This window comes from Prionailurus viverrinus, chromosome B2 (genome assembly GCF_022837055.1).
Source record: "Prionailurus viverrinus isolate Anna chromosome B2, UM_Priviv_1.0, whole genome shotgun sequence".
In the NCBI taxonomy this organism is placed as follows: Eukaryota; Metazoa; Chordata; class Mammalia; order Carnivora; family Felidae; genus Prionailurus; species Prionailurus viverrinus.
This window is the reverse complement of record NC_062565.1, coordinates 127777365-127921543: the sequence shown is the minus strand read 5'-3', so window position 1 is coordinate 127921543 and position 144179 is coordinate 127777365.

The following is a 144179-nucleotide window of genomic DNA, read 5'->3' as shown; positions in this document are numbered from 1 at the left end:
AGATCCACCTTGGTCTAATGGTCTTGTTGACTTACTTTAACACGTTCAGTAAATATTGTTGTGTGAAGAAATGTGACAGAGAGGAAATGGCACAACATTCACTAATACAAGTCTACTTGTAGTGAAAATTGGGGCCATCATTCTTTAAAAAAAACAAAACAAAACACCTGAGAAAGTTAAGCAGGTACATACTGTAATGAGAGTACAGTTTCAATGCGTGTATATCTTGAAATTGTATACACATGTATTTATGTGCACATATGTGACCTTGAATTTTATATTTATGTATGTACTTTGAATATATAATATACATGGTATGTAGTCATATCTTAAATATATGAAAATTATCAAGCATATACTATCAATCTTATAGGCAGCAGGATCTATTAATAATTTTGGTACATTCAAATTACATATTATATCACACTGAATAAATATATTTCTGTATGCCCTAGTACTCCAACATTACTTTTGTGAAAAACAAGTCAAGGGAATGTCCAACATGAAAACACTTTTATAATATTTTAAAAACAGACAAAATGAACAATGCACTATATAGGGATACATTTGAAGTTGATAAACATTTAAAAACATGGGAATAATTATTTCAGGATATTGGTCATTTAGAGGTAGAAGATTTGTGCCTGCTACAGAGGAACAAAATGAGGTAAAATGTTTGGTAGTGTCCTATATCTTAAGCTGTGTGGTGGGCACAGAGCACATGGGCACATGAGTATCTATTTTTATATAATATGTGTAAGTGTATGTATTTATATACAGGTTGCCATATTTATCAATGATTAATTTTTTAGTGTAAGTATGTCCCATGCAGTATTTGGGATATACTTGCGTGAAAAATGTATCTATTGGTGATCTGAAATTCACATTTAACTGAGCATTTAGTATTTTGCATGATAGCCCTATTCACAGTAACTACTATGTAAAAATCAACTAAGTGTTCTATTGATCTTGTATCTGGCAACCTGATAAACTCTTGCACTATTTCTGTTAGTTCTTATGTCAATTCATTTGATTCATTTTTTTCCATGTAGATTTTTTTTAATGTTTATTTTTGAGAGTGAGAGAGAGAGAGAGAGAGACAGAGACAGAGAGAGCCTGAGCATGGGGAGGGGAAGAGAGAGAGGGAAACAGAATCCAAAGCAGGCTTCAGGCTCTGAGCTGTTAGTACAGGGCCCAAAGTGGGTCTGAACCTCACAAATCACAAGATCATGACCTGAGCCAAAGTCGGACACTAAACCAACTGAGCCACCCAGGCGCACTTTCCATGTAGATTTATATCATGACTGTTCATCTGTTCTTTCCCAGAATCTATGCTTCTTATTTATTCTTTTTAATGAATTGATTATTTCAAAAATTACAAAATTAATAGTAATGCTGGTTTGGATCAATTGTCCTTTCTCCACCTGAATGGAATTAATGCTTCAACAATAGGATAATGTTTGCTTAGTGTGTGATGATTAAAGGAAAGGAAGCTGGAATTAAATGGCCTGAGTCAAAATCCCAGGTGACTGACTCTGTATATAATGACATGGGCATGGAAGGGGACAGCATTTTGGAAAAACCCCGCATATGCTCGTTAACCTGTCAGAGGTGCTCGCCTGAAACTTAGTAGACTTCAAAAGGAAAATCAAATAATATGGGAGTTGTGGACTTGAATAATTATAAATTCAGATGAGCAAGTTTAAAAAAACACGTCTGTGGTTTGGTTGACCTTTTGTTTTTTCTCTCTGTGACCTTGTTACAACTGTAAATAACTCACTCTTACTGGATCCCCATTTATTTTGTTCTCTATTAATGTATATTGTTGCAAAGACTGGTACATACTTTGAAAGATGAGAGGAATCTATTTTCCTAGGGCTTATTTCTTCTCTTGAGATGGTTGTGGTTCCAACAGCCCAGGGTTTCAACAACTGAACTGCTCTGGGGGCACTTGCATGGTTCAGTCAGCTAAGCTTCAGACTTTGGCTCAGGTCATTGTCTCACAGTTTCTGGGTTTGAGCAAGACATTGGTTCGAGCCTCTGCTTTGGATCCTCTGTCTTCCTCTCTCTCTGCCCCTCTCCTGTTCTCTCTCTCTCTGAAAAAATAAACATTAAAAAAATTTTGAACTGTTCTGTCTGTTACTTTTGGCCACAAAGGAGTAATGTGCAATAGTCCTGGACATGGTTAGGAATGTGCTGTATTTGTATATAAAGCATTATTCTTATAATAGACAGATGGCTTTAATTTGCTTTATTTAGAATTTTATTTGCATTGAGGCTTATAAATGAGATTAATTTAGAGTTTCCTTTTCCTTTTCTGTTCGTATTTGGTTTAGTATTAGGGTTTTGGAAAAATATAAAACTTATTTTTATTGTTTTCCCAGAAGGTATTATGCTATGCAATAGTGCAAAAGTTGGAAATTTACTCTTCTTTTAGGGGAAAGGTAAAAGGAAGTTCATGTTAGTGGGTTTATCCTGTGTGAAGAGCTTTAAATTGTTCAATATTGTTGGTTATTTCTGACTCAAAGTTGAATAAACACACAAAATAGACATATACACACCATACTCTTTTCAATTATTATGTGCAATTGTCATTTTAAATTTGGCATTTTGCTACACTAGGGATACATTAGTAATTCAGAAGCTCCATGAAAATAAATTCTGTAACTACCCTGAGACAAACTTATTTGAACTTAGTTGTTATTTCTTAGTGTTATCCTCTCTCTGTGTTATCCAAATCTCAGTGGACCACTAAGCATTTGAGAAGTTGGGTTTTTCTATTTGTTCTTTTATTGAAACTGAAAGAAAAAAAGTGACTTTGTGGATACATTGGGATAGAATTTTTAGAAAAAAATCTTCAAAAGATTTTATGTAAACTGAATGGATTTTCCTTTTTCTACTTCCCCTATCTCTCTCTTCCCAAACCCATTCCCCAAAATTCTAAAGACCATATTTAGAAAGTTGAAGTAGAATATGCCTGGGGTAGTGAAAGCCTTTGAAAGTGTATAAATAAAGAAACAAACCTTTTGGACTGAAAAACAAGAGAATGTTTAAATTCTTTCTCTCACATACATGACCCCATGAAAAGTTCTCTTTGGAGAAAATAGCAGGTTTTGCAAGCTACAAAAAACGACATTGTGCCCTAAGGGTCAGTAACTTTATTCCACGGATAGTATGTTTCAATTTAATGGGGATTCATTGGCTAAGAGCCTTGTCAATTGACAGTCAGCAGGTCAGCTTGGTGTGTCGGTGGCAGATCCTTGGAGGGAAAAAAAACAAAAACAAAAATAAAACAAAACCAACCACACACTCTAAAGAATCATAAACATGTGAAATAATTGGATCAGGGCACATTTAAATGTATCTATTTTTCAACTTGGCAAACAGCCTCCCATTTACCATTGGTACAAATATCAACATTACATTCTTTTGTGCAATTTTAATTTTTATCATTTTATATTTCTTATTTATATTCTTCCACTTACTTTTATTTTCCATCTGAATCATGGATTGTTTCCACTTTTTAGGCCAATTTTTTTTTTTACTTTGCCACTTTACTTTGGCCAAAATGTTATTTCCTTAAAACTTGCTGTAATTTCCCTCCTTCCTCTTCTTATGTCTTGCCATGTGTGTTTTATATGCTCATTTTCTGCAACTTAGGTACATGTTTGGAAGCCTTTAATTGGCTGATTTAAATTTCATGGCAAATCTAGATCTTGTAAACTATCAAGTTTTACTTTCTAGTTTAAATTATGTAAGGTAATGATATAGGACATAATTTTAGTAAGGACCAATCTGTCTTATGATTGGCCTAAAACCAGATTTGTTTTTAATTAAAACATTTCAGAAGTTGTTAGAGAAAAAAAAAATTAATGATTCTTAAACTACGCATTATTTACAGGGAACTAAAAATTATGTTATCCCATTTCTGTATCATTCAGGACTCCAGTTGCAAAAATAATAAAAGAATTTATTGGCCTATTTTCCCCCGAATTCCTTCACAGAAAAAATAAGAAGGAAGAAGAGAACTACCATTCCTTTTGCCATTTCATTTTCTTTCATATGGATTACCAATACGGCGATTTGTAAAGACTTATATAAAGTATTATCAAGTTGTGTAACCAGCATGTTTTAGGCAGCCTAGCAATTTTTGTATTTTTAGACGTTTTAAAAATGATGTTTCTGTGAGTTCCTGTGTCACTTCATTCAATTCACTTTTGTTTTCCAAATGGATACAGGGAGGTGATTTACAAGCATATGCAATTATTTAAAGTTTTAGAATTAGAGGATGCCATGAAAATAAGACTGAATGCAATCACTTTCAGGCACAATTCATTTATGAATATCTGCAATTTGATATAATAAATAGTTGTCAAATATTTTTAAGATGTTAGTTTTAAAAATCAATGTTAGAAATGACCATTTAAAAAATGAATCTAGAAGGTGGCAGAATAAGAAGCCCCAGATTGTCCTTTCCCCAAAGGAGACACTAACTCAACAAAAACACATAAACCGGTTCTCCTTTTGAGAAATTCAGAAACCAGTGAAGAGGCTCCTGCAGTCCAGACAAGCATGAAACCACGGCATCTGAGCCATGAGGAAGATCTGTGGCACCCCCTTGCTGTAGCCTCTCCCTCCAGCATAGCACAGCACAATTGAGAGGAAGCTCCCAGGTCCTGGCTTCTTCCTGGGGATGGAGAGACAAAATTGAAACATATGCACAATAATCAGACTTCTCAGGGGGCTATCTGAGAGAATGATTTCTGTCTTGCCTGAATCTAAACATTGTTAGGAGATGGTGGTAGGTTGGGGGACCACTAAGAACCAAGGCAATGCTTTGGACTAAGCACATACTAACTCTAGTCCCCTCCCCAAGCTCAGCACGGAATAAATGGGAGAAATCTCCCAACTCCAAGTTTATCCCTGGGGAGGGAAAGTTGGAGCATGTGTCTAAAGTATAGGTATACCTTGAAGATACTGCGGGTTTGGGGCCAGACCATTTCAATAAAGCAAATATCACAATAAACCAAGTCAATTTTTTGGTTTGCCAGTGCAAATAAAAGTTAAGCTTATACTAAATTGTAGTCTGTTAAGTGTGCAATAGTACTGTCTAATAAAAATTGAAATTAAAAAGAAATAATTTAATTAAAAATGTTTATTGCCAAAAAATGCTAACCATCATCTGAACTTTCAGCCAGTCATAAACATTTTGTAGGTGAAGAGTCTTGCTGATTGATCAGGGTGGTGGTTACTGAAGGTTAGGGTGGCTGTGGCAATTTTTTAAAATAAGACAACAATGAAGTTTGCCACATTGACTGACCCTTTCTTTCATGAACAATTTTTTTTGTAGCATGTGATTCTGTTTGATAGCATTTTACCCACAGCAGAACTTCTTTCAAATGGGAGCCCATGCTCTCAAACCTTGCTGTTGCTTTATCGACTAAGTTTAAGTAGTATTCTAAATCCTCTGTTTTTCAGCAGTCTTCGTGGCATCTTCACCAGGTGTAGATTCCATCTCAAGAAACCACTTTCTTTGCTCATGCATAAGAAACAACTCCGCACCTGTTCAAGTTTGATCATGAGACTGTAGCAATCCAATCATGTCTTCAGGCTCCACTTCCAGTTCTAGTTCTCTTGCTAGTTTCACCACATCTGTAGTTTCTTCCTTCACTGAAGTCTTGAGGGCCTCAGAGTTAACCATGAAGGTTATAACCAACTTCTCCCAAACTCCTGTGAATGTTGATATTTTTACCCCTTCCCATGAATTACAAATGTTTTTAGTGGTATGTGGAATGGTGAATTCTTTCCAGAAGGTTTTCAGTTGATCTTGCCCAAATCCATCAGATGAATCACTGTCTATGGCAGTTATAGCTTTACAAAATGTGTTTTTTCCCCAATATTAAGACTTGAAAGTCAACATTTCTTCTTGATTCATAGGCTGCAGAATGGATATGCTGTGTTAGCAGACATGAAAACATTAATCTCATTGTACACTTCCATCAGAGCTCTTGGGTAACCAGGTACATTGCCAATGAGCAGTAATATTTTGAAAGAAATCTATTTTTCTGAGCAGTAGGTTTCAACACTGGGCTTAAAATTATAATATTTTTACTACTCAAAGTGATCTACAGATTCACTGCAATCCCCATCATAATCGCAATGTCATTTTTTTTTTGCAGGAATATATACAAGTAATTCTAAAATTCATATGGAACCACAAAGGCTCCAAATACCTAAAACCACACTGAGAAAGAAAAACAAAGGTGGAAGCCTCACACTTTTTTACTCCATACTATATCACAAAGCTACAGTAATCAAAATAGTATAATATTGGCATAGCAACAAACATACAGTCCAGGGAAACACAATACAGTCCAGAAATAAATCCATGCATGTAATGTCAAATGATCTTTGACAAGGGTGCCAAGACCATACAATGAGGAAAAGATAGGTTATTCAACAAATTGTGTTGGGAAAACTTGACAGCCACACTCAAAAAAAAAAAAAAGGACCTTTATCTTATATCATATTCAAAATCAACAGTAAATAAATAAACACTTAAACACAAGCCCTGAAACTGTAAAACTCCTAGAAGATAACATAGAAGATATACTTCATGACATTAGTATTAGCATAGTTTCCTGGAAAATGACACCCAAAGCACAGTCAAACAAAGCAAAATCTGGCAATTGGAACTACATCAAACAAAACAAAACAAAACAAAAAACAAACAAAACACACACACACACACACACACACACACACACACACACACAAACAAACTAGGAGCCATCAATGCAGTGAAGAGGAAACCTATGGAATGGTAGAAAGTGTTTGCAAATTGTTTAATAAGGGATTAATATATAAGGAATCCCTAGGACTCAAAGTAGCAAAACGCAAATAACCCAATTTAAAAATGAGCAAAGAACTTGAATATACAGTTCTCAGAACAAGAGTAATTTAGTGCCTCACAATTCTAGAGGCTAGAAGTACAAAACCAAGTTGTCAGCTGGGCTAAACTTCTGAAACCAGCAGGGAAATGAGTCTTCCTTGTTGCTTCTTGGCTTCAAGTGGTTCACAATTTTTGCAGCTTCTTGGCTTTTTCATGTGGCACTCCAGTCATATGGCCATCTTTTCCCTGTGCACATTTACTTCTTCCCTGTGTGCCTCCCTGTCTTTGTGTCCAAAATTCCTCTTTCACAAGGACACCAGTCATACTGGATTAGGGCCCTTACTAATGATCTTGTTTTTACATTACACTGTTTTTCAACACGAGTCTGTCCCCTCTGCTACAAGACTTACTGATACTGACAAAGAATTCTCTGGTTCCCTTACAAATCAGCCAAAACTCAATAAATCATTAATATCTGAATTTCTCACAAATATCTGTATTTTATCTTCTAGTATGTCTAGGAAGATAGTCCTAAATATTGCTTAAAACATTAATAAGTAAAAATTATATTTTACTAATTTTGTTTTTCCTAACATTACCTTCTTTTCCAGTGACTGTGCCCTGGTATTATGATTCTGAACTTCATTAAACAGTCCCATCCATATTAAATTATCTATTACATTCTTGAATTTGTCTGTCATATCCTTCCTCAGCCTTCATCTTCTATACTAAGGTCTAATATATCCTATACTTTTTTCAATGTTGATTGAAAAAAAACAGTTTAAGATTTAAATATGAAGTCAAAGAATAATCTATCTCCATATTGAAAATAATTATAAAAGACTATTGTATTGTTTTCTACTTTTTAAATAAACATGGTGTTGAATTTTCAGAGTCTTCATCAAAGACTAGATTTTGCCTTAGGAATATCTTATCAGAATATAAAACATAGAAAAACAGGCACATATTAGTTTCATCTAAATATTAATTTTTTCCTACTGTTTAAATGATAGACTTTCCTATCCACTCTATCATTATACAGTATAATAATATACTCCATCATTTTCCAGTAAAATGTTTTAATAACCTTAATAAATATTGAATCACTAAAATATACATTTTGAAACATTTCAGTCCTATTGTATGTTTAACTTTGTTTCAGGTCAAATCATCTATCGTTTAGAGACAGAAAGATGATTAATTATTTTTCCATTTGTTTAGGAACAGGCCACCATTTATAAAGCAAACAGACAAGTCACTTCAAACAGAGAGGGCACTCAAAGCGAACTGGTATACTTCTTCAATTGATACCCCATGACCTTTCAAGATGAAAGGATAATAATAGTCATCCACCCAGAGAAAAAGGAGAAGAGTTTTATGGGCTGTTTACAGGGTTTAGAGGTCACTTGGTTATGCAGAAAACAAAATACAATGGAAACTGCAGAAAACACTAGAAAGAGGAATCATGGCTACATATTTTTCTAAGCTTCCCATTCACCACCAGTTTTCATCTTTTAATAAGCCCCTCTGTTCCCCAAACTAAGGCCACATTCTGTTTATTGTGTGGCTGGGGCCCCCCTTACGTTCAGCTGTCTATCTGTGCCCTCTTTAGAGTGCAAGTAATTGGCCTAAATCAAGAGCCAAATGGCATGTCTAGCTCATTCAGCCTTCTGGTGATCATATGACAGAGCTTCGAGAATTTGAGGGAGGTCTCAAACAACAAAGCAGGATATTATTTTCAGTGAAGTCCAGTGGCTACGTGCAACAGAGGTTGCAGGGACAATTAGAGTCTTTGTTTCTCCTATGATCCTAAGAGTCAGCTTGACTGTCTCATTGAAAAAACTCATAGGCGTTCCCATAGCTTTTTCAAAGCATCATAGACTATATAGAGACCACTCTGTATTCAACTCTCCAAAACATATGTTTAGGAAAAACGAGAGATTTCTCTACTCCACTAGTCAAAATTTATTATATTTCCAAATGAGTTATAACTATGATGACACAATCTTGATTTAAAAGGCATAAAACAACTAAACATCAGCAAGTTTACGTTTTGTTTTAAACATATTCAAAATGCAGGTTTTGGAATTGTGAGTTCAGATTCTAGCTCAGAATTTTATTTGCTTCTTGCTATGCCCATTATAATTTTTATATACTCCCTTACCTGCCCATATTTTGAAAATAAACCTGATTTGAATTCAGAGACATTTTGAAACTACTTGAAATATACTATTTGTTTTTCAGAATTGTTTGAAATCATGTTGTAAGATATAATTGTAAAAAAGTTAATGCTATAGTGGGTTGTGACATACATAAAGATATTGATTCATTTTAAATATATAATATATTTTATTTAGTAAATATCAAGGTTACCAGGAACCTATGATTATCACCAAGTATGAGGGTAAGTTATTTTCTAGATGCATTTTGACAACTTGTTCAAAGTCACAGCTGAGGGGACTGGCATCCAAAACTTTGGATTCTTAGCTTAATATTCTCCCTGATGCTACTCTCCTCTTGAGCTGCAGAAGCACATAGTGCTAATTCAGAATAGAAATTCCTATATTTTCATAAATTTCATGAAGAGGTTATACATTTATGTCTCCAGATTAGGTAATATACCAACATATTCTCAAACCATCAGAGAAAAATACTTATACTTGCACAAAAACATGAATCAGCAGGGATAGCAAATGTCAATGCTTCAGTCCCCATGGCATTGCTTACATGACCACTTCAAATTGAAACTGCTCAGCACAGATTTGGCAATGGCATTGTAAATTCATGAGATTATTTATTACATGATGTCTTTCATTTTGAAGCTATAGCACTTCAATTCCCCGGAGAAATCTATTAAAAAATTGACTACCTTCATAAAATATTCTACGATTAGATTTTGAATATTCATTAGTGCGTATATTCAATAAACTTGGAGGCAAACACTGTGTTTTACTCTAATGTTCAGGACAGAGAGTAGAAAAGGGAGAGCAGGCTTTTATACTATTGTAGATCTATACTAACCAGAGTTGTTTTGGGTAAATGACAGCCTAGTGCAATATATTCCTACACGTAAAAACTAGAAAATTATAGAATAGTATTTTCAAAAGTCTCGATTACATATCTTAATGATACCTCTCAGTTCACTTTCTTTTCCTTTTTGTAAAATGAAAGACTGGACTAAATCGACTAAATCGTATCTAAGGATTAACCCTTTCATGTGATCAAACATTATTATTTTCTTAAAAAATTAAAAATCTACAAAATTACCACCCATTGTGACAACTGTTTTGGCTTGTTCTCAAAATATTTCTTATAAATATAGAAAGTATTACCAGTCTTTTAGCATGGTCTGTTAAAATCATATGTTTGCAATCTATATACTTAATCAGTATGAGACTTTAAAGAGATAACACTTTTTAAAGATATATAAACTATCTAATATTTAAGGTTAGAGATATAAACATTTATTCCCTGTATCAGGAATTGCAAAACCATGACCTGCAGGCCGAATCTAGGCTCTCACATGTGGTTTTATTTTCTGTTTTTTTGTTTTTTGTTTTGTTTGTTTTGTTTTAATAAAATGTTGCTGGCACAAAATAAGACTCATTTGTTTACACACTGTCTATGTTTGCTTTGAAGCCACAATATCAGAGTTAAATATTTACAGCAGACACTCTATGGCCTTCAAAGTTTGAAACATTTACTATCTGGCCAACTTTACAGAGAAGGATTTCTGACTTTTACCATATATTATAGACATAGGGAAAAAAGGCCATGCCATTCAAGCTAATATTGGAAAATTATCTGATAATGTGAAAAATTATCCGAGTTTTAACATCCATTGGAAAGTCCAGAACTTGTATATAAAGCAGTGAGTAGTAGTAACTTAGTTGGAAATGAGTTTTAAGGGACTTGTTTTGAAGTTGTACTTGCATAGCAAGAACATCTCCTTGGAATTGATGTTACTTAAGATTACTAAGATATATCACGATATATTTTACTTAAATATATTAAATAGTTTATATTGTCTTGTAATGGTGTTTTTTTTTTTCAGTAAGTATATTATACCAGTTGTAGGTTCAGAGAATTATTGTGAAGATAGTACAGAGAGTCCCTATATTCCCCACACCCAGTGCCATCTTACATTCGTATGGTACATTTGTCATTTAATGTAATACATTTAATGAAGCAGTACTGATACATTATTATTAACTAAAATCCTTACTTTGTTTAGATTTCCTTAGTTTTTATTCAGTGTCCCTTTTCTGTTCCAGGATCCCATTTAGGAACATTATGTTTAAGAGTCAGATCTCCCCTTGGTTGTGAGTATTTCTTCCCCTAAATGTAGACTTCTTTTAGCTGTGACTATTTCGCAGTGCCTTGTATTTGATGACCTTGACAGTTTTGAGAATTATTGGCCAGGTATTTTGGAGAATGTTGCTACATTGGAATTGGCCTGATGTTTTTCTTATGATCACACTAGGCAAATGTGTTTTTAGGAGGAAGACCAAAGAGGCAAAAGTGTCATTCTGATCACATCATATCAAGGATGCCTACACTCAACATGACATAACTATTATTGTTAACATTGATCACCTGGCTTGAAATAACGTTTGTCGTATTTCTCTACTAAAAAGTTATTATTTTTTGGGTGCCTGGGTGGCTCAGTTGGGTAAGGCTCAGGTCATGATCTAACGGTTCGTGAGTTTGAGCCCCGCTTTGGGCTCCATGCTGATGGTGTGGAGCCTGCTTGGGATTGTCTCTCTCCCTCTCTCTCTGCCCCTCCTCTGCTCTATCGTTCTCTCAAAATAAATAAATAAACTTTAAAAAATTTTTAAAAAGTTACTATTTTCTCTCTTTTCTCTTCCAGTAGAAGAAGTAATTGTGCAATGCCCATACATAAAGAGCATATGATTAGGTTCCAACTCCTTGACAATGGGGTATCTATATAAATTATTTGGTATTCTTCTGTATGGGATATTTGACTATTTTTTCCCATTTGTTTATTTATTCAATAATTTACTTATATGAGTATAGACTCATTGATATTTATTTTGTACTTTGGTTTAAAACTCACTACTACTTTTTTTTGACGTACTTGACATACTTCCTTCATTGTATGTATGTATGTTTGTGTATGTGTGTATGTATGTATTGATGCTGAGAATTTTCTAACTTTTGCTACTAGAAGAAGCTCCAGGCTCTTTTTGTAGATTTCCTTCCCCAGTCCTAGAATCAGCCATTTCTCCATTAGTCCTAGTTCCTTTTACTGGGGAATGGTAGTAGAAACCAATATCTGGGTGTTAAATATTCTCCTCACAACTGAAATGGCATTGCTTTTAGGTCCTATAAGCTGACAGGGTATGGTTGATATGTATATACATTTATAAGCTTTTCTGTATGTAACCATCAGTATCTTTAGTAAGCTAAACATGAATTTATACTGACATCTCTAACTCTAATCTGTTATTATAAGGATCATAATTGCCTATACTCTCTACTTCTCTGTGAATTCCCTTTCCAAAAGTGAGAAATGTGGATCCTTCTATTTTCCATTACTTATTTAGTTGTTCAGTTACAGTACATAGGTGTACTGGTTTCAGAAATGTAAACCTCCACCCACATAAAGCAACTTGACCAGTAAGAGCATAGCACTTGAGAACACTTTCTTCCGAAATCTTTACTCTTACAGATGCCACTCATCTCCAAAATTACTTAGGACAGTACCTGATTTCTCAACCCCATTTGGGGAAGCTCTTTAAGATGTTTGAAATGTATATAGACTCTTTTGGCACATTTTGCATTCTATCCTTGGATTCTCTGACTTCCTAAATCATTTTCTTTAATTGCATACAGTAAGCTTTATTCTCTGTGCCATAAAGATCAATGATTTTTTTAACAATGCTTTTGACTTGTATTCACCATTATCTTATATTACAGAATAGTTTCACTGCCCTAAAAATTTCCCTTCTACTTGTCCTATTCAACCTTCTCCCCAAAACTATGCTGATGTTTTAAAGAATAATGCAATAAGATAAAGTAGGTTCATTTTTTGTTCTCTTTCCAATGCAAGATCTTTCATCAGTAGGGAAATGTATCATTGTAATAAAGTTTGATACACTAAGAGAAGAATAGAAAAACATTATCATATCAGAATTGATGGCCTAAAAACACTTGACACACTATGCCCGCCTTTCCTGTTACAGCACTAAGAAGGATAGACGTAGAAGGAATACTCATATATATTATAGAGATTAATCATCAATAACTAAATCTTCATGGGAAAATATATAGGGATATCAAAAATTATGAGGATCCTGAAGAGACAAAAGGGATTATTTAGCATTCTTTTAGCATAGTGTAGGAATTGATATGTCATTGTCTTGGTGAATTCCCTAATCTGTAGGAACAGAGGTTAATTTGTAGAATTTGTCAGGTGGAAAAGCAAATAATTTCTGTCTAGTAGAAGAGTTAGCCTCAGTGGTTGCTGTGTATGACCCTGCCGGCTATTGACCAGTTTTGCATCTTACCCAGCATTATAATCCTCACATTTATTTGTCAATTGCATATATACATATGCAATCTGTTCAAATATATTATATATATTTGATATAGAATATATATGTTAAGTGTATACAATATATTTGAATGAATTGTAACATCTTATTGGTTCCTCATAATTAATTAGCGTAAGAAATTTTTTTTTTATGTTTATGTATTTTTGAGAGAGAGACAGAACACTAGCAGGGGAGGGGCAGAGAGAGTGGGAGACACAGAATCTGAAACAGGCTCCAGGCTCTGAGTGGTCAGCACAGAGCTCAAGGCAGGGCTCAAACTCACAAATCGTGAGATCATGACCTGAGCTGAAGTAAGATGCTTCAGCTGAGCCACCCAGGCACCCCATGAAAATCTTTTTTAATGTGTTAGTTTTATATGCGTATGAAAGTCTTGATTTTACCTTTTTGAAAATTATCCTTTAACATTGATTAAACTTACTATAAATAAGTAAAAAATGTAATATTTTAAAATAAAGAATTAGCCATATGAGAGAAAATGTTTATAAACCAATAAATAGAAAAATAGATAAGATGAAGTATATTTATAAAACAAAACCAAAAAAGAAATTAAAGATGGTTTGTTTAATAGTATACAGTTTCCGTTAATTAAATATAGTAAAATTATGTACTTCTTAATATGTGATATGGGTCATAGCAGAGCAATAAGACATAGCTACAAAGTATGCACAAAATCTACAAATTCCCCTAAATTATTTTTTAACAAAATCTAGATTAAATGTTGAAAATTCTCTAAAGGCAAAAAATAAATACATAGATATAGCATTTTGAGTTATCAGTGTGACAAATAAAACTAAATCTACTTTTAGAATGATTACAATGAAGCTATATAGCAGCAACAATAAAAAGACTTATCTTATTACTAAAAAAAAAAAACACACCTTAGCTTTTAAGATGAAAATTACCTGTATCATTAGTAATATTATAAATAAATATTTCCGAAGTACTGAAGAAAAATAACTCTGTTGGCAATCATCAGCTAAATATAAAAATTTCATTCAGGAGTAAAGGAAATGTAAAGACATTTTCAGACAAAAGCTAAGAAAACGTATCAGCCAAAGACCATTAAAATCTTTAAGATCATAAAAAAAATTGGTGTGCACCATTAAGAATACAAAGATAGAAGGTATGTACTGTAAGGTATATTATAAGGTATGCATTATGAGCCAAAATACTGGCACATAATATTTGATAAAATGTTTTCGGAAATTGTTGAGTGTAAAAAAGTTCAATAATAACGTGTATATTTTATGAAAACTAAACAACAGTATGATGGGGAAATTTGTTAGGCATGCAAAACACCCACTAGAAGCTGAGTGGGTTTTTTGGGTTTTTTTGTTTTTTTTTATTTTGAGAGACAGAGAGAAAGCGCCAAAGCTTGCACGCCAGAGCGCGTCGAGGAGAAAGGTGCAAATGGAGAGAGAGAATTTGAAGCAGGCCCCACACCCAGTGCAGAGCCCAACATGGGGCTTAATCCCAAGATCTCAGACCTTGAGATCATGACCTGAGCTGAAATCAAGAGTCAGACACTTAACCTACTGAGCCATGCAGGTGCCCCGCTAAGTGTTTTTTTGTTTGTTTGTTTTGTTTTTGTTTTTTTGTAATTACAGTTAAGTTTCAAACATAAAGTTATAAGATACTTAATCCTATGGACATTGGAAATGGAAAAACAGAAAAACAAACAGGATGATAAATACTATAGGGGCACCCAGGTGGCTCAGCTCAGCTCATGATCTTGTGGTTTGTGGGTTTGAGCCCTGCCTGGGGCTCTGCGCAGACTGTTCACAGCCTGGAACCTGCTTCGGATTCTGTGTCTCCATCTCTCTTTGTCCTTCCCCTGCTCACGCTCTTTCTTTCTCTCAAAAATAAATAAAAATTAAATTTTTTAAAAATTAATATTACATACACAATAATGTAGAAATATGTCAAAAAATATCAGTAATAAGATATATTAGATACATTCATTAAAACTTCAGATGATCATGTTGGCTTTAAAAACTCAGCTTTATGCTACCTCTAAGAGTCATACATAAAATAAAAGTGAAAATGAAGATAAAAAACAATGGATGCCAAAAAATAATGGGTACCAAATGCTGGATACCACATGAAGTAAGTTATCTGTTTCTCCTGAAGGCAGATAAGTCAAGGAGATAAACATTTCCTCCCAATACATAGACAATATACGTTCCTTTGAGTGTATGAGAAACTAAGTATTGAATTAAAAAAATTCAACAAGTTTTGAAAAATCAGTGTCATACAAAATATATTTTATGACAATACATCAAATAAATACAAATATAGCCAAAAAACCTGTGTATTTGGACATTTTAAAATGCATGCCTACAGAACTCAATAAAGATAAAATCAAAATGAAAATTTTGAAGGTTATTTTTAAGCTATTACCTTAAGATAATTGAATCTGTCCTCAAAAATTTCAAAATTTCTTGCTACAAATATTTATACTTGCCACAAATATGAATAGTCAGGCTCATCTTTCTTAAAAATTCCAGCAATAGGTATTCTGTTTCTTTCAATTTCTTTCTGGGAAATAAACAAAGCTATTTGATCCATTTTACAAGGTTAGTATAACCTTATACTGTAACTAAAACCAGATAAAGCTTCCACAGGAAAATAAAATCAAAAGCCAACCTAACATCAAATAGAAGAAAAATCTGAGATAAAGTAAACATGCATAGAATAATATATCAGCATCAATTACAGTTTATCCAGAAATGTGTGGATGTTCGGTATTTAAAAATCTATTAAAATAATACACTATATTCATAAATTAAAGGGAAATATTCTTATGATCACCTAAAAAGAGGCAATTTCATTCTTGGTTAAAATGTATACTTACCAATTTACGAAAAGGAATAAAAAGAATTTCCTTAATAAAGGACATCTGTCAAATTCTACAGCAAATGAAATACTAATTATGAGGGTAGAAACATTCTCATTAAAATCTGTGATGAATATTTTGCATACTATGCATGCAACTATTCATCATTATGTAATAATTCCTCCACAAGTGAAGAATATATAAAGAGGCACTAGAAATGAAAGGAAGAATAAAGCCATTTTTTTCATATGACAGGATGGTCATCTTAGAAAACCCAAAAGAATATAAATACATACTAATGAAAGAGTTCAGTGATGTGCAAGGTTTTTAAAACTAATTAAATAGTTCAATGATGTGCAAGGATTTTATGAAGAAAATTACAAAAGATGTACTAAAGGACACAAAAAATCTAAATAGAAATTTGTACTGAATTCACAGATTGGTAAAATTATGAGTAAGGCACATTTTCGCTAAGGTAAACAGAAATCCAATGCAATGTCAAAACCCATTGAAACAAAGAGCCAAGAGCAATCAAGACAGTTTTGAAGAACAAGAAAGTGATGGGGCAACTTGTTCTTATAGAAAACTGTACTAATTATAGTATCAACAGGGATGGACAAATTGACTAACAGTACTAAGTACAGCACTTAGCATGTGACTGATGTAGCTTTATTAGCCAGCGGAGACAGGATGTGACTATTCAGTGTGTGGTGCTTGGACAATTGGCAAATTATATGAAAAACAAGTAAGTTTAGACTCTTACCATGCTTATGTCTTACATATTTGCCACAGGGAGATTAAAGACCTAACTATGAAAACTTGGGAAAAAAATAGGAGAATTCATATATGAGCCTAGGGCATGAAAATATTTAGCATTTATAATTTTCACTGCTATATGTAAATGTTGATAAAACATACTAATTAGTAGATTTTACTGAAAGAACTCAGGAGGATAAAAAATATTTGACATGTGAAGGAGAGATAAGACAGTGCGATGTACTGTCATTTACACACTATTTGATGTGATTTTAAACTGGAAATGTTTGGAAGATATTTTATTTCATATCAAGAATAGTCTTTATATCACATTTATTCCATGTATTCTATGTAGTAACATTTCTTTTTCATCTATAATTATCCTAAAAATTACTTTGCTAATTTGACCATAAAAAGGACTACTTTCAACATATTAATAAAATGTTAAAATTATCCCCTTTCCAACATTAATCTTGATACTATATATACTGACTGGACATGGAGAACTACGTAATTCATCTCTATCATTTTATTTTTATTTATTAATTTATTTCTAAATGTGTATTTATTTTGAGAGAGGGGAGAGAGAACATGTACGAATGGAGGGTGGGGCACAGAGAGAGGAAGAGAGAGAACCCCAAGCAGGCTTTGAGCTGTCGGCATGGAGCCTGATGCAGGGTTTCATCTCAGGAACAGGGAGATCGTGACCTCAGCTGAATCAAGAGTCAGACAGTTAACCTACTGAGACACATGAGCCCCTCGTCTCCATCATTTTATTTATTTTTATTTTTTTTAATGTTTATTTATTTTTGAGACAGAGAGAGACAGAGCATGAATGAGGGAGGGTCAGAGTGAGGGAGACACAGAATCTGAAACAGGCTCCAGGCTCTGAGCTGTCAGCACAGAGCCCAATGCGGGGCTCGAACTCACGGACCGCGAGATCATGACCTGAGCCGAAGCCGGCCGCTTAACCGACTGAGCCACCCAGGCACCCCATTAAATTACATACGAAGTCTTTGTTAGACAGAAAGCCTCTTTCTTCTACTTTTGATGGATTTTAATGTTAATTTAGATATTGATATTATTTGTATTGTTAATTTTAACTTTTTAACTTATTATTGAAGTATAGTTGACATATAATGCATACAATGTTATATTAGTTTCAGGCTTACAGCATGGTTATTTGACACTTCTATATAATATTCAGTGCTCACCACAGTAAGTGTAGTTACCATCTGTTACCACACAAAGTTATTACAGTAATCATTGACTGTGTTATACTTATCATCTCCATGACTTATTTGTTATACAACTAAAAGTTTGTACCCCTTAATCCCCTCACCTGTTTTGCCCATCTCCCCAGTTTCTGGCCCTCTCTGATAACCAACAGTTTGTTTCCTGTGTCTATGAGTCTGGTTCGGTTTTGTTATGTTGGTTTGCTTTGTTTTTAAGATTTGACATATAAGTGAAATCATAGAGTATTTTTCTTTGTCTGACTTATTTCACCTAGCACAATACCCACTAGGTTCACAGGTCTACCCATGTAGTTTCAAATGGCAAGATTTCATTCTTCTATGGCTGAGTAATATTCCATTGTGTGGAGATATATACATCTATATATTCATATCTTCTTTATCCATTCATCTCTCGATGGATACTTAGGACACTGAGGTTGCTTCCATATTTTGGCTCTTGGAACTAATGCTACAATGAACATGCGTACATATTCTCTCTTTGAATTGATGTTTTCATTTTCTTTCAGTAAATACCCAGAAGTGGAATTGCTAGATCACATGGTAATCTATTTCTATGCTGTATTCTTACTTTTGTTGTAAGCCCCCTTTTCTTAGATTCTGGGGAGAGAAAACAACACATTTCCCATCCTTTTAGTATTTTCTTCCTCTATAATAGCTTTGAAGTTTGTTAATTTTAGCATAATTTTAGTCTCACTAGCATATATTATCGGCTAAAGATTTTTGATGAGCTTTTATAGTCAATACATAAGTTAGACTTGCATGTAGTTTTCTAGAAGCACTCTTTAGAATGTTTGGGATTTTTATCAGTCTTATTAGCTTTGAGTCTTGTTTCTACTCTCTGCAAAATCAAGATTCTATTTTTTGTTTAAAAACCTATGCAGCATCTTGGATTAGAAGACGGAAAGAGAAGGATTCCATATTCTTAATTAAAATGCAAAAAGTAAATGAAAAAATATTGGCTTAAAATATTTTTTAAATTTATTTTTTTGATAATGAAAATTTGTAATTAATCAATCAGAAGATATACAAGATGTGTACTTTAAAACTATTCTATCTTAAATAATTATTTATTCTCCCTGGTGTTACAGGGGAATTCACACACAAAAAGTTTTTTAAATTTGGCTTTGTTCTCTGAATGATATCTATAGCCCATCAGAATGCTTTTGTGGGGTATACAGATAAGGAACTAGCAATACATTTCAAGAAGCTTAATTTTAAATAGAGGGCTCCAAGGAAACTACATACTTAGACTAGTTAATTGTTTATTTCTAAGAAAACTCAAATTATAACCTTTTTTGAAAACTAATTTCAAAATAAAAACTTATAAAGAAGTAACTAAACTTTAAACAAGTCCTTAAATACTCAAAGCAGACCTTCTAAAAATAGCTTTTGTTTAAGGAAATATAGATATTATAATTGCTAATTTATTCCTATGCCAAAAAGATAATTATATCTGATACTGGTGTTGACGGAGTTAGGAATGAACAACCTGTACTTATAACTAATGGGATTTCTACAGCTTAGTTGATTCTATTTCCGAATATAACCATGAATCTACTCATGGGTCTAATATTATCAAAAATTATTCTCTCTAACGTTTGAGAATCATAGATATTCTTACAGAAAGCATTCCTTGTACATTTTATATAACCTACAATATCCAATTAGCAAATAAAACTTCATACTTGCACTTGAACAATTGCAGATTGGAGACGATTTGAGTTGCTATCACAGGCTTCAGTTTTGGGAGCTCACCTAGACTCTCTTAATGTTTTGTTCTTTCCTTTTTTCTTTTTTTCCATTTGTGCTACTGAAAAACTGTGGATAGATAGTTAATATGAAATGATCTCTTTACTGCTATGCCTCACTATAGTTTCAGAAAATATTGGGTTCTCTTATAAACTCAAAAGTAATTTTGTGATTCTTAAAAGTTAGAACATATATACATATGGGCATATGAATTTAGCTACACATACATAATAAATACATCGTTAGAGAAGTTCCTTTCTTTCAAGAAGTTACTTAAAACTTATTCTATTGATAAATAAATCTATATAAATATTTATATGATTCTCATTATCTTTTATTTTTAATATTCATTTTTGAGACAGAGAGAGACAGAGATAGAACGTGAGCAGGGGAGGGGCAGAGAGAGAGGGAGACACAGAATCTGAGGCAGGTTCCAGGCTCCAAGCTATCAGCACAGAGCCTAACATGGGTCTTGAACTCGTGAATGGCGAGGTCATGACCTAAGCCAAAATCGAATACTAAATCAACTAAGCCACCCAGGTGCCCTGATTCTCATTATCTTCATCCCAGTGACACACTTAAGGGCTATTTCAGTGCTAATTTTAATGTATGGTGATAATTCTGATTTCAGTAGTTTATTTAAATATGGGCACTTTCTGTGACTAGCTTGTAATCTTGTGATGTTGTAATGAATACAGTGATGTGTGAAATAAGTACATGTAAAATTTCACAACTTATATGTGTTTTATTTGATGCAGATGTATATACTTAATTGGTGTATGTTGACATCTGATCCTTTAAGAAAGAGAAAAGAAAAAAAATAGAGACAAAGAGACAGGAGGGAAGAAAAGGAAATGAAAAGAAAGCTTCAGGTTCCTTAAGCCATATAATTATGTGATTATTAGAGATGTATCAAAGTTTATTTACTGAAATATGTATCTATTCATTAGCAGAGATACAATTTTCATCTGAAATCATTGACATGGGAGATTTCATATAAACCTTTCAACATTTTCTTCTCATGTCTCATTATTATGGAAAAATAAATACTGATTTGCCTTATATCTCTATATATGAGTGTATGTGTACATATAGTCACTGTGCAATATAGTAATCATTTCAAAATATTATATCTAAAACTAGGAATCATGAAAGTAGCATTTATTAAGGACACATGAAGAGTTGTTTTGGTCACCCTGACTTGTTTGCTTTAGTGCTGGTAATCGGATAAATGCTGTCACATGGCAGGAAACATTAAACAAATGGTCTGGGGTAAGGTTACATAGATTTGTGCAGTAACCTCCTGTCTAAGTGAATAGTTAATTGGACACCTATGTGAAACCCTATTGAAAAGTGGCAGTTCCATTAAGCCCTAAGTCAATAAAAACAACATGAGCCTAATTTGTTTTTATTACTACACAAAAGGAAATTATAGAAACGTTTAAAATCTGCAGGAATTCCTCATAGGATATAAATATGCTTCCTTGTCTCTCCTTTTTGTTTCTTGAGCTGTAGTCTATGTTCTTCACAGAGGCTTGTTAATATTCAGGATTGGTATTTTTGCAAGGTGAGATTTAAAGCAAAATATTTGGAAAGCTGAATTCCCGATCTGGTGACTGCTGGGACCAAAGAGACTGTTCTTGTCAGAATTTCAGTCATAAATCTTCCACTCACGGAATATTGCTAAGGGCATAGGACAGAGAGAGCTCAACAGTTTCTAGTTCTCTGATGCCCTTTCCCTCCTAAATCTCTGCCCACTCTATATCCATATTAGGACTCTTTGAAACTGGAGATAAATTGAAGATGACTTAAAATCCTCAAATATAAATAGGATGCTGCTATTTATTTCAATTTGGATATTCTATAGCAATAAGCAAAATAATTATTTTAAGAGAAGGCATATTATATAATAGTTAACAGCATGGGCTCTTAAGATAGTCTCCTGGGTTCAAATTTTCCATCAGAGATACAGCTTTTTAATCTGTAAATTGGGGGAATAATTATATTTGCCTCTCAGGATTGTCCTAAGAATTAAATGAATTCATATATGTGCCTAAGACAGTACCTGGCCATTATAACCGCTATTTAATAGTATGATATTTATTATTACCTGAATTAGTTAAATAAACTCTCTGATTTTAACTTATAATCTCAGTAGTTTGTTAGCAGACGCAAATGTTTGGCCTAATATGAATATTTTAGGCTAAGATATAGAACAGGGAAATTAACCATTTAGATCAACAATGTTCCTTTTAATAGAAAGGGTTTTTAATTATTTTAACTTACCAAGCAATTTCAAAAAGCAAACAATTTTGTGGTTGCAGATACTGCTTATGTATAAGCACTCAATGGTTCATGTATAAAAATAGAAAAATATCTAAAGTTGCTAAAAATACGATCATGTCTTCTTGTCTTATCGCAACTAAAACAAATACTGAATATGTACATGGAAATTGAGTAGACATTGTGGGTGCTTTGGGGTACCTGGGTGGCTTAGCTGGATGAGCGTCCAACTCTTGCTTTCAGCTCAGGTTATGATGTCACGGTTAGTGAACTGGATCCCCTCATTGGCCTTTGCCTGCAGAGCCTGCCTGGGATTCTGTCTCCCTCAACTCTCTGCCCTCCCCCCCCCCCCCCGGCTCGCTCTCTCTCTTTCCAAAAATAAATAAATAAAAATTAAAAATGAGAAATTGTGGGGGCTTAAAATATCAGACATGGTCCTTCAGAGGGTTTACAAAATGATGAGGGGAAAGGCTAGTAAACAAGAGAATGCAAATCAAGTTCACAAACTCTAAAGTGGTTTACTTTGAGTTAAAGGTATCAAGTGTGAATAGAGAGAGGAGAAATGAATTCTGGCTTAATATTTAGATCAGAGATTTTACATTCCCTGACCTGGTATTAAGCCCTCTGCCTGTTTGGACCATGATCCATGATCATTGGCTGTTATGTTTCACAATTGCTTTAAAAAAAATCAAGAAGAGCCTAACAGTGTATATTTGTTAAGTTCTAATAGGTTAATGCATCTAGTAAGCATTTATGGATGAATAATACCCTGTAGACCATCTACATAGCACAAAGCAAGCTGGAAGTGAGCACAATACAAATGTGACAGTTTAGATGTATAATACGTATTATTTAGTATAATTCATACAAATAGCACATACACAAACATACACATGCTAAGACATTATTTCCCTTTTTGTTTAAAATCTTTTAGCCAAGTTTCTGTTGTAAATAAAAACAAATTCGAGCAGTGATAGCAAGGTAAGTTAAATGAAAAAATACTAGGATTATCGCTAATAAACTACTACACAAATCTGCACAAATAAGAGTGTTTATTGCTGTGGTTTTAATTCAATCATCAATGGCTTCTACGTTCAATATCTGATAGAAGATACATAGTTTCTTCTCCCTGAAAACAAGACGAGATTTATTTTTGACAAGGGAAAGAATTATCAGTTGTTTTACATACATCGGCAGCATTATGATGATTTAAATGTCCTTGTCTTTCTGCTTTTCACCAAGATAGGAGATACATTAGCAAGTAGGATTGAATGGCAAAAAATTCTTATACAAAAATAGCTGCTTGAAGTGCTAAGAAAGCAATTAAACACCTGCCTGATTGAGTGGCAAGTAAATGGGTCTTTCCCACTAGGGTTACAGAGGAGTGAGTAGAAGCAAACAAGAACTGGAATGCAGTGATTATACAGAAGGTTGGAAGACAAAAAAAGGGAAATTTGGAAGGTCCAAGGGAACTCATGCAAGAGAAGAATCCTGTAAGTACCATAAGGGTAGAGGAGGCAGGATTCAAACATAAGAAAACCAGCTGAATATGAATGCCAAGGTATAAGCGGGTGAATCCAGAATTTTGAAGGTCATAGTTAATATGAGTGACACTAATGAAGAGAAGGCACCAATCTCAGTTTTTCTCTCAGGGCACAATCTATTTTTTTCCCTAAATTTTATACTTTGTGATATTTGCCAATAGGTAAAAGCTTGAAAGTATGTGTTAGCATGCCAGGGAAAATGAATACCCAGAATACACAGCATAAGCTTCTAAATTTAATGGCATGGAGCCACATTTTTCATCTGTTTTAGGTTAGAAAGAAGATAAACAAACAAAAAGATAAATGTTGTAAAAAGAAAAGTCTTAGGTATAATTTAGCGAGTGGCTCTAGAGCAGATCAATGGAGATCCTGAAATAACAAGTGTGAGTTAGAAATATCTATTTCACTGAAGCCTGAGCAGAAAAATGATGTGCTTTATTACTTTGAGCACCGAATAATAATGGTAATAATTCAAACAAGTTGGATAAAGTTATTAGACCATTGTCTTTTAGCTCAAATCTATCCTCTGGACTCTGAGGCTGAGGCTGGTACTCTGCACCTTAGATTACTCCTTTCCATCTTGTCTACCCGCAAATCAGAGATTGGAAGGCAAGATGAGGGACAGGCTGGACTCCGTCCTGCTTGTCTTCCACACTTGGCAGCATTGCCCTAAACAAGCACTTCCTCCCCAGAAGCATTCAGCTCTAGCAATAGGGATAGAAAACATGCAGAACCTTTCTTACTAGGTTTCCTGTGAGGTGAAGCCATCCTCTGTTCTCAGAGACCTGGACCTCACCCCTGCAAGAACCCATTTTCATGTTCTAACGTTCTTGAAACAGCCACATTTTCCTGTATTTTCATCCACTTTAGAGGGTCACTACCTCCTGTAGCCTAAATGTGAGTGTGATCTCAGGACTCTCGTCCAGATTTTTTGGTCTTCTTACACTTTATATTAAATTCCCTCCGTTAAATTAACTAGTGGAAGTATTTATGTGTGGGAAAAATAAATAACACTTAAAAAATTAAGAAAAAAACACCTCAGAGTCAAGAATCCAAAATAAGAAAAAGCAGAAACTACAAAGGACAAAGTCAGTAATGTGCCATATTTTCAAATGATGAATTTAGATTTAGAGTATTAGCGAAAAATACTTATTTTTTCATATTCCTTATTTGTGCCTAATCAGTAGAATGGCATTTCTACACTGAGGAAAGCCAAATTTCCAAAAGCCTGTCAAAGGCTTTCAAGATTCATTTATTTTGGTTATTATACGTCCAAGCTGCAAGCTCATTTATCAAATAAGAAGACTCAATAGATGTCAGTGTTGAGGGGATTTAAAATTCATCCCAAAATTTATGACTCTCACTTCAAGGATGAAAGATGAATTCTGAAGCCATAATAACAGAAAAAAAAACTTATTTAGGGAAGAATCAAATCTGAGACAAAGCTTACATTCTTCATAATACTGGCCCCCACAGAATAAATCTAGTTATATATCACTAGGATTTTTCTAATTTGCATTAATTGTTCTATTTGAACAATGTGTATAATTTTTATAGTCCTAATTGTACTTGGATTTTCATAGTTTCCTTCATTAAGTTTAATAAACTGTTGTTACTGGCTTTTTAAAGTAAATTTTCCCCATAACTAAAATGTTCTACTGTGTGCCAATTTTATCTGAAGAATAGAAAGTTGTTACCATATGCCCATATTTTTGTTTTGTTTTGTTTTTAATACAATTTCTCTGAGTCATTTAAAGAGTACAAATACTAGGGAACATAATCAAGGTCATTCGTTCTCAAGAAATCAGAATACTGGAGTTCAAATTACTGCTTTTGTTTGAGGAGGACAATAATCAACATGATCTATAGCATAGTTAATAGTCATATAGTTACTGAAAATGAATCTAGATCCCCATTTAACTATGAGGATCCCACTTGTCCACGCTTTTGCATTCTTCACATTCAGTTACCTATGCACTGGAAGAGGATGATTCTACTTCTGATGTATCCAGTCAGGTCAATAGTAGCCTAACGCTACATCACAATGCCCACACCATTCACCTCATGTTATCTCATCACATAGGTGTTTTATCATCTCACATCACCACAGGAAGGGTGAATACAGTACAATAAAATGTTTTGAGAGGGAGACCACATTCACATAAATTTTATTATAGTATATTGCTATGATTGTTCTAATTTATACTTAGTTGTTAATCTATTATGCCTAATTTATAAATTATACTTTATCATAGGTGTGTATGTATCGGAAAAAACATAGTGAGGTATAGGGTTCAGGACTATCCACTGTTTTAGGTAACTGCTGGAGAGTTTGGAACGTATGTCCTGTAGGTAAGGGAGGACTACTATATTTCTTAAGCTTACCTTTAAGGAAATACTTGGGGGGAGGGCTGTCACTGACAGTACAACATTTTGAAATGTCATTATTTTAAAAACTTCTAAATGAAATTTGAAAAATGAACAGTGTCATGAAAGCTCTCACTTCAGGCACACTATGTGTTTTTCCCAATTATTCTTACATGCTTTTCACTGTAGCCTACTCCTAAAACATATTTTCAATAAAATATATTTTTTCTACTATGAACTTAAGCAAAATTAAAATTCTGCATTAAAAAAAAAACTAAGCACACCAAAATGTTAATGACAACTTTTCTTTCTTGTTGATATTTTTGGCCTTTTTCCTGTTTTCCATGTTCTGTATAATAAATATGCATTACTGTTATTATCATGAAAATTCAATTAGTTAAAATGAATCTATCTCATCACTATAATGCTCAATTTGAATAATTCAATAAACTTGAATAAGTTTTCAGTTTCCTACTATTTTAAGCATATTTTTTCTATAAAAAAGGTTATATTCTACTAATCTCTCACTTGGTGCCTTCTGTGATACAGACACCAAGTGGATTAAACATGTCAGGATTTTATGAGGGGAAAGTCCTGTCCAAAAGAAAATAGGGTAGATAGTGTCAGTGAAGGCTGGGAGAGCTCTCAGACCCTGGAACAAGTCCAACCTCAAGTGAAGGAGCAAAGAGAGAGGGTTGGGTGTCAGCATCCTAGACTGCTGAGAATTCTACAGAAGATTTGGAAAAGACAAGGCAGACAAAGGGCTCATGTTTCTCCCAAGTACTGGTATGATTTAATCTCCCTTCCACACAAAGTCATTGGCAAACATAATCTATGGGAGGTTTGTATTCTACAAAAACACAGGGATGGATGTAAAACTATAGCAGTTTGGTTAATTTTACATTGTGCACTAAGACGTCTGCAGTTGGCATTATCATGGTCACCATGTAGTCAACATAGTTTCTTTCCCTAAATCCAGGTCATTTTCATTAACTCAAATTTGTTTGACCCTTTCTGTGGGTCTTTGTTATAAATTTTTTTCCTGCTGATATAAATGACTTACATTCTTCGTTTTATTAACCTATCCTTATAGGCCAAATTCTGGGTTGTTGGACTTGCGTTTACATCTGATGTAACGCCTTATATTTTTCATCATATAAAATGCAGCATAATATTAAATGGTATTTTGTGCTATTATTAATAACAAATTTGTAATAAAACAATAGTTTTACACTGTTTTGTGGTTTATAACTATTTCATGTATGTTATTTCTTTGAGTCTGTCTCAAAAAAAAAAACTAAAAAATGCAAACAAAAAAGGAAACTGAGCTTGAATTGACCTTATTTATGCACGAAGAAAGTTTAAGTGAGTTCAGATAGGTTAAGTGATTTTACAAGGTCAACAGTTACATAAAATCATAATTATGTATGGTTTATTATTATAGCTCCAGCGAGAGTGCAATTATATTGACACTTCCTAACTGAGGGAAGCTTTGCCTTCCTTATGGAATGAAAAGACAACAAATATTTATAATGCTGTGACAGTATCTGAAAATCTTTCCCATCATCACTTCTGTGAACTTTTAGAAAGAAAAGCCAACACAGCAAAAACTTGTCATTGTTGATAGTGACCTTTCACTACATAAACACTGCTTTTCTGAGTTCTAAACTTGACGTTAGGCCCAGAATTATAATTTCTATTTTATGTGTTTCCACTATATCAGGTAGTATAGTATTATTATGTTCCATAATGCAGTACCAGAAAATCTAGAAGCATGCACATAACAAGAGTATGTACTCAGAAGTGTTTTGTAAACCAGTAAACTTACAGAACGAATCTGTGGACTGAGGTAATTTCTATAGTTTTTCACAGTGTTTGACAAGTCGTTATACAGATAGCCCTTTACTCCATATTCAATTTTTTCTGGTTGAGTAAATTTATAAAAATGCATTTAGATATAAAAATATGTGGAATGATTAGGTTTAATACTCTGTTATTAAATTCTACTTGTAATTAGTTGTGGTCAGAAACTGTAGCCACCACAAAGGGTATTTCTTTTTGAAAATTATATCTTCTTTGATATTTAACAATATTTTCCTTTAGTTTATGCACAAAAATATACATTCCATATAGATTATTATTTTAATGCTTTCTCATGTATAGAATTTCCATTTTGGAAATTATTTGGTGTATGTATTTAATTTCTTAGACATTATTTAACATTTAACTGAATCCTGAAAGTAAATAGCATCAGTGTTAACCATGAGCAACTTTATAATAATCTGAAATATGGAAATTTACACTTCTTAAAATGTATATTCAAGCATATTTTCTTTTCCGTTGTTATTGTTTGTTGCCATAGGGAACTGACAACTTGATTAAATATACAATTCTAGAATCACAATTTCCCTCTCAGTATTCTTTAAGTAATTCTTTATTTTCAGCTTTATAATAACAGTATAAAGAAAGTCTGCTTTTTATCAACTTTTGGTTACTTTGTTCCTATCTTCCAGGATTGTAATCTGTTTCTCAATATTGGCATTAAAAACACTTTGCCGTAGCTCAAAAATGGATCTCCTTCACCAGTTGTGCCTAAAACGTGGTACTTCTAAAGGGTATTGACTCTTCCTAACTGAAGGTAGGTTTGTTTTCCTTGTGGAACGAAAAGACAACAAATATCTATAATGTTGTGACAGTATTTAAAAATCACCACCTAAAAATCTGAAAAAATAATTAGGGATGTCCTTTGTAAAGCGTAGAATATTATGCTTCAGTTCTGTATTTTCTTTCGGTCTATACAGTTTTCTTTTCCTACTCCATAATAAAAAACTACTTTAAGTACAGTTCTCCCTTGATACCTGTTATTTTTGTTTTCATTGTTTTCACCTTAATATCTTTGTCCTCTGCACTTTGAATGACATTAGGTTTGATTTCCTAATAATTTAAAATACCACTCTGCCAGTTCTAACTTGTCTATGAGGCTGACTTTAATTACATCTCACATTTCAGTGTTCTGCCATGCTTATTTTTCTCACCAATATTGCTTTTCAGGGCACACTGTTCTTTCTTTCCAGTATTTTTTAAATTCATAATGGGACAGTATTAATTATCTCCAAGATTCATTAAATGTATTGTGTTTGCTTTTTCCCCTATTTACTCATTCTTGAAAAAGAAAAATTTTGTTTGAACTTTAAATCTTCCAAATAACTATTAACTTACCTTGATTCTACTTATTTGTCTTATTGTTGTTGATACTTCTCCTTCCTTTATCAGCAAAAAATCCACAAAATTAATGTGAGTGAGCCACAACCTATGTTAGATCTAATGGCAGCATTAAATCTTTTCATCTTTATTCTGTTCTGGTTTTCCATTAGCTTCCTCTCTAGTTACTTAACTTTCTAAATTAAGGATGTGCAGAAATCTGAATCACTATCAGACATGTCAGCATCACCCAATTTGTTTCTTTATGTCCCTTTATTTCTGAAAGTTTCCTTCTTTGAATGGAGGGAGAAAGAGTGAATGGATGCTTACCTTTCACCACATGTGTGTATGTAGGTGAAAAGCTCAGATGAATGCCCAGGGTTTGGTTCTTAAAGACTGAAAGTCTTTGAGCCAAAGGAACAAGCAAGGTAGAATGGATTGAATGCTTTTTGTTTTCTTTGTGGACGACAGGTCTCTTTTGTTTCACATGAAATCCATGAGTAGGCCAGTTTGTATCACAAAATTTAACCTCATGGAATTTAAATCTACCGGGATGATCTTATTCCATTCTGTTGATAGGCTCCGGTAGTCTTTGGAGTAGAGATGTGGTAGCCCAACTCTCGTTTTGTTTTTATGGGCATTTTGGTTAGGATTTAAGAGAAGTTGCATCAGGCTGTCTGCCAGATATCAACTTAAACTGAGCTCTGAATATTGCTTTCTAAATCTGAAACATAATTCAAGTAGAAATTTCATTTTCAATATTAAGCGTAATGATTTTAAATGTTAATACAAAAACATTTAGTAGAATTTTCCTCACAAATCACAGGAGTGTAATATAGTGAATCCATTGTATTATTTGATCTAGATATGTGTTTTACTTAGATCAGCTTTTCAGAGGTAATGAATAAGCTTATCATTGTTGTCTCATCTTCCCCATAATCTTTTATGGGACTGAGTAAGAGGCTTGACAGAAATATGCTATGGTTGAAGGAGTAAATTGGCTTTTTGTTGCAATAGTGTTATTAATTAATTCTACAAGTAAACCTCTTTTGCTATACTTTTCAGAATATTTAAATAATAGTACATAGTACATACAATTATTATGTTTTTCTTTTGTTCAACAAAATATATAAATAATATTATATTTATTTGGTTCAGATCCATTTTAAAACGTTGTGCTTAGAATTGCCAACAGCAAATGAAATTCACTTCTTGCCTACCAGAAACCCACCACCCCCAACCTTTTTTTTAAAGCAATGCTAATTACAAGTCATGGCTTTAGGCTTTACAAATCCTTTCAGAATACACAAATGATTAAATGATTTAACAATAGTTTTTCAGGCTTTTGGAAAATAAAAACCAAACCAAACATAGAAACATAAAGCAAAAAAAAAAAATACAGTTTTTAGGTAATAGTCATAAGAATGATTGATTTATATCTATCCAACGAATTTTTTATTGCACTCCTACTATTTAAAAATGATTAATATTTTAAATACAGCATAGTGTTAACTTAACCACATAAAAAGAAGATAAATGAATTAAAGAACACCTGACACCTTATTAAATAGAATATTTAATAAAGTTCTGAATCTAGAGAATATGACGTTATTAAAATATTTAATCAGTCCTCAGATGAAATGATTATGGGAGAACATTATGCATGCACAAAATGCAAAATAGTTACTTTCATTCAAACACCTGTTTAATAGAAATGGCACTTTTACAAAATGAATAGGATTGAAACAGGGATAGTCTTCATTTATTGTTCTTCTCTGTTCCTTTAAAACTCTTTGACCACCAGGCTGGGAAGGGGGTGCTTATCAAGGAAATCAGTGAAGAATGAAGGAGGTGACTTATGTTTCATGTTGCTATTTTATTTGCTTTTTCCAATTAACCCCTTTTCCCCTCAGATCTTGCTATAAGGATGATTATGTCCTTAACCAGCATTTTTGTATATGATTTTTTAGGATCTCTTTCTTACTCAAAATTTGTCTTTATAGAAAAATCCATGCATACTTTTTATGCATTCCATATAATAACCTTCTTATATAATGTAACTGATTTAATTTTTGGGTCCACCTAATTAAAATTTATATATTTTAGGTAATTATGGAATATAAGAATGTAGCAAATAAAAGCTTATATTCATAATTGGTAATAGTATTAAAAATACCTTAAGACATCATACATTTTTCTATCATATTCTCATTTTCTGAATATATTAAGAAGCAATTCAAATATTTAAAATTATTATGAGATTTTCATGCATATCAATAGAGCTAAAAGAACAGATTATTAGGTATTCTGTTATAATTTAAATATGTCTTGTGCAGAATTAATGTGCCAGTTTCCATTCTTCACCTATGTTTGATGCAAATACTACTACTGTTTTTTTTTTTAATATTTTTAACGTTTATTTATTTTTGAGACAGAGAGAGAGCATGAACGGGGGAGGGTCAGAGAGAGAGAGGGAGACACAGAATCTGAAACAGGCTCCAGGCTCTGAGCTGTCAGCACAGAGCCCCATGCGGGGCTCAAACTCACGGACTGCGAGATCATGACCTGAGCCGAAGTCGGACGCCCAACCGACTGAGCCACCCAGGCGCCCCTGTTTTTGCTTTTTTAATGATAGAAATTTCAAGTCTATGTATAGTAGGCTGACTAATGGCTTCCCAAAAGATACCCATGTGCTGATATCTGGAACCTGTGAATATTACCTTATACAACAACAAAAAATTCTGCAGATATATACAGTTAACTTAAAAATCTTGAGTTAGAACACTCTGCTTGACTAATATACCTCTTCCTCTTCTGTCTCTTTCCCTCTGACTCTCTGAGGATACATATGATTACATTTAGGACTTACCTATATATCCAGGATAATCCAGGATATTTGGGATAAAAAGTATACGTAGGCCAAGTCCAGAATCTGCAGAGTACAGTTGCAGGCTATAGATCCAGGGGAAGTGTTGATGTTGTAGCCAATATCTGAAAGCAGTCTGCTGACAGAATTCTCTTTCTTGGGAGAAGTCAGTCTTTTTCTTAAGGCTTTCATCTGATTGACTGATTGAATGAAGTCCATCCATATGATGGTAGGTCATCTGCTTTACTCATTTTCAGATTTAAATGCCAAAAATACGGGGCACCTGGGTGGCTCGGTCGGTTAAGCATCCGACTTCAGCTCAGGTCATGATCTCACAGTCTGTGAGTTGGATCTCCGCGTCAGGCTCTGTGCTGACAGCTCAGAGCCTGGAGCCTGCTTCAGATTCTGTGTCTCCCTCTCTCTCTGCCCCTCCCCTGCTCACGCTCTGTCTCAAAAATAAATAAAAAACATTTTAAACATGTCAAAAATAGCTTCAAAGCAACTTAACCTTACCCTAAAAATACCTTCAATGTGTCTTCCAGATGGGTTTAACCAGATATCTGGTATCATGGTATACCAGATATCATGCTATAGCCAAGTTGAGACATAAAATTTACAAGCACAGAAGGCAATTTAACCAACAAAGGAGAAAATTAATTAATCACAAACAAAAGAATGATGGCAATTACCAGAAGACATAAGAAATGATTCTCCCTAGAGCCTCTGGTGGAAGAGCATCTTTGTCTTTCCCTTGATTTCAGCCCAGTGATACTGCTTTGACTAATACCAGTCATGTCTCCGAAAGCAATGGTCTCCAGATAGGTTGAATTAGGGCTTAGTGTAAAGTCAAATGTGTGACCAATGAGTGGTCAGTCTAGTTGTCATCCATACTATTCAAAGGAATCATTTTAAGAATTCCACTTTCCTTAAAGAAAATCTATGATGATATTAGCTACAAGAGCAATATCTTTTGAAATTATATTTTAAAGGATTTCTCAGTGAAGTAAATTCAATTTTCTTTTTTTTATCTAAAAATTTTTAAAATATTTTTATTTATTTTGGAGAGAGAGAGACAGAGCATGAGCAGGGGAGGGGCAGAGAGAGAAGACAGAATTTTAAGCAGGCTTTAGGCTCTGACCTGTCAGCATAAAGCCCAACATGGGGCTTGAATGTGTGAACCGCAAGATCATGACCTGAGCCAAAGTCGGAAGCTTAAGGACTGAGCCTCCCACACGTCCTAAAGTAAATTCAGTTTTGAAAATTATTATTTAAAACATACTTCTAAAATTCATTTTGATTTTGTACCTTACTGCAATGTGAACACAATGAGAACAGGCACTCACTCTGTTTAGTTCACTAATGTGTATCCACAAAGACCCGACAAAGTTTGCCACATAAAAAGAAATTTGTAAATACTTGTTACAGATATAAGTAAATCATATTCACAAATTTTAGTTTTTATATATTTATAACCCTTTAAATTCTTTAAAAATAAAATTTTCCTTCTTATTCCTACTGAGAAAAATCTCTCTTAGCTTTCCTTTTATTTTTTTTTTTTTTTTAAATTTTTTTTTTTTCAACGTTTATTTATTTTTGGGACAGAGAGAGACAGAGCATGAACGGGGGAGGGGCAGAGAAAGAGGGATACACAGAATCGGAAACAGGCTCCAGGCTCTGAGCCATCAGCCCAGAGCCCGACGCGGGGCTCGAACTCACGGACAGTGAGATCGTGACCTGGCTGAAGTCGGACGCTTAACCGACTGCGCCACCCAGGCGCCCCTTAGCTTTCCTTTTAGATTTTACAACAAAATAAAATAATTTATATGTGTGTACACCTATAAAACGTATTGTAATTTTATATATATATATGATAATTTTTGAAATATAAACTTATGCAGTATCTCTATGCAGTACATTTTAGTCCATGGGTGCTCATGTAGGTTGCTTTTGAAATAAACTAAGCTATTTAATTTTGAATGATATCCATGATTTTGATTAACATTTTTGTTTGCTAATTTACCAGTTTTAACATATTTACACTTCATAGCTAAATGTAAATGAAGGAGGCTGGTGGCATTTTTGCTTCTTAGCCTTAAAATTTGTTAATACAAAATTAATTAAATTATGTCAAAAAACATATTCAATTATTGGGTTCCAAATTAAAACAATTTATTTAAAATTAAAATTGGATGAATGAAAGGTATTGTTGCATTTAAATATTGTTGCCAAATCATTACATAGAAAATTAATGGAAACCACTTAAATTGAAAATATATTTTTACTTTATAAACTTGTTTCTCTATCACTAATATTTTCTTCAGTACTGTGAATTTTAATTTGCATGATTTATCACACTTTAACATTTATTTGCAAGATTAATGAATGTTCTGCTGTGATACCCATCTTGATTTCTGAAAAATGTGTTAAATTCATCATGATGAGAAAGGCAGTGTATTAGTTTCCTGTGGCTGCAGTAGCAAATTTTGATAGATTAAATGAATAAATTATTAGCAATTTATAACTTTACAGAATTGAAATTATTATTTTAGTGTATAAAGAAATCTGAGTCAATATGTTTTAAAGACAGGCCGTTTGTTAAGAAGTTAACTATATTTCTGTATAGTAACAAAGAATAATTCAAAATTGAAATAGGAAAAGAACTACTTACAACATCATCAAGCACAAAGAACTTAGGAATAAACTTAAATATATACAAGTTCTGTACAGTGAAACTATTAAACATTCCTGAGAGAAAATAAAGGATCTAAATAATGGAGAAATACACTGTGTTCATGGATTAGAATATTCAACAGTGTTGTTAATTTTCCACAAATCCATTTATAGGTTCAATCAGAATCACAGTAGTCATTTTTGTGTACATTGTCAAATTGTTTATAAATTTATATGGAAATTCAATGGACTTATAATAGACAAAAATTTTGAAAAATAACCAAAAAGTTGGAGAAGTTAGACTCTTTTATTTCACGATTTAATAGAGGGCTCTATCAATTAAAATAGCATGGTATTGGCATAGAATAGAAACATAGATCAATTGAAGAAAACTGAGAGTCTAGAAATAGGCCCAAACAAATGTGGTCAATTGACTTTCAGCAAACATGCCAAATTAGTTTAATAGGAAAAAAATAGTCATTTCAACAAACGGTGCTTGGGCAATGGGCTTATCATGTACAAAAATATGAGCTGCAAATCTGACCTCATAGTATACTCAAAAGTCAACTCAAAATATATCATAGATCTAAATGTAACAAAAAGATATAAATGAAAACATGTTTATGTTTACACAAAGACTTGGATTTTAAGATTCCTAGATATTTATTCAAAATGGTAAAAACTGGAAACAACCCAAATTTTAACAGCAAGTGAATGAATGAAAAATTTGTAGTATACACATAAAGGTGAATACTATCCAGCAATAAAAAATACTGATGCATGCAATAATATGGGTGAATCCCATAAATATTATGTTGCATGAATGAAGTCATACACTAAAGACTATATAATTTAAGATTGTGTTTGTGTCAAATTCTAGAACTAGCAAACTCATAGTGATGGAAAGCAGAGCAGTGGTCTCCAGAGTGCATGTAGAGAGAGAGGGAATTCACTGTAAAGGAGAACAAAGTAACTTTATAAGGTGATGGCAGTTTACAATAACAATTATGGTGGTGCTTATGCTTTTGTATATACCAAAATTGTGCAGTTAAAATAGGTGAATTGTATTGTATGTAAATTAAAACTGTTTAAAAATAAAATAAAAATGTTTTAAAAGAATCTTGCCATAAAGACTCAGATTCTTTAAAATATGAGTTCTTTCATAAGAGGTATTTCCCATGTAAGAGCAGCACAAGTAGCAGAAAAATAGAAGATGTGAGAATCCTCCCCCGCTCCCCACCAGGTAATTTTATGATGCTAGTCATATGCTGATAACAAACCAAACGAGGATAGTATGGGAATATAAGCAGAAATTCACAATCTTACATTATTCGTAAAGATAAATATTCTGAACAAATACATTGGTATAAAAATGTTTTCAAAGAAGGGATTTGGCTGTTCAAAACTTTTATGATGTTAAAGAATGAACAGGACTATTATATTAACAGATTAATGAAGAAAATATCATTTCAGTAGATTAGAAGCTACCTGGTATATTTTAATATTCTTTTATGATAAAACTCATTTGCAATATTAATTGAACTTTCTTAAACTGATATTGGCAACAAGAAAATTCTTGCTAATATTAAATGGTGAAACTTTGAATTATTTTTAGTTAGGAATAAAACATGCATTCCTGCAATCCACCTTCATGTTACTAATCCTATTCAATTTTGTAATGAAAATTCTAGGAGAAAAATACATTAATAAGTAAGCCTTATAAAAATTATAAGGAAAGAAACACAACATTCTCAAAATTTGGTGGTTTTTCAAATATAGCCCTAATATGACCTACAAAGATCATATTACAAACAATAAAATAGACAAAATAAGACCAGACAGGTAAGTCTGGTATCTTGAAAGTTAATGCTTAAGAATACTCAAAATGTCATATATCAACTGGAGATTCAGGAAATGGTGTCAATCTAAAGAAATATAAAGATGACTAAGTGGTATCTAACAGATAATGGATCTACATCTTCCCATTGACTAAATAAAATAGCTATCAATCTGCAGTTGTATAACCAATGAAAATAGCCTTAAAACTGAGTTGAAATGAATACACTTCAACTGAGAAAATTTGTAAGCAGCAAACACACACTAAAGGAAATAATAATGAAAAGGTATTTTTCTAAGACAAAATAGTAAAACATGAAAACATAGATACAAACAAAGAAATAAAAACCAATGGAATAGAGCATATATGAGAATAAACATAAATGAATATTAACATAGTACATAAATAATAATATCCTAAGTAGATTAAAATACACTTACAATTTCAATAACAATAATACAAAAACAGAAAAAGAAGTAAATGCATTTAAAGTACTTTTAGTATTTATATCAGACAAAAATAAGTCAAAGCTGTATCTCAAATACTACTAAAAACAGTAAATGAATACATAAATAATAGTTCATTGAAAGTAAACAGAACACATTTATCTTTTTATATGCTCAGACATAAATCATTATGAACTTGAAATGACTTAAATAATAAAGGGTAAACACTCTCATAAAAATAGAGAACAATATGACATGATATTTTAAACATCCCAAATACTGAAATTTGGGAAATTGAAGATTATAATACATTTAATTAATTAACACCCAGAATGACTGAAGAATAAAGAGAACAAGACAAATTTCCAAAAAAAAAAAAAGACTAAAAAAGGGATATCTCTGTGGGTTCTAGAGACTGAAAAAAATGGAGATATTACAAATTACATTTTTTTAAAGTTTTTGTTTCTGTTTTTGTTGTTTTTTTTGAATAAGAGAATGACTGCGAGTCGGAGAGGGACAGAGAGGGAGGGAAAGAGAGAATACCAAGCAGACTCTATTCTGTCAGCTCAAAGCCCAACGTGGGGCTTGATCTCACAAACTGTGAGATCGTGACCTGAGCTGAGATCAAGAGTCTGATGCTTGACTGATTGAATTGCCCAGGTACCCCATAAATTACATTTTGTCCATAAATTTGACAAGTTACATGAAATGGAAAAAAGCTTTAGACAAAAAAAAGCCCATAACTTACCAAAAATGATATGAAAATTTTCAACCATGTAGAAAATTAAAAGAACTACACCATGAATATCCATCAACCTAGAACTCTACCACAATTGCTAATATCTTCTCTGTGTGCTCTAGTATATCTACCTAGACGTCACCAATGCATAAAAACATATTTTTTGTTAAATGAGCATATGAATGTGTGTGTGCATATATGTGTGTGTGTGTGTGTGTGTGTGTTGTGTGTGTGTGTGTAAAACTATGTATCAGAATCATAACAGAACTACCTCTGACTGGTGGAAATACAGGTGATTATAACTTTTTTATGATTTTTTGGAATCATATTTTTTACATGACCCTGCTTACATGATCATAAAAACGTTTGTTTCTATTTTGGAGAAAAAAAATTCGAAGGAGATGATTCTCCAAAAGTACTCAGCTCATTGTCTAACACTACCATCATAAGCTTTGCCAGATCAGCATTTATGTCCGTTGAGAATAAATAATGTCTTTTCCTATCTTGTTTACCACTGGAATGCCAATGCATGAAGTAGTGGCTGATAATTCTTAAGTGCTCAATAACTATTTGTTGAATGAATGAGGTATAATTATAGTTCTTATTAAGATAAAAAATAATGTGTCTTTTGATAAAGATTATAGGCTTCTTGAGCAGTGGGAGGAAGGAAGCTTAAGTCTATTTTAATGAAAGGTTTGACTGCCCTTGACACCCTGTATTGCAGTGACCCCTTTTGGAAGGTTTCCTGCCATGTGGGTGGCTAGGCCATCACTCTCCCATGGCCCAAGACAAGCTTGCCAATTGTTTCTTGGTAATTTTCCTCCATGTTCCTCATCTTTCTTGTGTTCTTCCAGCTCTCTGTCCCCTTGAGGTTGTTTTTTGAGTTAAAATTTCAATATAATAAATTTCTCTTTTTAGATATGCAGTTCTATGATTTTTGTCAGACATATAAAATCTAACAGCCATCACCAAAATAAAGATATAGTATATATTCATCACCACAGATAAAAGTTTCCTCCTATTCTTTTATCTATCCACTTCCCACATTCTCATTTCCTGGCAACCACTCGTTGACTTCTGCCTCTAGAGATTTGCTTTTGCCAGATGTTTTATGAATAGACTAATCCACTGTTAATAGTTTTAATGTTTAGCTTCTCCCCACCCCCATTTAACACAATGCTTTTGAGATTCACCCATATCGTTGCACATATCGGTAGTTCATACTTTTCATTGTTGAGTAGTATTCTGTGGATGTACTGCCATTTGCTTATCTATTCACCTGCTGATGGTCATTAATGGTGTTTCCCATTCGAGGATATTATGAATAGAGCTGCTATAAACCTGTATATACAGGTCTCTTTTTTTTTTCCAGGTCCTTTTATGGTCATATATTTTTCTTACCCTTGGGCAAATACATGGGGGTAGAATTGCTTTCTTAAATACTGTGCATGTGTTCAACTGTATATTACTGCCATATATTTTCCCAAATTAAGATAATGTTACTTCTGGGAAACACTGAGCTGATGATTTCTAAAGTATACCTAAGATGCCACAGGACTGATTGAAATATTCTATTTATTGACCAGTGAGGCTATTGCATAGATATGTTCTTTATATTTAAATTAAACAGTACATTTTTCTTTATTTTTATACATGTATGTTTTTAATTAAAAACGTTATGGTTTTTTAATTTTTTTTAACTTTTTTTTTTTGAGACAGAGACAGAGAAAGTGAGAATGGGAGGGGCAGCGAGGGAGGGAGACAGAATGTCAAGCAGGCTCCACACTGTCAGCACAGAGCCTGATGTGGGGCTCGAATTCACAAACTGTGAGTTCATGACATGAGCAGAAACCAAGAGTCAGACGCTTAACCGACTGAGCTACTCAGGCACCCGAAAAATGTTATATTTTTTAATTAATAAAATAAAAGGTGGGGAGAGAACCTAAATCAAGACTTGATGTCCTCAAAGAAGTTACACATTATAGATATTGAAAGACAAATTTTAGGTTTTTCTGTGTTTCTTATCTTGAGGGATTGACTTTTTGCAACTACGGTTTAGTGTATTAGTTAAATCTAATACCCTATTCATATGGCAAACAAAATTTATTGGCTGTTTAAAACTATTCCACTCAACTTTGAGTAATAAAAGGATGATAAATAGCACATTAAATAATGTTACTTGTTTTGGTGTCTATATTGAATGATTACAAAGTATACCAAATATCCTGAATATTATCTTGTGATAAATTTTTGACCATTGCAAAAAGAATTGAATGACTGACTGTTGACTAATCAGATTTTTTCTTTGCATCATTAACTTGTCCCCTATGTGACTTTTGCATCTTTTCAGTACACCATAAGTATCCATTATCCAACAGATGTTTGGACATTTTAAAAAGTCCCAAGGCTACGATAATCTTTTCTGGTTACAAATCTTCAAAACTTATGCCAAGAATTTTTAATCCTTCTCCTCACTTTATCAAGTGATGACTTTAGCAGAATCACCCTTAAGCTATGTACACTTTTTAGATCTCTTGTCTACATGTTTACATCAATGTTTTAACATTTTAACTACTTTGCTATAAACTTTCATTAAATCCTATAACATATTTACTAAGCACCAGCTCTGTGCATAGTCCTGTGTTAGTCACTGTAGGAAAATAGAAATGAGTTTACAAAAAATTGTCAGAAAGAGTTAATATTATATCCTAGCAATGTTTATGTCTTCTTGAATTTAGACAAGTATTTTTTTATATTCCTTTGACTAAGCCTCATCAAATATAAATATTGATGAAACTTTATCAGTTGATGGATCTACATATTTAATTGATAGATAAAAGACCCAACCACAACAAGATGAAAACAAAAGCAAATAAAATTATCTTGAAGAAAAATGCCAAAAGACATTATTAACTAAAGCTAATTCATATCAAAGAGGTGTTTTGTTTTGTTTTTTGGTGCTAAAGAACTCTAATTTCATTTAGAGTCAAATTTATTGGAGATTTATAATGAAGTATTTTGAAATAGTAACACACACAACAGAATAATGAATGCCTGATAAAAATAAATACAATTGCTTACCATGTAAATCCCTCTGTGCCCTGACATGAATCTCCTCTCTGGTGTATCATGATTTGCTCATTCCTTTTGCACATTGCTTTAACCAAATTGATTTAATGTTAACTATTTAACAACATAATGAAGGGACCATTTGCCATACATCAGATTCAGTTAAAATAACAAGGATATTTAAATTTATTGTATTTAAAATATTAATTTGTTTCCTATGTATTCAATATTTTAAAGTTATAAAAGTATTGTTATTCTCACTAAATAATGCGGTCACCTTCAGTTAGCTCCCTAATACCTACAGATCCTATCAACAATACTTAGTATAATGGCTAAGTCCGTCGAGTATCAGGCCACTCATCTTACATGTCTTTTATGCTTCTAGTGACATGGGTGATGGTGACTTTCTATCAATTCTTATCTGAAACCAATATTAAAAATACTAATCAGATGTTACATTTGCCAGAATTCTGTTCCCAGGTTTCTCTCATGTATTAATCATTTTTGTTTTTAAAATGTAGTCACATGTTCCTTTTTTTTTTATTTTTAGATTGTAACATATTCTTTGGATACCTCTAGGAGAAATAGCAGTTCAAATTGCATGGGTTCCAGGCATACCTTATTTTTAGAATATATATTGATGAGAAAGAAAGGATTATTAATGGCAAATATAATAAAGTAGTATGTAATTCACCTCCTTTAGGATGAAATTCTGACTTCATATTGGATGATGTAACACATATAAGGTAAAGTTAATCTGATTTTTCAAATATGAGTTTTTCCACTTGAGAAAACTCCTCCTTCTTGCTCTATTTCAGAGAAATACATTTTTAGGCTTTATGCCCCCCTCCCCATCCCTTGGTTGATTCCTCAATATCTAACTGTCAGGAAAATAATTAAATAGGAAACTAATTTTCAATATTGAAAGGAGATGAAATCTGCTTTTTTTGATTGGCTTGTGGTATCTAAGACAGCTTTCCACACATTACAATTATGTAATGTCATATCCTTCTTTTGGTCTCTCATTATTCTTTTAAAAAAGATATCCTGATTAAAAGAGAACACATTGATCTGATAGAAGGCTAAAAGAATAAAGTCAATTATATGCATGCAAGAAAAGGAATTTTCTTATAAATCTGGAAAGGTTTATATTAGAAACATATAAATATTCTGAGTCTGTACCACCACCCTGAATAATGAAATAGAATAGCAATAGATTCATAGCAAATAATTTTAGAACAAACTGTATACCAAAACAATGTGATAAACAGTTTCTTTGGGAAAAAAAAAATAAACATCCTCCTGGAAACTGAGTTGAGCAAGCATATATTTTAGAGTTGTAAAAGAAAAGTGAAAAACAACTACCCAGGAATGGCCATACTCTTTGCGTGTAATCTAGTATACACAGCATTTACATTTTCAACCATTCAATTAACAGATTTAACACTTTATTTCTTTTTAAGGCTTTAGTCACTGTATTTAGCACCTTGCCTTTCACACCTCAGCTACTGTATGCAAAATTTTACTCACTCTAACAGAAACAATCAAATCACTTCTCTGGTGTATATAAAACCCACATAGATCAGGTTTCTTGAGTTAACACAGGGTGCAGATATTATAAATGTTCCTCTTTTACCTTGAATCACTAATTGGAAACTCCTTGATTTTTCTGGAAGCCTTTTTGACTCGCCATGTGAGATAAAATCATATATATGTGTATAGACTGTCAGGAAAGGGGTGGAACTGTATCTCACTAAGAGAGGCCAGATCTGGGAGAGTGATTTACATTGTTTCTCTAACCCAGGTCCTCCTGACTCTCAGAAGCTCTTTTGCAGTGTGTGGGATTAAAATGGTGGTGTGGTAGCACAGTCCAGTTTGCTTCCACGTTCCCAAGCTTCATTATTCTGTTGAGTATACTGAATACTAGGACCTAAGAAAACTGGTTCAAAACCTGATGATTTCTTTCCAATGTATATAGCCTCTAACATTCTACTTGCTTTCTAAATAAGAATGAGGAAATGTATGTGTTTGCCCTCCTTAAGGAAGTCTTTCTCCAGTATAAAGAAAAGATCCTCATTACCCTAGCAAAGACTACAAAGCATTTATCTATGGTATCTCTCTGAGTGACTTTAGATGCTGAATGCTTAGTGGAGGGTTGGGGCAGCAGTTTTAGGTCTTCTTGGCTTACTTTCTTGCTGTGGAAACTCCACCCCATAAGTCAGGGTAAGGGTGATTGAGGCCCCAGAATTTTCCGCAGTGTTGTACCCAAGATACAGCTTCCATACCATGAATGGGGGGTGGGTGGAAGAAACAAGTTTATCACACTCACTTGGAACTTAGCCTCACCAACAGATAGGGAATAGGATGAGAAATGCTAATATTCTCCCTTCCCAAGAAGATAGCACTCCTACGGGGATCTGGGTGCAGGTGGAACCCTGTGTTTTTAGTTGAAACAGTGTGGAGTTTCAGTGTAGAGTTTCCCTCTCTAGCTGGAAAAGGGAGAGCGTGGGTCTTGGTTCAATGATCAAAGACTCTCTCAGTTCTTACTCAGTTTATGTGGATGTATTTGAACAAACATATATTTATTTATTATATAACTTTAAGGCTATTCCAAAGAATTTTAAAATAATTGTAGTTTTTCAATTTTCACCAGTTTCACTGAGGTTTCGATCTGTGGAGCCCCTCATGTTGTCATGTCGGAGTGGCCCTCCCATGTTTATGTTTATGTTCTTTCCCATATGGTTATACTGCTCAAACAGATAACAATACCCCTATGCATATTCAGGGTTATTCCAGATAATTAGGTAGGGCCATACGATAAAGGTTTAACATTTTCCTACCTCCTGATTTAATCCACATATATCAGAGTAAAATGTTTATATTAAAGTAAAGACATGATGATAATAACATAAGATTCAGATGGATTTTAAATTTAAAAACTAATACTTTGAAAAGAACCCTCCAGTAGTAGCCTACCTAGGTCAGCACCTCCTAACTCAATATAAGTTTGCATTTATTTACAGGATCTGTAGTGGGCATTTGGCAAGTAACCTATCTTTCTATAAGCAAAGAGTAAATTTTTGTACTGAGTTTTTCAAAACAATACATTAAAAATAAAATTATCTATAACCTATGATGATATCTCTGTAAAAAATCCCTAAGATTTTCTTGCCTAGTATTACATAATAATTAATGTTATATGCATAGCATAATGCATAATAAACTAAAAGATGTAATTTCTTCTTCGAGCCTTCTATAATTTAATGGAGAGCACGAACAAAGTGATATTTTATAACTTGAATTAAAGTGCAAAAGATATCCGTGTATTATAAACACACACAATTTAACAACAGCCACAAAGAAGAATGTTTAATGATTCAGTTCTAGTAAAGAAAATTCCATTAGTTCTAAGGTCTACCCTTTGCCCTCTACTTCTATCACGATGTCCTTCTCAATCGCTCTTAATCTTTCTATATTCTTTCTTCTTTTCCCTCAAGATTTGACTATGCAACTTTTTATGCTCACATAGTTTTAACTGCATTCTCAAGGCTAATTATTCCCCAAAGAACATCTCTAATCTTGTCCTTTCTATCTCCCTTCATTCCACCAATCTAATTACATAGAGTGTTGTGTTCCAGAAAAATACTGACAGATCATTTTCCCAGTCGAGTTCCCCAACTATTAAAATGAATCTTACCCCTCACTTTCATTTCCTCAAATGATTGACTCCAGTGCTGAATTTAGCACAGCCTCTAAAATGAAAGTGTGCTAATGATTCTGGGGAACTATAAAACATGAAAATTACAAATATTTCAATACACTGCCAAGAGAACATAATACAGTACTCAGTGTATTGCCACTTGACAAATAGTTTCAGACTTTTAGGGTTTCTTATGAAGTTAAGATTAGTAGTTTGAAGAGCTATAATAGATTATCATGTACCTTCCTAATTCATTTTCAAGACACACAAATCATCAAGAAATCTGTTTCTGAGGTGCTGATTCTGAAATATGTTCCTTGTGTGTTTTGAGAGAGTAGAATATTTTCCTGTATGCCAGTTATCTTATTTGTAACCTTATCTCTGGCATTATGCTTTTCTTTACGCAAAACATATTTATCAACCTGAGTATTGATCATCACATTATTTCTTGTTACAAATAACCAACAAGAACAAATTCCACTAGATACTTTCTAATGTCTTTCTTTTTTTTTCTAACTTAAATTCAAGTTAGTTAACATACAGTGTAGTCATGACTTCAGTAGTAGAACCCAGTGATTCATCTCTTATATATGACACCCAGTGTTCATCCCAAAAAGTGCCCTCCTTAATGCCCATCACTCATTTAACCCATCCCCCCATCTACCTCCACCTCCAGCAACCCTCAGCTTGTTTTCTTATGGTTTTCCTATGTCTTTTCTTTGATTGATGTTTTGGTAGATTTTCTTTTGAGCTGAAGTGCTGAATCCCTTGTCAGGAGTTCCAGCCTATCTATGGAACCTGACACATCCCTGCCCCCAACTAAACCCCCAATAAAGGTAGTTAGAAATTATGCTTTAGGATTTGTAAAGATGAGTTCAAATTAGATGTGATTCACAGCAGTGTGATTACCCACAATATTTAAGAAATAAGTTCTTAATGCAAAAACTGAATACTTTATAACTTTGCAATTTATGTGTATGATTTAAAATGGCATTTATAAAAGATGAATACGTGCTGGAGTCATACTGAGAAGTTTAAATATCAATCCTACATTTGCTGGCTATATGGATTTGAAAGAATTCCCTTTATTCTAGGCAGTACAATTTTCATTAAAATGTATATAATAAAAACATGATATGCATAAGGCTATTTTAAAGATAAAATATGATAATCCTTATAAAATGAATATTTGGTATGAATTGAATTTTAGCCAATAATGAAAATTTCAAGGGATGCCTGGGTGGCTCAGTAGGTTAAATGGCTGACTTCAGCTCAGGTCATGATCTTGCAGTTTGTGGGTTCAAGTCCCACGTCGGGCTTTGTGCAGACAGCTCAGAGCCTAGAACCTGCTTAGGATTCTCTGTCTCCCTCTCTCTCTGCCCCTTCCCCACTTGCACTCTCTCTCTAAATAAACAAATAAACATTTTAAAAAACAAAAAAAATTTCAAGTGCTTTACCATGTGATAGATGTTGGTTTTAGAAGTATAAGTTGATTGTTTCATGTTACTTTTATAATTAAAACAATCAGGGAATTTAAACAATAACACCATTGTGTTACAGTCATTCAGCTAATGATATGGTAGCTGAGATAGGAACAGAGTGACTCCAGAAAACTGAATCATTATATTATTGAATATAACCAAGAACCCATAATATTTATAATAGCATTTACTGAGTGATTTACTGAGTGCTTAAAAATGACTGGTAAGGGGTGTGATTTAAGTACTTGCATTTTAAGAACTCATAAGAACATGTCAGCTGCCATTGTTCTCTTTTTCCAGAAAACAAAAATTATTTCCTTCTTCTTCCCTAGTGATTCTTATTCCTATTATAGTGCTGTGTGTGTGTGTGTGTGTGTGTGTTGATGTCTAGTATTTTATTACTGTTATTCTTACTTAGGATTTCTATCTTTCTGCTTAGCTTACCTGCATCTTCTTGCATGCTACCTGCTTTATCCATTCGAGTTTTTAGCGTATTAATCAGAATTATTTCAAATTCCAGTGTCTCGGATCTATCTGGTTCTGATGTTTGTTCTATATCTTCAGATTGTGTTTTTTGACTTTGGTATGCCTTGTACTTTTTCTTGATCGCCAGACATTTTGTACCAGGTAAAAGCAATTGCTATGAAGAGGTCTTTATTAACGTGATGGTGAGCAGTGGGGTGAGGGAAGCATTTTATATTCCTTTGATTGGGTTTCAGTCTGTTGGCTAGCCTGTGCCTCTGAACAGTGAACTTCACAAATATTTCTCACGGTTTTTTTTTTTCTCCCCTTTGATGCAAGCTAGCATGGCTAGAGCCAGTTGGATTTGAATATTTCCCTTCCCTCAGGTTGGGTTCAGATAATATCCTAGCATATTAGGTTCTGCTTAACACATTTCTCCTGAGGTAGGCCTTGTTCAAAAGAACAGAATGCTCTGGCTTATTTCAAAATGGTTCCCCTCCCACCTCAGGCAAAAGCAAGAGAGGATTTTTTCTCATATCTACTATGGGAACCTAGTCCATCTCCTAGAGGTGCATCCCGCAATATTGGTAGATGGGGGAGACACTAGGAATGGGTCTTCCTGGACTTTGTCCACACTGAGCCTCCAACAATTCATCAACTGCAGCTCAGCTTTTCCTACCTCAGGACTTCCTGTGTCAATTTCCCCTCAGGAGTTTCTGCTCTGATAAGTCGTTACGCCTTGTAATTGCTTGTTCTATTCTCCAGTCTTGGGATCTGTGGTTTTCCCTGTGTCCTCCTCTCTCCTGTGGATCTAAAAATAGTCGTAAATTTTTTTTCAGTCTATTCAGCTTTTTATCTGTTAGGATGGAGTGATGACTTCCAAGCTCCTTACATACACAACTGCGTGTAATGAAAATTTAAAAGTCAGATAAAATAAATATCCAGAGTCATCTTTTCCTCCAAATTGTTTTGGCTCTGTTAGGTCCTTTTCATGATGATATAACTATTTGAATGAGCTTCTTGAGTTTTACAGAACATCCTGCTAGAATTTTTATTGGATTCATGATATATCAATAGGTCATTTTGGGTAGAGTTGACTTAATTATATTGTGAAACATGAACATTGTACATAGCTTCATTCATTTAGGTCTTTTTTATTTTATTTTAGCAATATTTTCCAGTTTTCAGTGAAAAAGTCTCACATATATTTTGTCATATTTAACCCTAATCAGATCATTTCTTTTTTAAAATGTTTTAATTGAAGTATAGTTTATATATATATATATATATGTATATATGTCTTGATATTATTGTAAATCATATGCTTGCCTTTTTATTTGAATCGCAATTGATGTAGTTATTAAATATAACTGATATTTGAATATTTGTATCATGCAATCTTAAATTCACTTAGTCTAGTACATTACTGTTGATCTGATAGTACATTTTTGCTTGGATGATTGTGTTATTTTTTTTTATTTTTAAAAAATTTTTTAATGTTTATTTTTGAGAGAGAGAGAGAGAGAGAAAGAGAGAGAGACAGAGCGCAAGCAGGGGAGGGGCAGAGAGGAGGAAAACACAGAATCCGAAGCAGGCTCCAGGCTCTGAGCTGTCAGCACAGAGCCCAATGCAGGGCTCAAACTCACATACTATGAGATCATGACATGAGCCAAAGTTGGACGCTTAACCCTGAGCAACCCAGGCGCCCGGGATGATTGTGTTGTTTTTGAAGAAAGAGTTTTACAGTTGACCCTGAACAATGTGAGGGCAGTTGAAAATTCACATATAAATGTTGATTTCCCAAATGCTTACCCATTAATAGCCTACTGTTGACCAGAATCCTTATTGATAGCATAAACAGTCAATTAACACATAGTTTGCATGTTATATGTGTTATATAGTGTATTCTTATGATAAGAATCTTATGAAAGATTCCTTTCTTATGAAAGAAAGGAAAATGTTATTAAGAAACTATAAGGAAGAGAAAATACTTTATAGTACTCTATGTACTGTATTTATGAAAAAAGAATCACATATGAGTGAACCCACGCCATTCAAACCCATATTGTTAAGTATCTCTTTTTTAACCTCAGTATTGTGTGTTTCTTTTTCTTTCTTCCATGGGCTAGTATCTTTAGTACAATAATGAATGTGAGTGGGGAGACAGGATACTTTGAATTGTTCTTCATTTTAGGGGAGGGAAAGCATTCAGTTTTTCAATTTTTTAGTGATGTTGTGGTAGGTTTTTCAAAGATGTTCTTTATCAGTTGAGGGAATTACCTTCTGCACTTAGTTTTCTGAGAGTTGTTTTCAGGAGTGGATGTTAATTTATCAAATACTGTACTGTTTTGTGCATCTATTAAGAAGAACATGTTTTTATTCTTTAGTCTGTTAATATGGCAAATTTCATTAATTGCTATTCTAATGTGAATATAGCCTTTCATTCCTGAGATTAGAACATACTTGGTCATGATGTATTGCCACTTTTATGCATTGTTGGATTCATTTTGCTAATATTTAAAAAATAATTATTGAATCTTTGATCATCAAAATTTTGGTCCGTATATTTGTTTACTTGTAATGAGTTTGACAGGCTTTGGTATCAGAACAGTGCTGTTCTTTTAGAATGACTTGGACATTATCTACTCTCCTTCATTATTTTAGAAAATCTTGTGTAAAACCTATGTTATTTCTCTTTAGGTGTGTTGTTAGAAATCACCAGAGAATTCATCTAGGCTTGGAACGAAGTAAGATTATAAAAAAATTAACATATATGAAGTCAATATATCCATTTAGAACATAATATTAAGGAAAATCAAGAAATATCGAGAAATAAATGGGTCAGTAGACTAATATTTAACTCTCATAAATTAAAAGATTATGTCACAGAATGAGTAAAAATATCTACATATTATTTTCTTCACATGTTGGTCACTTATTCTGACACTATACTTAACACACAAAATCTCATTCATCAATATATGAAGTATGATATCTAAATGTACACTTCACTTTTAGCTAAATAAAACTTTAAAATAATAATTTCTGGGAAAGTTTTCAGGAAAATTGATGGTGATACTAAATTATGACTCCACACATTTCTTTTGGTAAAAATATCAGAAAATTTGAATACGGAAAGGTATTTTTAAATAAACCAATGATTATAAGCATCATTAGTTGTATGTATAGTGTGTGTTGGCCTAAATAGAAGCAAAAGCATAGTTTTGTTTTTTAGACAATACATCCTATTTTTCCAGGTTGGGTGTTCAGTGAGTTTCATATAAAATGACTCTTGGCTCCTCTGTATTTTTTTCCTGACAAGTGACATGTGAAACCACATTCATTTTACTCCCAGACTTAACCTTTTTCTGCCATGCAGACTTTTCTTTTTTTATGTGTAATATAGTTGTAAAATTAGCAATAAATATTAATTACTCAATGTTTAAGAAATCATGACCTGTAGGTTTGGGAAACATTTCCAGTATTAGTGATCAAAGCCGTTGGATCATACCTTCATTCATATTAGGAAATGCCTATATGATATGAGATATATGAAAAATGCCTAATAATACAAGAACTAATAGTTTCCAGAACTTTATATTGTATCCAGCACTGGGAAAAATACTATAAATCAAAGGTTGTGACAACCCTTTAAAACAGTAACAATAGTAATAGAAATAGCATAAATTATTCCCTTTAACATTATGTATGAACTTTCCTGGCATAGAATGGCATGACAAAACTTCACATTAACTATAAAGTAAATTTTCTTATTTGATCTACAGTTTGATAGATACTTCTCTTATAAACTAACAAAACTCCCCATATGAAAGAAGAGAATAGCATTTTTTTAAGTTTATGTATGTATGTATTTATTTATTTGAACTGCAAGTGGGGAGGGCAGAGAGAGGGAGACAGAGAGAGAGAATCCCAAGCAGGCTCCACACGGTCAGTGCAGAGCCCAATGTAGGTCTCAAATCCACAAACCATGAGATCATGATCTGAGCCAAAGTCAGACACTTAACCAACTGAGCCACCCAGGCACCCCAAGAGTAGCATTCTTAACAATTAAACAGTGATTCTTTTCCCATAAGGATATGAGAAAGGCTTTAAGGAAACATAAATAATATCTTTATTTATTTATATACGTGGCTTCAACCAAGAGAAATTTCCCCACCTCAGAGCTTCTCATGGCATAGCTAATTTCTGTAGGAGCTTAAACATAATGAATGACTGATTTATCTAATTTTGCATGTGTTTGAATATACATGTGTATAAGAATGTGCATTTCAGTATTCCAAAACTAATCCAAAGATAAGAATTTTGATAGTTCTCTAGCAGCACAATTAAATGCTGTGTAATTTAAAATAGGGGAAGGACACCTGTGTGGCTCAGTTGGTTAAGCATTCAACTCTTTTTAAAAAAAAAAATTTAACATTTATTTAGTTTTGAGAGACAGAGAGAGGCAGAGCAAGAGGAGGGGAGGGGAAGAGAGAGAGAGATACATAATCTGAAGCAAGCTCCAGGCTGTGAGCTGTTTGTTATCACAGAGCCTGACGTGGGGCTCAGACTCACGAACTGTAAGACCATGACCTGAGCTGAAGTCAGGAGCTCAACCGACTGAGCCACCCAGGCGCCCCACGTTCAACTTTTCATTTCCACTCAGGTCATGATCTCTAGGTTTGTGAGTTCAAGCCCGGTTTTGGACTCTGTGCTGACAGAGTGCAGCCACCTTGATCCCAAGATGTCATTGAAGCCTGATTTAAAAGCATAAAGACAGGGTGGTATAGATCATAAAAGAATGATTACAATTCTAAAGACTTTTTGTGGGGGAAAAAAAACTGTCTGAAAGGGAACCTCAGAGCAAAAGCAAACAGATGACAGGGAAAAGGCTATTCAAGGAAACTATTCCAAGATCTCTTTCTCTCTCTCTCTCTGTCCCTCCCCAGGTTGCATACACACTCTCTCTCAAAATTAAATTTTTTAAAAAATTAAAAAAAAATTAGGGGAACTACAGTTATACAAACACCATGGGTGCATTTCATTAAGGTAATATCAGCAAACAAAGATGGATACAAAATAATGCATATTTATAATAATATGTATATATGATTGAAAAACAATATTAATATATGATATCACAAGGTAGAAGCCTCATTGTTTTTGACAGGGGGAGAGGGGAGGGAGAGGGTAATAGAGGTTGGAAATGTTCTGGAGGGAGGCTTCTGGCAATAGTAACAGTCCATTCTTCATGTAGTGGTGATTACATGGGTATTCAGTTTGTGACTATTTGTTGATCTCTACATTTACATTTTTTATGTGTGTTACACTTGCTTTTTGAGAAACAGAGAGAGAGAGAGAGAGAGAGAGAGAGCGCATGCACAAGCACGTGTATGCGTGTGTGCATGGGCACGGGCAGAGGGAGAAGGAGAGAGAGAATCCTAATCCTAAACCCACGCGGACCCCATCTCACTACCATGAGATCGTGACCTGGGCTGAAATAGTCATTAACCAACAGAAAAACCAAGGCACCCCAATGTGCTTACACTTTAATGAAATGTTTTTTTAAAGTTCAAAGTTCATGGATCTTGAAGTGTATATTTTGAAAAATAAACAGCTCATGGGAAACAAAAGAATATCTGAAAGTGCCTGTCACCTGCAGTCATTAATTGGAAACATTAAAGAATTGATAATTTCATAAACCCTAGAGTTATGTTGACACAAATACAAGTGAAACGATTTATCAGTTCCTTCAGTTATGGAGTTTTGGTCAGTGCAAATGTATTCACTTCAAACTGCATAAAAAGAACTGTGAGGTAATAAAACCATGAAGTTTTTATGTATTAGGAAATCTCTGTTGCTCTGCAGGTAGAAATATGGTAAAAATTACTTGTCATCAGATTTAGAAACCAACAGCATGGATGATGGAATGGTTTCCTTGAACAGTCTTTTCCTTGTCATCTGTTTGCTTTTGCTCTGAGGTTCCCTTTCAGACAGTTTTTTCCCCCACTAAAAGTCTTTAGAATTGTAATCATTCTTTTATGATCTATACCACCCTGTCTTTATGCTTTTAAATCAGGCTTCAATGACATTACCACATTCCAGTTGATGTAGTCATCATCAGACACCACTGACTAATGCAAAGAGTCTTTGAATTATTACAGTGGCTTGCTCTCTTTTCATATGGATAACCATCTGTTAAAATTATATAGCAAGTTCAATTTGTGGGGGTGTTATTTTTTTGTTTTTGTTTTGTTTTATCTCTCAGGTATATCTTCTATTGCACTTTGTCTTTCTGGAAAAGTAGCAGCAAAGGAATTTCAGCTCCCCAGTGGAGCCCGAGTAAGAAGTGGTTCTTCTAGCTGGGGACACTAATGACACAGGGATGCTGTTATGACTTAGAGGAAGGAATGAGAAGGAAATGAAATGAGAGATTCTTCTCTCAGGCTCAAGGGTACATGTTTAGGTTCAACACTGAATTTCACAGGGAATATGTAAACATACCAGGAGCGCTCAACAGTACCTGTATTCCCTAGATCTGGAGTGCTATATTTATTGAACATCCTATGAGTTGTTCCCTCCTGAATGTTTGGGAAAGAATTGTAAACTGGTGTTGAACTGAATTTCCAGAGATGTATGTGAGATCCCTCTTTCCAGAAACACTCTGAGGATTGCCTTTTTCTTATAGTAATCTTACAAGAATGGAGTTCCAATATTGGTTTATGCATCTCCTAACTATATTGAATGGTAGTGTTTCCCAATTGGAACTTTGCTTCCAGTAGAGAAAGGAATGCCAGCCCAAAATTGTCACAGGCCTGTAGATCTAAGATCAAGAGAATTCAGTTATTTTTCAATAGTAGGTTTGGACATTCTACCATACATGGAAAGCCGCATTTAACCATTACAATGATCCAACAAGGATAGCTCACATTTGAGAAGTTTAATTATGTTTTTGTTTTTTCTGATCCATATTTTCTTCTCTTAGTCAGAAAAGCAGGGCCCCAGTTTATAGGGCCTGCTTCAGAAAAGCAGAACACCAGTTTATAGGCCTTGGATTATGGAGTATGCCCAGCAATAAACACTGAATAAATTGTTGAATTTCACTTACTAGTGGCTCTATTACATGGAAATGAGTCTAAAACAAATGCTTGGAATTTAAGAAGCAAAAACCTAAATATTGCTATTGGAACAAATTATCACACATTTAGTGCTTAAAACTATATTAATGTATTATCTTATAGTTTTGGAGGTCAGAATTGTAAAATTGATAGACAAGGCTACCTTCCTGTTAGGAGTTTGGGAAAGAATCTGATTCCATGTATTCTCTAGCTTTTAGAAATCCCCCACGTTCCTTGACTCATGGCGCTATACTCCATATTCAAGTCAGCTGTGTGTCACCTTCCAGTGTCTCTTTATCTCTTGGCTTTTGTCTTCATGAAATTTTTTTAATGTTTATTATTTTTTAACATTTATTCATTTATTTTGAGAGAGATAAAGGGGGGGGAGAGAGGGACGGAGGGAGGGAGGGAAGGAGGGAGAGAGAGAGAGAGAGAGAGAGAGAGAGAGAGAGAGAGAGAGAGAATCCCAAGCAGGCTCCAGTGGGGAACCTGACCTCGGGCTTGAACTCCCAAACCATGAGATCATGACCTGAGTAGAAATCAAGAGTTGGCCACTTAACGACTGAGCCAGCTAGGCACCCCCTTCATATTGCTTTATTGACTGTAAATTCCCTGCCTCATTATAAAGACCTTTATGATTCCATTCCAAAGATCACACAGATAATACAGGATAATCTCACCATCAAAACATCCTTAGTTTAATTATATCAGTAAAGTACACTTTGCCATGTAAGGTAACATATACACAGGTTGCAAGGATTAGTATATGGACATCTTTCAGACATTATTTTGTCCGCCACATCTGGGTAACATATCCAAAGTGATATCCATCTAAAAACCAATAACAGAGCATGTTTTCGCATACCAGCCCAAAGGAAATAAAACAGGAAAAATATATGAAAATGAGAAAAATGAAGTAAAACAGAATGAGACAGAGTCTAGACCATGAGTGAGCCACCTGTTTTTGTAAATCATACTTTATTGGAAAACAGCTATGTTCATTTGTGTATGTATTGCCCGTGGCTGTTTTTGTACGACAATGGCAGAGTTGAATAATTGTGACAGAGATCATATGACCTAATGAACCAAAATATTTCTATCTAGCCCTTTATAGAAACTTTGGTTAATCTTTTGTCTAGAGAATTATCTGAGTGGTAAACTATAGCATTTATTTATATCATGTTTTCATCTCTGGAATAAGCATTGAATTAGATTCCTGGAGTTGCTATAACAAAGTGTTACTAACAATATTAATTTATTTTCTTGAGTCTGGAGGCTAAAAGCCCCAAATCAATAGGTCTGCACTTCCTCTGAAGGCTTGGAGGGATTCTTCCTTGCCCTTTCTAGATTTTGGTATTTGCCAGCAATCACTGGTGTTCCTTGGTATATAGATGAATAGCCCCCATATCAGCCTCCATCTCCAAATGGCCTTCTCTGTATGTTGCTATCTAATTTTCCCTCTTGTTAGAAGCACATCAGACCTTGATTAGCGCTCACTCTTATCCAGTATGATCTCACCTCAACTTGATCACATCTGCAAAGTCCCAATTTTTAATAAGGTATGACATTCAGAATTTCCCAGGGTTAGGACTTCAACATGTCTCCTTTTTGGGGACACAATTTAACCCATAATGGACATCAAGGGATATAAAAAAGTGTTTTCCAGGGTGCTTGGATGGCAGTCAGTTAGGGGACCAAACTCTTGATTTCAACTCAGGTCATGATCTCATGGTTTATGGGATGGAGCCCTACATCAGGCTCTGCGCTGACAGCATGGAGCTTGCTTAGGATTATCTCTCCTTCTCTCTGCCCTTCCCTCCCCTGCTCTAACAACAACCACAAAAAAAAGAAAGAAAGAATGAAAGAAAGAAAGAAAGAAGAAAGAAAAAAAGAGAGAGAGAGAGAAAGAAAGAAAGAAAGAAAGAAAGAAAGAAAGAAAGAAACTTCAAAAATATGTTTTCCCAACACACGATGTTTTTAACTCACATTCTGTTTGACGTCAATCTGGGCAAATACTAAATCCCTCCAGCAAAGGGAAAGTGATCAAATAATTTAAATGGCAGTGTAATACATTTGCATTTGGTGTTATGGAGTGTACCCAAAATCATGCTGATCTCATTGAGTCAAAACTCTTGTTTCCCGTGTGATTATGTGGCCTCATTTGAAAATCTGGAAGTGTACTCTTTATTTTGGTTTTGGTTTTAATTCTCATTCTCTTTAGTAGGCTTGTCTGTACACTTAACCTTGTACATGTCCCCAAACTTAGAATATATGTCATTGGGTAACATGCACATAAAATATGACTCTTTCTCCACAGCCAGCATCAACTTCGAAATGCTAGTATAGCTCTTCATATTCTTGAGATTTAGAAAATATTTTATTTGAGCCTGTTTTTCATTTGTGTTTCATGTGGCTAAGTATGTTTTGCTTTTCAGCTGCCTATTAATTGAAGATGCAGTGGTAGATTTTGTCTTCTTACTTTTGTAAATGCGTCCAAAGGTTTCTAAGCAATGAGCCTCTCTAATAAATGTAATTTATGAATATGACAATGCTCATAAATGATTTTTAATTCTTCAAGAGAGCCAGAGAAACTCTAAATCTCTTGGATGATATATCCTTTTTGGTCTCTGAATTCCTTTTCTGGTACAGCTCAAGGCTGAGAGGAATGAAGACTGACTTTTAGAACTGTTGCGCAGGTCATAAATTAGGAAAAGCTGTCATATCATAAGGCTGTTTTGGAAAAAAATAGCATTCTCACTTGTGATCATTATCTGCTCTTGATGAGCTTATGTTGTTAGATATATTTCCCCCCAAATTGCAGGACATTTGAAATGTTTACAGGAAAAAGAAATGTTATTGTAGTTTTAATTAATACTTTACACACAAAACTCATATTTAAATATGAGCAACACGCAGGCAAGCTATCATGAAGCGGATTCATTCATTCACTTATTTATGCTTTCACATTACTTGATACAAAATTCCATAATTATCATATATCATATTTTATGACATTCATTTGTATGACTGTCACCCTTCTGAACTGTGAAGACCTTCAAAGTATGACGATGGTTCATTTATCTCTGCAACCTCTACTTGCATGCTAACATATGGTAGGCATTTCATAAATGTTTTCAGATTTTTTTTAAAAACTTGGGAATGAACTGGCATCGTTCCTAATAATTAAGCAGAATGCACACATCCAATAAAACTGAATATGTAAATAAGTGGTAATGAATTTTATTTAAGAAAAAACATTAAATATATATAAATTGAGATTTCAAGTTGGTTGAAAACATGCCATCTGCTTTGGTGGTATTTTTCTTTGTTCACTTTAATGAGAAAGATGCCAAGAAAACTTTGTATGTTCCCAGAAATTGGGAATACGTGCATTTCTTGGTGGGATACTTAGAAGAAAAACATGTTTACATAGGCCTCTTTTAACTGTACTCATAAATATTATATGTATATGTATATTAGATATATCAATTCTTATAATATTATTTATTGCTATACATAAATATGTAGTGTGTATATTATACGTAAGTCATATGTAACTGTTAAGAAATGTTTATTTATTCTGAGAGCACCAGAGAGAGAGAAAGCACGTGCATGCCCACATAAGTGGGGGGCGGACAGCAAGAGACGGGGAGAGGATCCCACGCCTGGCTCAGTGCTGTCAGCACAGAGTCCAGTGCTGGGCTCGATCTCACAAAACTGTGAGATCATGACCTGTGCCGAAATCAAGAGTCAGAGGCTTAACCAACCGAGCCACCCAGGTGCCCCAGCCTTATGTAACTTTTAAGTTTACACTTAACATTTACATTTCAGAATAAACTCAACAAACATATATTGAATCCTAAATTAATTCTAGACATTTTGCTAGCCCTTTGGGGCACAAGCAAAGTAAGGCATAGCTCTCCTTGCTTAAGTCTCTCTCTCTCTTAGGGCCGATAATAACTATCAGTGTTGTTTCATGTATTTGTTGTTTCATATATTTGAAAGTGATATTATATATTTTTGAAATTTATTTCCTTTTCATGAGTTGGTATGGTATAATTACCAATAAACATCTATTGAGCAGTTATTATGTTTAATTATGGAAAACACAAAAATCCTCTCTGTTTATATTTTATCTGTATTGAAATGCCTAGTTCACAGAAAATATTATGGTTCAATGAAGCATTTTAGATATTTTCTGGAATAATCATGTATATAAAAAAAGAACAGATATTCATGTATTGTCGCTTATCTTACTAGTCTTCCTGTACCATCTAAGGCTGCTTCCTGGACTCACTGTTGCCATCATACTAGTGAGTTTTACTCTCCCTTCTCCCCCTGTACCTGTCTACTTCCCCACCAGCTGCACGCTCATATCCCAGTCATCTTTTAGATAACTTTAGAAAAAAGAGTCACCTTACTTTGCTCAACCACCACTATTGGTCCACTCTAAGCTGGAGGCAATATCTCCATTCTCCACATTCATATTGTATTATATCAGAACATGTTTCATGTTTCATGAAAGCTTTGTACCTTTCACTAGGAACCATACCCTACTTTATCTGCTTATGAGAGTTGCCTCAAAGAAGAGAATGTGCCCCACTCAGCTTTGAATGCATATGGTGCCTAGCACAGTACCTTGCATAAAGCTCTATTTTAAAAATGTTTATTGGATTAATAAATAAATTACTGCTATTAACATTATCTGCTAGAAATGCTTTCATTATATGGTGTAAAAATCATAAGATAACATTCTGTATGATTCTGAGAACATTATCAATGAAATTGGATTCAACCCTAGATTATTAGTCTTTTAGCATTTAATTAGATTGGGATTTGGAAATGAATAAAAATAGTTCATTGGCTTGGGGAGGATATGAAGGCTTTTACTGGCATTAATGATTATTTCCTCAATAATTAAGCTGTCTTTATAAAACATTCTAAGTAAAGTATTACAGAAGAAAAATAGGAAAGTATAATTACTGAGGCCACAAAGGTAAATTAAATTTATAATTTTAAGTATATTTTATCATGTGAAATATTAAGGTCAAGTGGAATACTTTTTTCTAGAAAATAAGCATAAATAGAAATTTAACTTCTTTAAAATAACTGAGTTTCTACAGTTAACATTAAAGCTTCTTCTACTTTTGAAAGACCATTACTTGATGAGCACACAAACTTGACTTTCACGTTTATACTTTCCAAAAGAACACACATGTAGTTTGGGATCCAGAAACTAAAATACCAGATTTTGACTACTTTAAGGTGAAAAAAATATAACCGTATTCAATTTATTTTCTAAACTTTACTGATAACTTTCCCAATTACATAAGGAAAGGAAGTTAATACTTAAATGGACACATTCTGTTCCAAGTGATTGACTGACTGGTGTCATTACATATCATTGTACATTTAACTATTATTACATTAAAAAATATTCTGTCTGTATTATATGCATAAATAACTGAGGTTTAGATACTTTTATAAGATTAAATATCCAGTAACAGTTGGCATTAGAGCCTAATATGTTTGAATATATACTCTATGTTCTTTCTACTTCCAAAGATTCAGTGATGTGCTGATAAATAGTTCACATATGGCTGGGGTTGGGAGGGCCTGATTGGTACCATTTGCTAATTTTCATGGCATAAATATTCCTGCCTTGACTGGTTTCAATCTAGCAACATCATCTCAATGAAGATGGAGTTGAAAAGAAAATTTAATTATTGGTGGCTAGTAACAACCATCTCCAGAACACCACTGCAAAAAATGATTTTATTATGGGCAGTTATAATACCAGGACAGTGTCATTGAGAAGGCATCAACTGTTTAATCTGGTAATGCTGAGTCAAGGCAAAGAGATTACATTCCAAGAGTTTGAAACAGGAAACAGTAGATAGAAAAGGTGAAATCAAGAATTTCCAGTGATTAGATACCAGGAGGGGAACAAGAGATTAAAAATGAAATTTATAAAACTTTTTGTTATCGTTAGCACATTTTCCATGTCTCATTATGATATCATTAAGTATCATGTCAGTTATATACCCAAAGAGCATAATTTTAAATTGAAATAAAAATCGCTGGAAACAACTCAAATGCCTATCAAGGGTGGAATATACATATGCATGGTAAAATGCTCACGTAATAGGATATTATACAGCAGTCAAAAAGAATAAAATTACTGTTGCCCAAAATTAGCACAGTTGAACCACTAGAATACTAATGTGGCTTGACAACAAAATGGACACAGAAAGATACAAACAAGAGGATTCTATATAAGTAAACAATCATTAAAGGAAGCAAAACTGGAGCACCTGGGTGTCTCAGTCATTAAACATCAGATTCTTGATTTCGACTCAGGTCATGATCTCACAGTTCATGGGTTTGAGCCCTGAGTCCGGCTCCACACTGATAACATGGATCCTGCTTGGGATTCTCTCTCTCTCTCTCTCTCTCTCTCTCTCTCTCTCTCTCTCCCTCGCGTGTGCACGCTGCCCCCCACCCCCACTTGCTCTCTGTCTCTTTCTCTCTCTCAAAATAAATTTAGACAAAGAAAGAAAGGAAGGAAGAAAGGAAGTCAGAAAAAAAAGAAACAGAAAAAGAAAGAAAGGAGGGAAGAAAGGAAGGAAAGAAGAAAGAAAAATCGGGCAAAACTAAATATATTATTTAGCAATGTATGCACAGATAGTAAATGCCATTACAAAAAGTCAAAGGGATGATTAACAATAAATTATGAGTAGTGGCTTTCTGTAAGAACAGAGAGGGGAAATCAAAGTTGGCTGGTGTTAAAAGGTACTTCTGTATGTTGGTGTGCTCTGTTTCTTGATTGAAGGTCTGGTTATAAAGTTATTGAATTTTAGTACTTCTTAAACCTTGCTTATGTGTTCACACATGTCCTATGAGTGCAATAGTTTCAGAAATATTTTGAAATTTCAATAACAAGTCTAGTCATAATTTGTAGAAAGGACACAGAATAAATTTTAAATTATTACCTCTGCTTGCGATATATGCGGTGTATTGATATGCAAACATGAGTGAGTATAGTGCTAGATAAGACTCTTGAGGACTTCGTTTTTCTCACCTCTCTGTACTTAGTGATTAAAATAGTCAAAGCACATAAAAAAAGCACTTAATTATTGTCAAGCCGGATCACCTTCACACTTAACTATTTGATCAACATAGTTGGCATAAGAAAAGTATTGATGCAACATTGAAATAAAAGCAATCAAGTCTAAAAATAAGTCAAATTCAAAACAAAAAAAGAAAAGAGGAGCTCAAAAAAAACCAGAATGATTTGAGATAGTTAAAAAGAGAATGTAAACATTCTAGTGAAAATGAAAATATTTGGGAAATTTAGGAATTCATTTATATTAAAAACATGTAGTATAGTAGAGCTAGAAAAATATTGGAATATATGCTGAGATATGTTAAAGTCAACAACAGATGCCAGTATACTAAAAATATGCCTCTAAGATGGTAGCTTTATAAAAATCATATACAATTATATAAATCTAAAGTAGTGCTAACATAAATCAAGCAGAAAAAAAGGAATCTTCACGTCAGTGTGCATAACAATTACATAGACCATGTAAGACTCATCATAATATAACAAATGATTTGAAATAGCAGAACTGGATAAAAGGTATGCATTCTCAGCTTCATTGGCTAGTACAATTAACAAACATTTATTTATTATGATTATACATCAGATTCTGGACCTTATGCAATGTAGAGAGAGCTCAAATTTTAAGACCTAACAATTTTTACAGAAAAGAAGAAATTTTATACCAAAATTGAACGAGGTATTTTGACTGAATGGATTAGGTAGGTATGAGGGTGTATACAGAGGATTTTCAGGAAGGCTAAAGATAATATTGGCTTGTTTATTTAACAATTTATATGGTATTTTTCTCATGAAAAATTATCGTAAAGAAATTATGTCACCCAGCGTTTTACCAAATATCATCATTAAAGCATTTTCAACTTTTTTTTTCTTTATACATATTTAAACATTATTTTAATGATAGAATAATAAGTTTTGGGACTTGCTTTTTAAACCTAATATTATAGATAAAGCATTTTTATGAGTATCTTTGGGAAAATCATTTTCCTTCCAAAGGGTGTATCCTCTGCATAAATCTTCACATGCAAAATTACTATTTTCAAGGATCTGCAAATCTTTAGACGCTGTTACCTATTGCTGATTCAAAATATTTTTACCAATTTTTCATATAGATATATGAATGGTTTCTTTAAACCTTATTAAAAGTTTTACCTTCTGACGAATATTTGTTACAGCACTGCCTTGCAGATTGATTTGCAAACTTACTTCCAGAGACGTAAAAAAAATACTTTCAAAACCATGCTGATTGATTTAGAATTGGATTTCCTCTATTATGCATTATTTGCTTCTGTTCTTTTCCTAATTTATTTGTGCTTATATCTTTTATAAGCTCTGCACAACAAAGAAGCTGACTAGTTTACATAACATTTACAGAAGGAAATAGGGAAGAGTAAGACCATTTTAACAAACAGACTAAGTATATTGTTTTTTTAGCTGCTAATTAACCCAAGTCCATATAATAAATATCCTTCTTATGTCGATTGATTTAGAGTGACAGGAAAATGCCATTAAGTCTAATGCTCTAAGAATAATATAAAAGTTAGGATGTTAGGGGCGCCTGGGTGGCTTGTAGTTGGGGATCCAACTTCAACTAAGGTTATGATATCGTGTTTGTGAGTTCAAGCCCCATGTCGGGCTCTGTGCTGACAGCTCAGTACCTGGAGCCTGCTTCGGATACTGTGTCTCCCTCTCTCTCAGCTCCTCCCCTGTTCATGTTCCTTCTCTCTCTCTAAAAAATAAATAAACATAGGGGCGCCTGGGTGGCTCAGTTGGTTAAGTGACCGACTTCGGCTCAGGTCATGATCTCATGGTCTGTGAGTTCGAGCCCCACGTCGAGCTCTGTGCTGACAGCTCAGAGCCTGGAGCCTGCTTCAGATTCTGCATTCCCCCCTCTCTCCACCCCTCCGTTGCTCGCACTCTGTGTTTCTCTGTCTTTCAATAATAAATAAATGTTAAAATTTTTTTTAAAAAATAAAAAAAAAATAAAAAAATTTTTAAAAAATGTTAGGATGTCAGGTCACTATTATATTTTTCAAATGACAAATAGAGGGTAGTAGAATAGAGGGAGTAAGTCTTTAAAAGTTATCAAAGGCTATATCAAACTCTTCTAAACATCAAGGACAGCATATGATAAAAGGATCACTTGTGCCAGTAAAATAAAGATCATAAAATAAATATTATTCCTAATGTATGCATTCCAATGCAATATTACTGCCTTTAATTTTTAACCATGTTCTCTCAAAAGAGGAGGAAAGACAGTAGCAAAGAAAGTTTATGTTGAGTAAAGCCACATTGTAGCTGATTGCCAAGTCAGAATTTTGCACTCATGTAATCTACAAAAATGGTCTTATCTAAAATCCGGGTGAAACAAATTTTAAAAATTAAATTATGTTATATTTTATTGTATTACACAAAAAATAAACTTGAGGTGTTATTATGAGCCTGCTGTCATTACTAAATATATCCTGATATTATTTATTTATTATTATTTAAGTTATTTAATTAATTAATTATTAAATAGCCTGTTATCATGGTGCACTTTCTAAAAAATACACACATAATACTCTATAATAGCATTGGTAGTTATAGTTAAGCTCAAGGAGACATCTAAATAGTATATACACTTCAGTGAGCAGACAAAAATGTCTTATATAAATAAGTGAATATACTATTAAAGTGTATATACTATTAAAGTCAATGATAGACATATAATTGGATGATATTCACAGACTCTTACGGTTTTTAAATTAGGATTGATTTTTGCTAATTCTCCAATTTGGGTTTTTAATTACATCAGCTATAGTAACTTTAACTCTTTTAATCTTGTACCATCATTTTATCTGTTAGGATTTTTTGAATCTTCTCTCTAAAGTTATATCATGAGAATTTGTGTTCAGGTGAATTAAAAACCTAAATTATGCATAATTATCTTAATCATTTACTGGAAGTTGAATATTTCAACTTCTCTCTAGATCCACAGATTAGTATATATGTTTTGCATTGTACTCCTATGGATTAATATTCAAACATTCAAGCAACAGCTCCTATATTCCTGAGTAGTGGAAATCATCAGTTTCTTATAAACTGAAATTAGAAGGGAGTTTTGAAATATGAATTATCCCAATTTCAGTTTGTGTGTGTGTGTGTGTGTGTGTTTCCAAATAGCTGTCTTTGAGACTTTGTGAATCACTGGATGAACCCAGGAAATTATTTTGTGGTGTCCTAGGGAATAATACCCTCCTTCTTGGTACATTTTGTGGAAAAAAAAAAAAGAGAGAGAGAGAGAGAGAGAGAGAGAGAGAGAGAAAGAAAATAAAGGGAAAATAATGGTATACAAAACACTAAGTTACCTAGTGTGAGAGCCAAATGTTCCTGCTGACTGAACCCCACAATTACAATAACCACCTGTTTACTGGCGACTTTGGAGCTGAGCCCCCCAGTATTAAGGAGGTGCCCTGGTTATATTGATGGTCTGATGTAAGAAAGAATTTCTGCTTCAGGCAAAAAGCTTGAGCCCAAAGAGAACCCTGCAGAGTGAGAAAGGAATTATTTCTCTCAAATGAACTGGTAATATTAAAATTTGTCATGTACCTTGAGGAGAAAGTGATTAAAATGATAGAGGTCAGGAGTGATCAAAAACGGAAACGTTCTCCACTTGAAAAGAAACATAAAGTTGATGTGAGCATCTCCTTAACGAAACATATAAACTTATACATAAACATGAATATATTTTTTTGTATTAAAACTTAAAAAATATCCCATTGTAAAACCAGTGTTCCATTAAAAGGATAGAGTAATAATTTACTTAACCAGTCCCCCAATAAGATTGATGATTTTGGAAGATAACCTGTTGTCAACTGTATTTATTTCTCTCTTTCACCAGGTATCTTCTAATTATACAGTAATTTTTGGCAGAGCCATTTACCTAATGTTCCTTATAGTCATATATTTTCTCTGCCTAGGTAGACATTCTATTGAAACAAAGTTAATTTTTTCCCCAAAATAATGAAGCAGCTTGGAATTATGCACTCTTCAATTTCATAATCCTTTAAATCTAAGGCCATTATATTTTTTATCTCTTTTTAAGATACTGCTTATGTATTCCTTTGAGGAAGCATCTCAATTCTCACTTCAGTTATTTATGATTTAAATTTGCATACTGTCTTTCTTCTGAAAAGCTTATGGCATTGAATAAAAACACTTTCAACTTTCATTAAACATCTGTCACAATCCAATGCTAAAAAAAAGCAGCAGGGAAGCTTTACAACAATAACTGAAGAAATATGAAGAGAGAAAGAAAATAATAAATAATAATAAGAAATTTATTGTACCATCATTCAGAGTCCTGTGACCCAGCTGCAAAAAAAAAAAATCTACTTTAACCTTTAATGTGTTAATGGCACATAATCCATTCTCTAGACAAGTAGTTGATTTCTATTTCTAGTTCACATGACATGCAACCTCTTAACTCAGCAAATTTCTCAAATCTTTTGTTTAAAATGCTCATCCATTTGCATCCCCAGATTCATCTGTTAAGAATTTGCCATTCATTGTTCAGTATTTAGATAAAAATATCAGTTGGTTAGGCAGGCAAGTGGCGATATAGCATTTGAATCTCTATGAATACCTCTATTAACAAAGATTGAGCACTCTGTATAACACAGTGAGATACCTTACAAAATTACGAGTGAGATAACATTACAAAATGTTCAGTAAAAAGTATTTATCCAAATCAAGAAGACATGTTGTAACCATGTAAGTAATTGGGAGAAACAGAGGAAAGCTTAAGAGAATCTACATTTATGACAGCAAGAGAAATCTGAAACATTATTGTTACTAAGTTGTTGCTACAGAACTGAGGGGTCACAACTTAAATGGAAGTCTCAACAGAGTAATCTGGGAACACAGGCAAGACTAACAGGGTTTATCAAGCTCCCTTTTGCAGGAAAATATAAGAGGACTATGGAGAGATCAAAATGCCAACATGTTCTGTAATGAAGAACATGAAATTACTTTGAAATTAATCAAATGAAGTCCTTTCCAGAATAGAAACCAGCACTGAGAAGAAATCGTTTACACTAGAAGTTATATTGAAAAGTACAAGAACATCAGTCATCGAAAAGAGAAGAGAAATTTAGTATAAGATACAAAAGAATAATGAGCAGAATAAGAGGCAATAAAGGCCTTAATAGAAACACATACTAAAAACATATACAAGATTTAAGCTAATAAAAAAAAAACATAACTTAAGATGTAATCAAAGTATAAATAGAACAACATAAATTAGAATTCAAAACATTGAGAAATTAGGTATTAATAAAAATAAAAACTTAAAGAGAGGGCTGATACTATGCAGAAAGGGTTAAAATGACAAAAATACATACTTGATATTGAAGATTAACCTAGAAGACACAAGTCAGTGGATAAATGTCACAAATAGCATTATGAAATAAATAGAAGATGGAAATCATAAAACAATGAAATAAAAAAGATATAGAGAAAAGAATTTTAAAATGTGAAAAGGTGATAGAGAAGATAGGCAACAAAGGTCCAACATACACATAACTGGAGTCCATGGGGGTGGTGGGGGAGAAATCAAAGCACTGGAACAAAACAAATCATAAAATTTGTACTTAATGTATAACTCTGCACTAAAATGTGACCTGAACACATTAGGATATCATACCAAATAACTAGGAAAAATATCTCAGAATAGCCAGTATCAAAATACATTCTAGTAATACTGTTAAATGTTGAAATAAAACATGAAAGAAAGAAAAAAATCACTCCTGAGTGAGCTTCAGACAAGTAAAATGAATAATTATCAGCATAAGGCTTGTGTTGAATAGTGGATATAATTTTATCTGTAGAACTCAGCTTAGGTGATGGACCTACCAGAGACATTGTATAATGGTATGGTGATATATTTTGACAATATTGATAGTAAAATAGCATAAGTTGGTGGGGAGTGTGAAGAGCATATGAAAAATAAACCTGATGTTTCCCTACGTTTACTGAAAAAATATTTTAGTTCAAATTTTGATGTTATGGGTCAAGAAGGAAACATGTAAAAATGCTTATAATGTTCAATGTAGGGAATCATTAGATGTGCAAAAAGAAGGAGAAGAAGATAAAGATTGGACAGATTTTATCAGCATGCTAATACAAAATAATCTTTAAGACAAAAATGCAAGACTTCCTGTATGTGAATGTATATATGGGGGGTGGGGGTGGGAGAAGAGCCGATCACAAAATAAAAATCTCTGTGTCTTCTCTCTTTCTTGTTTCTCTTTCTGATAGAATTTGGATGGAATGTATTTATCTGTTCAACTCTTACAAGAAAAAACAATTTTTCTAACAAAAAAATCCAGCACTACGCTGTGAGCCAGAGAACACTTAAAGATATTTCCAAGAGGTTAAAAGAGTAGAAAGAACATACAGTTAATAGGCAAATTCAAGTTAAAAAATGCAAGAGTCAGTATTGTGATATTTGACAGAATAGAAGTCAAACCGAAAAAAAAAGGTAAAAATAAGAAAGCATGTTATAATGCTAATATTTACAGTTATAAATTAAATAGAATATAGATTACTATTTACACATACAGAAACAGAGCAAAACATTCACGAACACAAACAGCAAAAGCTCCAAGGAGAAACTGAAATCTATTGGTATAGAAGAGATTTTAAATCCCCTTTCAAATTTAATACAGCTCAAGAGGATAAAAAAATAGTTAGATCTAGTTTCTTAAGGTCAGAGCTTATGTCTTTGATTTTAACAGAAGATCTAGTTTCTTAAGGTCAGAGCTTATGTCTTTGATTTTAAAACATTCTTGCACTCTAGTGTAAGTATACAAACACAGAGCATTCCCCATAATCACTGCTTGTGCTGTATCCCACATAATTTGATATGTCCTTTTATTATTAGGCAGTATAAATATAATTTTATTTCACTGTTGAGCCATGTATTTGTCCCTATTTTTATTAATTTTAAAATATTTAGTTATTTTTGATATATTTTACTAATTCCTAATTTAATTCCTTTGTGATAAGAGAACATACTTTGCATGAATTCGATCCTTATATATCAAGTGGTAGTTTTGTAGGACTCAGGATGTGATCTGTGTTGCAGATCAGGATGTGCAGACCATCTGTGTTGCCTTGTATAAAATGTTTCATGATAAATATAGTTCTATGTAAAAAATAATAAATTTATATACTTACTATATATAAATTAATATGTAAAATTATATGGTAAAACATGTAACAGTTCATTGTTATATATAATAACTAATATAATTATATAAATATATATTATAGAATGTGTAGAATATATAAATTTATATGTACATATATAAAGTTGGGTCTTTTTAAAATAATTTGAGCCTTGGGGCGCCTGGGTGGCTCAGTCGGTTGAGCGTCCGACTTCGGCTCAGGTCATGATCTCACGGTTCATGGGTTGAAGCACCGCGTGGGACTCTGTGCTGACAGCTCGGAGCCTGGAGCCTGCTTCTGATTCTGTGTCTCCCTCTCTCTCTGCCCTTTCCCTGCTCACGCTGTCTCTCTCTGTCTTTCAAAAATAAATAAATGAAAAAAATTAAAAAAATAAAATAAAATAATTTCAACATTTATTTATTTACTTCATTTATGTTTAATGTAATGGTATACTACGAATGCATTTGCATTTTACCTCCTTCTGCTTCTATTTTGTTGCTGCTGTTCCATCTGTTCTTTGCTTCATTGTTATCACTTTATTACCTCTTAATGGTATTAATTGAGAATTGTTTTAGTATTTTATCTTCTCCATTGCCATTTTTCTTCTACCTTTTTATATTTTACTTTAGTTCTTTCTCTAAGAAGTAAAACAATGATGATTATCTTATCTTATTCTAAGTTAAATTAATATTATATTGATTTATAGATCTTTAAACAGTATAATTCTACTCAACTCTATCCCATCCTTCGGGTTTTGTTTCCATACATTTTTCCTCTATCAGTATATTTACCTATCAATATATTTATCTATTGTGAAACACAAAATATATTTTATTTTTATTTTAATCAGTTAAAATAAATATTTTATTTACTTACATATGTTTCTCTATCCCAGTGCTCTTGATTCCTTCCTTTAGATCTGGTTTCCACTTGGTATCAATTTTCTTCAATCTGAAGAGCTTGCTTTATCATTTTCAAAGTTCTTTGCTAGTTCCAAAATGTAGGTTTGCCTTTTTTTAGCCGTGTTTCGTTTTTTTTTTTTTAAAGTTTATTTATTTTTTAGAGAGAAAGAGACAGAGTGCGAGTGGGAGAGGGGTAGAGAGAGAGGGAGACACAGAATCCAAAGCAGGCTCCAGGCTCTGAGCTGTCAGCACAGAGCCCGATGCGGGGCTTGAACTCACGGACTGCAAGATCAGGACCTGAGCCAAAGTCAGATGGTTAACTGACTGAGCCACCCAGGCGCCCCAGCCATGTCTTCTTTTAAACATTGGTTAGATTGTCCTGCTTCTGCACATAATTTATAATTTTTGATAGGAACAGTAATTTGTTATTGAAAGACAGATATTTTATATAAAGTATTATTAAGCTCTGGATGATGAGAAGATTGATTGTATCCTCCACTAAGTTGTGAGGGTGGTGACCCCTGACCTTCATGTAATTAGGGAATGAACTTGAGAATGGATGTATTTTCTAAGGTTCATTCCATTCCTCCTTCATTTCAACTCTTTGGATATAACCCTGCATGGTCCTAACCAGTCCTGAATTCCATTTACTTCTCTCTTTAATATCATAATACAGACAGAAACTTTGCTCTGCTTCTCAATGGCTTTTAATTGTGTCTCCTTGTTACTTGTTTTATCTAGCTTCATGAGTCTTAAAATATGTCAAGGGGACAACAGCTGTACTTTTGAGTCCCTCAGATGCTGGCCACAATGGCATCTTAGAATTTTAAATTTTAGGGGCGCCTAGGTGGCGCAGTCGGTTAAGCGTCCGACTTCAGCCAGGTCACGATCTCGCGGTCCGTGAGTTTGAGCCCCGCGTCAGGCTCTGGGCTGATGGCTCAGAGCCTGGAGCCTGTTTCCGATTCTGTGTCTCCCTCTCTCTCTGCCCCTCCCCCGTTCATGCTCTGTCTCTCTCTGTCCCAAAAATAAATAAACATTGAAAAAAAAATAATAAGAATTTTAAATTTTATTTCCCTATGTTAGTAAAACTTCTTAAATCTGTCTTGCCTTCTCTTCAGCTTAGTAGTACTATTTAGCATGGTCTCCAGTACTAAAGGCAATCAAATGACTGGAGAGGAAAAACTTCATATAAAATATCTGGTTGAATTATTCAAACTTACCCAAGAATATGTAAAGTAAATGATTGTCCAGGGTTAAGATATCACCTACCTTAGTGTAAGGTGGTGACGGTGGAAATGAACAATACATTTTGGTCACAGCTTGTTAGAAGATTCGATCCTGGGTGAGCATGATTAATGAAGAGGCAAGCATAAAGGACGAATTTCTGGCTCCTGTTATATATAGAGAGAGATCCAAGAGGAATTTTGAGTTGCAGATACATAGGTGATGCGATGGACTAGAGAGAGAGAATGACAGGAGCCAGACAAAAAGACCTTGGGACAAGCCTTAAGGAATTTGAATATTTAAGGACCTGGGAAAGAAAGAGCCCTCGGAGAAGCAGTGCTGTGCCATTGAGGTCAAGACCAGCACATATTTCAAGATAGGGGAAGTGAGAGCTGATGTCCAATGCTGCTAAAGAATATTATTTATTGTTTGCTTAATTGTGTGTAAAAAAATACTCTCCTGTCTACAGCATAATTATTGGGAGGAATAGTGAGCTACATGTGTAAAATGGATTTCTAACTCATCATACACGATATAATAAATGTTTACTATTAGTTAAGGATTAGGCAGGGAAGTTACGTTGGACCCTCTTCATTGTTTCAACAGTATGGAGGATAGAGCACATGAGACCCAGAATAAGACCTCTAGTCCACCAGCACTCTATGTGAAAAATAATTCAAGTATACGAATTATTGATTGAGGTATGGATTGAGATTTGGAAGAGTTATTAAGAGATGGGTTTGGATTTGAGGATAAAGAAACAGGGTGGAGGGATCTAGGATGGTCTTCAGGTTTCTGTTTAGAGAAGTATAATAGAGATTGAAAGGTTATTACCAGTGCAGAAATAGAGAAAGAAAAGACTCTTACTGTATAAGGCACTGCCAGTAATTAAAAAAAAATCGAGGTAAATAGATAAAGGAAATTACAGGTAATCAACCAATGAATTTTTAACTAAGCACTAATCCTACACTCCAGAATACCGGGCAAGTGTACAAATATCAGGGTGTTGAGTATAATCTGGGGGAAAGGATATCAGTAGAGATTCTATTTTATCTAGTTTGCTAATCATGATGTATGGGAAGCTTTATGATAGTGGAAGGAATAGCAAAATGTGTGTATGTAACAGATCACTTTCCTATATCATGTATACACCTATGCATTACATTGCCACTCCTCACTAGTTAAAATTTGTCTATGTAGGACAGAAAGAAAAAATGAGTAACACTGAATTCTATTTCTAAGCGAAAGCATTTAGAAAACGGAAGCATCAACATAACTGATACATCTGCAGTGCAGTTTTTTTTCCCTTGCAATTTGCCTATCCTGATGAAATTCCTTTCCTATGTTTATATTAATTCACTCTTATGCTCATGGCAAAAAAAGATGCTAATAAAACAGTACCACATATAATATTTGAACTTACTTGAAAATACTTTTCTGGAGGGTGTGCTGACATATTGAAATTCATTGTATCTAGAATTGTGTTTTAAAAATAAAATCAAAGCTATACTGCTGTATCAAATTATCTTTTGTCTACGTGGGTAATATAATTTTAATTACTTTTACTCTTTTGTCTTTTGTTTCTCACCAAAGCAGAAATGTAACTCCTATGTTTACAAAAACACATAAAATAGAAAATATGACTGATAGTTATTCAACTCTTATTGAATGGGAAATAGTTGCTTATTAAATCCAGGGAGGGGATGCATTTTGATTTCTCTTGCATAGAAGTCATTTTACCTAGTTATTGCCTTTTTTTCCCCACAGATTCATTTATATGCATTTCCATTTTCTATCATCCACTTTTCATACTTGAGGCCTTATGCTGGTAGACATATATACACACTCACACAAATACAAACATTCATGGAATAGAGCCTGATATGGAACCTTAAAGGAATAAAGGTGTTTTAAATAGGGATTATGTGAGGTTCATTTTTATTTGTATTTTTCTCAAGAAAAACTGTTGGTATACTTCTCATAAAGTAGCCACATAATTAAGCCTTAAAAAAAGAGATTTTTTTTTGCCATTAGCAATACATATTTTTAAGAAATCCCAAATTTAAACATGTATGTGCCCCAAATTTCTTTTTTTTACAAATAAAAGTGGTCAAGAATGTATGGAAGATCCTAATAGTAAAATTACATTACTTGTATTTTTCAGTGTTTGTAATAACTAGCAACTGATAGGTTGATAAGAACACTGAAAACATATTTTAGCAATAAAAACATATTTTTCCTGTGACTTATGATTCTGAATAGTCCATAACACTTAACAGTAATAAAGAGGTCCTGCATTTTTATTTAATTCTCTCATCACTTTTTCCTTACCATTATTTATGTTGATTTAAAATAGTTGTTTATTTACCAGAATTCCTTTAAAAATGCACCTATAGTTGATTACTTGTATGTTTGTGAGACTCTGGTGGCTCTAATTACAGTAAAAATAATTTTCATAAATTCTTAAAAATTTTTAATGGTTATTTATTTTTGAGAGAGAGAGAGGGAGGGAGGGAGGAAGGGGCAGAGAGGGAGACACAGAATCTGAGCAGGCTCCAGGGGTTCAAGCCTATGAGCCACGAGATCATGACTTGAGCCAAAGTCAGACGTTTAACTGACTGAGCCACCCAGGCACCTCTTTCATAAATTCTTTGTAAGAATAGTCACTATGTCAAAATATTATTTGTACTAATTGATTTTCCTGTATATTATGAAATGTATCTGTTTAAAGTGACTTAAAACACTATGATCTAACCCAGAAAATTAAAGGAGCCTTGACTCCAATTAGTAATGTGCTTGCAGACATTATTTTAAGAGTCATCAATATGCTGTTAATGAAAAGGGGCTTGTAGGAATTTATTGAGTTAATCATAAATTGTACAGTTCTCCTTTTAGCAATGTGAGAGGATTACACTTTCTCTTGGAGTTGGTACAGTGCTTGAATTGGCCAACATGAATGGAAGTGTCACTTGTTGCTTGCAGGTAAAGGCATTTAATTGCCATTGCAAACCATTTTAGTGATCCCTTCTCCCTGTACAGTTAATCATGGAAACCTAAATAAACATGAAGAACAAAGACCCTTAATTAACTTCACTGGGCATATAGTGAAATAAAACACTGAGGTTAAATCATTGAGATTGGATGGTTTTAGTTATTGCAAATAACAGTGCTACCCTGAATGACACAAAAGCCTAAAAGGAAATAGTAACATACTAACTCTGCTCTCTCTGGCGAAACAGTTTCTGAGACTTAGAGCTAATTTTAACAATCACAAAGATTATGATTGGTAATCAAGTAACACAATCTTATTTGAGTTGGTTCAAATTAGACATTTTTTTTGTTCTGTATGTGGCAGGTTAGAGAAGTACATATTTAATTGAATATGAGAAAGTCATTGTATTAATAAAAAGGCCTGATCTATGAGAAATTTCAAATACTACATGTACATATGATATAATACATATTCCACCAAAACTGGTTATATTTCAAAATGGATTTGGCTAACAGGTTGTACCATATGTTTTATATAATTTTTTTCTATGGTTGGTATAGTTTTCCTATGGATAGACGTATTCTTTGTTTGGATACAAAGAGTACCAATAAACATACCACTTTTTTAAAACTAAAATTATAAAGGAAATCGGGTCTATAATCTTTCAAATGTAAGATGACTATTTGTTATGAATGGTACATTGCCAGTTTATGTATGTTATATAGGCATAATTTTTTTTAAAAAACACTTTTAAAATCACCCCAGTTCAAACAATAAATCATACAGTCACTGTACTGAAATATGTGTGCCTGTATGAAGTTTATTATAGCAAGTGAAATGAATGCTGAGATTTGCAAAGATTAATTAAAATTAGATATGCATACCGCATTCATACCCCAAACATAATATAATTTCCATGAGTGCAGGGCCTTAACACTGTTCCATTGGCACCTATTATGGTATCTAATAATTAATCAGCACTCAAAAACATGTATTAAGTGGATTCGTTGATGATGACAGTAGATGAGATGACTAATGTATTAATGGCAGACTTGGGGCTCAAAAAGATTGTATAATGGAAACCATATATGAATGGAAATTCTGGATTTTGTTTTCAAAAATTGTCTTTCAGAAACATGTCAAAAGATGTTTTCATATATAACAAAATAGAGAAAATTTTAAGATTTTTAAAACATTTACTTATTAACTTCTTCCAAAAAAGTAATGATTTTGAGACAGTGAAAGAAAATAGACTGATTTATTTTATAACTTGCATGATATTAAGTTGTATTAGCCAGGAAGGAAAAATCCTACTGTATTCTCAGTGAATGCACATAGCTGCATTATTGTTTAGCTTAGGGGTTTAATGATTTAGAAGAAGAGAGCCTCTGAGTTTGTAGGCGATATTTTTAAGCCAGCTCAGCATTCGCTAAGGGAATTGGGACTATTTAGAATGAAGAAGAGAATACTTACCAGGTTATAATAATTGTTTGCAAATATTTGGAATACTGTAATATATAGAAGAGTGTTCAGATTTTGTTTATCTCCAGAGGACATAAATAAGACTAAACCAATAAGTGAAAGTTTGGAGGCACTATGTCAGAATATTTTGTGAGAAATTAGAACTGTTTAACAGTGTAATAAGCTACTTCAGAAAGTATGGAATGCCATATGTTAGACATGTCCATCTTTCAGGGATAAAAATTATTTCTCCCTTGGCAGGACCAGTTGGACATTTAAAACTTTTACAACCTTCAAATTCCTTGTATTTATTATATCATTATATCATACTGAGAAGTATTGGTTGAATGACTTATGAATGTGCTCAAGTGATTAAAATAAGAATTAGAATTCCTAGGCCATTCAAATCCAAGAGTACAGTCACTGTATTAATGGAATAACTACAATTATGACAGAATTTTCTACCCTCTAATCTCCAGCAGAATAGCTGGAATGCCAGAACCTCAATGTTTATCTTACTCTAGGAGGATCATGAGGAGTGGTTCACAACTTTTCTTTGAGGGCCATTAAGCCTCTGTCTTTTCTCATCTGTCACAATGATGTCACAACAATAATATCATTTCTTCCAAATTAGTCGAGAGCTGGGTGCTCCTTTCCATTATTTTTCTTGCCCAGTATCATTTTTAGGCAGAGTATTTTCCCACTATTTTATGAAAACTTTCTCACCATCATCAAGTCATTCCCATAGAAATAAAAGTTTATTGGTGACAGCAATATGTCACCAATATATTTGGATGCTATACTGAGTGGGAAAGACATTCTTTCATATTTTATTTCCTTTTCTTTTAAATCAATATAACAAGATCCTTGACTTTGCAAGTTTTTGTCTTCATAATATTCATAGCGTTTTTGTGTTCTAGTTAATTCAGAAATTAGTATGTTTCCTTCAAGGATGGTTTGCAAGACAATCAAGGTAACACCACCTGAAAGAAAACACTTCCATCTCCGATGATATTTTTTCCATCTGCACTCAATTCAAGAAGGGAGAAAATATTTTTCCTCTCATTTGCTCCAACTTTTTATTCTATCTGCCCCTATTTTTTCCATGGAAGTTTTTTTCTGTCAATTCAGTGAATACTGAAGAAGATACCTATTATCATCTCTGTCCAGCACCTCTTGTCTCTTCACACAAACTGCCCACACCTATGACCATATCCACCAACTTATAGTGGGGAGCTAGAGGAGTGGAGGGCAGTTGTTTTTAATCTGTGAGCACAGTCAACTGTGAGTATCTGGAAGTGTACTTTCCCCCCAGGTGTACCCGGGAGAAAACCGACAAATGTCAAATGCAGGAACATAAATACTCCTGCCCCTTTAACGCTGCTCAAGACAGCTCTGAGGTGTGTCCTCCATGGTCTCCAGAGCTTCTCCACATGTTGGAACCAGAGTGATCCTCTGAAAGTTTGCTTGATATCAAGCCATTTCAGGGGTTCTTTCCCTGTTCTACTTTATTCCCTGTTGAATTTCATGGAATTACAATCTAGTAAATCATTTTTACATAACTCTTATTTGGAGGAATACTTCTGGGGATCCTAACCTAATGCATGTACTAATGACTTGAGAGGTGATAACCCAAACCTGGGTTATTTGTCCACACAGGAGGGAATGTCATACATAGAGGGACCACCTGTCACTCAAATTTTAATATGAGAAAAACTCACCAACTTTCTATGTTCCTACCATTAGGCTTTTTTCCCCCTAATGTGGTATCACATATAATTTTCTTCTGGGTATTTATTGAGTACCAAATATAGTATATATCATTATCTAACACTATACATCATGTGTGTCTTTGGGCACATTCATATACATTTGCAACTTCCTATTTCATATTGCACATTAACTATATGTAATAATAATAAATAACTATCCAGTGTTTCTCAACCAGGAATGTGGTAATTATCACATTTGTTTTTGTAGTGGAAAACACAGAGATCATCTTATGGGCAAGAATATTTCCATAAACTCAGTCTTCCATAAAAAGCATTTATATACATACATGGCATAAAATGACAGAGCTCTGAGGTCAAGGTTCAGGTCCATCTAAAACTGTTTCAATTGCTGTTGAGAGATCAGTATGTTAAATATTATCTCAGTGATGGTGAAGACAACAATAGAGTTGATCCTTTAATTCGCCTTATTTTTTCTGTTATTTCCGTATTTTGAAAATTTCCTTTGGCTTTTATTTTAAATTTATTAGAAAGATTCTTCTAATAAAACTAAGAATCAGTGGATCATGGAAGTAAAATAACTGCTTGTATGTTATGAATTTAATAATCCTCATTACCAAACTGAATAGGATATCATATGGAAGCTGTTGGTATCCTGCTCTATTCCCCGTAGTGGCCAGTCCAGGGTCCCCCACCTGCTGTGCACGTCCTAGCAGCTAATGCTTTACAGCTGCCTCTTTCTCAAATTACCTGTCACCAAACAGGAGCTGCCTGGCCTGGGTTAGGTTGCCAGTTTAGCAAATAAAAATGAGAGGTCAAAACTATTTCATAATAATAATACATCCTTTGCACTTTTGCATCGATTCTCCTATAAGTGTACAATGGAGTATTTCAGAACAGAAACACGTGAGACATGTGTGAGACAATGATGTCAGTCCCACTGTCATCTGTGAAGCCAGACATTGAAGTTACTAAAAAATAAGTAAAACATTCTAACTCCTCCAGTAATTATTTTTATTTTGAAAATACAATCATTTTCAGGAAGATTTGTTATGTTAATGTGTAATGTACTTCCATTTCTAAAATGAATTAATACTACACATATATTTAATTGATTTTATTTTTAAAGGAAATTCTTTCCTTGAACCATAGGAGGTGAGAACATGGTAAAAGCTAACTTTGTAGGTTTGTTACTGACATTTTCATCTAAAATAGCTGAGATTTTTAAAATTAGTTTTAAAACACTTAACGGTGAATATTAGAACTTGTGGTAAATTTACATGGCAGTAAGATCTACACGTGTGTAGTTTAATGGTGGTAATTGCTTTAACAAGACAATAATGCCTGAATCCTGCTCAAAATAAGAAAATCTGCTACTCAAACCCCAGAGGAGGATTCACGTACAGGAAATCAAGACATCCAGAAAAGCACTTTATTATTTTATTGAGCTTAGCCCACAATTACATTTAGATCTTGAACAGGTTGGGCTGGACCCTACTTAAATGACATTAATATGTATTACAAGGTTACCTCAACAGCTTTTTGAAATAGAGTTGTAAAGCTTGCCTTATGTATTTTCCTAGAACTTCTAAAACCACTGTATGCTTTTGGCTTCCACCAGTCTAATGAGAGGAATGTTGGGTGCTCACCTATGAAATGGTTGAGACAAGGCAAGAGGAAAGAGGTAATTTGGCCCAAAACCTACAGCGGATCTTAGGACAGATCAGCACTCTGGAGCCAGCTGCAAATTTGAAAAGAAAGGTGGAGGTCCCAAACAATATCATTTCATACTTCTCTAGAGTTTTGGAGGGGAGAGGTGTAGAGAGATTTCTCCAATTAATCTCATAAGTGACTGCCTGACATTAACTTCAGCATCTTTTACGCGGTTGTCTGAAACTTTAAACCTCTTTGAAAACTACTCCTGATGTAAACAGGCCCAGGAAGGGTCCTAAAATAAGATCTATTTAGATCAATACCTGCTATATTTGAACTGTACAGTGGGAAGAGAAAGAGATGGTAGAGAAAAAAGAAATTAGCTTAGTCTCAGAACTCTGTCATACCTGTCAATCCCATGTAATTATTGGAATGCCTTTAGTGAGTCAGAGCTGTGACTGTCCATTACAGGGGGAAATGCAGGCGATCAGAAAAGCACTTCCCAGACCTTTGATGCCACTTCTCAGACCTGTTGCTGTATCTCTACGACTTTCTCATAGTATTTCTGACATACGTAAACTCAAAACCTTTTGATTATCCCTCCATGGTTTCTCTGGAAGCTTCTGAACTGGTTCAGAACAACATGATCTGAACACAAGCCTGCGTGACCCACTGTGCTGCCAATCAACCCACATTATAGTTCCCCCCTTGAATTCTACTCAGCTGTGTTGCCCAAGCAAACTCTCCAATCGCCAAGCCCTACCTTTGACAGAAGTAAAAGTTGAAAAAAGAATGAAGACTTCCACTTGGAATCACATCAATTTAAAATTCAGATTATGAAATTTCCCCTCAATCCCGTCACACTCTGGCCAGAATCAGAGGGGTTTTGTGTGAGAACAGATGTAAGGTCCACAGCTGGCAACGTCACTGAGACTACATACCGTACCAGCTCCGAATGACTTCTCTGTCCCCAAAACCTCATAGGTCCTACTTTTCCAAAAATTTTTCAGAAATATACATGCAGACATTATAAAACCGGCCTTCAATCTACAACTATAGAGCACACAAACAAGTTACCAAAATGATACCTCTTTAAAGTTTATAATCCGTGTATAATCCCTTACTGCAGTCTTACCTGAGCAAGAATAGCTCCAAGTCCTGAACTGTATTAAATATTATGTTATGTTGTTCTGTTCTGTTCTGTTCTGTTGGCTATAAGCTGCAGAACAAACTGTGGACAAAGAGGTAGAAAGAGTGTATGGAATAAACATAATTCTTGGTTCACAAAGGCTCATTTTTGTTGGATTACATATGTCTATGAATTTTGCTATGGATTGAATTATGTCCCCCCCAAATTCATAAGTCGAAGCCCTAACTGGAGAATGTGGCCTTTTTTGAAAATGGTCATTGCAGATGTAATTAGTTAAGATGTGGTCATACTGGAGTAAGGTGGGCCCCAAGTCCAGCATGACTGGCGTCCTACAAAAAAGAGGAAACTTGGAGACACATATGCATGCAGGGAGAATGCCACAGGAAAATAAAGGGAGAGATCGGGGTGATGATTCTATATGCCAAGGAGTACTACAGATTGCCAGTGAACCACCAGATTCATCCTTACAGCTCTCAGAAAATCCTGCTTACACCTTGATCTCAAATTTCTGCCTCTAGAACACCGTGAGACAATATATTTCTGGTTAAGCCCCTCAATTTCTGATACTTTGTTACGGCTGCTCTAGTAAATGAATACAAATATTTTAAGTTTCTTTATTTATTTGTTTTAAATAATTTGATGAACACTCATGAAATACCAGCTGTATTATTCAAAGAGGTGATAAGACTATGCAATAACAAATGACATCGAAACAGTAGATTCCTAGAACGAATCTGATTTCTTGCTGATACTGTCCTGTTCATTGAGGATCAGCCAGAGCTGTGCCCTGTTTCACTAAGTGACTTCTGCCCTTCTTGCTCAGTGACACAGCAAAGTGGCCAGGTACAGTGAGGCAGTTGCTACAGCACAGAGAAGAGATGTGGTAAATCATGAACTGCCTCTTAAGCCTTCCTTCTGAAGGTGGCACACACCATGCCAGTGAAAGTCACAGGGCCTCACTTGACTTCGAGGGACTGGGGAAAATCCCTACAATGTGCTCACAAGGAGAGGAACCAAAATACATATGATCAGTCTAACAACTGCCAGTTCATCCCAAGTCCAACATAATACTAATAGCTTATCTCATCATAAGCTTGTTTTAGAACATTTCCATTAAATTCAAATGGCCCTTGATCATTTGAACAGTCGATCCCTTATTCCAACCCCTCTCCTCTAGCGAAAGCAAGCATAATTTGGTTTCTGTCTCTCTAAGGTTGCTTTTCTGGGCATTTCATATAAATGGGATCATAAAATATGCAGTCTAGCTTCAACTAACTTTACATGTCTTTACATAAATTGTAAAATCTTTATAACAATATACTTTAATTTTCACCTCTCATCTGCTGCACTATTATTAGCATAAACTTCTGCATCTGTTATAAATTTCATACATTTGTATTTTGGGGCTTCTAAGAACTAATTATCTTTTAAAGATTTTTTTTTAAATTTTTTTTTTCAACGTTTATTTATTTTTGGGCCAGAGAGAGACAGAGCATGAACGGGGGAGGGGCAGAGAGAGAGGGAGACACAGAATCGGAAACAGGCTCCAGGCTCTGAGCCATCAGCCCAGAGCCCAACGCGGGGCTCGAACTCACGGACCGCGAGATCGTGACCTGGCTGAAGTCGGACGCTTAACCGACTGCGCCACCCAGGCGCCCCTTAAAGATTTTTTTTTTTTAATGGAAAAGGTCTTATATCAAAATATATGAAAAATATTGTAATTCAAATTAAGAAAATATATAACTCAATTAAAAAAAAATGGACAAAGGACTTGAACAAACACATTACAAAATGAGATGTCACAAAATACTTTACAAAATAAAAAAATACAAATGGCCAATAGCCCATAAACAGATGCTGAAAATTGGTAACAGGAAAATTTACATTAAAGTTAAACAAATAAACAAAAACAAAAAATAAGTTATTCCTACACTTTTTTTAAATTACTAAATTTTTAAATTTACTAATATTTTAAATTACTACATTTTTAAAAATTACAAATCTGGGTGTTGTCAAGGATGTGAAGAAACTAGAACTCTCATTCATAACAGGTAGGATTCTCATAAAAAGAAACATATATATGCACCATACTTCCTGGCAATTCGTTTAAAATATTTATACCCTCTGTGAAAATATATGCACACATACAAATGGACACACACACACATTTGGACACACATGTGTATAACAACTGTTTTCATAATGGCCAACAATTCTAAATAAATAAACATTTAATTCAGGGTGCATGGGTGGCTGGCTCAGTCAGTTACATGTCTGCTTCTTGATCTCAGTTCACGTCTTGATCTCAGGGTTGTGAGTTTACGCCCTGTTTTGGGCTCCACACTGGCTTTGGAGCCTACTAAAAAGGTAAAATTAAATTAAATATAAAATTAAGAAAATACATTTAATGAAACATACCACACCAATGTAAAGAAACAAATGTACATATGACAATGGGGATGAATCTCAAGAAGATTATGATGCACTAGAAAAGTCAGCTGCAACAGAGTATACACCCTATGATCAATTTATAGGAAGGGCTAGTACACACAAAACAAATCTGAAGTGAAATAAATAGGATAAATATTTGCCTTAGGTGGTGGATATGTTCTACATCTTGATTGTATGGTGGTTTATGGGTAAAGATATTTGTCAAAACTCATTCAGTTGTATGAATTCAAGTAAATGTATCTTTACATGTAAATACAATACTTGTAAATAAAATTGCTTTGAAAATGTCATTTGTTCCTAATCACTCTGTATGACCTGCTAATAACTAGCAAGAAATGTTTACAATTTCCATTTAATAACAGGTATGTATATGTATTTCCCGTATGTATATATCTACTCTGATTTCTAAAATTCAGTATTTATTTTAGATAAGACTTCTCTTCCTTTTCAGTTTATTTTAAACCTGATAAAGTAACAAAAAGGAATCTTATGTTGATGGAACTTGTTTGTACCTCGATGGTGGTAATTCCATCTATATACCCATGTGATAAAATTGTGTAGAACTAAATATACCTATACAAATGAGCACAAGTGGAACTGAGGAAACCTAATGAGATCAGTGGATTATATCGATGTCAATATGCTGATTCTGATTTATACCATGATTTTACAAGGCTTTACCATTGGGGGAATATGTGCAAAGGATTCCTCTGTTTTATTTTACAAGGCTTTACCATTGGGGGAATATGTGCAAGGGATTCCTCTGTTTTATTTTTTACGACTACATTTGCACCTATCTCAAAATAAAAAGTTTAATTAAAAAGCCTAAATCCTCTGCAAGAAAAATAGTTTTTGTTCACTAAAAATATCTTACATTCACTGCTACTGCTACACTTCTTACACTATACTGGTAGCAATCTGATTCAAAAAGCCAGGAACTTCTACAGACTCATTTTCTTTAACAATAATTTGACTTAGGAGTTATATAAATCACAATTAGTTTTCTTTGAACTTTTCCAACAAGAATCTGTATTTATCTGATGTGCCACTGCATTTTTTCTATTCATTGCAGCACACTAAGAATCACTGTGTTTGAATTCACACTGCAGGACCCTGGAATCCATAATACTAATTTGGGCTATTCCAATTCCTTAGCAAGAATCATTTAGGGAGCATGTGTATTAGAGGGCCGAGACAGTCTTCAGATATGCCTCCCGTGTTTTCTCTCCTTTACCATGGATGTGGTTCACAATAAGATAGAATTGAAATGTTGGATCCTGAGGAGCTAAGGATCCTCTCCATGCCTTGACTTTGTTACATCACACTCAGGATAGAAGACCCCATTTGGGCCTTACTTTCATGGGGGTAGAATCACTGCACAAACATTTAAGCTATTTGGTATAGTCTTTCTTTCTCACTATGCATTTTGCAGGTGTGGTAAGGCTACGTAGGAAGTTTTCAAATAGCTGTGATCTTTGCCTTCTTTTTACTGTGTCTTGCTCTTCCAAATATAATATAAATCTCTCAAATAAAATACTAGGTTATCCAAGAAAGGGAGATTAAACACTGCTGCTTGTTGTTGTTATTGTTGTTGTTTCTTTTTACTGGATTTTTTTTCCTTTCTAAAAGAGAAGTTTCATGGGAGAAAATCTGCCTGGGAACTCTGAATCCTTGACACTAAAGGGAATTAATAAACTCCCCAAACATACGGAAAATTTAGGCGTTCATATTCTTGAGCAGATTAGTCAACTTAAATACCCATGAGAGATTGGAGGAGAGATACTTGGTTTGCTTGGTTGCTAACTGGGAATTGCAAGTAGACACTGGTACAACCCTAAGAGAGCCCAGTTCAGTAACTGTCAGGTGATTCTGGCTAAAAGGACTCCAAATTATTGCCACATATAGTTGCTTTTCAGCTCTTTACTCCCCTTTTCTACAAACTGCTAGCCATTCATTATGGTCTTTTTTGTGGTTGTTTTTTTGTTTGTTTGTTTGTTTTGTTTTTTGCTACTGTCTGTTATTTCTATAAAGCAAGTCAAGGTTCTGTGGTGTTAATGACTTCCACCAAGAATTGAATGGATCTTCTCTTGGTCTTTGATCATTTAGCATCACATTGTACCTCCTGAGTCTACTTTTAGACAAGTGCACCCTGTCTTCATTTATACTCTTTTTCCAAGTGAACTAGCTTGTTATAAACCACCTAGACTAGCTATTTTAAATATATTCCTTATAAGAATCCCGAATGTATAGTTTTGTGCTACAGCTACTAAGTTAGTTCTGCCTTCACCTTAATAACTGTCTGTAGACCCGAAATGCTTTACCCCTCAAAAACCTATTCAGTTTTGCCCTGTTAATTTTATTTGTAGGATTTTTCTATGCTCTTTAAATAGTAAGTTTCTAAGATTTAACAGTGATTATAGCAGAGGTAATACTGCCTTAGGAGCTAATCAACCACCTGGGAATCAAGGACTCTGATTTTTAATTTCCTTCCTTTGACTAACTTGCCAAAATTCTGGGATAATCACAATTTCCAGGTACATCAAATTCTGCCTTAAGTAAAGTAGGATTAATAATGTAGTAAGGATTTGGTGAGGTGGAACTAATGGATTTTAATATTTTGCAATGATAAAATATCACATGGGGACATTTGGAAATAGGTCTATCATTCTACTGAATGAAATTTCTGAACATGGAGATTTTTAAATGAAATTGAACCCAGTCTTCGAAAGTGTTTGTTTTGTTCCTGGGGCCCTGAAGCTTTCCAAAATTTTATTTATTCATGAATAGGTTAAGAACAAGTAAAATTAAATCAACTTTGCCATTGTTCCTTTTGAAAGTACCTCCAAAGACTAAATAGTAAATGAAGCCTAAAATGAACAGTCAGCTTAAGCCCAGCAGGAGAGTTCCTCAGAGGGGGACAGATTTGGAAACTAACACTTTTCCATTTGCTGTATCTCTACAGAGGTGTGAATTTCTAGGAAGTCACACAGATTCCTTAAATGGGAAAACTTGCAGAGCAAATAAAATTCTCCTCTCCTGGTCTTTTCAAACTCCGATCCATACCCTGCACTGGAACCTCTTACTTCTGGTCAGTGTACTCCTCCTGTCAAGATTACTGATCTTATTAGGGTACTCACTATACATCCTAAGTGGACCACTGTTCCATCAGCTTTTCTTAAATAAGAAAATTGATAATTTGCTATGTCAGCTTAGTCTAGAAAAGTGCGCGCTCATGGAGTTTTGGGCAACTGTGGATGGAGTGGACAGTGTTTGTTCCAGGGGAACATTGAAAGATGTGTGTCTCTCCAATTCCAAAAGGCTGCACTCCAGTTGTTCTCTGTTTCCCACCCCCCCTAAACTCAAGGTATATACAAGTCTCCTGGCAGTGACCTACTAGTCTTTTTTGGTTTTTTTTTTCCTGTTAGATATTCAGCCATTATTGTTAATGACAATAATCACAACAATGATACAAAAACCTGCAACTGATGTCATATATACTACAGGCAAAAGGTACAACATTATGCTTTCTTTAGGTAATAGCTGATTTTTATTCTCACAACTACCCTGCGAGGCCTTTCTATCCCCATTTTACATATGAAAATGTTGGCTTATAGCACTCTAGTAACTGCTTAAGGTAATGCAACTAGTAAGTTGTGGACCTACAAAAAACCTCACATTTCTGTGAAACCAAAGTCCATCTTGCCACCTTCCCTCAACATTCCTGTCACTCTTCATTGAAAGATGCTGCTCTATTGCGTTAGTCATGCCTAAATGTTGCCCTGGTGATATGATCTTCTGAAAGGTAGGATGACTCCAATTTTCCTGACATGGGGTCTAAAATTTCATAGTTGAGCACTACATAAATTGGATCATTAGAAATCTGTTTGAAAAGGCAAATACTAGTTATTCCCAGGTGAGTGAAAATAGATGTCAGCTCCCTCTTCTCCAACAACTGTGAATTCCTGGTGGCTGTGAAATGAACATTTTAACAGAAAGGTTACAAACCAAGGTAAGGAAAAACTGAAATATGTAGCCTTTCTATCCCTGCTCCCATGTATTTGCCTTTTTCTGCTCTTCTCCTAGACCTCTAATTATGTTTCCACAGCTTCTTTCTTTCATTCCCACACTCCTCTCTCCTTCTTCATGATTCTTTTCTGTTGCCCCAACTCCTTTCTTTCCTCACCTCTTCCTTATCACCTCAAAGTCATAAATATTGTTGCCAAAGTCAGCAGTCCAGTGTGCCAACTCTGCTTGCATATTCACGTTCTTCTCCTCCTTCTCCTCCTCCCCCTCCTCCTCCTCCTCCTCCTCCTCGTCCTCCTTCTTCCTCTTCTTCTTTTTTAAATTGAGTCAAAATTGGAACACAATGCCTGTGGCCACTCAGGGATACAATTAAGGTATCAGGACTGGCTACAGGTGGCATTTCGTTGGTTGGTTGGTTGGTTACAGTGGCCTCAGAAGCCCTAAAGAACTATTCTTTCTCTGTAAGATCCTACTGGAGAACAACAAATAAAGGTATTGTTGAGACTTCGATTGATTAGGGAGACTTGCTAAGGGGGAATAGGGGGCAAGTTGGCCTTTGTGGGAGGCATGAGTGCTGATTCTAGAGCTCATCATTGAGAACACTGGGTTTCTAATTGTAAAATATTTGCCAATATGATAAATGCCAGTACTTGACCAGGATTCACAAATTTGTTTCTGTAAAGACTGGAGAGTATTTTCAGCTTTGAAGGTCCTAAGGTCTCCATCACAACTTTGAAAATAGCTAAAGACAATGTGTAAATAAATGAGCATGGCTCTATTCTCATAAAATGTCATTTACAAAAATGGATAAAGAGCCAGATTTGGCCCATAGGTGTTCTGCTGATCTCTGTTCTGGAGTCTCTTTTAAAAAAAAATAATGTCTATTTATTTTTGAGAGAGACAGAGCATGAGTGGGGGAAAGGCAGAGAAATAGAGGGAGACACAGAATCCAAAGCAGACTCCAGGTTCTTAGCTGTCAGCACAGAGCCCGATGCAGGGCTTGAACCCATGAACTGTGAGATCATGATATGAGCTGAGGTCAGATGTCTAACCCACGGAGCCATCCAGGTGCCTCTGGAGCCTCTTTTATCTCTCAGCTCCTATATCCAACCAATCATCATATTTTAAATAGTCTACCTCTAAACAAGAATAATCTATTCTCTCTTCCTTTCCTAGGCACTTATGTTCTATCTATTGAGTTAATCAATATCTATGAATTATCTCATTTGAACTTCCACCTACCTGTAAGTTGTTCTACTGTCATCATTATGAAGCTTAGAAAGGGTAAATAACCTGCCCCCCAGCACGCAGCTGTTAGTAGCTGGAATGTGTCTAGGGAATATGTCTCTTCACTAATCTCCTAAATGATCTTTCTGTCTAGGTTCCCGGCACTCCTTCTCATCTTGCACAAGGCTACTGCAGTGATTAAAGCTTAAACATAATCTGATTCTTCACTTGTTTAAAAGTCCTAGTGAACTGGCCCTTGGCTAACCTCTCCAGCTCTCTTCAGCAAAAACGCACTCATTCTCACCCATTCCACAACCCCTGACACACACACGCAGACGCACCCAGTGTGTGAACTTAAATCGTAGCCATAACAAATTGCTGTAAGTCTCATAAACCCATAAAAGAGTTTCCATTCCACCACTGTTTTACTCCTGAAACTGTTGATTCTCCCCTTTGCCCTCACTTTATTCCACTCACCCCTTTATTATTCTCTGCCTTTCAGTATGTTTCTAACATTCCTCCAAGAAACCTTTCTTGACAAGGTTCAGTTGAACATTTATCTCCTTGTTCTGAATGTTTTTATTCCATGATACTTATAGTATATCACTGTGTAGCATTTTTGTTTGTCTTTATTTGCACTGTTTTCATTGACTTTTTAAAAATTTTTTAGAGGTGCCCAGGTGGCTCAGTTGGTTAAGCTACCCACTTCAACTCAGGTCATGATCTCACAGTTTGTGAGTTCAAGCCCTGCGTCAGGCTCTGTGCTGACAGCTCAGAGCCTGGAGCCTACTTCAGATTCTGTGTCTCCCACTGTTACCACCCCTCCCCTGCTCACACTCTGTGGCTCTGTGGCTCTCAATAATAAATTAACGTTAAAGAAAAATAATTAAAAAAACACATTTATTTATTTATTTATTTATTTATTTTAAAAATTTACATCCAAGTTAGCATATAGTGCAACAATGATTTCAGGGGTAGATTCCTTAATGCCTCTTACCCATTTAGCCCATCCCCCCCCCCCCCACAACTCCTCCAGTAATTCTGTGTTTGCTCTGCATATTTAAGAGTCTTTTATGTTTTATCCCCCTCTCTGATTTTATATTATTTTTGCTTCCCATCCCTTGTGTTCATCTGTTCTGTGTCTTAAAGTCCTCATATGAGTGAAGTCATATGATATTTGTCTTTCTCTGACTAATTTCGCTTAGCATAATACCCTCTAGTTCCATCCACATGGTTACAAATGGCAAGATTTCATTCTTTTTGATTGTCGAGTAATACTCCATTGTGTGTGTGTGTGTGTGTGTGTGTGTGTGTGTGTATATATATATATATATATACCACATCTTCTTTATCCATTCATCCATTGATGCACATTTGGGCTCTACTTTGGCTATTGTTGATAGTGCTGCTATAAACATTGGGGTGCAAGTGCCCCTTCGAAACAGCATACCTGTATCCCTTGGGTAAATACCTAGTAGTGCAATTGCTGGGTCATAGGGTAGTTCTATTTTTAATTTTTTGAGAAACCTCCATACTGTTTTCCAGAGTAGCTGCACCAGTTTGCATTCTCACCAGCAGTGCAAACAAGATCCTCTTTCCCCGCATCCTCGTCAACATCTGTTGTTGCCTGAGTTGTTAATGTTAGCCATTCTGGCAGGTGTGAGGTGGTATCTCATTATGGGTTTGATTTGTATTTTCCTGATGATGAGTGATGTTGAGCATTTTTTCATGTGTTGGTTGGCCATCTGGATGTCTTCTTTGGAGAAGTGTCTATTCATGTCTTTTGCCCATTTCTTCACTGGATTATTGTTTTTGGGGTGTTGAGTTTGATAAGTTCTTTATAGATTTTGGATACTAACCCTTTATCTGATATGTCATTTGCAAATATCTTCTCCCATTCTGTTGGTTGACTTTTAGTTTTGCTGATCATTTCCTTTGGTGTGCAGAAGCTTTTTATTTTGATGAGGTCCCAATAATTAATTTTTGCTTTTGTTTCCTTTGCCTCTGGAGACGTGTTGAGTAAGTTGCTGTGGCCAAGATGGTTTTGCCTCCTTTATCCTTGAGGATTTTGTCTTACATTTAGGTCTTCCTGTCTTACATTTAGGTCTTTCATCCATTTTGGGTTTATTTTTGTGTATTGTGTAAGAAAGTGACCTTTTTATTGTGTCTGCCTGTCTTTCTATTACATAGCCAAGGGTTCTACTTGACAGGGAAGTTGACTAATCAATCATTATGCAACCTGAAAATTTCACAAGAGAGAATAGAGAGTAATGCAGTTCTGAGCCAATATAAGAAAAAGTGCCAAATATGAACTGTGGTTATTTAAAAATATATATTACATCTTCATAAATATGAAAGCATACCTTAGTGATAAAGCACATGAATAGATACAGTTTTACAGTCCTGTTTTTTGTTTTATTTTCTTGGCTTTTGGGGGGACAAGGGAAGCTAAAATATGAGACATGCATTATGATCTAAATTATGTGACCCATATGGGGTCATATCTATGATATCATGGATTTCTCTATAATAAAAATTTTTACTTAGATAAAATAAGAAGAGTAATATTCTTAATGTTACAAGATAATTATTCATCCCAAATGAGAACAGTATATTAAATAAATTTTCAAGCTACTGCATTCTCAGATCATTCAAAAACTCTAATGATGATTATTTAGAAAATCAACTATTATTATTTTCCTGAGGTACAGATTTAAGAATAAAATCTAGGGGCACTTGGGTGGCTCAAACAACTCTTGATACCCATTTAGGTCATGATTACATAGATGAGCTCTGCACTGACAATGTGGAGCCTCCTTGGTATTCTCTCTCTCCCTCTCTCCCTGCCCATTTGTGCTCTCTTTCAAAAATAAATAAATAAACATTAAAAAAAGGAATAAAATCTAGGCAACAGGTCTATAATAACAAAGGAAAAAATATCAATTGAAATCCCTATGATGTTTATTAAAACAAACTATACTGAAAAATAATTTAGCATGTAGTAAAAGCTTAAAGAATCTTCTATTATTTAGGGCAAAAGTATTCAGAGTTTATGTTAATAATGCACTTGTCCTATTCTTTCTTTATTTTTAGGAGGCAATATTTCACTTAGCCATAGTTGGTTTCTTTACCTGCAAGTGACTTTTTTAATATAGAGATAAAACACAAAACTCTAATACCACAAAGCAACCTTGAGCCTCACATGTGAAGTTAGTTTGGAACCTTTCCTACTAGACCGTAACCTTGCTGAAGGGGCCATCTGGAAGCAAATAATCATCTTCTACTTACTAAATTGGCAAAAATCAGTCATGGTCCTGCCACTTACATGGCGAGGGAAGAATCCGTAGGGATGAGAGAGTTGGGGGAAAGGCAGCTTTACTGTGAATTTACCTGAGAATAGTGTTTACTAATGAACTATTCCAAACACATTAGTGGCCCGAGGGAGTCTTCTCCTTGTCTCAGAAGTATAGTATTTGATAGCTAACACACTTCACTCGTGACAATTGTAAAATGATCCCAGCCTGCAGTTCTGTCTCCGAACAAGGATGCAAGGAATCCCCAGGAGACACTGGGGAGCTACACTTGTGCATTACAGTTTCTAATTCCAGAGAAGCAAACAGGACAGAAAGAAAGCCACAGGACTTAGAGCTCCTGACTTATTAAAATTAGTTGAGAGTATGGTGTTCTGGCCATTAAATTAGTAAAGGATTTTGTTTTATCTTTGGTTTCAGTAATAATAAGAACTCTGTTTCATAGCTCATGAATGACAACATGCCTCAAATAATTACATGTAATGCTGTGGCTGAGTCCATTGCTTTTTATCAGCCACCAACAGGTAATAAAATAGGAGACAGTGACTATACATGGTTTCAATATACAAGACAATATACAAGATGTTTTCTAAGGAAAACATGGAAAGAAAGATCTGTAGCCTTGGTTACAGGTTTGGTGGCAAATGAAGATCCACTGAAAATCTCAATTGGCAGAGTGTATTCTTGCTTTCATATGAAAGAGTTCTTAAGCATACCATTGAGACAATTAATCAAGTCCAATACATTCAACAAAAATAACCTTGAAGCCCTTAAACTACGTAAGAAAATTCAAGGGGATGCCACAAGGTGTTTTAAATGTTCAAGGGAAACACAGGTATATCATTCAAAGTACTAGAACATCATATTTTCTACATTCATTTTGATGATGCCATATCTTCACAAGGATGAGATTGAGTTAGTTGCTATTATTGAAAACAAGCACGATAGGAAATTAGAGAGGTGCTGTCCAAAGCCTGAGAAGTTGTACAGTGCCCAATTTGTGCACGCATTCCACTAGTGAATAATTGCCTTTTTGAATCGTGCCCCTGGAGTCAGTGTTTGTCATGCTGAGAACCACGCAGATGCTAATTGTGTTCTCTCTTTAATTGAAGTGAATATCATTTTACTAATAAAGTGACTCAAGAAGACAACTATAGAAACAACATTCAGATAGGATTAGTCAAAACAAATGCAATCTGTTTCAGGCATTAATAGCTTCATTATCTGGTTGGTAAATATATTTGGGACACAGAATAAGATGGAGAACGGTTTGGGCAAGTAATCTAGGCAAGAATAAGAACTATGAGACAACACGAGTTTCTTGTAAACAGAGTCTGTCTGACAGACATTTCCCTGCAGTTTCACTAGGTGGTGGATCTCTCTCCACCCTGAACTAGAAAAGCCCTACAATGTAATGCCTCCTGTTGAGACACTTTTGAATCAAGCAGCTGGGGACTGCCAACAGTCTCAGGCCCTGTAGATTTCAGGGGACAGAGATGGCCCTGTGAGAGCCACAAAAACCGTTGGCTCCAAAGTGTCTCTTAGACTCTAAATCCTACGAACAGAGTGGGAGAGGAGGTGGAGGTTAAAGGCTGGAAAAGAAGGTTGCCAGGAGTGAGACTAGGGGAGATGAAGGGGTGTGAGGAGAAGTAGGACAAAGAATCTGACTTGTACTTATGGTTTTCACTTTCTGAGGTCACACGTCCCTGTTGTTGTGTAATGAAATGCCCAGAGCAGTAAATGAGAGTAGACTCTTTAAGATAACAGCACACATAATGCTAGAGGCCTTCAGCAGTTCTCTCTCTGCTCATCCATTGGGCTCAAAGTCAGAAAACGTTGCTTGAGCGGCTCTGGTAATTTGATGAGCCAGCACAAGCTCCACCTGAGTAGAATGCTGTGGTCATCAAGTCTACCCTGCTGCCAGCAATTAAAAATTAACCTTGGCATTTTCAAAAAAGAAAGTAGCAATTCAGACGTGGCTTCTTTCCTGCTTGACAATATGTCTGAAGACATCTGCTGTCTTAAGACAGTTACACACAATGAACCTCCTTTGTGTGTAACTTGCAAAGCTAGGTCATTAACACACCTGCCAGAATAGGAGGGAAGAAGGGGAAAAAAATCTTTTCTCTTGGTAAACTCAGTCATTTAAGACATTCAGGTTCACAGTGCTATCCTTTGAACACCCCAATTACCTCCTTCTGCCCTTACAAACAAGTGGTGTGAATATTAAACAGCTGAAATGCAATCAAGGGCTGAAATAAATAGTGTTGTTAAATCATTTTCCCGGAGAAAAGCAACTCACATACCTACACTACATGTATCTCTGGTTTTCACAAGGGTGGAATGCCCTTGCTATGGACCGAAACAAACAATGTTTTATTTTTGTTTCAACCTCTGTTGACTTTCCTCTGCATTCCTTTCCCCTCCTGTGCCAGAGCCTCAATTCTGAGAATAATTAGCAACACCCACGGGTGATAACAGGGCCACAGCAACCTAACAGCGATATCTTGCCGGCGCCAGCTGTGCTTCAGTATTTATTTATTAAGATCACAATATTTACACAGTATGAACTCGTTGAGATGGTGGGGGATTGAGCAATGCTCCAGCAGCTAAATTTCATGTGTATTTTTAAATGGAGAGGAAAAAGAAAAAAAAAAAAGAAAAAAAAAAACCCTTCTAGGCTATGTACTGTTTACTTCTCCGGATAGAAAATTCAAGCTGCTAGTTCCCGTCCAGTCCTCTTTTCTGGCCATTTGGTGTACCGACCCTGGAGAGGCTTTGCAGCCACGCACTGCAGTGGCTGCTGCCATGAAACCTGCTTGTCTAACACACAGGGAAGCTTAAAGCTGCCGCAGATGTGCAGAATGACACAGCAAAGAAATCAAGCAGCAGGTTTTCAGCGGCTGATAATTCCACCGAACGCAGATCGGTGACTGAACAATTGGAACATTCGCTCACAATGCCACTTCACTCCAATTACTGTATCTTTTCATTTGCTCTTCCGCAAGGGCTTGTTAACGTGGTGGGAAGCAACACGTACTGTGATGTGCATCCGCCGAGTGCTACCTGAGAAAGCTTTTGGTGTAGATAGGCAATTGGAGGACTTCAGTTTAAGGGGGGGGGGGGGGGGGAATGATGAAAGAATATTTTAGGCCAGAAAGAAATAAGTGGCAGGAACAAAGAGCACATGCATTCTTTCCCCACCCCACGTGTGGAACTTCCTGAGATTTCTGTCTTGGAGTTCCTCTAGGAAGAGTTGGTTCTGCTTTTAAAATGTTCATATTGTTGATCAGTGATGTCATGCTCACTGAGAAATTATGACAGGATGGTAGGCAACCGGATTGTTCTTTTGTTGTGGGACTTCTGACAAATTTCCTAATTTTATGCGTGTTTATCTTCTCACATCATCAATACAAAGAGGAGATGTTTATCACCAATTCAATTCAGTATCTTTAAAATATTGCCTTAAGATTAAAAAAAAATTAACGTTTTCTCATTTGAGAGAGACAGACCATGAGTGGACAGGGGGAGAGAGAGGGAGACACAGAATACAAAGCAGGCTCCAGGCTCTCAGCTGTCAGCATAGAGCCAGATGAGGGGATCGAACTCAGGAACCGTGAGATCGTGACCTGAGCCGAAGTCCCCGCTGCTTGAGCTTAACCGACAGAGCCACTCAGGCGCCACCATTAGCTTAATATTTTTAAGTATTTTGAATACGGAGGTTTAATGTAGTTACAAAAATAGACTTCAGAAATAATAAATTATATTAAACTTGGTTAATACAAGAGATATATCACTATTGAAAATAGAATCTTCTTTTTTTAAATTTTTTTTTTTCAACATTTATTTATTTTTGGGACAGAGAGAGACAGAGCATGAACGGGGGAGGGGCAGAGAGAGAGGGAGACACAGAATCGGAAACAGGCTCCAGGCTCTGAGCCATCAGCCCAGAGCCTGACGCGGGGCTCGAACTCACGGGCCGCGAGATCGTGACCTGGCTGAAGTCGGACACTTAACCGACTGCGCCACCCAGGCGCCCCTGAAAATAGAATCTTCTAAACTGGCTGTCAACAAGTAATAATAATGGCTATTCTGGTTAATAATTATTATTTATATAATAATTTATATATAATAATTTTATATATAATTTATATAATTGTATATCTAATTATAGTTATATGTAACATATTGTATATTTAATTATTTACAATAATGTATATATGACTATGTAGTAATTATATGTGATAACAATTATTGACTGATAAATCTTCTTTAAAAGAGTTGCAAGTTCCTCTTTTTTTTTTTTTAATGTTTTTACTTATTTTTGAGACAGAGAGAGACAGAGCATGAGCAGCGGAGGGGCGGAGAGAGAGAGGGAGACACAGAATCCAAAGTAGGCTCCAGGCTCTGAGCTGTCAGCACAGAGCCGACGCGGGGCTGGAACCCACGGACTGTGAGATCATGACCTGAGCAGAAGTCGGGTGCTCAACCGACTGAGCCATCCAGGCGCTCCTGCAAGTTCCTCTTTTAAGGAAGATTTATCAGACAACAATGTTGCACAGGGTCATAAATTATAAAGTTATTCTCAAGCACTGGTTGTTCTCATGCCAGCCTTAGCCTTTTTAAAAATTAAGAAGGAGGATAATGCAGCAGTTCAGTTGACATTTAATATTGTACTGTCCATATCACTTTATCTTGCATCAGTCTTATTGCTTTTATATTATTAAAATATCCCAGAATGATCTAACATGAATAAGAAATCTAATTTTCTGTACTACGTTGACTTTTGTTTTAGAAAATAGCTGCAAAAATCATGACTCCATTTGGGGTAAACTTACTAGTGAAGTAAAATATACATACAGAAAAGTGAAGAGCACATAATCACACAGATTGATGAATGTTCTCAACCTGAGCACATCTTTGTTTTTTAGACCCAGATCAAGGAATTAATGAGCACCTGTACACAGAAATGCCTTGGGCTCTCCAATCCCCTGCTCAGCCTATAAGGTAACCACTATTCTGATTTCTTAAGGTATAGATTATTTTGGAGGATAATTCAAACATTCACAATATAAATAGATTACATGAACTTCTGCTTTAACATTGTTGGTATTCCAAATGTTAATGCATAAAAATGATTAAAGCTAGCAAGAAAAATTGCTTTGAGTTTTAAGAGGAGGACCATACCTAGACCCAGATAGCAACTGCTGACAGGGATAACTGCTGTGTTTATATTTGGAACACAAAGCAATCCCTGTGCTATCTTCAGTTGACTACAGGCAAAATTCAGTAAGCTGCGACTTTACTGCTGCCTCAGACACTGATAGTACATTTTAGGTTGCCCCTGTGTTATTCAGTTCACAAGTTACCTTGCAAGAAGAGTTCTGGTCTAGATTAAACAAATAGATAAGATAAAAATCTAAACACCAGCTAAAGCTAACTGTGTCTCAATCTTTGTCTTTTTTTTTTCTCTCCTCAGTTTCAAGTGACTATTTAAAGCATATGTTCAAAGATACACAGATTTTTTTACCCTCAAAAATAATAAGCAGATTTCTTTAGCTAACACTGAGTGATTGAGTTCTCAAAAATAAATGAAACATATTTTTAAATATTGTTCATCTGATGCTATTTTAGGGAATATGTGATTGCTTGTGGCTTCCTTGTAAATAACTGAGTGCACAGAGACACTTTCTAGTAGAAAGCATAATTCACCTATCTCGGTATGGAAAAGATAGCCTAATGACTTCATGTAATCTCATGCGATTAGGGGGTGGATTTGTGTATATAAGTGCATATTTAGCTCTCTTATCAGATGTGTCTTTGCCCTTGATATCCTTGAATCTTTTCACTAATGAAACAAAACCCCAATTCCACTCTACAGTGAAACTCTGGAAACACTGAATTATATAAAAATCAATATTCAGGCATGGGGTGTTTAAATCAAAGGTGCAACAAGCACTGTTTCTTTTATGTAGTCCAAGTTCTAGACTGAGATTCTCAAAATGTAGCCACTTTTTAGCAGGATATAGTTGAGTGGTCCTAAGGACCATGGATGCAGAAACTCTTCAGGATCTCCTAATGACTTAAATGTTTCAGATACTCATTATTTCAATAATAGTTTGCCTTCATCTGTCAACTAATGTATGGTCTCAAATGGAGAGGAGATAGAATTATAAAAGCAAGCAAACGGTAACAATAGGCAAATCATTATAGATTCTTTTTGAAAGTGTGTTTTATTTCCTAATCCAATTAAGTGAAACTATTTCTTGTATCTCATCAACTCTTTATCAAAGATGAGTGATTATTCACAGCCTCTGACAAAGTTTTAATGCATATGGCCAGAACAGTGGTGGGTTGAAAATATTGTCCACCAGGCTAAATAGGACAAAGAATAATACCTTAATTGTAAAATGTCATTGGATTGATAAATTTAGTGGAGTTCAGTTCAAATTTGTGACAATTCAAACTATTAAATATTTTTCAAAAGGCTTATGCTGTATGGCATATATTGAATATTTTGTTTATTATATTGCCAAATAATCTAGGCCTGAATTTATCATGTATTTTCTTAACTGATTTGTATCTTGACATAACATATATAATAATAGAGATTAACAATTAACTCTGAAAAGTATTTGAAATATTGAAAACTTTGTGTTTTTCTCTAAATAAAGAAGGCTTGTGTCTCTGGCAGTCATTATAACCCAAATTTATTGTACTGCATATTAAAAGGGATTTATGATACCAAATACTCAGTTTGCTGATTAGTTATACTTTTAATAAAATTTTATGTAGATTTATAATAGTTAAAATAAAAAAATGAAAACAACTCTGGCAGACAGAATAGACAATGCATTCATTTTAACCATCTTCTGCTTTCTTTATAAACTGGATCATTTTACTTGTCCAAGAAAGATGAATCAGATGAATCTTTTATCCCCTTCTAATCTGGAATTTATTGTAAAAACTCTAGCTGTTTCTTTTTTGCCTAGCCTCTCTGAATGGTGATGTTTAATTCTGGGCCAAGTATGATGACATTCATGATCTCAAATGAAAGGAAAGGTTCTTTGGGGAAATTTGATCTAGTCTGGTTGTTAAAAAATAATACGAAACTGAAAATTTAGGGTCATGCTCATTTTCTATCAGATTATCATTTTGTGTCCTGGAACACATTTCCTGATCTTCCTGATTCTGTCTCTCTTTTTTGATATCATGAAGATAATTAGAAGTTATTTTGCAGAGTACTAGTAAGTCAGACACTTTTCATTTCATTCTGTGTCATACCCCATTCTTTTAGGAACCCTATGTTCCATACAGGCCTTTCCCTGATGCACGAGATGTGAATGTCTGATTCCAGCTGAAAGAATCAGACTTGCTGACTGTTGGTAAAAGTGAGTTGACTGAATTAATTAAATGATGGTGGGCTCCAAACCTCCTACAAGCACTGTGAACAAAACACATAAAAACTATTTTCATGGAGCTTTATTCTAGTAGTAGACAACTAACAAATCAGTAAAGCCTAAAGCATATCAATGGTGAAAAGTATAAAGGAAAAAAAAACAGTAAATGGGAATAGGAAATATCAAGAATAGATTTTTACAATTTTAACATCTTTGTGGTTAAAGAGAATGCAAACAATACTTGTACAGCATTTTGGAGTTTATTTCAATTAACGCCCATGGTATACACCCCTTCCTGTCCTAGAAATGGCCGACGCTATCGGATTCAGCGATCAAAACCTCAGGTTTTACTGGGACAACTCATTATTTTGGGGACAACTTATTCTACCAGATTATTATACAGGACTCCCATTTGGAAACTGCTGACTTAGATTATCAGCATTAGAAAAATTCCTTTGGCACTGAGGCCTTGATAGGCTCCCATCAAACCTGTAGGAAAAGCAATATGCAAAATACAGATCCACCAATTGAGGTCTCAGTAGTTTCTAAGTACATTCCTGTCAGGATGACTTCATTATTTATGGAACAGATATAGAATTGCCCATTGAGAATCAGCTAATATTGGATTGTTACATACATTTCGTACAATCAACAGTGAAAGAAGCCAAAATCAATCTTGATGTCCCAAACGAATATATTGTATACCTATGATTTACATGCCAACTAGTATAAAGTATAAACAGCTTTGTTGACAAAAGTTTTGCTCTATGTGAGGGGCTGTTAATTAAAGAGAGCAGTGTGTCCAAAGTCAGAGGTCACTGTGACTTAATGGTAATTCATGCATTTAGTCTACTTTCAGTTCTTTTCATTCTATGCAATTTACTCTGGATTTTTATAGCTACATACAGTTTGTATGTATATTATGAGCTGTGAAATCCAGTTAGAAGGCTGTACTAAAGGCTAAAAAGTGGGAAAAAATGTGATAGAGAAAACACATTAGGCATGTAGGAATTCTCAGTTCTGTAAAGTTTTTAAGAATAAAGAAAGTTAAAGAGAGAAATGAAATCCCTCTTCATTTTGAGAATCCTCTTTACAATGGTGTCTTATAGCTTGATTTGTCTGCATTACAATTATTAGGTACTTGTTTTGCTTTTTGACTACTCAAAGGTGAATTGCTCAAAGGCAAATTCTGTAATATTATTTTACTCTCCATATTTGGAACATAATGATGTGAATGTTAGTCATTGCTCCATACACATTTATTGGATGAATAATAGCTGTGATATTCTTTTTTAAGGAAAACATCTCCTTTATTCCTAGTTTTTTAAATCAACAACCATAACATATATTGAAAAAAACATTAAAGAACTACAGAATTGTTTTTCAAATTGTGTTATCTACCTCATCTAGGATATATAAGGGAAAAGCATAATATAAAACTAATCTCTAGTTACTTATACCCCAAGGGTGCCTGGAAGTAAACAAACATAAATCTGGAAGGATTTCAAACTTACAAAACATGTAAAGAAATAATCCATCATAAGCAAGGCTCAGCAGTAATCATAAACATTAGAACAAGACACCAAAGAATATCAGTTAATAAAGTCATAGTTAGAAACCAGAAATAAATAAGCTTAAATAATCACAGATATAAAAATTAATCAAAACATTAAAAAAAGTAACAAAATAATTTAAAAAGCACCAAATAGGGCGCCTGGATTGCTCAGTCAGTTGAGTGTCCAACTTTGGCTCAGGTCATAATCTCCATGATCTTCTGTGCTGACAGCTTAGAGCTTCTGTGAGCCTGCTTCTGTGTCTCCTTATCTCTCTGCCTCTCTGCCACTTATGCTCTCTCTCTTGATCTCTCTCTCTCTTGATCTCTCTCTCTCTCTCAAAAATACATAAACATTAAAAAATAATTAAAAAGCACCAAATACATTTATCCTGGAAGTAAAGACTGACATGGAAAGTTAACAAGTTAAAATATATGAAGGAAGTTAAAAACGAAGGATGGAATTAGAACCTATAAAATATGTCCACAAAACTTTTAGAAATAGCAATGATTGATAGACAATGGGGGAGATACAATATTCAAAATAAAAAGGCTGAGAAATCTCCAAAATTCATGTAAGTCATGAATCCTTAGATACAGGTATCATAGTATTCTCAAACAGATTCACAAAATATATCTCAAACATAGACATTGCTGTAAACTGAATGTTTGTGTCCTCCAAAAGTCACATAGTGGAACCTAATCCCCTAGGTGATGATATTTGAGTGTTTAAGTCATGAGGGCAGAGAATGCCATGAATGGGATTAGTGTCCTTGTAAGAGGTTCTGGGGGGCTCTCTCACCCACTTATGCCATGTGAGAACACAGCAGAAAGCTGTCTGTGAACCAGGAAGTGGGCCCTGACCACCAGACATGGAATCGGTCTGTGAATTGACCTCGGACTCGGTCTCCAGAAGTGTAAGAAATAATTTTTTTCTTTGTTTATAAGCCACCCAATCTGTAGTATTTTTGTTATAACAGCCCAAGCAAGGCAGATATTTCTTAGTAAATTTAGAGTATCAGTGATACTTGTGAGAGCTAAATTTTCCTCAACTGAGAAATAAATTGTTTCCAAAGAAGCAATGTGACTGATTCTGTAATAGAAAAGATCATTTACTATGAGTATGTTTTCAATAAAATAACTTCCAAATGATAATCTTAAGAAATAGAAAATTGACCAGAATAAATGAAACTTAAAAAGAAATATGTGTACAAAACTGATATTAATTTGTGGGTAGAGTTCTGCCTCGTCTTAGATACAGAAAGCCACAAGGAACATTTTTCCCCACTCCCAACCATTATAAAAGGCCTTATAATCTATAGAACCCTAGCTTTCCTTGAGTTTATCAGAGATGTGAGATCACTAGACAACCAAGTGAACTAAGTTCCAAAGATGGGATTCATAGTTTCACCATCAGGAGAAGAAAAGATGAGTGACCTGGAAGGAAGGAAACAGCTAAAATAAATACCTAAAAGTTGGATGTGGGATACTGGGAAGGTTAAGAACCTCTGTGAACCCCAGACATGAGTCCATAGTCAATCACCAGCTATTTTCCATGAGCCTCCACCCAGTGCTCAATAGAAAGATTGAGGTCAGGACAGAAGACCTATGAGGGCTCCTGTTCTCCTCAGTGGCTCAAATGCAAAAAGCCCACCCACCTTTCACCCTCTTTTCACCTGTTGATCAAGAGCTAGAAGCTCCTAGGTGAAGAGTAAAAACCCTTCCTGCTGTAAGGCCCAGCCACTGCAGCTGAAGGACTGGTGCAAGAAAGGATGTTTGCCTCTGGCAAAAGTAAAAGAAAACCTATGAGGGGACAGGATCCTGCAATGACATTAAGAAGACGTTGCTACTACTGAGGTGGTACTCTTTCTGGCCTTCTTAAGACACTCCAAAATACAGGGCAGAGTGCACCCACTATGCAGGGTGAGGAACAATGCTGACATAGATCCATATTGAAAACCAGGTACACAGCACTTGCCTAAAATAGGCTGATGAAGAACTGAGGAGCTCCTGTGACGGATTGAATTGTGTTTCTCAAAAGCTATGTTGAAGTCCTAAACCCTCCCTTCCAATGCTTGGGAATGTGACCTGTTCTGGAAAACGGGTCTTGGCAGATGTAATCATGTTAAGAGGGAGTTCATTAGAATAGACCCTAATCCACCATGACTGGTATCCTCATAGGAAGAGGAGAAGAGGTAAGAAGAGAGACATACAGGGAGTATGCTACATGATAATGGAGGCAGAGATTGAAGTGATGCATCTACCAGCAGAGAAATGCTAGGATGGCTGGCAACATGGAAAACTAAGAGGAAAGCATGGAATAGATTCTTCTGGAGAAGCTTAGAGAAACTATGACTCTACTGACACTTTAATTCCAGACTTCTAGCCTCCAATAACTATAAGAGTATATATAGCTTTTGTTTTATGCCATCCAGTTTGTGGTCCTTTATTACAGCAGCCTTATGAATCTTTTGCATCTTCTCTACCTCCTTGCAAGAATCACACTGAGTGACAATCAAGAACACTCCAGTAAGGGGTGGAGCATTACTGCTGCAAAAGTCTTTAGCATTTTAGAGCTCACACTAACCACATGGTAGCAGCTGCACACAGTTGGAAAAAATTTTTGAAGTGAGTGTCTGCTGAAGATAATTATAGCAACATTGAAATTCAAAGCAGCTCAGCTCCTTGGTAGATGGACTCAATCCCCCACAGTAACAGTATGACAGAAGATAAGATATGCCCGTTTGGGGGCATAAATACTATTTACCTCAATCTCAACTGGTTTTCATACACACTGTCCATCATTGAATCAAAAATGGTGAGACACACAAAGAAGCAAGTGGGGAAAACATTCATTAACAAGAGACAAAGCAAACAACAGAACAGGCACAGATTATTTACATGTTGGAAATATCTGACAAGGACTATGAAATGATTGGTAAATATATGAAAAGCTCTAGTGGAAAAGATGGACAGCATGCATAAATAGAGAGGGATTTTATAAGAAAGAAAAGTATTTTTAAAAAGAAAATGTCAATTTTATTTAGAAGTAAAAGGACATTATTAAAGACGAAGAGCTCTTTTGACAGGCTAATTAGCACACTTGCTATGGTATGAAAAGAATCGTTAAAGACAGGACACTAGAATTTATCCACACTGAAATGGAAAGATAAACAGAGAAAATAAAACAAGCAAGTGACAAGAACAACAAACAGAGTGCATAGCTGTTGAACAGGGTCTAATGGACTAGCATATGTGTAATTTAAGACTAAGAAGGAAAAAAAGAAAGAGAAAGAGGCAAGAACTTATTGGAAGAAGTAATGTCTGAGAGTTTTCCCAAATTAATAAAAGACAACAAACCACATGCCCAAGGAGCTCAGACCACTCCAAAAAGAGTATATACAAATAAAATCATGCCTGGACATATTATAAACTGCTGAAAACCAAAGATAAGGACAAATCTTAGAGCTAGCCAGGAAAAAAGGTCTGAATCATAGCTTTCTCATCAAATACTGTGCAAGTCAGAAGAAAATACAGTGACATCCTAAAAGTACAGAAAGAAAAGGGGGGGGGAGTTTATTCTATCATCTATATCCAGTAGAGTCATCTTATAAATTGTATGTACATATAAGCAATTAATTACTAATAAAGTAATTAGATTACTGCTAATCTATAATGCATCAAGTATGCTTATAATTACTTTAGGGTAGCCGTTGAAATAAAAAAAAGAGTATAACTTATTTATACTTAAGCTAATATTGGAGGGTGATTAAGGGAAATAAAAAATACATTGATGCAAATCCCACTATGTCAATATCTCAATAATATTAAACAAGATATTTCAAAATTAATTAATTAATTTATGTTTATTTTTGAGAGAGTGAGAGAGAGACAGAGTGAGTGGGCGAGGGGCAGAGAGAGAGAGAGAGAGAGAGAGGGAGGGAGACAGAATCTGAATCCGAGCTGTCAGCTTAGAGCCCAATGTGGGATTCGAACTTACTAACTGTGAGATCATGACCAGAGCTGAAGTCAGACACTTAGCCGACTGAACCACCCAGATGCTCCAAAATATTTCATAATTTAAAAGACAAATTGTAGGGGCGCCTGGGTGGCACAGTCGGTTAAGCGTCCAACTTCAGCCAGGTCACGATCTCGCGGTCCATGAGTTCGAGCCCCGCGTCGGGCTCTGGGCTGATGGCTCAGAGCCTGGAGCCTGTTTCCGATTCTGTGTCTCCCTCTCTCTCTGCCCCTCCCCCGTTCATGCTCTGTCTCTCTCTGTCCCAAAAATAAATAAACGTTGAAAAAAATAAAAAAAAATAAATAAAAAAAATAAAAGACAAATTGTAAAAAGATTTTTTAAATGTTTAAATATACTTATAGCAAAGCAATAGCAGACAAATGACAATTAAAATAAAGTAGATATAATCTAAAAAATAAAATCTAAAATAAATGTACATAAGTGATATACATAGTGATATAAATAAGTTATTAAATAAATGAAGAAAGAAAAGAACAGATAAATCTTCCTTAAAGAAGAATTCCAAATAATATACATAGATACTCTCTTCTCTAACATTTGAAGCTTAATCACTACACCTTGAGTGTGGGCTGGACTTAACATCTTGCTCCAAAGAATAGAGTAGAAAAGGAGAAATAATGGGGTGCCTGAGTGGCTCAGTCAGTTAAGCCTCTGACTTAGACTCAGGTCATGATCTCATGGCTTTTGAGTTTGAGCCCTGTGTCAGGCTCTTGCTGGCAGCTCAGAACCTGGAGCCTGCTTCAGATTTTGTGTCTCCTTCTCTCTCTGCTGTCTCCTGCTTGTGCTCTGACTCTCTCTCTCTCTCAAAAATAAATAAACATCATTTAAAAATAAAAATAAGTTTAAAAAAAAGGAAAAGCAAAACAAAACTTTTACCTATGCAATGCTGAAAACTGGCAAATATTACATTAACCAAGTGACCAAGGTTACTGTTGGTTGCTGTTGATAAACTATGTTGATATCATGTACCCCCTGATAGGATATGGTAAGAGTGGCACTTAACCTCTGTGGTCTGTCTCCCTTCCCCAATTTCATACCTAATCCAAGTCTAGTCATAAGAAAAATATTAGAAAAACACAAATTCAGGGACATTCTGGAAATATCTGAACAAATATCTGACTAACCTTCAGCACTGCCTCATCATGGCAATCAAGAAAAGCTTGAGCAAGTACTACAGACCAAAGTATACGGATGATGGAGTGGTATCCTGGATTGGATCCTACAGGAAAAGGACAATAGTGGGAAACCGGTAAAATCAAAATAACACCTGGAGTTTAATTAACTGCAATGTACTAATGATATTGCTGTTGTCATTGTTGTTTCAGTTTTGACAGATGTACCATAGTAATAGAAAAGTTATAAGGAAATGCTTGTTTCCATTATCATTGCAAATTTTCTGTAAATCCAAAATGGATCCAAAATTTTAGACTAAAACAAGGACTTTAACAAGAAACAAAGAAGGACACCATATAATAATAAAGGGGGCAATCCAATGAGAAGATTTAACAATTGTAAATATTTTTACACCCAACATTGAAGCACCCAAATACATAAAACAGTAAATAACAAATATAAAGGAACTAACCAATACTAATACAATAATAGTAGGAGACTTTAACACCCTGTTTACATCAATGGATAGATCATTCAAACATAAATTCAATAAGGATACAGTGGCTTTGAATGACACACTTGACCAGATGGCCTTAACAGATACATTCAGAACATTTCATCCTAACACAGCAGAATATGCATTCTTTTCAAGTGCACATGGAACATTCTCCAGAATAGATATCATATTAGTCCACAAAAAAGTCTCAACAAATTCAAAAAGATCAAAGTCATACCACTCATCTTTTCTGACCGCACTGCTACAAAACTAGAAATCAACCACAAGGAAGAAAATCTGTAAAGAGCACAAATATGTGGAGGTTAAATAACACAAATATGTGGAGGCTAGTAAACAATGAATGGGTCACCAAAAAATCAAAGATAAAATAAAAAATTACATGGAGGGAAATGCAAATGAAAAAAAACAATGGTTCAAAACCTTTGGATCAGCAAAAGCAGTTGTAAAAAGGAAGTTTACAGAAATATAGACCTAGCTCAAGAAGCAAGAAAAATGTCAAAAAATCTCAACCTAAACTTACACCTAAAGGAGCTAGAAAAAGAACAAATGAAACCCCAAAACAGCATATGGAAGGAAATAATAAAGACTAGACAACAAACAAATGATAAAGAAACTAAAAACAAAACAAAACAAAAAACGTATTGGAACAGATCAATGAAGCCAGGAGCTGATTCTTTGAAAAGATCAACAAGGGGCGCCTGGGTGGCGCAGTCGGTTAATCGTCCGACTTCAGCCAGGTCACGATCTCGCGGTCCGGGAGTTCGAGCCCTGCGTCAGGCTCTGGGCTGATGGCTCAGAGCCTGGAGCCTGTTTCCGATTCTGTGTCTCCCTCTCTCTCTGCCCCTCCCCCGTTCATGCTCTGTCTCTCTCTGTCCCAAAAATAAATAAACGTTGAAAAAAAATTAAAAAAAAAAAGATCAACAAAATTGATAAACTGCTAGCCAGTCTCATCAAAAGAAAGGAGAGAGAGAAAGAGAGAGAGAGAGAGAGAGAGAGAGAGAGAGAAATAAAAAGAGAGGACTCAAACAAAATCACAAATTAGAGAAGTAACAACTGTAACTGCAGAAATCCAAATGACTGTTAAGAGAATATTATGAAAAATTATGTGCCAATAAATTGGACAACCTATAAAAAAAACATAAATTCCTAGAAACATATAACCTACCAATACTGAAGCAGGAAGATGTGTAATTGGAACAGACTGATCACCAGCAGTGAAATTCAATCAGTAATGAAGAAACTCTCAAAAACAAAAGTCCAGGACTAGATGGCTTCACTGGTGAATTCGACCAAGCATTGAAAGAAGCATTTAATACCTGTTTGTCTCAAAATTTTTCCAAAATATAGAATAGGAAGGAAAACCTCCAGTTTCATTCCATGAGGCTGGCATTACGTGATACCAAAATCAGATAAAAACACCATAAGACAAGAGAACTACAGGCCAATGTATTTGTTAAACAAAAAACAAATAATCCAATTTAAAAATGGGTAGAATGGGGCGCCTGGGTGGCGCAGTCGGTTAAGCGTCCGACTTCAGCCAGGTCACGATCTCACGGTCCGGGAGTTCGAGCCCCGCGTCGGGCTCTGGGCTGATGGCTCAGAGCCTGGAGCCTGTTTCCGATTCTGTGTCTCCCTCTCTCTCTGCCCTTCCCCGGTTCATACTCTGTCTCTCTCTGTCCCAAAAATAAATAAACGTTGAAAAAAAAAATTAAAAAAAAAATAAAAATTAAAAAAAAAATAAAAATGGGTAGAAGACATAAACATATTTCTCAAAGAAGACATACAGATGACCAAGAGACATATGAAAAGAGGCTCAATATTAGTCATCATAAGGGGAATGCATATCAAAACCACAATGAGATACCACCTCACAACAGTCAAAATGGCTAAAATCAAAAACTCAAGAAACAAGTGTTGGCAAGGATGTGGAAAATAAGAAACCTTGTGCACTGTTGGTAGGATCGCAAGCTGGGACAGCCACTGTGGAAAACAATGTGGAAATTCCTCTAAAAATTAAAAATGGACCTACCCTATGATCCAGGAATCACACTACTGGGTATTTGCACAAAGAATATGAAAACATGGGGCACCTGGGTAGCTCAATTAGTTGGGCATCCTACTTCAGCTCAGGTCATGATCTCATGGTTCATGAGTTCAAGCCCCACACTGGGCTCTGTGCTGACAGGTTGGAGCCTGGAGCCTGCTTCAGATTCTGTGTCTCCCTCTCTCTCTGCCCCATCCCCACTCATACTCTGTCTCTAAGAATAAATAAACACTACAAAATAAAAAAAAAGAGAATATGAAAATGCCAGGGATATATGGACAGCTATATTTATTGCAGTATTATTTACCATAGCCAAACTATGGAAGCAGTTCAAGTGTCCATCAATAGATGAATAAAGAGGATGTGGTGTGTAGATAGATAGCGAGTGAGATAGATATAGATATGGATATAGATAGATATGGATATGGATATAGATATAGATTAGATATATAGATAGATACAGATAATGGAATATTATTCAGCCATAAAAAATGAAATCTTGCCATTTGCAATGACATGGAAGGTGCTAGAGGGTATCATGCAAAGCAACATAAGCCAGTAAGAGAAAGGCAAATACCATATGATGTCATTCATATGTGGAATTTAAGAAACAAAACAAAGGGAAAAAAAGAGACAAACCAAAAAACAGACTATTAACTATAGAGAACAAAATGATGATTACCAGAGGGAAGTGGGTGGGGAGGATGGGTGAAATAGGTGAAGGGGATTAAGAGTGCATTTATCATGTTGAGCCCTGAGTAATGTATGGAACTGTTGAATCACTGTGCTTTACACCTGAAACTTTTATATCACTTTATGTTAATTACACTGTGATTTAAAAAGAATAAATCCAAAATTAAAAGGTTATTAAAAATAAGAAAGTAGTAAAAAATTTAATATCAGACAAGACAGATGTGAATATGAAATATGAAAATATTTTAGGTATTAGGTGAAGTGTTAATATACAATGATAAAAGAAATAATTCACTGGAAAGATATTACTATTCCAAAGGATATATACCCCCAATGAAGACTTCAAAATATTTAAAGGAAATTTAGATAGATTATAAACTGAATCTTATTATGAAATTGTGAAATATTAACATAGTGCTCTTAACAAATAACTGAATTAGATAAAAAGATATACCAAAAATAGAAGAGTACAATAATATATTTAAAAGTTATCCTTGGGGCACCTGGGTGGCTCAGTCAGTTAAGCATTTGACTTTAGCTCAGGTCATCATTTCACAGTTTTTGGGTTTGAGCCCCATGTCAGGCTCTGTGCTGACAGCTTGGAGCCTAGAGCTGCTTCAGATTCTGTGTCTGCCTCTCCCTCTTTGCCCCTCCTCCGCTCATGTTCTGTCTCTGTTTCTCTCTCTCTCTCACAAAAATAAATAAAACATTAAAAAAAATTAAAAAGTTGACCTATGGGTATTAAGAGAGCATGACGTACAACAATTAGAGAATATCTTTGCTAGTGCACACAGAAAAGAAATTTATAAAATTTGATTATATTCAGCTCACAAAAGCAAACAAAAAAAAGGAGTTAAAATGGAAATTAAACTTTACTGAAAACTGAGAGATAAAGATACTACATCTCTAATCTCCTGAACACAGTTAAAGATACATTGCCTACATATGCAGAAGAAAAAAAATATTAGTTTGGTTTGTGCAACAACTGTTTCCAGTATTTCCATCTTAAAGGTCACAGAGTGCTTTATTAAAATCTCTGAATCTATTTTTAAAAATATTATTAACCCATCATTGTTCAAACTTTTTCCATACCAAGGAAACCTGTCTCAAACACTTAAAAACCTTCCCAAAAGGGAGCATTCCATGGAACACTTGGGGCAAATCTGTCTTCAAGTACATTATTTTCCCAAATGACCAGCGTTGTATAATAAGCATGTGCTATCATATATATATATATATATATATATATATATATATATATATATATATATGTATATATATATATACACACATATATATATGCAAAATTAATGCAAAATTAATATAGATCTTATAAAGACACTTGAGCTGTCTATATCACCATTCGGTATGTTCCAAATGGCAGGATGAGATACAATCATGGCTCAATAATTGGAATAAAACCTGTTAATTATGTTTGTCATAGTGAATTATAATAAGAACTATACAATATGCCTGGGAAGTATAAAAGTGTACTTACATTGTTCTCATTTATATCATTGCAGAATAGAATTTGTCTTTCAATAAATATTAGTACAAAGGGTGGTTTTCCCATTAGTAATGTTATGTAGTATTTGCTGAAATCCTTAGAATATTTTATAGAACTAAAATATGATTGGTTTAAATCAGTTAATTAGCATGTAGAAGTCTATGATAAAAGTTTTTCACTCTGATAACCTTAAAATTAAAATGTTGGGACTGACTGGAAAATTAGTTTGTGTGCCAGTGGAACACAAATAGAAAAGTTTCATTAGTCTACTATGGAAACTTAACAGAAATTGTTTTTGTGGTTTTTACTGGAAACATGTACGTTAGTAATTTTTCATTATGCTTCACTGGCATGATAGAACATTCTACACGATAGACTCTAAATTAGTTGGCTTTGACCCCAAGCAAATTATTGATTGTAACTGTGTTGTGGTTGGCTCCTATGTTAAAAACAACTAGTTTAGGGAATAAAAGACAAAACATCATTGTAATGTTTAACACTGAGAATCCATTCCTCCCATTGAATACTAGACTCTGATGAAACTAGATGGTAACATGTTTAGACTGAATGAGTCAAGCATCTTAATGATCAAGAGACTTGGCCAATGAAATATAAGTATAGACTAGGACTTTGTAAATAAAATTTACCCCAGACTTTATTTATTTTTGCATAATACAAATTTAAACAGTTAGAGAAGGAAGTTTTGCTAAAATCTCACATTAATACTCAGAATAAGTGATGTAGTAATATGCATATTAACTCAAATAAATGTTTCTTCTCTTTAAAAACTTGAATTGAAATTCTGACTAGGCATTGTAGTCTGTAAAATACCAAACAGAGAAGTTTGCTAATGAGACATTTTCACAGAGAGCTGGAAATTTACATGTAATTTTAGTATTCAAATATAAAAGTATCAGTAAACAAATTAAAATGTCTTTTCAAACAGAAAGCCATTTTAGGGTTACAGATGAGTCGAAATTTACAGTTCTAAGACTATTTTCTAGTATATCTCCATAATGTCATAGATATCCTTAGCCATAATTATTTAATTGACTCTTCATAATTATAGTTTAGGATGCAGTTCAATTATTAAAGGAGTTTTATATTTGAAATATTTTATTCAAGATGTTATAAAAATCTGTTTGGCTTCTGGTTTAATGGACATTATGTCTGCATCCAGCATTTTCATTTATTAAGTCCTGACACCTTCTCTCATTTGAATGATGTTATTAGCTATTTTAAATGAAGTAAATGTTCTTCAAAGCATTATAAATTACTCTTTAAGTATCTGATAATGTGTTTAAATGGGCAACACACCAACAAAGTCTTGAGGAATCAATAATGAAGCTTAATTCAATCTACTACAGCCCTGCTAGCTAGTATAGCATTTAAAAATTTAAGAGTATTTAAACTACTGAGAAATTTCCTGGCGTTTTAATAGACCATCTTATAACAATCTTTTATCCTTTTGTACAAGCAGTCATGACCATTTCTAATGGAATCAATTCAAAACTCATTAGCTTTTCTTTTCTTCCTTTCTTGCATTTGTTCTTTCTCTCTCTTCTCCTTTGTTTTTGTTTTGTGTTATTTTTTTCTTCTCTTCTTAGGACATCCACTTATCCCATCATTTATTACTGACAGTCCTGGCAGAATAGAATCAGTTTCACTCATCAGAGATAACTGCAGGGTATATTTTAGGTAGGAAAAAAGGGTGGAAACTTTGCAGTCCTGAAGATCAATCATATGGAGAAAGAGAAAACACTGTTCTGGAGCTGAAAATAAAGCTGTAAATAGTATTGAATCCAGTTAGGAGAATATCAAAGAATTACATTTATCAGTCAACGCTCTAAGTACTAACAGATAAAATAAAATGATTGACTTTATACCAGCTAAATTTTTCTTCATTTCTGTGACTACGTTAAATTGTTTCAAATAATGAAGCAGATACTAAAGTTCTATCAATTTGCTTTCATGCCAGAGAGTTAACCATAGATTAGACAAATGATAGTATACCAGTTTTTTTTTAATTATACATAGTAATAAAGCACTACCAAGTGCTATGAAGGAACTAATATTTGTAAGTGTTCTTGCTTTTTTAGACTAAAGCAACGAAAATTGAGCAATGATTTAGGAAAAAGAGGCATGGTTTTGTTTATCTGTTTGTCTACCTATATTCTCTTAGTAAACTTCAATAGTTCATTAGTTATTGGTAATTACTGATAAGCTAAAATCTCCTTAATAGTTTCTGGATATAATTTTTGAAATCCTAACTTATTTTCAGAAATTTCAGCTGTTATGTAGAGCAATTTACAGCAGTTGATTCTTTTCCTGATTTCCATTTTTGCATTTAGTGGTTTCAAGATGGATAAAAAGAAAAATAGAAGTTCTCATATTGTTTAATTTAGAATATATTTTATATGGTAAATAAAATCTTGATAATTCAAGGTATTATTCTATTATATTTTGTGTTCTTCTTTTTAAATTATTTCTCCTTCATCCAACTATATTTGCCTACACATACTTTTTTAGGATTTCTTATCCAAATATTGCAAATTACAAAATTATTTTATTTTATTAATTTAATTTAATTTAATTTAATTTAATTTAATTTAATTTTTTTTTATTTGAGAGATAGAAAGAGGGCACAAATTGGAGAGAGAGGCAGAGGGAGAGAGAAAGAGAGAATCATAAGCATGCTCCACACTCAGCACAGAGCCCACAACATGGAGCTCAATCCCACTACCCTGGGATCATGACCTGAATCGACTGAGCCACCCAGGCGCCCCGAAAAACTATTTAAAAATGGTTTTCTTGGCCAAAGATGATGGCCAGTACTTAAACAGTGCTCTGACGGCACTTTAGAAAGAATTGTAATTTTTTTTTTTTAAGTGGGAAAGCAATGCCTTGCTAGAAAATCTTAGTATTTGGCTCATACTAAAAAGGGACTTTCAGAGAGGACTGTCAAATAGGAGGTCAGTTGATTTTTTTTTTAATTAATGGAATCTGTCTTGAAGTTTGAAAATTTCCTTTTGTTGACTAAAGTGGAAATGTTTATAACTGAACAAGAGTGAATAGAACTTTTAAAGAGCCATTTCAAACAGTTATTTTCAGTGGTAGCTCTCCCTATAAACTCTTAAGTCATAAAACTCTAAAAAATAATCAATGAAAACAATAAAATTAATTTTATTATCTTCTCTTAAGTTCTTTAACATATTTCTTCACAACAGTGCTTATCTACTAATTTATTTCAAGTTTTCAATAAAATTCAGCAAATATATGTTAAATGCCTACCACTTCCAAGGAGCTAAGCTATCTGCTTCGGGGGGAAAAAAAAAAAGAATGAAAGACGGTATCTGGTCTCAAAGTATTTATAGTTTTATTAGGACAATTGATATATGAGATAATTGTATACTATGTTTATAAAACATATTAAGAAATCTATAAATATTATTAGCAAGAATGGAATATAAAAACTAATTTTATTGTATTCCTGTGTGCCAGAAACCAACTTGGGCACTGTAGATATGCCATTTAACTAATCTTCATATTACATTTTATATAACTATTATTATCAGCAAATTGAGATTAGTGAAGTTATATAGATTGCTTTATGCCTCTAATTCTTAGGTGACAGAAATAAACTGCAAATCTATAGCTAACTCCAAACACAGTGTTTCAAAATTGCATTAGTTAACACTGGACAAGTGCAACTTTAGCTAACAAGATTATTTAAAGGATAGTCTATTCTTCTAAGGGACACAAGAAAATCTTAAGGAGAAAATAATAATAAATAAATATTAATAAAAATAATTTAAAATAAGAACTAAAGAAAATCTTAAAGTAGGGGCAAGTGGGTGGCTCAGTTGGTTAAGCATCTGACTTCAGCTCAGGTCAGGTCATAATCTCACAGTTCATGGGTTCAAGCCCCACATGGGTCTCTGAGATGACAGCTCAGAGCCCGGTTGGGATTCTCTCTCTTTCTTTCTCTCTCTACCCCTCCCCTGCTTCTTGTTCTGCTCTCTCTCAAAATAAATAAACTTAAAAAAAAAACCTTAAAGTATAGAAATAAGTGAATAAGTGACTAGAAATGTAATTTGCTAATAGAATTGAAAAATGAACCTGTTCCTTTTATGGTTGTAAGAAATAAAAAAAGAAGAAAGAGTGTAATAAATATGGAATCAATGAAACAGGTCTAAAAACTTGTTATTGGAGTTTTAGAAAGAGAAACATAATGGAGAAACATAATATTTGAAGAGATACTATGATATCAGAGAAATCTCCCAAACTGATAAGGCAGCTGTCTACAGATTTAGAGGCACTATATACCTGAAGCAGGAAAAACAGCAGGAAAACAAGTAGGAAAATTATACTTAAGCTGTAAGCTAAAGGAAAAGAAAAAGAGGAGGAAGAATAGAGGGAAGGGAGGACAAGGAGGAAAATGAAAGAAAAAAAAATTTTAAGTAGGCAGAGGGACAAAAAAGTCCCAGTACTTTCAAAGGAGCCAACTTTCCACTGACAAATTTTCAGCAGGAAATATAAAAAGTAGAAGACAGTGGAATTACATCTTTAAAGTGCTAAAGAAAAAGAACTAGAATTCTCTACCCAGCAAAAATTATTTGCCATCTAGAAATCTCTACACAGCAAAAAATATTTTTTTTTGTAAGCAAAGGCAGAACAAATACACTTCCATACCACAAACACAAATGAATTCATGTCTGCTAGGCCGTCACTAAAGTAAGTATAAAGGACTTTTCTAAACAGAAGGAAAATTATACTCAATAAAAACATGGAAATGCAGAAGGGGTAAACAACAGAATGGTGGCTGGGGCCTGGGAACTCAGAGAAAGAAGATGGAAGACAGGACTCTTAGATTTAAGGAGACACAAGACCAAAGTGGCAGATGACTAGAAAGTGGTTCCAGACGAAAGGACATAATTTATTGGACTTAAGGGCCATTTACTTGTTCATTAGCATCATGTGCCTTCCTATGCATCGATGACTAAATCTAGGTAGGGATCCACAGTGAACAAGATACAGTCTTTGGACTTCAAGATCTTAAATTTTCTAAATGATTCTAATATATCTCCTCTCTGCCACTGTCACTGTCACTTGAAAGATGTCTGATGGCCAATTTTAGGTTTTTCTTTTCTGCATGCAATTCTATTAGCAATTCTATTAGACTGGATAAATTTGCCAGGTCTGTAGTATATAGTTTGTCAAAGACTTCAGAACTCCTGTCATTGGGAAGAAATGTAGAGGCTTGTATCTGTGTTTTGAGACCAAACAACCAAGGAAATCATGAACAGAAATGAATAACCAGCATAAGTTGGTCATGGACTATCAAAGAAAAAGCACTTAGTGATAAATAAGAATAATTATCGCAGTTGGGAAAATATAAATAAATTTTGAAGATTCCTAGATGTACTGGAAAGTTATCAGGTTTCTTTCAATCCCAAGAATAAGGATTTCAAATATATATATATATATATATATATATATATATATATATATATTTGAATATATATATATATACACATGTATACACACATATATACATATGTAAACATACATATATATACATTAGGTAACAGTATGAATGCAGCCCACACCTCTTTACCATGTGCATGTGTTCTTCCTTTTGGGTATTCCTTCCTTCAGGTTCTCAGTAGACTTAATGTCAACCTTTTATTGTCTTAAACTCTCACTATATTGTTCCAGTCAGGATTAACATTCTCCATGTAATGGCCATGGTCCCAATTTTGGTTCTATAAACCATAGTCCTAGTCATATGCAATTAGCTGTCATGTAAGGAAATACCCAATAAAATAATTTCCAAAATGGCACTTAATGATTAAAAATGGCTTATTCTGGGGATTCTGAAGACAGAAAGCTTTAAACTTAAATAAACTAATATTTGATGTTGGTATTTAAAGAACCATAGCCAGCATCAGAAGAATCTTTGAAGACACAGAAGTAATAGTTCCCATCCATTACTTTGGTAGTCATCTACTTGCTTGTCAGAATTCAGAACGACTCCCCTGCTTCCCAGTTTTGCTGTGGCATCACTAGGCACAAAGGATGGAGGGGGAATGCTTAAAGCAGTGATGGTACAGCTCTTAGGATCAGCAATCTCGTATTAGACTTTTAGAAATAACACTGGCTTGAGAATCATTACAAAATAATGAATAGTGTTGCAAATTTCTATAGGGAGTTGTTATGTTTCTATAGCTTGTAACATTGGCTGTGGAAATTATACAATTTTCTGTTTCTGCACTACTTTTGCTCCATTCTACCTCAGTGTCTCTTATTTATATCCAGTGTTAATATAGTAAATCCTTAGTAATAGCCTTATTTAAATATCTTATGGGAAAATAAATACTTTTCATAAGTAACTGAATTCTGATAATTCAAAATGCATTCCACTCATCTTAAAAATAACATAAGAGACTAGCATTACAAATGACAAGATGTAAATTATGACTAACATTGAAAGCAGAAATTCTGGGTGTTTAGTAGGTATAGAAAACCTACATATTGGCAGATATTTAAATAATTTTCTATTTATATTTACATACTTTCAAAATTTCTACAATGATGGCCCATTCTAAGTTTTTAATCATCAAAATAATCACTGAACAGGTAGGTACTATACAATCATAGACATTGCTTTCAGGTTAAACTGTTTAACATTATGTCTGTAGATAAACACTATTAACTATATGATTTTACTCTATATATTTTGTGCACAATTTAATATATTTTTTAACTAACCTATGTTACTTCATTTGTTTCATTAATATTATTGTTTACTGAGGTTTTATAATCCATCAGAAATCAAGCATGATTTCAGTCCTTGGTCTGTGAACAATTAAACAAGACAGATTTAAGTTTTTTGATACTTTGGTTTTCTTTTCAAGTGCTTCTTGTTTTTCAACTTTTAATATTTGTATATTGTGCTGATAACTTGTTCAGCCTTTGTTAGAAAGGTTTATGATGGCTATAATTTCATATGATGTAGTCTACATTTTTTGAATGTGCATAATATTTTTTTAATGTTGATATATTTATTTTTGAGAAAGACAGAGAAAGAGAGAGCGAGCGAGCATGGGTGAGGGGCATAGAGAGACAGACACAGAAAATCCAAAACAGGCTTTGTGTTGTCAGTGCAGAGCCTGACACGGGGCTTGATCCCACAAGTGTGAGTTCATGATCTGAGCCAAAATCAGGAGTCAAACACTTAACTGACTGAGCCACCCAGGTACCCCAAATGCACATAATATTTTTAATATCCTTTTATTTTTATTATTTCTGTGACATTATCAAATGTATCACTTATAAATACCATATGGTTGGATTTCACACTTTTTTAGTCCCTGAAAAATATCTGTTTTTCACTTTTTGAAGATTACACTATGCATTTATTAGCTCATATGTTCAGTTTACTTTTAGCATCTTATTATTTTATTATTCTATATATCTCCATAGATATATAGATATCCATATATATATATATAGTTTTTTTATTATCTGTTTTTAGAAAGTGTTCTGTCTCTCTTATAGTCTAATTCTTATTATACATTTTATTACTTTTTGATGACTTATTGTTAAAAAAATAACCTGAGTAAATTAGCCCATTTTTTCTTCTTTTATTTTCTCCAACATTCACTTCCTCATTTTGATGATATACTCCCACATTATTGTGCCAGGCTACTATAGCTAGTTGTTAAAATACGTTTCCACTCCAGAATTGGACCCACAAAAGTACAAGCAACTCATCTTTGACAAAGAGGGAAAGAATATCCAATGGAAAAAAGACAGTCTCTTTAACAAATGGTGCTGGGAGAACTGGACAGAAGCATGCAGAAGGATGAAACTAGACCACTTTCTTACACCATTCACAAAAATAAACTCAAAATGGATGAAGGACCTGAATATGAGACAGGAAACCATCAAAACTCTGGAGGATAAAGCAGGAAAAAACCTCTCTGACCTCAGCCGCAGCAATTTCTTTCTTGACATATCTCCAAAGGCAAGGGAATTAAAAGCAAAAATGAACTATTGGGACCTCATGAAGATAAAAAGTTTCTTCACTGCAAAGGCAACAATCAACAAAACTAAAAGGCAACCAACGGAATGGGAAAAGATATTTGCAAATGACATATTGGATAAGGAGCTATCCAATATGTCATATCCAATCCAATCATATGGATATGTCATATCCATATCCAATATGTTTCCGAGCTACACCCGAAAAACAAATGATCCAGCGAAAAAAATGGGCAGAAGACATGAATAGACACTTCTCTAAAGAAGACATCCAGATGGCCAACAAGTACATGAAAAGATGCTCAACGCCACTTCTCATCAGGGAAATACAAATCCAAACCACACTCAGATATCACCTCACGCCAGTCAGAGTGACTAAAATGAACAAATCAGGAGACTATAGATGCTGGAGAGGATGTGGAGAAACGGGAACCCTCTTGCACTGTTGGTGGGAATGCAAACTGGTGCAGCTACTCTGGAAAACAGTGTGGAGGTTCCTCAAAAAATTAAAAATAGATCTACCCTATGCCCCAGAAGTAGCACTGGTAGGAATTTACCCAGGGATACAGGAGTGCTAATGCATAGCATTGGTCACTTGTACCCCAAGGTTTATAGCAGCACTCTCAACAATAGCCAAATGATGGAAAGAGCCTAAATGTCCATCAACTGATGAATGGATAAAAAAGTTGTGGTTTATATATACAATGGAATACTACTTGGCAATGAGAAACAATGAAATATGGCCTTTTGTAGCAATGTGGGTGGAACTGGAGAGTGTTGTGCTAAGTGAAATAAGTCAGGCAGAGAAAGACGGATACCATATGTTTTCACTCGTATGTGGATCCTGGGAAACTTAACAGAAGACCATGGAGGAGGAAAAGGGGGAAAAAAGTTATAGAGAGGGAAGGAGGCAAACCATAAGAGACTCTTAAAAACTGAGAATAAACTGAGGTTTTAAACTGGCGGGTGGGAGGGAGGGGAAAGTGGGTGATGGGCATTGAGGAGAACAGCTGTTGGAATGAGCACTGAGTGTTGTATGGAAACCAATTTGACAATAAATTTCATAATAAAAAAATAAAATGTGTTTCCAGTTTTAATATACTGTCATATTTATTTTATATATCACAAAAGTCTTTACCACATTTATATAGACAATATTTTATTTAATAGGATTTGGTGCTGAAAACAATCAACAATTATTTCATTAATTAAAACATTTGGATTCAACCTTCAAAGCTAGATTTTATCTTAAGGCTTTTTGTTCAAGGGTTTACATGGGTGATATATTTTATGAACTACAACTTGATATATGGAAGAATTTGGCTTTTTTCTTCAAAATGTAATAATATGTCCATTGTTTCTAGCATATATTTCAGAGAGGGTGTCTTAGGCCAATGAGCATCTTTTTAAAGGATTTAATTTTTTTAGAGCAGTTTTAGGTTTACAGTAAAATTGAGAGGAAGCTACAGAGATTTCCCATATAACCGTCATCCCCACAAATACGTAGCCTCCCCCATTATCAATGTCATTCAACAGAGTAATGGTACTCTTTTTTTATATTTGTTATAACTGATTACCTTACAAAGGCTTTCAGGGATTAAAGAAGTGTGAAATCCAACCATATGGTATTTATAAGTGATACATTTGATAATGTCACAGAAATAATGAAAATGAAGGATATTAAAAATATTATGTGCATTTGGGGTGCCTGGGTGGCTCAGTCGGCTAAGTGTTTGACTACTGATTTTGGCTCAGGTCATGAACTCACATTTGTGGGATCGAGCCCTGTGTCAAGCAAGATAATAAGTTAGAGACTGACATGCCATTTTGCAAAGCTAGGAGGGCTCAAGATGCCCAAGCCCTTGTGACAAAGCCTAATTAGGGTGTTGAATTCCACAGTGTATATTAGGGCTCACTCTTGATGTTTTACATTCTGTAGGTTTGTACAAATGTATAGTAATATGTATCCATCATTATAATATCACAAAGATTATTTTTACTGCCCTTAATACCCAATGTGCTCTGCCTATTCATCCCCCCTTCCTAGCAACCACTGATCTTTTTGCTAGGAGAGGTCATCAAAAAGAAGTGGCTGCCAATTGACCATGAGCTGGACCAAGGCAATTGAAAGCTCCTCTCCCTCTCCCCCGTCCTTAGAATGTGAGTTACACTTGTCTTTCCCACTCTCAGAGGCTGTTCCAAGGACATAGCCTTGAGATAGTGATATGGTGTTGAGAACACCTGCATGGTATATATGATTGAGCCCAGTTAAGTCCTCTCTATAAACTTTTATCATTTGGTGGGTGGGTGTAGCTATCCATTCATCTTACTGCCGCTCAAGTCAAGCTTCGAATGTAAGTTCCCTTTGCTTATAAAAACCATCATCTACCAACCTAGTGTGGCCCACCTTTTCCTTTGGTCTTTCCCTGTCCTGTGTGTATGGGGGCTGGTTTCAGTTTATACCAGGGAAGCTCCTGAGAGGGTTATGACCTGACAATTGGTAAGCAAGCCAGAAAACTGAAGAAATGGGCCTTGGGGATGAGTCATCCTGGGGGAAATCCCATGTTGCCATGGACTTCTGTGTGGGGAGGGTTAACCTCTATGTGAGATGCTTGTGGACCACTGCATGAGTACAGAGACACCCTGAAACACTGTCCAGTGCACTTTGTGGAGAAATGGCACATGGTGCATTGCAGTAGAGACAAGAAACAAATGGCAGCTGGAATGGGTTGGCCTACTGTGGGCAGTCGGCTGGCCTACTGGAGACTGAAGCTTGGGTCAGGAAGTTAGAAGACATACTAAGATTAGAAAACGACCTGAGGGTGTCCACTAGCCTGCTGACTTCAGTGCTGGCAGACAAGATGGGAGAGCAAGATAATAAGTTAGAGACAGGCATGCCATTTTGCAAAGCTAGGAGGGCTCAAGATGCCCAGGCCCTTGTGACAAAGCCTGATTAGGATGTTAAGATGTAGAATCTCTGAGAAAGTGATAAAAATGAAAAGGAAGGCATTGTGGTAATTGATGAGAAAACAGATGAAATGCCCCATATCAGCATGGGTCAGGGGGCCTTCTCAACCCTGATACAAAGGAAAATTCTAAATGGCAATTACTTCAAAACTCCTAGAAGAAAACTTGCTTCCTTACATTCTTTCTCTGTACCTTAAAGTTATAAATTTTTTCATGTCTTTGAAAGGTAAACACTCCTGGAGACAACCAAAACTTTAACCACAGAAACTGAAGAAAAAAATTCCAGGGGTGGGGGGGGGTGGTCTTTTAAAGGTACAGACTGTTGTAAAAATTCCCTTGTCAATTGCATTATAATGAACTCTCCTGAAGATCTTTAACCATAAACATTTTTAAATTGTTTGTCATTTGCACACAATTATTGTTTACTCTGATACTTTAGCAAAACTTCCTGTAAAAGTAATCCATCTTCAAGAGATTCACGGAAAAGATGCTGACAGATATAGGTTTCTGATAACTAAGATCAATTTGCCTTCATGTGGGAGGGACAGTATGAACTTTTCAAGTGCTCCTCCAAGACTACCTCCATAACCCCACAATATGTCATGGGATGTAGCCTGAGAATTGTCCCCATTCTCCTTCCCCGCAATAGTAAAATGGGATTGTGACACTGAAGATATGATGTTAACATATGAAGATTTCCCTCTGCTGCAAGACACCACACAGGTTTCACTGGAACATCTGTGAGGGTGAAGATGGGCAATGAGCCCAGAGAAAATTCAAGGGCTAGGCACTACCATAAAGTTTGGGGTGTCCTCAGGTCTGATAAGACTCATGTTGCCTCAAAATCTGTAATTGATAAGATGTAACTTTATCCAGCCCTTAAGAATGTGAGATACAAGCCTCTACTTGGACTTGGGGAGGACTTCTAATTCCCACCTAACACAGTGCCCCTATCCCTTATGCTTCCCAGTCAAGGAAGGATACCTGTGGGACTGGGAATCAGAACAGCAAGTAGCCTTTGAGAAGGTAGCAATACTAGTGAAGCAGATTAAAGCTCCGGGCATCTGGTAAATAGGGCTACCATTTGAGTTAGAGGTGTCTATGGCTCTGGTATGGGTGGCTCAGGCACTGTGGCAGACTCAACAGAAGGAGAAATCCCACCAAGGATTTTGGTCCTGCCTCTGGATAGGGGCAGAAATTCTACATACCCCCTTACAGTAACAGCTCCTAGCAATGTACACAGCTCTCCTCCAGGTTGAGCCTCTCACACAGCAGCCAGTGCAACAACCAGTGGGTTGAGCTCAGATAATCTATCTAGTGACAGATTACTCATGAACCCTAGCTTTTAATCCTTTGCATTGACTGGCTATTCTAAAGGGATGAAACTTATGGCTTGGACAATGGGAAACCAAGAGGTGGATAAGTATAAATATGCCCTTATGAAGTCAGTATATGTGAAAAGACATTTGGGTCCATGTGCAAGAGCCCAAGGCAGTTCCCACTGCCTTTCCTGTCACAGCTCATAAGGCACTGACATACCCCTGACAATCAGAAAACTGGTAGCTTAGCTCAGGTACAAGCTTTAGTTACTGACCCTTCAGTAGATATAGCAGATTGGATGTCTAGAAAGAGTGGCCACTGCAGTGCCCAAGTAGGATGGCTTATTGCTAGGGATGCTATATTGCTCTTAAAATACAGTGACTTGGTTAATGTAATCACAATATGTCACATGTGTGCTAAACAACACTCAAGGCAACTGCTAAGAGAATCTGGGGTCATCCACCAGAGTTCCCAGCCAGTGAAGGATTGGCACATTGATTATATCCATCCCCTCCTCCTGACTGAAGTTCTAATTATCCCCATGGTTTGTGTGAACATTGCATATGGTTTAACCCAAGCTTTATCCTGTCGCTGTGCAAACCAGGCTGCCACCATCAAGGGATTAGAGAAGCTAAATACCATGTACAGATTCCCTTATTGAGTAGACAGCCAGTGTCGGGGTGGGGGGGGGGGAGTCACATTTCAAAAGTCTTGACATGGAAAACTGGGCAAAAGAAGATGACATTGAATGTAGGTTCCATCTCCACTATAAGCTACAGCAGCAGGGTTGGCAAAAAAGCAAAACAGAATATGAAAATACAAATCAAATTACTAACAGTTAAACCCACCTTGGCCAGGTGAACTAAAGAACTGCCCCAGGCTTTAATGCATTTAAATAAGCAACCAGTAGAGCCTATTGCCCCATATGCCACACTGGGGACCCCTGCTGAGACCCCCACCACCATGAGGGTATGGAGGTCCTGGGAAAGAGACATCGCCTGGACTCTCACTGAGAATCAATGTGCCATGCTGCTGAGAACACTAAGCCCCAACACACTCGGAAAAGGAATTATCTATAGAATTTACAATGAGATGTCCCATAGGGATGGGTGAGTTCATTTGCACCCCTGGGTAAAGGGGAGCTACTTCAGCTCCACTAGAATCCTATTATCCAGCTGGAACTGTTAAAAAGGAATTCTATACCTGGAATGAAATATGCGGAGGTCCCGGTCTGTCATATCCTGTGCCAGTCTACCTCCTCGTTTCTGACAGCACTGTTTCCCCCAGCCGAGATGTATGGTATAGACGATGAGGTTAAGTTTCCAAAGCTGCCAACCTCCTTCTTCTCAAGACCAGGGGGATGGGGGAACGTTCTTTTATTTACCACGTGTATGATCATTTGGCTACCATCTTTGTTCCTTCCATTGACTTGGACGATTTTATAGCACACATAGAAGCCCTTACGAGATTGAGTCAGCAAGCCCTATGTGATAGCCAATAAAGCCTGTCCTTACTTAACACTGAAATGATTGCAGTGAGAAAAGCTGTCCTCCAGAACAGGATGGCCTTAGACTTTATCACTGCCTCACAAGGAGGCCCCGGTGCCATCACCCAAACAGAATGTTGTGTGTTCACACCTGATAAGTCTGCTAATGTATCATTTTTATTAAATCACATAAGGACACAAGTTAATGCCTGGAGTGATCTGACCTCCAGTTTATGGGATTTAATAAATCTGTGGTTCAGATCCTGGGGCTGCTTATGGAAAAAGTTGTCAAGGATTTTGGGAATCATTGTCTTAATCTATGTTTTCCCACGCATGCACCTGCATTGTTGCTGTGGCATCTTCCTCCAGGGTAGCCAGGTAGCTGCTGAAGGAGCCACCTCCACACTAGTGAAACCCCTTGCTGACCGCTCAGGGCCCATTGCAGAAGAGGAGGGAACATGGGATTGTGAGAGCTGGTCACAATGGTTGGAGTGTTGAGAGAGGCCATCAATAAGACATGACCACCAATTGACTCCTGAGCTGGACCCAGGCAATGAGAGGCTCCTCACCCCCTCCTCCATCTTGGAATGTGGGTTCCACTTGCCTTTCTTACTCCCAGAGGTGCTCCAAGTACACAGCCTTGAGACAGTGATGTGGTGTTGAGACCACCGGCGTGGTATATGTGACTGAACCCAGTTAAGGCCTCTTTATAAATGTTTATGATTTGGCAGACAGGTGGTGAGGATCCACTCCTCTTGCTGCCACCTGAGACAAGCATCATATGTATGTTAGTTCCCTTAGCTTATTAAATCTGCAATTTACCAACCTGGAGTAGGTCAGCTTTTTCTTTGGTCTCTCCCTGCTCTCTGCATTAAGGAGACCAGTTTCAGGTCTCACCAGGAAATCTCCCAAAAGGATTGCGAACCAGTACTTTTTACTCCACGGTTTTGATGGCCAAAGTTTTGTCTGTTCCAGAAAGGAGTTGAGTGAGTCTCTTCTCCAGGTGGATTAAATTCTGATAATACCCCAGCAGATTAGGCTTGCTTAAGTAGTTTCTCCTGAGGACAGGCCTTTTAAGGAGAACAGAGGGCTCTGGTGTATTTCCAGAATGCACCACTTTCAGGATTCCTGGTTGGCTCTTTTGGTTAAGTGTCTGACTTCAGCTGAGGTCATGATCTCATGGTTCATGAGTTCCAGCCCCAGGTGGGGCTCTCCTCTCCTCCCCTGTCTCCCTTTCTCTCTGCCCCTCCCCAGCTCGTGCTCACATGCACGCTCTTTCTCTCTCAAAAATAAAATAAAAAACATTAAAAAAATGAGTCCCCTTTCCTTTTCTGCTTCTTGTGGGAAGCAGAAGAAAATCATTCTCCCACATTCACGGTGAGGAGCTGGGTGAGCTCCTGGAGGTAAACCTCACAAAACTGTGGGATATCCCTGTGACTGGGTACCCTTGCAGTTTTAAGTCTCAGACTTACCTACACTGAGCTCTAACAATTCATCAGCTCTAGATCTTGTTTGTCCACTCTGCCATTGTTTTTTTTTTTTAATGTTGTTTATTTTTTGAGAGAGAAAGAGAGAGAGAGAGAGTGAGTGAGCATGAGTGGAGGAGGGGCAGAGAAAGAGAGGGGGACACAGAATCCATAGTAGGCTCCAGGCTCTGAGCTATCAGCACAGAGCCAGACACGGAACTGGAACTCACGATGGGGAGATCATGACCTGAGCTGATGTCGGAGGCTTAACAGAGGTAGCCACCCAGGCGCCCCATCCACACGCCCGCTACTGGTTCTGCCCCTGAGTATCTCTCCAGGTAAGTTATTCTTTTTGTTTGCTTGCTGGTCTCCAGTCTTGGGAGCTTCTGTTTGCCCTAGTCTCTCTATGGCTTCTAGAAGAGTTGTGGATTTTTCAGCCTGTTCAGAATTTTACTTATTGTTAGGATGAAGTGGTGATTTCTAAGTTTCTTGTGTGCAAAACCAAAAGTTGGCCAGCAGTTCTTATTCTTGGTCAGCAATGGAATTTGAAATTGCATTCCAGAAAATTATGGTAAATTTCATAGAGTTGGGAAAATGTAGTTGTGAGCCATTGTGTAGAAAGTCTTACGAGCCCCACTTAATTTGATGGAATTATCAATGGAGAAAATCCATCAATGGATTCATTGATGGAGAAAAAGAATAGAAGATAGTATTAACATTGTGCATTTTCACTTTTTTCCTATCTCCACTATTCTCACTATTCCTCAAGGCCTGGTGCGTTCTCAATGCCTTAACCTTCTCCTCCATTCCTCTATGCCCCGAACTCAAGCAGAAACAGACTAAAAAATGTCACCAGCTTGTACGCAAGGGAGGCAGATTTACATAATATGTCCTATTCCCTGAGTGCCCATTAGATACCATTTATTTTGAACACAACAATTCTGAAAAACCTACATCTATGATACATCTTGTAGACATGATAAATGTTTCACAACTTCTATTGGTGTGCATTATTTTAGGCAATTTTCCAGAATTATCTATAATGTGGCATTATCATTCCTGGCAAAATAAATGAAGAAACCCATACTATTTCAATGAAATAGTTCACTGAAATACTATTTCAATGAATTATTTTAGTTTCAGCAAATATGCTGCATCAGGAAGGTGACATGACCTTGGGTGAAGTGACTTAAGTTAAGGACAGCTTTCATTAAAGGAGACTAAGCTGTAAGGTGTAATCTGACAATATACCCAACAGCTGGGGAAGTAAGAGTTTCAGTCCTGCAATTAGGTTGGTGTTGAGAAGGAGTGTAGAGCTTAGCATTGCTTTCGGTATCCCCCGCCACTCTAGCATTGATGAGATAACTGTGCAGAAGTATTGCTGTAAATGATAAATGATTTGTATAGCAGGGACAATGAAGAACTACAGAAATCACCTATTCTTAAACAAGAATAAACATGTTCCAAGCATGACCCTTTTGATATCATAAATACACCAGTTTATGCCATGCAGTACTCATTTGAAATGATTGAGAAGAAATAAATGGAATTCATTAGTTCTGCAGAAAGAGATCTAATGGAAGAAGCTTAAAGTTCTTTCTGACCCTATTTCTCTAATTCACATAATTTAAACAGTCCTCTCCTTTTAATTTTCTGGTGTGTGCTTTTTGAGACCATGCTTTTCTTAATGTATTCTGGGTGTCCTAATGGGCACAAGAGAAAGGAAATGAGGACCTATGAAAATATATAATGCAAGTACACATTTTAGCTAAAAATATTCAAGACTTCCAATAATCCAAAACAAATAATACAGAACTGCACAGGGGATCATTTAAAGGTCAGTTTTCAGTATCATGTGCTTTTAGATCCAGCAAAGTAAATATAATGTTCTTGCACTTATTAAGCTAGAACGGTTTAAACATGAGGCATGAACCAATTAGACAGGCCTGTAGTACATTATCATTAAAAACAGTAATTATCTTTACTGCTGAGTGAATTAGTAAATTGCTCCTGACCCGCTTTCCCATGTAGTCATAAAACAGGCCAGATTGCTATTGTTTTCCTAAGGATTATATCCAGTGTGTTGGCCTCAGTGTAATAAACCTGAACTCTGAATGAAATTATCCCAATAATTTATGAGGCTCTGTCTTTATGGAGCCATGTCGTTGAGTAGAGAATTTCTAAACCCGAAAAATGTCTGTTACTGCTCTATTTATTTCACTATAAATCAAAAAATTGTTTCTCAGCATTTTCTTTCGAAGGTTACCAAACTTTTGATCACAGGAAGGATCTGAAATATATTCTACATTCTTAACTGAGAATGAGAATACTTTCATCAGAAAATTCATTCCAATGAAATATATTTATGCTCTTTAATGCATAGATCATGGGCCATTAATTGCATATGTTTGTACTTTATAAATATACGCTCACTGCCACATTTGTAATTGAAAAGTTAACCTGATAGCAATGCTTTTGACACAGTATTATAGATGTATGATTTACTTTGATATCAAGTGATGACATTAAATCATACTCATGCTTTAATATTATAAACATATGCCCATTTTTTCCCCAAGGATATATACAGAAATCATTACATGAGTAAATTTCCGTGAAAACCAATTTTATGTGAATAGAAGTTTAGAAATGTCTTGAGACAAGGGTCAGCCCAATTCCTAAGAGACAAATCTTTGGTTAGGCTGGCTAGATATCAGGTGAGGCCTTCTCCTTTACCAACTGGAGCAGACAAAACTTGGCAAGAAGCCAGAACACAGACATCTTCTGGTCTGTGGAGTGCAGCACAAGATTTCCATAAAAAAGGCGGGGGCAAAAGGATCAGAATAGGCAGGTACTGAAGATTGGTTGCTTCCAGAGAAGTATCAGGGTTTTTGTTTTTATGGGTCTTTTTTGCTTTGTTTTGTTCTGCATTGTTGTTGTTGTTGTTGTTTGTAGTTAGATGAGGGAAGAGGGAATTTGTTTCACTGAAGTTCTGCAGATGACTAAGGGCCCAATAATCTAAGACACAAGACAGCCAGGCCTCCTTACTTTAATGTTTTATTTTTGAGAAAAAGAGAGACAGAGAGAGAGCACACGCGCGGGAGCGCAAGCGCAAGGACAGCGAGAGAGGGAAACAGAATCAGAAGCAGGCTCCAGGCTCTGAGTGGTCAGCACAGAGCCCAACACTGGGCTCAAACTCCGAGATAATGACCTGAGCCAAAGTCGAATGCTTAACTGACTGAGGCACCCAGGTGGCCCCAGGCCCCTTTACTTTACGTGGAAACACTTCCTTGACCAAAATAAACTGTATTTGACCCTCCAAATCTTTCAGTTTCATTTAAAAGTTTCCTTTTGTTGGGGCGCCTGGGTGGTGCAGTCGGTTAAGCGTCCGACTTCAGCCAGGTCACGATCTCGCGGTCTGTGAGTTCGAGCCCCGCGTCGGGCTCTGGGCTGATGGCTCAGAGCCTGGAACCTGTTTCCGATTCTGTGTCTCCCTCTCTCTCTGCCCCTCCCCCGTTCATGCTCTGTCTCTCTCTGTCCCAAAAATAAATAAACGTTGAAAAAAAAAAAAGTTTCCTTTTGTTTAAGTGAAATTATTTGTGGGTCATTCTTTGGTAAAAGGTAAAAATAAAGAGATTAACAGTCAGAAGTTGTATGGATTAGTTCACTAATATGTATTTTTGTTTGTTTCAAGTTTTTATTTAAATTCTAGTTCACCTATAGTATAATATTGGTTTCAGGAGTAGAATGCAGTGATTCATCATTTACATATAACACCCAATGCTCATCCCAACAAGTGCCCTCCTTAATGCCCATCACCCATTTAGCCCATCCCCCCAACACCTCCCCTCCTGTTATCTATAATTAAGGGTACTTTTTATGGTTTGCCTCCCTTTATTTTTTTCTTTCCTCTTCGTTCATCTGTCTGGCTCTTAAATTCCACACGAGTGAAATCCTATGGTATTTGTGTTTCTCAGACTTATTTTGTTTAGCAAATGGCAAGATTTCATATTTTTTATGGTAGAGTAATATTCCTTCCTTTATTTATACCACATCTTCTTCATTCATCACTTGTTGTCTTTAAATGTCAAGAAGGATGTGAGATTTACTAATATGCCTACATTGTGGAAAGCATTCCTGGTAGGAGAATGTGTAAAGTCTCTAAAAGCAGAAAATCACTTGGGCCATTTGAGCACTGAAAAAGATCAATAGGGCTAGAGTCAAGTATTTGAGGATTAGACGTGTATGTGTTTAAAGGGCTATATAGAAGTCCAACTTGGGCGTTTTTGTGCTGTGATTAATTCGGACTTTATCTGAAGGATATATAAGATCTATATTGTGATACAATAATGTTTCAACATATGGAGGTTATGGGATTTTGTTTATGATGCTACATCCACTTCAGTTTATTGTGCACATGATTCTCTGCCCCGTAAGATAGGATATTTAGTGTTCGCTGCCTCAAAGAGTGACCTACAAACCTCAGAATTAAAAAAAAAAAAAGTCAAGTGCTTGGCCTTTGATTTTTCAAAAAGAAATTCTGAAAATGAGGAGAATTTATGCGAAGGCAAAGAAGCAATTTTCAGTGGCTTAGACTAGGAAGACCTCCTTTTTGTCTGTTTGGTGTAGTGGGAAGAGGTGATGTGAGCGATGTGTCCGATGTAGCACACACAGCAAGTGGGCCTGAACAGGTCCTGGCAATGGTCGCGGTAAAGAGCTCATAGTAATGACCTGTGTGTTCTGTGTTACTGTCCAGAGGCTGGATGAGAAGACAGATGTCTTGCCATCTGTCAGCTTTGACAGAAAATGGCCTTCACCTCATTGTTAGTTGACACTGTTACTGTTACTCCCTGATATGATCCCTGCATTAGTGGGACGTAGCATCTAAGCTATCTGAATGGAGATGAGCCCATGGAGAAAGGAAGGATGGAGCCCAGTTTGAGATTAATTTCTCTCACTTCAAAGAATTTGTCTTGTTATTTCATTCAGACCTTGGAAGGACACGTTGCTCATATCCCAGTGGCTTTCAAAAGAAAACGAAGCCAAGAAATACAGCCTTTTTATATCCTTAATGATAAGGCAGAGGTATCAGGGCAAGGTGGCTGGAAATCACTTTAATGTTCTATTTAATAACTGCTACCTATATATTTTTTCTAATCTTTACTATGGTCCATTTCTCTCAGAAAAATCGGAGTTAAGAAACAATTATCTATATATGTAGATTGTAAATTTGACATTTGAAATTACTGGCAATGACCTACATTTATTATAAAATGCATTGTTTATAGACAATAAAGAGATAAAACAAACTATACTATACAAAATACTTAAGAGAATATAAAGAAATACAATATTTGTAGAGAATACTTAGTGATGTTCCTCTCTAAAAGATGTGGCAGAATGGCTTTTATTATACTTTTTTTTAAATGTTAAATAACATTTCAAAAACTTTCCTAGAAAGAGCAAAGATTTCTCAGAACTGGTGTGTGAGTATATTTTAAAATGTCTATTATTGGCAGAACAAAAAGTTGGCAATCTATTTTAGTCCCACTGCCTTTAAAATGTTATCTGTTCATAAAACTGAAGTCTGAAGCTACTGAATCACTATATTAGACAAATAAGTTCCTTTTCTCTCCCTCTTCCTTCACCTCCTCCCCCTCCCCTAGTTACACACAGTGAAATGCAAAGACCTTAAGTGTAAAATACAATGTTGTTATGCACATAGCTTCATGTAATCCCACACACTAATCAGGTTGAAGAATATGCATGTCACCCCAGAAACTTTGTGTGCCTTGCATCACAATGATTTCCCAGCACAGCAACTGGCCACCACCATCCAGATTGTTTTGTTTTGTTTTTCATGATGGATTTAGTTCTGATACTAAATTCGGATAAATGGAGTAACATGTACCCATTTGATTTAGGTTTCTATCACTTAGCGTAAGTTTCGTTTTAATTTTTATGAATGTCATTGCATATATCCGTTTCTAATTTCCTTTTGTTGCTTAAGTGGTAGAGCACAGGAGGAATACACCATGATGGTTATTCACTTTCCTGTTGTTGGACATTAGTTTTTGTATTACTGGACTATTAAAAGTAAAGGTTTTCCCACATTATTATAAATATCTTTCTCTGAACATATATTTTTAGTTCTCTTGGTTACATACTGGCTAAAAGTAGAATTGCTAGGTAAGGGAGTAAGTGTATATTTGACAAGAAAGAGAGAGAGAGAGAGAAAGAGAGAGAGAAAAAGAGAGAGAAAGAGAGAGAGAGAGGGAAAGAGAGAAAGAGAGAGGGAAAGAGAGAGAGAGAAAGAAAGAAACGAAAGAAAGAAACAAAAAGAAAGAAAAGAAAAGAAAAGAAAAGGAAAAGAAAAAAGAAAAGAAAAGAAAAGAAAAGAAAAGAAAAGAAAAGAAAGCCAAACTGCCTTCCAAAGTGGTTACACAATTTACATTCTCAACAGCAGGTCATGAGTTTAAGATGCTCTAAGTCATTGCTGACATTTGGTGTTAACGTGTCTCTTCATTTTAACCATTCTAGTGTTTGTGATGATATCTAATTGTAGTATTAATTTGCATTTGCAATCAGTGATGGTGAGCAACTTGTTATGTATTTAATCATTATTCATAGATTCTCTTTTGTTAGGTATATACACTTTTGCCACATTTTATTTCTTTTAATTATGATTTGTAGGTTTTTGTATATTCTGTATGCGAGTCTCTTGTCAACTTTATATATTGCACATAATTTTTTCCTCTTTACCTTGTCGTCTTTTAATGTCATTAGGTAAGGTTTTAATTCTGATAGTGTAATTTATCATAATTTCTTTCAAGATTTGTGCTTTTACCTATCTCAAGATCAGAAAGATATTATCCACATTTTCTTATAGAATCTTTAAAATTTAAGCGTTAATGTTTTGGCCTATATCTACCTGGAATTAATTTTTTTATATGGTTAAATTAGGGAACAAGGTTTACTTATGGTTTTCTGTATATCAGTGCAGTTCTTCCAAAACTATTTATTTATTTATTTTTTTTATTTTATTTTTTTTTTTTAAATTTTTTTTTTTTCTTTCAACGTTTTTATTTATTTTGGGGACAGAGAGAGACAGAGCATGAACGTGGGAGGGGCAGAGAGAGAGGGAGACACAGAATCGGAAACAGGCTCCAGGCTCTGAGCCATCAGCCCAGAGCCTGACGCGGGGCTCGAACTCCCGGACTGCGAGATCGTGACCTGGCTGAAGTCGGACGCTTTAACCGACTGCGCCACCCAGGCGCCCCAGTCTTCCAAAACTATTTAAGAAGACTCCGTTTTCCCTAGAGAATTACCTTTGCACGTTGTCTATACTTATGTATGTCTTTTTCTGGAATCTCTACTCTTTTTTTTTCGTTTTGTTTTTAATTAGCTGCTGTATCTGTCCTTGTATCATTCCTATGTGGCCTCCATTACTTCCCTTTTATTACTTTTCCAACATTATTATTTTTGCTGGATAGTTTCAACTTTTCTAAGTCATTGAAATTTTATTTATTCTATTTTGGAATCACCTTTAACTTCTCAAACAATATGTAGGTATGGGACTGTTGTGCTTTCATAAATCTATGGGTAATTGATACCTTATAAATATTGAGCCTTCCAATACATTAAGATCATGTATAATTCCATGTATTTAGGTCTTCTTTATTTCTGTCAGCAATGGTCTTAGTTTCAGATTTTCTTAAATTTATTTCAAAATAGTTTCTTTTTTAATCCTTTTGTATATACAATTTTCTTAATTATAATTACACCTTTAAAATGTAAGTAATATAGAAGGTTGATTTTTTTATTAATTCTGTATTCTTTGAACTTACTAAATTGTTAGCTTGTTAAATTGTTGACTGGGAATATAGTCTTATGTAAAATTCTTAATTTCCTGTATCTATACCTTCATTTGTTTTTTTTATACTTCATGTACACTGAAGACTTTTAATACAATGTTCACTAGAAGTTGAATAGAAGTGGAGAGAGAAGATATCCTTGCCTTATTCTGTATCCTTTTCTATCATCAAGTCTATTATCAGCTGAGGTTATTAGTACCTTTATATCAATTTAGGAGGTTCTCCTTTAATCTTTCCTTGCAGAGGTTATTTTTAATGTATCAATTTTTGTCAAATGCATTTCCTTAATTGAGTGAGATAACCATGTTTTTATTCCTTTATTCCTTTAATGTGGTAAATTACATTGACTGACTTTTTAACATGAAGACAGACTTGCATTCCTAGAGTAGACCCCACTAGTCATGAGATATGTTTTTAACACTGATGTATTTGATTTGCTAATATCCTCTTAATGAATTTTCTGTCAATATACATTAGGAAGTGGTCTGCAACTTTTCTTCAGCCTTTTTTAGGTTTTGACATGAAGGTCAAGCTGGACTCATAAAATGGTTGTGAATTTTACTTCCTCCATTTTCTGAAAGATTATAAAATGTATAACATATAATGTTGTTGTCATTTCTTCCTTATAATTTCTTCATATAATTCAGTGTAATAGTGTGAGTTTGGGCTTCTCTTTGTGGGAAAGTTGTTAATAATTTAATAGATAAAGAGCTACTCGGATTTCCTATTTTTTTCTTCAGTTTTGACACGTTGTGTTTTCCAAAGAATCTGTTAACTTATGAACACTTTGTGCCAATAAATTTAATAACTGCTCCTTCTATCCTGTGTGTCTTACTATTTCCTCATATATTCCTAATATTATATTTTGGGCCTTTTTTTTCTCTAAAACTGTCTTCTAAGGATTTCTCAAATTAGGTTTATTTTTTGAAAGTATTATTTAACTCTGACTTTATCTCATGTTTATTCTTTTTTCTTGTCATGGATTTTGGATCTTTATTATTTACTTCCTTATGTTTACTTTGGGTTTAATTTTTTTCCACCTTTTTCTAATCTTGTAGATTAAATGGTAACATGATCCATTGATTATTAAACCTTTTTTCCTTTTCAAATAATATTTAAGCTATATATTTCTATATATGTGCCACTTAGCAGTCTACAAATTGTGATGTTTTATTTTCATTATCCTCCCCTTCAAATTATTTTCTAATTTTCTCTTGATATCTCTTTGACCCATTGGTTATTTAGTAATATTACTGACTCTCCAAATATCTGGATCTTCTAATTGAATTCTACTTTGGTCTAAGGATATTATTTGCCATACTATAATCTTTTGAAATATATTTTCACATATGGTCTGGCAAGTGATCGATCTTGATCATTTTCTTTTTTCAAAATGTTTTTTTAAATGTTTATTTTTGAGAGAGAGAAGGAGAGACAGAGGGGAAGAGCAGAGAGAGAGAGGGAGACACAGAATCCAAAACAGGTTCCAGGCTCTGAGCTGTCAGCACAGAGCCTGACGCGGGGCTCGAACTCATGGACTGTGAGATCATGACCTGAGCTGAAGTCAGATGCTTAACTGTGCCTCATCTTGATAATTTTGAATGTGAACTAGAAATGAGTTTGTATTTTGTTATTCCAGCCTTCTATTTGCTTAATAAATTTTGTCTAGTTGCTCTATCATTTACAAAGTAAGGGTGGTTAAAATATTCAGCTATGTATGTGGGTTTGTCTGTTTCCTTTTCTTTCTGTCACTGTTTGCTTCATGTATTTTGACACTCTGTCATTAAGTGTGAAAATATTGTTATGTCTTAGTGTTGAATTGAACTTTTCATCATTATAAAATGTCCTCATTTCTCTCCAGTAATAGTCTCAAAGTCTATTTTGTCAGCAAACTATATAGCCACAGTAGCTTCCTTGTGCTTAATGTTTACATACTAGATCTTTTTCTATCTTATTGTTTTTAGCATCTTTGTTTAGCATTTAAACTATATTACAAGCAACATGCAATTGTGTATTATTTTTATTTTCCTGTCTTGCAATGACTGCCTTTTTAATTGGAGTGTTTGGTCTATTTACATAAAATATTACTAGGCTAGGTTTAATTTGAAAATATATTTGTAATCTATTTTTCCCATCTGTTTCCTTCTTCCACTATTTCTCTTTTCCTGCTTATTTTGGATTAGTTATTTTATAAAATTCCATTTTACCTCCTCATTTGCCTTGTTAGCTGTATATTCTGTCCATTTAGTTCTTGTTCTCAAATGTGAACTTATTCTAAACTAATTAGGGGTGACAATGTGCCAACTCTTCTAAAATGTGAGAAACTTAAAACTGTAAAATCTCATTTTAGCTTCCATTACTTTTTTGTTATTGATGACAAATATTTTGTACCATCATGTATAATATCTATTATAAAATATTATTATGGATACATAACTTAAATGTGCATACATAATTTGAGTTTCCAACTTGTATCATTTTTTTCAGCCTGAATAATTATTTTAAAAAATCTAGTGGTGCATGTTTGCTGAGGATGACTGCTTTCAACTTTTATTTATCTAAAATATATCTCCTCTTAATTTTTGTAGGATACTTGTGATGGTTATAGATTTGAGTATTTTTTCTTCATTGTAAGATTATTCAAAATTATTTTAGCTTCCATTGTTTCTGATACATAGCCATCATTCATGTCACTGATATTTTCAATATAATGTCTTTTATTTTCCCCTGGCTATTTAAAGATTTTACTTTATCTTCCTCAGCATTGTAATATTTGTTTATGTAACTTTCTTTATAGTTGGGTTTCACTAAGATTTTTGGATCTGTAAAATAATTGCCTTTCACAGAACTGGGAATTTTCAACCACTATTCAAATAATTTTTCTAGCCCATTATCTATCTTCTTTAAGTCACTACTTATACATGTGGTCCAGCACCTGATGTCACTCATTGGTTTTTTTTCTACAATATGCTGAGACTCTAGTCATACCTTTAGTATAGTTTTCTTTCTTTAAATTGGATAATTTATTTTTGAGATTAGTCACACTGTCTCCAGTCACATACCAATGTTAATCAATCCAAAATATTATTAAAGACCTAGAAGACTTGAACACCTATCAAGAAAGTTGATTTAGTTAATATTTATAGGCATCCTACACCTAACAAAAACAAAGCATACATTGCTTTCAAATACATATGTAACATGAACCAAAATTGATAGACCACATGTAGGATCATAAAATGTTTCTCAATAAATTGAAGAGGACTGAACTCAATCGAGGTATGTTTTCAGGCCACAACAGAACTGAATTATAAATCAATAACAAAACTATATATAAAATCTCTAATGCCTGACAATCAAGCAGCACACTTTTAAATTGCCAATGAATCAAAGAAATTACATATAAAATTAGAAAATTTCATGAAAAGACAACCCATCAATATTTACAAAATATAATTAAACCATTTTTTATGAGTAATTACACCACTGAATGCTTAGAAAAAAATAGATAAGAAGGTCTCAAGTTTATGATAAGCTTTCATCTAGTAAGAAGAAATATTAAGTAGAAGTATAGAAATAATAAATATAAGACTGATAATAAAGTAAAAACTATAACCCAAAGTCAATAAAACTAAAATTTGTTCAAATAGATTAATTTAAAAAAATGACAAGCTACAAATCAGGATGCCCTGTATATCCTATAGCTACACATTGAAGATTGTATCTTAAATATTGTACCCTTCTGTTCTAGAGTTTCTGTGTGGTTCGTTACTTCCATGTCTGAGTCAAATATTTACTCATGGTCACCTTTACCTTAAATCATTGAAACTCTTTATTGTGGCTGTTAAAAAATGATTTTAAAGCCACATTTCTCTGTTTCATTGGATATCTAGTAAACCTTTATGTTTGGGTGGTTACATCTTAGAGACTCTATCACTTTTTTTTAAAGGGTTGAACCTTACTCTAACAGACTGTTAAAATACTGAGATACTTTTCATTCTGTTGGGCTTGTGTTTATTTTTTGTTATGTATGTTTCTTTTTCCCCTTAGTTTTTAGTTGTGGTCTTTAGGGATGGACATGCTTCATACTTGTAAGATGAGCTTTTTTGATGTCTCAATTATTTGTGGTGTTCAGGGAGGCCCCTCCACTCTGGTTACTCCAGATTTCCAGTGTCCTAGAAATGCATGTGCTGTAGCATCTCTGTTCAGCTCGCAACCCCATGGAAACCATCTCTAAGACAGCCTTCTTGTTCTCCTTTGCCTTTAGCCAAGGACCAAGATAAATCTTCACTTAGACTTCTAAAGCTCCCTCCTGTGCAGTTCTTGTTTTCTCTTTTCCAGGATACTGCTCCACAAATCCTAGCCATTTTTGCAAGATAGAACTCCAGTAATTACCTCCTTCACCCAGATATACTTCTAGTCCACCTTCTTATAGAACAAAGGGAATGCCACTGTGCAAACACCTGGGGAGGCTCATCTTGTGCTTTTGCTTTCTCTCAAGTATTACAGTCTTGTGCTGACAGTTATTCAAAGCCTGGAAACAATTGTTTCATGCATGTTATCCAGGTTCATAGTTGTTATGGCAGTAGGCACATCTGAACTCATTTTTTCTGTGATGGCCAGTGACAGTCAACATTTTTTTCAATAGTTGCTCACCATGCTGCTTATTACTTAGTAATAACTGCAACAAACCTGCATACAGTGCAGTTTACCCTCATTATAATGAAGGAGTTTTACGTGGGGTGGGACCATAATGTTAGATAATTTCATCATAATTGGAAGTATTCATATGTACCTTGTAGTTTGGGAGTCTGTTTAAAACATTTAAACTAGCTCTAATCTCAAGAAAAACTTCTTGTCAAAAATTTCTCTTCCTGTTTTACGACATTTAGAATTTTCTCAAACTCAGAGCCAACTTGGTGTTGGCTCATAGTTATTCTCTTGGCTTTATGTGGTGAATTTTATGAATAATTATATATTTTTAGCTCCCAACAGATACTCTTCCTATTTTCTTATTATAAAATATTTATTTCTGGTTACAAGAGTAATGGCCTAAATATAAATATTATAGGCCATATTATAGTTTCATTTATTGAGTATCTATCACCATCTAGTCATTTTACTAAGCACTTGGTATCTTATGCAAGTTTCTAAAACTTTGTGGCTAAATTATTCATCTATGAAACAAAGCTAAAAATAATTCCTACTTTATGGGGTTGTGAGGATTTAACAGCATAATTCATGCAAAGTCATTTAGATAGTGCTTGACACATAAGTACACGTGAATTATACATTATTATTATTATTATTATTATTATTATTATTATTTAACATTTATTATTTACATCTTACAACTCTTGGGAATAGCTACCTTCTTCATATCTCCATTATACATCATCCCCTGTGATTACATCCTCCATAAATCCTCCATCAAAACCTGACTCAGGTTATTTACCATATTTTTCCTAGCAAATAATATCTGCCCATTTTAAACTCAGCCTATCTAAAAGTGAAACTATATTCTAGTCTTCATCCAAAAACAATACTTCTAATGCTTGATTTGTATGCAGTAATGCTTTATTTATATGATTTGAGTCCAGAGGATTTCTTCTGTTTTCCCTCATACCTTCTCATTCTCCATGCCAGTTAGACCCATATTTTATATCAACTTTATTTTTCCTGTTAGCATTCTTGTTTAGACCTTAATGTCTTATTATTGGGCAAGGACAATGACTCCCTCTGTTTTCATAACTTCCCATCTCTTTCATTCAGTATACTCCAGATGTGGGAGTTTTCCAGCCCTCCAAATTGTGTGTGTAGGTTATTAATGTATCCCCACTGACTGAAAGCTAGTGTCCATACTCCTTATCCTAGCATTTTATAGTCACAATACCCAGAGTACGTTGAGCAGCTATTTACTACTTAATATAAAAATGAACATTTGTGAATGTTTGTTACATGCCAGGTGTACTTATCACAGAAATCCAAGGAGATACAGACTTTTAATATCTTTATTTCATGTTGAAGGGAATAGAAGCCTAGACAACCAGTGTACATAATGTTTAATGGCATAGACTTTGAAGACTTACCTCAATGCCTTTATTTATAATATAGTGGAATATAATTATATCTATTTAATAAGGCTTTTGTGAGAAGTAAATTAGTGTATGCAATGTGTCTTGAATTGTGCCTGGCACACGGTAAGTTTTCAGTTAAGTGGCACTTCTTACTGTTTTTGGAGGTGTTAGTAACTGACCTAAATGGCAGGATTGAGATATGGAACCCAAGGAGCCTGGTACCAGAGCCCAAAGACCACCGTTATGCTCTACTGTCTACCTTGGAAGGCCTGCTAGACAGCATTCCAGGAGTTTTTCACATATTACCTCCCACATCTCCCTTCTTACCATTCAGCTAAGGCCTATTTAATTTGAGCCCACAGTAAACTTGTCTTCTTTTTTATACATGGGTGCCAGTTTCTCAAATTGTTTTTAAACTTCAAGATTCTGCATACAATTCTTCCATGGAGGCTTTCCATAACACATTTTTCCATATTGCTACATAATTCACCTTCAATTTTGAATAATTATTCCAAAGAACATGTAGTCAATATTTAGGAGTTCCATTTCCATCTTTATAGTCCTTATTGATGTCTGTTATTTTGAATCCATAATATTATTTTAGTTGCTTTATGGATATGCCACATTCAAACTAACAAGTTATTGTGTGCTTACATTTCTTTAAAATCCAATCCAAAATTTAAGTATATAAACATGTTGAAGAAAGTGACTTTTTGCTTCTATGGTACTTCGTACAGTGATGTCAATATATGTGGTAATTAGTAAATACCTAATTATAGTTATTCAATAACTCAATTATAGTTATTCAGAATGCTCAAGTACATTAGGCTAAATTGATAATAAATTGATTAATATATGCCACAACATGAAATTCTTCTAAGAATTAATGTGTAACATTTTATAGATAATTCTGTTTAAAATATTTTAAATCAGATATACTTTATTACATTTTTTTCTAAGCAAATGCAATGAAAGCAAATAGCATATTATGTACTTATATAGTAAAATAAAATATTGAATTTGAGAACCTATTCAGAAACCAAATCAAGTTTCTCCAGATAATGTTAACATTTCCTGAGTTACATACCAGAGATCTATTTTATCAGTGATTTTATTAAATATACACGCTCAAATATTACTATTTCATAACAGCTGATTTATATTGAATACCTAAGTTTTGTACCTTTGCCAAATCAAAATTTCCATTAGAGACATAACTTGCAAACTTCCTATTAGTGGAATACTTAATTTCTTTAACAATATTACTTATTATTGTTTAATTCCTAAGAAATGAAATGAAAATGAACAAATTATTTTCCCCTCCCCACTCCAAAGGAAGAAAAAATAGCTGTTTTGACTGCCCTACTTGGATACATCTCTTTATATATCAAATCCTTGGCAGCCCTTTTAAAAACTTCATTCCCAGAGCTTGCTCATGCTGCCAAAAAATACTTTCTCATCTTTGAAAAATAGAATTGTATTAAAGAATGTGATTTTTCAAATACTTAATAGAAAAAAAAACTAGAACTGTATGGCATGGATCCAAATTAGTGTTTTATAAAAGTTAACTCCTTTAGAAAAGAACACTGAAATTGTGCCAAACATGGACGAAAGCCTGTGTTGGAGTAGAGTTTCCACCAGGGTGAAAATCCTACTTTTCTTTTAAGCCTAAACTTTTAAAATACTCATTCTAGGGGCGCCTGGGTGGCGCAGTCAGTTAAGCGTCCGACTTCAGCCAGGTCACGATCTCCTGGTCTGGGAGTTCGAGCCCCGCGTTGGGCTCTGGGCTGATGGCTCAGAGCCTGGAGCCTGTTTCCGATTCTGTGTGTCCCTCTCTCTCTGCCCCTCCCCCGTTCATGCTCTGTCTCACTCTGTCCCAAAAATAAATAAACGTTGAAAAAAAAATTAAAAAAAAAAATAAAATACTCATTCTGAAACTTATGGCTAATAAAAAATAACCCTAACACTATTTCTTATTGTAATAAAAGTATCAAAACAATAGAACATGCCCCAGATATCAGTTTTGAAGTGTCTTAAGGAATCAGTGAAGATAGGAAGTATGTACTAGATCTGTATGTATTGATATTCGGGTAAATAAAGACAGCAGGTCAGCAGATGGAAAAAATGTAAATATTTTCATCTATTCATAAGGTTTATCTAGAATATTAATATGGAAAATGAAACAAATATCACGCATTTAATATATCTGAAGTTATCTGGAAGACTTCATCCTTTTTTCCCCCTCTGTTAGACATAATTTGCAATTAATGACTTAGCCAGTCACATTTTTATCTGGAAAGTTTTCCTAAGTGATTTCTAACATGTTAGATCCTCCAGGTATTCAAGTGAAGCACAGAAATGAAATGCAAAGAAATCTTTATTGCTGGGAATGAATAAAATCACAAATTAGGTTCATTTTAGCTTTAAATTTCTTGATTATTCATAAAATCCATTGTGCCATTGCTGTACCTGTAAGCTTCATGTGGAATCAGCACTAAAAAAGATATGTAGAGGTTAGATGGCAAATTAATTATTAATTTTACAAGTACCTAGTTCCCAGTCCAGCCATCAAGTAATTTCTTTGCCATTATTCCAAACATTGACAAATCAATAAGAATGTACATTTTCCCCTAGTAATATTGCAGTAAAAACAGTGAAACGTAGGTTTGAACAACTGATATATTTCAAAATACTGAGAAAGCTAAACCAGATTAATAAAATACTAAAAATTATCCAAAAATTAGAAACGTAAAACCTACATTAGACAAAACAATTACAATTAAAACAGCTTCTTCAAAAAATGAAAGCAGAAGGAATTTACTAATTATACCGCTTTATCAAGGAAAAAGAGCAAAAGCATAAGATCAACAAAATTTGAAATTTCAGAGGGGGAATAACACCGGTGTATTCTATCAAAATAAAATTAAAAGATAATCTGTTTGGGAGAGCTCGAGTGGCTCAGTCGGCTGAGGGTCTGAGTCTTGATTTTGGCTCAAGTCATAATCTCTCACGTTTTGTGGGTTCAAGCCTTGTGTGGGGCTCTGTGCTGGCAGAGTGGAGCCCGCATGGGATTCTTTTTCTTTCTCCCTCTCTCTGCTCCTCCCCTGATGGCGAGCTACCTCTCTGTCTAAATAAGTAAACATTTAAACAAAACAAAACAAAAATAAAAAGAGAGAGAACAACTTGTTTAATCTTGTACAAAATAATTTCTAAACTGTGAATGTTCTAGAAAAATGCAGATTACAAAAAAGGACCCCTGAAAACAAGGGTAAGCAGAGATATTACCTTGGAAGAAATTAAAAATCTTTGAATTAATTTAAAAAGTACTGGCATATATATATATATATATATATATATACATATATATATATATACACACACACACACACACACATACACACATATGTACACACACACACACACATATATATATGTATAAATGTATTCCTTTATATATATTCCGTACAAAGGTATCCGTTAAAGGTATTCCATACAAAATTGAGACACCAAGGACTTCATTTTTCAACTGGTCATGAATAATGGAGAGTTTGGAGTAGAAAGAGATAAATTAAAACCCTTTAAATACTATTTTAAATGTTTTTTTTTCCCACTAAAATCTAGTAACCATTTTAAAGTTGATTATCAAATGATAGCAAATACTAGCCAGTTATATTCCATCTTTCGAATCTAAAGTAGCAAACACTAGTAAACTTAAAGTAGTCAAACCTGATCATGGTTATAATTTTTAAGAACTCCAAAATGCTTTCTCTAGAAATGTAATTAACAAAATGCTTTCTTTAGAAAGTTACTGAACAAAATGCACCCATCAAAACCTATAAATATATTTTACTCCAATATTTCCACTTGAAATGAGCACATTTATGATGAAATATTAGCTTGAGACTTTTTTTCATAACAGCATTTAAAAAGTACTATTTAAAATGAGCAAAAACCTGAAATACCCAATAACAAACAGCAGAATGTCTGTTGAGTGTTCTATTTAGACAGTGGCATAGGCAGCCTTTAAAGTTTGTGTTCCCAGTGCATTTTTAATGACCTGGTAAAAGTCTCACTAAACAATTATGAGTAGAAAAAAGAACAATATGTCCATACTGACTGTGATAAATACACATAATCTGAATTTTAAAAAATTGGGGAAAAACTTCTCTCTGATCGTACTTAGACTTGGAAGATAATTATGGATGCTTACATTATATACTTATCAAGTTGTCTAAATGATCATAAGTTACTCTTAGAGTTGTTTTCTTATTCTAGGATTAATACTCAAAATGGCCATATAAACTAGAATAACCCACATGAGATGATAAACTACTAGACTTATCTATGGAAATTTATTTGCAAGGTTCCATGTGACTACATTTAGCCAGTCAACAGTTTTTCTTAAAAATTAAATCAGTTGTGTTAGTTAATTTATTTGGCCTTGATGCTAATTTTCCAAAAATTCATAAAATTATATGAAAGCAAGCATATATTATTTCATAGCTTTATCATACTGTGTTATGTTAGTTTCTCAGTGATATAAAGGAGAGCTATATTGAGACATTAAAGTGGTATCAAATAATTTTTCCAATTATGCAAAGTTTAATTTGCATATTTAATCCCAGTGGCTTAAAAATCACAAATATTCCTTTGAAGTACCTTTAAACTTAAACTGAAAGTTGTTTAGTTGAATGGTGGACATTTATGTAAATTATTTGATTAAGTTAAAAATGTACTTGAGACAACATTTTGGGAAAAAATGTAATTTTTAAAAATTGAAGAAGTATAGGTATAAAAAGGTACATAAATCATAAATATGTAACAAAATTATAAAGTGAGTTTGTCCATATAGGTCCATACAGAGTCAAGGAAAATAATTTTAGTGGCATACCAAAATCTTCATGACCCATGAAATTATTACTATCTACGCTTTCCTAAAGGTAATTCTGATTTCTAGAACCACAGATTAACAGGGTTTTAATCTTTATGCAAGTGCTATCATATAGGGTGTATAATTTTGTGTTTAGCTTCTTTCCCTCATAATTTGATGTTATCCATGGTATACACTAAGCTATGGATTATTATTTCATTGTGTAGAGTATTCCATATTATGAAAATACTGAAATTCACTAACAGTTCTAATGTTGATAGGTATCTGTCTTGCTATGTGTTGCTATGTATATTTTTCTAAGAGTATCCTTATTCGTGTTTCTTGGTGCGTGGGTCTAAGCATATGTATATGAAATTGTTGGTCGTAAGGTATGCATTCATTCAAATTTAGTAGGAAATACCAAACATTTCAAAAGTGGCAGTATCAATTATAGTCTCTGTGTATGAGAGTCCCAGGTTATCCACACTTATCTACACTTGGTATCAGAGCACTCAAATTTTAGCTGTTCTTGTTGACTATAATTGCATCTGTTTCTGGTATTAGTTTGTATTACGTTGAAACTAAGGGGATTGAGCGATTTTTTTTTTTTTTGCCAGTTATGAGGTTATCTGGTTAAGTCTTTTGCTCATTTTTACTATCTTTTAGTTGATGTGTAAGAGTTCTTCATATACTCTGGGTAGGGTTCTGTTTTCAGATATGAGTTGTGATTATCTTCACTCTTTGGATATTTTGTCACTCTTTTTCACTGTGTGTGTGTGTGTGTGTGTGTGTGTGTGTGTGTGTGTATGTGTGAATCTTGATTTAATTGTCTTGGTGTCTCAATCTTAATTTAACTCTCTTGTATCTCTGACTTTATGCAGAATTTATTTTTTAATAAT